General features: G+C 40.9%; 1 protein-coding gene and 2 pseudogenes across 6 annotated transcripts; all 3 read left to right on the top strand.

The window, feature by feature from the left end:
- Positions 1-27977: 27977 nt before the first annotated feature.
- LOC308257860 (microfibrillar-associated protein 1-like) lies at positions 27978-31279 on the top strand (annotated as a pseudogene). The gene is made up of 2 exons: positions 27978-27986; positions 30217-31279. The product of its transcript is annotated as a microfibrillar-associated protein 1-like (transcript).
- Positions 31280-59908: 28629 nt separating this feature from the next.
- On the top strand, positions 59909-119166 carry TMEM260 (transmembrane protein 260). Of its 4 annotated transcripts, none has more exons than XM_080682050.1 (17): positions 59915-60171; positions 66534-66565; positions 67297-67448; positions 87534-87711; positions 88947-89060; positions 91751-91930; positions 93708-93748; positions 96847-96930; positions 98041-98155; positions 99352-99521; positions 102688-102859; positions 106451-106599; positions 110852-111028; positions 113441-113494; positions 115003-115093; positions 117922-117951; positions 118292-119166. In XM_080682050.1, exons 1-17 carry the CDS (start codon positions 60012-60014, stop codon positions 118544-118546), a joined length of 2154 nt encoding a protein of 717 aa, XP_080538176.1. In that variant the 5' UTR covers positions 59915-60011; the 3' UTR covers positions 118547-119166. The 4 variants fall into 4 exon arrangements, 3 of the variants coding, with proteins under 3 accessions (XP_080538177.1, XP_080538176.1, XP_080538178.1); XR_013961307.1 differs by lacking the exon at positions 117922-117951 and adding an exon at positions 111719-111869 and having other exon boundaries at positions 59918-60171; XM_080682051.1 differs by lacking the exon at positions 117922-117951 and having other exon boundaries at positions 59909-60171.
- On the top strand, positions 65400-65849 carry LOC308253716 (large ribosomal subunit protein eL32-like; annotated as a pseudogene). The gene has a single exon. The product of its transcript is annotated as a large ribosomal subunit protein eL32-like (transcript).
- Positions 119167-144179: the final 25013 nt, after the last annotated feature.

The following is a 144179-nucleotide window of genomic DNA, read 5'->3' as shown; positions in this document are numbered from 1 at the left end:
AGGCTTTCCCTAGTGGAAGGGAGTCAGAGGCTCCTGACTGCACTGAGCCCCAGTTCTGACTGCACTGAACCCCAGTTCCAGGCGAGCCCCTGGGGACCCACGCTCTTGTGGGGGGAGTCTGGACTCTCGGGCGGAGACTGGGGAACTGGGGAAGGCAGAGGTCTACGAGTGCACGCAAGGGCAAGGCTGAAGGGAAGCCAAGACTGTCTGCTCTGCCCTGAGACTCCACCCCATCCAAGCTGAGCACAGAGGCTATTGCAATTTGGCAAGTCTAATCCTATAAGGCTGTCTCCAGCACCGAACTTCTCCCAGCATAGACACAGCTGATCCTTACAGCCAACTGGCCTGGAGGTCAATTCCTCCCAGTGATACCAACAACAATCAAGACTTCATTACAACAAGGCTGTACACACAGTCCACAAAGGGGTGCACCAAGAGTGTCCACCTCAGGTTAACTGGGGAGGCCGACCCACTGGGCCATATAGGAAACCTAGCACACAAATTTACCCTACCAACTTAGGGAAGCAGTGAAAATGTGGCGTCAAAGAAACAGATCACAAACGAAAGAAATGGAGGAAAACAAATGACTGGATATAGAATTCAAAACCACGGTTATAAGGCTTTTCAAGAATATCCTAGAAAAGGCCGATAAATATAACGAGACCCTCGAAGATATGAAAAAGGACCAACTAGAAATTAAGCATACACTGACTGAAATAAAAAATATTATACAGAGACCCAAAAACAGACTAGAGGAACACAAGAATCAAGTCAAAGAATTGAAATACAAAGAAGCAAAAAACTCTCAACCGAAAAAGCAAAAAGCAAAAAAAAAAAAATCCAAAAAGTTGAAGATAGTGTAAGAAGACTCTGGGACAACTTCAAGCGTACCAACATCAGAATTATGGGGGTGCCAGAAGAAGAGAGAGAGCAAGATACTGAAAACCTATTTGAAGAAATAATGACCGAAAACTTCCCCCACCTGGTGAAAGAAATAGACTTACAAGTCCAGGAAGCGCATAGAACCCCAAACAAAAGGAATCCAAAGAGGACCACACCAAGACACATCATAATTAAAATGCCAAGAGCAAAAGACAAAGAGAGAATATTAAAAGCAGCAAGAGAAAAACAGTTAATTACCTACAAGGGAGCACCCATACAACTGTCAGCTGATTTCTCAACAGAAACTATGCAGGCCAGACGGGAGTGGCAAGAAATTTTCAATGTGATGAATAGCAAGAACCTACAACCAAGATTACTCTACCCAGCAAAGCTATCATTCAGAATTGAAGGGCAGATAAAGAGCTTCACAGATAAGAAAAAGCTAAAGGAGTTCATCACCACCAAACCAGTATTATATGAAATGCTGAAAGGTATTCTTAAAGAAGAGGAAGAAGAATAAAGTAAAAATAAAAATTATGAACAACAAATACATGTCTATCAACAAGTGAACCTAAAAATCAAGTGAATCAAAAACCTGAGCAACAGAATAATCTGGTGAATATAATAGAATCAGGGGCATAGAAAGGGAGTGGACTGATAATTCTCTGGGGGAAAGGGGTATGGGGGGTTCAGGAAGAGACTGGACAAAAATCATACACCTATGGATCAGGACAGTGGGGGGGGGGGGAGGTAAGGGCAGAAGGTGGGGTGGGAACCGGGTGGAGGGGAGCTATGGGGAGAAAAAGGAGAAACAATTGTAATAATCTGAATAAAGATTTATTTAAAAAAAAAAAAAAAGAAAGAAAAATACTCCAGTTATCAAGAAAAGGAGTGGGTGGGAGGAAAAACATCCTGTAGATTTCCAAACCAGCCACCAGGTACTGGCGGGGCGGGGGGGGGTGGGGGGGGGGAGGGGGGGGGGGGTGGGAGTTTATTCAGGAATACAAACAGTGGAAAAGTTTTTAAACAGATTTCCTGTTTAAAGATGCTATTCAGATGTAAATAAAACCCCATTATGTGATATGACAAAGTATTAACTTCAGTGATATGGAATTGTTTGGAAGTCAGAGAGAAATTAAACAATATCATATTTTCCTCCAACTTTTACACACACACACACACACACAAATTCCTTGGTCACTATTCTTATTTTTGCTTTTGAAAGTTTGAATCCTAGTCAGCCTGGTGGAGAAGATATTTTATTTTATTTTTTTACATATATTTTTATTGATTTCAGATTGATTTCAGAGAGTAAGGGAGAGGGATAGAGATAGAAACACCAATGATGAGAGAGAATCATGATCCGGGCTGCCTCCTGCACACCCCCCTACTGGGGATCAAGCCCACAACCCAGGCATGTGTCCTGACTGGAAATTGAACTGTGACCTCCCTGGTTCATAGGTCAATGCTCAACCACTGAGCCACACCGGTCAGACAGGAGTAGGTTTTTTTTTTCTACTTTTTATAAATTTCATTTCATTTTGAGTTTTTAGTTCTAAGCTTTTCTTTTAAAGAAAGCAACATGGTATGTCCAGGATATGCCATCAAGCAATGAGATACCAAAGTCTTCCTTTGATGGGTACAACCTGTGGCCAGAATGACCTGACAACTAAAGTCCTATGATAAGGACAAGGCTTCCATTTCTTGAGGCTGCTGCAATTCCCTGTCATTTGAGGCACAGAAAACGGTGGATCACACAGCTGGCTTGTCTGTTCAATGACAAGAGGAAGGAGGACACAGCTCTCAGTGGGCTCCAGGTGGCAGTGTGGAAATGCTTGAAATGAATTTACACTCTGAGTCAACTCTTCAGTGAAGGACTCATTTGGTGGTGGGTTAGTTGTAAGGATGGTTCCCAAAACACATTAAGTCAGCCACCATGACAACTGTAAGGCTCTACTGGAATCCATAAGTTTCTAGTTTGCCCTACGCTTAGAAGTGAGAAATGACTTAGAGGAAAAATTCAAGCCTAGGTAGGTAAAACCTACTTTTTTATACTGTTGCTGATGCAACCTAGTGAGACAGAAAGGCTTCCGAAGTGGGGGTCCTAATGGCTGTGGGAGGGGGGGGTTGGTCAGATAGAGCTGGGACATATGGATTTCCAGGGATTCACTGGAGGAGGGGAGGACCCTAAGCTTTTCTAGTCACTTAGTAGCAATGAGAGTGGTTTCGTACACCCACCCACATGTGCTGTGAGGAGGGAATAATCAAGATCAGCTTGTTTGCTTCTTTAAATTCTTTTGAGTAGGGCAGGATCTATTGAATCATCAGATCTATTATAATATACCACAGGCCCAGTGCACGAATCGTGCATGGATGTGGTCCCTAGGCCTGGCTGGCGATCAAAGCATGAGCCTCTGGCATGGAAGGGCAGGTCCCAGCTGACCTCTGGGCCCCAGGGCAGCACCTGGGCCCCTGAGCCCCTGTGCACCCCGCATGCCCCCCCTCCGCCTGAGTCATTGGGCCCCCACCCAGCTCCCTCAGCACCTGGGAGCCGGGTGGAGGCCCCGCCCCCCACCCACTGCCATGGTCACTATTTACAGGGCAATCGGTGGGGGCAATTGGGCCCTGCTCGTACCCCACCTTGGCCTGGCGCCACCCACGCTCACCTGCTATACCATCCCCACTGAGGTCCCACTCTCATCGGGGCCCATCGGGGCCGGCAGCGCCTCCACTGCTGCTTGCTGTCAGCACCACATCGCCAACACCTGCCATGTTCCACACCGCCCCCTGGTGGTCAGCACACATCATAGCGAGTAGTCAAACTCCCGGTGGAGGGGGCAATTTGCATATTAGGCTTTTATTATATAGGATTGTTGGTAACTCAGCAAGAAGGATGTGAAAAACATGAGAATGAGCCCCCTGTGATCTCCTTCACTAAGGGGAGAGAACATTATGTTCTACCTTCATGCTCTAATTTTCCACCACAAAAGATGCATTATATATTCATTCAGCAAACACTCCTTTGTTGAGCACCTGCAAAATAGTTACTACACTCAAGAAATCAAGTGGGAAATGGAGTTATGAGAGATATCAACTAAATTTTATGGAGAATTTAAAGGAAGAATACATTAAGCTCTCTGTAAAAGGAAATCAAGTAATATTTCATGGAGCAATAACTTTGACCTTAAAACAGGAATAGGATTTTTAGGTTGATGGATTTGAGTGATAAAAGGAGGGCATCCCAAACCAAAGGGACAGAGTAAGCAAAGAAATGAAGGAGCGATAATTCAGTGTGTGGGATACAGAGAGAGTATAGGCAAAGTACGGGAAGTAGTCCGTGATAAGGCTTTAAAAGCAGTGTTTCTGAACCAGGGAGATTTTGCTACTCAGAGGACATTTGGCAATGTCTGGAGACATTTTTGTTTTTCACAACTAACTAGGATGGGATGTTACTGGCATCTAGTGGGTAGAAGCCAGAGATACTGCTAAATATTCTACAATGCACAGGACAGCTTGACACAACTACCCAGCCCCAAATGTCAATAACTGCCAGCATTGGGAAACGCTGTTTTTAAGGAAGGTTGGTCTTGGTCAAGGGGCAACCTTAAATGTCAAGTGAATGGGATGGAAATTTATTTGGTAGGCAAAGAGATTCAGAAGTGGGGGGGACACATGTGGGGTTTTTAAGTATGGGTATAAATGTATCAGTTATTATGATTTACAGGAGTTACACGGGTAAAAATGTTCAGGCTTTCCCCCTCCCTCAACTCTGTTTGCACTACTTGGCTAGCCAGCCTCTGTTGTGCTAGAGGGTAATAGGTGGAGATGTAGAACTGGAGAAACCCAGATAAACTAAAAAAATCTTTATATGTAGGGACACACAAAACCTCCAAGAGAAGAAATGATGCAAGAGGGTGGGGATGAGAAAGGTGAGAGAGAAGAGTAAGGACAAAAATCAGCACAAATTGATGTTATGAGGAGGGAATACTGAAATATGGGCAGGTACTAAAATAAAAACCTTGCCTCTGCCCTTGACAAGCTCTTACAGTTCCTAAAGATTATACATAACCAAGTCTCTCATTCACAAGAAAAAAATATATGTGTTTTCATAAGACTGCCATTTCTCAGAACCTTCAATGATAAATATAAACTAGGTGGCTTCAACTAAGGGGAAGAAATCATCTTGGGCTGCTTTTCTTGTGGGTTTTTCTTACATTGAGCTTGAAAGAAAAACCTGATGAAAATATCAAAGTCTAGTATCATGTTATTTCTGTCTTTTGGGCTGGAGATGGATGTGACACAGATGACTACACCTAGTCAGCTGCCCCTTGTTAGAGGTGGGTCGTCGCAAACATGGCCAATGGAAGCTGCAGTGGAGACACTTAAGGCTGCAAGAATATCAGCTCTTCATGTCACAGTCAGCTGCTCTGGTCTGTGAGCCTCTGCCAACTTCGTGGCTAATAAGCTTTTGGCTCAGTGATGACGCAATGGTGCCAATGACAAAGATAAACAAGGTCCTCTGCCAGGAGCAAAAGCTGAAATCTTTCTGGTAATTACAGCCTGATATGTGCATGGCCTCAGGATCGTGGGCCATCTTCACCACGGCAATTTACTATGTATCTATAATGACTGAAGGGATTTTATACTATACTAGAGGCCCAGTGTACGAAATTCGTGCATGGGGGGGGGGGGGTCCCTTCAGCCCAGCCTGCACCCTCTCCAATCCGGGACCCCTCAGGGAATGTCCGACTGCCAGTTTAGGCCCGACACCGAGGATAGGGCCTAAACCGGCAGTCGGACATCCCTCTCACAATCCTGGACCACTGGCTCCTAACTGCTCACCTGCCTTCCTGCCTGGTTGCCCCTAACTTCTCCCTGCTGCCAGCCAGGTCACCCCCAACTGCCCCCTCCCTGCAAGCTTAGTTGCTCCTAACTGCTCCCCCCCCACCGGCTTGGTCACCCCTCTCTGCCCCCCCACCGGCCTGGTCGCCCCTCTCTGGCCCCCCCGCCAGCCTAATCGCCCCCAACTGCCCCCCCTGCTGGCCTGGTTGCCCCCATCTGCCCTCCTGCCAGCCTGGTCACCCCTCACGCTCCCCCGCCCCCCGCCAGCGTGGTCACCCCACACAGCCTGCTGTTCAGTCGTTTGGTCATCCCTCACTAACCACCCTGCTGGCCTGGTTGTAGGCAGCCATCTTGTGAGGGCGTGAGGGTCAATTTGCATATTACCTCTTTATTATATAGGATGGTGGCTGCCATGGGTGCTGCATTGTCATAAATTTGTCAAGGCAGAATGGCCATGCCCTTTTTGTAATTTCCCAGAGCAAATGGAGTTGGAAAGGAATGAACGTTAGGAAGAACACCCGTGGAGCTCAGCCTTTCTCAGTAGTGGTCAATCAGAGATGCACTAAATTAAGAAAAGTTGGTGATGGTGGGATTTTTTTAAAGGGTGGGAGAAACTTTGCTTCTCTATTTTATTTGGAAGTTTTCTGTATTTATCTAGAAATGGTTTTGAATGCTACTTACAGCAAGCTCAATAATGAAGGTTTATTATTTTATTCCATGACAAGAAGTGCTACATGGGTGGATTTTGTGATTACAACTTCTGAGATGTATCAAGAAGATAGGCTATTTCTATATTTTCTGTCCCTCATTCTTAGCATGTTAACTTTTTCATTTTTGCTTGTTGCTTCATGTTTCGCCAACCTCTTCTATCAAGAAAGGAGCCCGGCTGGCATGGCTCAGTGGTTGAGCATAGACCTGTGAACAATGAGGTCATGGTTCAATTCCTGGTCCGGGCACATGCCTGAGTTGCCTGCTCAATCCCAATTGTGGGGTATGCAGGAGGCAGCCGATCAACGATTCTCTCTCATCATTGATGTTTCTATCCCTCTCTACCTCTCCCTACAGATCATGGGCCAGAATTGGGTCATGTGGCCCCTCCAACCTTTAAGGGAAGCTGGGCAAATGAATGTCTGTCAAAGAAGACCATTGTCATGACAGTTTAGACCAGCCATGTTCATCTCCTAGAGCTGGGCTGTCTACTCTCACAAATAAATGGGGTTCCATTAGTAAGAAAGGAGGGGAAGTATTGGGTAGATAACAATGTTTCTCAGGACCCCTTGCTGTGACAGACTCAATGGTCTGCAGATGTGGTTTTTACCTGGTGTGGGATAGAAATACAATGGGCTCCATCACTCTTTGCACATATTCCTGCAGCCTTGAACACCTTCTTCTCCTTCCCTCCTTCTTCTGAACTAACCTCTCCTTCTGTGCACAAGGAGATTCCTAGTAATTCCTGCTCATCCTTTAGGTTCTACAGAAATCTTCATGAGACCTTCCCTGGACCCACATCCCAATGTTAGACATATCTATGCCTGCTTCCTCAACACACTCTACCCTGGCATGTATCACACTGAATCATAGCTGTCTCTTTTCTTATCTTTCTTCACCACCAGATTGGGTTTCTTGACAAGTTTTATTCATATATGTCATATTCTATTCCCAAGACTGAGCCCAGAGGCTGACACAGATCAGCTGAATCAAAGAGAACTCTAAACAACGTTTTGTTACATGTTATAATTCCTTAAGAAATGGTGTTGCTGGATAAAGCACACACAGAAAACTTTGCTATGTGGGATGGTAAAAGAGCATACTTTTCAAGGAAGAAGTGCCTTATCTCAAAGAGAAGACAATCCAGTCTGGCTTTTCTACTTTTGTCTGCCATCTTCTAGAACCAGCAGACATCCTCAATCCCTTCACTAATACCAGCTCTCCAAATGTATGCAGTGGAGGGAGAGTGCTCTCATCCATGGGCCATCTCTGAGAAGGCAAAAACAGCCTGAGCTTTGGAGGTTTGAATTTTGGCAAAGCCATGGTCACACTTTACTAAAGAGCAACATGAGTCAACCTGTTAATGAACCTCATTGATTATCAGGTTGCTCATTGGTAGAATGAGAATAACAGTTCAGAGGGTTGTTTTGAGTATTAAATGATGCCACAGATGTAATGTGCACAGCACATGGTAGATGCTCAAGAAAGTATTATGAATGTCTTATATCTTCAATGATACGTATACTTTTATCAGGTCAAAGTTTTCTTTTTGCAGATGTTTTCCCTTCCCTAGAGTCAGAAAGTTCTATATCACACATGAAGTTTGGAAATGTCTTAGCTCTATATCATGCACATATCTAGACAGCTCTATATAAAAAAGAAAATTTGGTCATAATTATATTCTTAGGTTAAAGGAAAGGTCTTAGGAAATCCCCATAGCAACCATCGTATTTTTTTACATGTAAATCTTTTAACTTTATTTTTATTGTTTCCACTATTACAAATGTCCCCATTTCCCCTCCTTTGTCCACTTCCACCCAGCTCCTGCCACCCCGCCCTTCCCTCTGGCCAACACCACACTATTGTCTGTGCCCATGGGCTATGCATATATGTTCTTTGGCTAATCCCTTCACCTACTTTCATCCAGGCCCCACTCTCTCCTCCCCTCTGACAGCAGTCAGTCTGTTCCACGTATACATGCCTCTGTTTCTGCTTTATCAGTTTATTTTATTCATTAAATTCCACATATAAGTGAGATCATAAGCTTTCTCTGACTAGCTTATTTCACTTAGCGTAATATTCTCCAGGTCTATCCATGCTGTCACAAAAGGTAATATACAGTAAAGTTATATATGTTCTAAATGTATGTAAAATACTCATAATTAACCCTCATTCATTCTTTCATTGAGGTATATATAACTCACATACCATTAAAATTCACCCTTTAAAGTTTAAAGCATACAATTCAGTAGATTTATTATATTCTGAGTTGCAACCATTATCACTAACTGCAGGATATTTTCATCAACCCCAAAAGAACCCATGTACCCATTAGCTATCACTCCTCATACTCCCCTCCCCCAAGCCCCTGGGAACCAACCACTCATCTCCTTTCTGTTTCTATGGATTTGCCCATTTCAGATATTTCATATAAATGGAATCATAAATATAAGAATGTGAGGGTTGATTCCTAGACTTTCAATTCTATTCTGTTGACCTATGTATCAGTCAGGGAAACAGAACTAGTAGAACAAACACACACACACAGATTTATTGCAGAGTTGGCTTATGCGATTGTGGCAAGTCTGAAATTCACAGGGCAGACTGTCAGAAAGGGCAGGCCAAAAGTATCAGGCACAAGTTGAAGCTGCTACACACAGGCAGAATTTCTTCAGGGAAGCCTATATTCTTCTCCTAAGACCTTCCTACTGATTGAATCAGGCCCACCAGATTATCTAGGATAATCTTCCCTTCTTAAAGTAAACTGATTATAGACTTTAGACACATTTCACAAAATACCTAGACAGCAACACCTGGATTATTTTTGACTGAATAACAGGGCACAGCAGCCTAGCCAAGCTGATACATGAAATTGACCATCACAGCCCACATCTCACTTAATGCCAGCACGGCATGGTCTTGGTAGTACAGCTTTGTGATGTGTTGCAATCAGGAAGTGTTTCCTAACTTTGTTCTTTTTTCAAAATTGTTTTGGCTATTCTGGGTTCTTTGCATTTCCACATGAATTTCAGAATCATCTTGTCAACTCCTGCACCCACATTCATTTTACATTAAGATAAATTAATGAATCAGTAACTTTGAAATCTAATCCATGTGACTTAAGGAAGTGGGCCAAGACGCTCTGCTTTCTCTTTCTTAAGGAAGTGGGCCAAGAGGCTCATTTCATGTATTTATTTTATACAAGCACCAGTGCATTCCACCTGCCAATGTGAAAGAGTAAAAAAACACCATGGGCATCAACGGATTAATATGACATCCATTAAGTAAGTTCAGTTCTCACATACCATAACTTAGTCTCTCTCTCTCTCTCTCTCTCTCTCTCTCTCTCTCTCTCTCTCTCTCTGAGGGTTAAAGAGAAAAAGTGGCGTGTTCCACATTTGTTACTTCATGTGATTATTGGTGACAAAACAAATGATATTATCACTTTCTTCTAGAGGGTGAAATATCCTCTCAGAATCATTTTGTTCGGTTACCCATGCATTTCTTAAATCTTGACAAAGATCCAAGCCCTGTGAAGTGACTGTGGCTGGAGAGATGAATAAATGTGGTTTCTGCCCTTGGGAAGCTTGGGGCAACTATCAAAGCAAGCACAGCACAGACACAAAGAAGAAACCAGAGCCAACCCATCTTGCACTTTGGCCAATGGCCCATTTCTTTACCCAAGTATCAAATATGTATCCCTTGCCCCCACTGACTGGGCCATTTTCTAGTCATGGGGTTGACTATTTCTTTTTTTAAACTTATTTTTTTATTTTTCTATTACAATTGACTTTTTCTTAAAAACAAGCCAAGCTGGTAGGGAGTCGTTGGGAAGTCTTGTGCTCCCTCAGGACAAGAGGGTAAGCAGAAGGCCCCTGATAACTGCAGCTTGGCCCAGGTCCTCCTCCCTACTCGGCCATTTGGTTTTCTAGGAAGGTTTCTCAACTCCCAGGCAACCTGAAGTGATTTGTAAAACAACAGGTATTGTTAATGGCCACTTGCTTAGAAAAATTCCGAATTAGCAATTGGCCCTTTTGAGACTTACTCTGAGGACTCCTCACCTTCACTGGTCACTGGCTTTGAGAGTTCTTGCAAGGAATGGAGCTAAAAGCTCTTAGAAATGGAAGAAATAAGGCTGCACTTTACAGACAAGCTCTCTTCCTTCTTTTCTCTTTTTAGTCCAATAATCAGATCCCTGGGAAAGTGATACGATACTGAGGTTAAGGGTTGCGAAGCTGTGTCCTCTGCTACTCAAAACTGCACCCACAGTTGATGTGGGGTCTGGGGAAAAAAGGTGGTTTTTGAGTTTTGTTTGAAGAACTATGTTCCTTATGCCATTGTGTGAATAAGGAAGTTTTTAAAGGACCACTGAAAACATACCATTTATAGAACAATGCTCATTAAGGTTAAGCACTTTAGTATAAAAGGATGGTTTTTGGTTTTGTTTTTCTCAAAATAAAGATGGTCTGGGCATAGATGTTGATTATTCTTGAGATTTTCCAACCAATGAGGCAGAACCTGGCACCCTCCCCTGTCCAGGCCAGTTTAAAATCAGCATGAATGCTGTGTAATCTAACCAACAGGATTGATCAGGTCAGGTATTAAGGGCTAAATGGATTAAACAAAAGACATTCCCCTTGTAACAAGAAGGAAAAACTTCAAAGGTGGGATTTGTTCTTGTTATGACAAAGAAAGTGGATTTGCAAACTGCCTTGAGGAACACCCCTCTGTGACTTTCAATTTGCTCTCCTCCTCTTCTCTTTTCCCCCTGGCTCCTGGAGCCCTCCTCAGGGTAAGAACTTCAGGTTAAGAGGATCAGATTGAGAATGATTTTATTTTGTTTGTTTTTAAAGACCAGGCACAAGCCCTGATCAGATGACACCCATGTCAGGGCACCTTCTAGTTCCCATTGCTCAGCCATGTAACAGTGGCAGTGAGCAGGTGACACAGGGAGCACTGTTCGATCCCTCCAGCAGAGCAGACAGACTGAACTCTCCAATCTCGTGCTTGCATTTGGCATGAAAATCCCAAGAAGAGACATGCAAACAAGAAGCAGGGGATCCTAATTTGTTAAAGAGACCTATACTTCAGGAGAGGGATTACCACACCTCAGTGCATAGACTTACCGTCCTGGCTCAGAATTGGCCACATTGGGCTTTATTCTTAATACCCTGATGCAATGTTATAATAACTTACTGTAATAACACATATGTAAACATAGCTTATCTACCGGGAGTTCAAAGCATTTTGTATTCTTGGTAAGATATATGTGCATATATATTCACATACGTACGTATATATAACCAATGTATTCATCAGTTGTTGCACTCAAACATCAGTTATTGCCTCTATTAGTGGGAATGACCAGTTAGAGCATAGGTTGCCCACGTTTGTGGTCTGTGGCACTCTGTGTTTGTAAGTCATGCATCTGCGACCATCCAGGGGTCAGCAAGTGTCCCTGCTGACTTTGACTTGGCTCCATCCCATGTCTAGAGTTAGACTGGCTGCAGGTTGATCTAGGCTGGTGTGACTGGGATGAGTCAGCCCTTGTCAGGCTGGTCTTGGCACGGTCCCGTGGTGGTAGCAGAAGTACAAGGGAGAGCAAACCAATGCACAGCCCCATTTCAAGCCTCTGGTTGGGTCCTGTCTACCGTACTAACATTGCATTGACCAAAGCAAGTCACACGGCTGAGTTCAGTGTCAAGGTACATAGCAATTCTTAACCTCTTAGCCAATCTAACACTATTTACAACCTTAGTTAGATTTCAACTTAAAATCACAAGTTTAAATCAATTTCTGAATCACACATTTTAACACTGGAATTACAAAACTGACCCATTACTCTAATAGGATAGATTCTCTTAAATATCACAAGTAGTAATATGTATCAAGTATCCACAGATTCCTTTCCACTCAAAGATACTGAACTTACACATTTGAGTCTCTTAACACTTACACATTTCATTCTACCTTCCCAGAGTTAAAAGACTTGAGTTATCTCAAACCATGTCATGGACTGAGATTACTTAATGAGACAGAGGTCCCAGGCAGGACAGAGACAGGATTCTTGTCAGCAGTCTGGATGATATTTCTTCGAACTCCTGATTGGAAAACATTCAGAGTTGAAGCTGGTAGGAGTTTGGACAACTATGAAAGCATCTGGGCTCTGACCTGCAAAGGTGGCTTCAAAGTCTGTTTATCGAACCAAGTGATGATGGGATTCAAATGCTACACAGACTTATTTTCAGAGTTATTGGAGGGTACCCCTCACTTGACATTCCTGTTTTAGTTCTGCCTAAAATCATTTCCAAATGGAATTATCATTCTGGCAGGAACACACCTATATTATCACTCTGTACCGTGGCAAACAAGTGTGTCCTCAAATCATCATTCTAGGGTCTGTGAGGTGATAGTAATGATGTGTCTTTCAGGGACTGGTAGAGGGACTCATCCCAACAATGTCTTGCATCCAGAATTGGTTCTTCATCATCTAAATTAGACTTAACCTATTTAGGTCAAATCTGGTGAGCACTCTTCTCCTGCCCCCTGAATGAGAGAGAAGACAGCCTATAGATCTCTCACATCTCTAATTCCTCTGATTGGGCTGCCAGTAATGAAATGAGAGAGAAGCTCCCCGAATCATTTTTAATCTGAGCCTTTTCTCTGAGGAAAGGTCCCTGAGGAGTTAATATGTTGCTAAGTAATTACTAATAGATCTCCATTGCTTAGCAAGAATTCTACACCAAAGGCAGGGTAATTCTATTAGAAAATGAAACCACAATATTGTACAGTTCTGAGGCTTCTAAATGTGTATTTAATTATCCAGGTAATGTAATTATGCAATCAGTTCTAATCTGATATCAAGAGAAAGTTCTTGGTGTTGTGTTGTGGGTTTTTTTTTTTTTTTTTTGCAAGGTTTTGTGAAAGGACCATGCAATTAATATGACACACTTAATTACTGAAATGTAAAGATATCGTTGTAAGAATATTTCACCATCCAAGCATGTATACTGCATTAGCTGCTTAGATCTTTGCCATTACTAATGTATTTGTGGCTTCTTATCTTATAATGACCCATGGTAATAATTAGCCCCATGATAGAACAAAGACATTAGCACTGTTTTGCAAAGCTCAATTCTGCACATGATTCCATAGAACAGAGAAACAACAAGGACTTCGATTCCCTTAAGTGCTCATAGGAAATGTTTTAAAAATCTATCATGAAAATCTACTGAAGCATACAATTTCAAATATGTGCCTTACTAGAAAAAGAAAAAAAATCAAACATATGTAATTAAACTTGTATATTATAAGATAATATATAATTAATTTTCTAGGTAAATTATATAGATAAATTTATATATGCAATTGTATAGATGAGATTCTTCTCTTATAGCCTATAATCCCTTATAAATACAGACTTCAAACGGTTCCTTAAACAGTAGCCTTGATTCTTAAGGCTAATATCTACTCTACCACAATAGTTATTTAAAGTCCTTTTTCTTTTTTCAGGCACACCTCTACCACATAAACAAAGTCCCCTATATGCTTTATTTCATTTTATTTTCTTTAATATTTTAGGTGTTTGCACAATGGTCTCCTGAGAAAGAGCATAGTAACTTAAAGAAACAGGTAGCGCAAACAAGAACCTATGTGCCAATACATTCACCTTTTGGTAAGCCTTCCTTTGTCTTTCTTGAACTGAGAAATTTTCCAAAGCCTTCCATTATCACTTTTGAAATTAAGTGAGCTTACTAAAATGTCATTTCAAGTCAGATATTCTTATCCGTTGTTTCTCCTTGCTTGTTTATCCCTTTGGCCAATAGCTGTGCAAATGATTTTTCCCCCAGCACAGGTAGAAGTTAGATGTGTGGTTGTCATTATTTAACATTGTTTGAAATCTTGTTCCTGGAGGACAAGTATTCAAGATAAGTGAGCTGGAAGCGTCGGGAGAGTGTGTGTCATTTGCTGGTGGGGAAGCCAAAGGATGGAGCAGTTCAGTGTCTGGGTTGGAACCAAAATACATCTTCTTTATAGTCAGGAGAGGAACTTGCTGGCATCATGGTTGGGAATGAATTAGTTTTCTATTGCTGTGAAGAAAATGATCACAAACTTAATGGTTTCAAGCTACATAAATTTATTATCTTCTATTTATCTGGGTGGCATCAGGCTGAAATCAAAGTGTCAGCCGAAGCCACAGTTCTCATCAGGAGCCCAAGGTCCTTTTGTGGACATAAACCATTTCCTTGTGGTTGTAGGAGTGAAGTCTTTGTTTTTCTGTTTCCCTGCTAGCTGTTGGCTAGGGACCACTCTCAGCTTCTAGAGGCAGCTGCAGGTCTTCACCATGTGGCCCCCACAGGCAGCATAATCTGGATGTTTTCTTTCTTCCACACCATCTGGAGTGCATCTCTGTCTTCCTCTCCTGTGACCGGCCAGAGTAAACTATCTGCATGTGAGGGGCTCATATGATTAAATCAGGCCCACTTGAGTAATCTCCCTATCTTAAGGTCAATGGATGTGGAACTTCAATTACATTTGCAAAACCCCTTCAAAATAACTATGTTAGTGCTTGAATGAATGACTGGGAGAAGGGACATGTATACCATGGGCTTGGAAACTTGGGGACTATTTTAGAGTTCTGCTCCTCCCTCCCCACCCAGGGGACCTGTCAGGGTCTCAGTCTTTTCTTTGAAACTTCCCCATGAGAAAGTCATTCCTTTGGGCTTAAGCTTTATATTTCCAAGACTATCTTGTAAAATAAAACCGAATACTCCCTCAACTTCCGTATTACCATTGTTGAGCCCCTGCTGTTTGCCAGGTACTATCTATTATCTTATTCTTCTCAGTAATCCTGTGAGAACAGTGTTATTATCCCTATTTTATAAACGGGGAAACTGAGGATCAATGAGATAAAAATATGTACAGTCACACCACTGTTTATGGATGGGGTTGATGCTCAAATTCATGGCTGACACCAAATTGATTTTTATCACCATACTACTTTACCGCTCTATCAGCCAGAGTTCTGAAGGAAAACAAATATCACACTCAAAGAGGTGCAGTGAAAAAGCTAAGTTAGGGGATGCTTCATAGAGGTATGGGTAGGGTTAATAGGATTGACAAGAGGAAGGAGCATGCATGAGCCCTGGAGCGTGTGTGGCCAGGAGACTGAAGCCAGGAGTCCATTTTGCCGACTGCCATCAGCCTCCCAGAGTGTGTGCACATTCCCACCCCAAGTATGAGAGGCTGGTGTTTAAAATGTGTGTTTTTGTACATCCTAGCTCCTAAACCAAACCAACAACTTCATCTGGTGCAACCAAAGATATAGCAATTCCTGTTCCAATCCTAATGAAGAGACTGGCTGGTCTTATTCAGAAACAAGTATGTTGGAATCTATAGACTTTAAGAGCCCAATCCCTATGTACGATATGATTCTATCATAGCAATTGCACATATTCTGCAAAGAGGGGGCATCTCTTCATTGAGTTGAATGAAGTATTCTCAACCATTCTGTTCCTTCAACATTACATCAACATTTATTAAGTGCCTTCCATTCATCAGAACTACATGAACAAGACTTGTGCCACTTTTATTTTATTTTTTTAAGATAAATATTTTTATTGATTTCAGAGAGGAAGGGAGAGGGAGAGAGAGAGAGAGAAACATCAACGATGAGAGAGAATCTTTGATCGGCTGCCTCCTGCACGCCCCCTGCTGGGGATTGAGCCCACAACTCAAGGATGTGCCCTTGACTGGAATCGAACCCGGGACCCTTCAGTCCACAGGCTGATGCTCTATCCATTGAGCCACACCAGCCAGGGCGACTTGTGCCACTTTTAAAGGGCAGAAGCCATTTGGGTCCAGGCAGTCTGGCTTTATGTCCCATGTTTCCCTTCTCCCTGTCCAGCGCCTTTCCTAGTCACGCTTCCCCTTCAGGATCTAGTGATTCATGCTTTCAATTCCTGCTTGATAGTGTCACTAGCAGAAGCACAGATCATTTCATTGCCTCTCTTGGGAGCATTTGCCTCCTGTCTGCCAATAGGGAGGGCAGGCTTCCCAGGTCAGGGAACCTTCCCCATGACTCCTCAGATGCAATGGTATCTGCAGCTGCCCACCGGCCTGCACACAAGTCGTGGTCTGCTAACGCAAGTCTTAAGTGTTTCCAAAAAAGGTAAGCCAAAATAAACTCAAATAGACCTAAAAAGTGTCTTGCCTGAGCTGCGAAGAGGAGGAAGCAGGCCTCATCTCTCCTCCTCTGAGAGGCCATAATGCTTTCAGGCCTCAAAGAATGCCCCAATTTATACAATTCACTACTACTACAGCATTAAGCCTGAATGGCATTTGGCGGCAGATAAAGTCTCTCTGTGTCACACAGCAGAGGACTGTGTAGCCCGATCTTGTTTAGAATTACATTTAAAACCTGGAAATCAAATGATATGTCCAGATAACTTCTGTGGTAAACCCCTAACCAGTTATGCTTCAGGTTAAGCCTCTGCATTTCTAAACAACATGCCTTTATTCTCTCCAGGCCAATACTCGGACCTTCCTGTAGGCAATATCAAGTAGCAAGAGGCTGAATGTACCCTCTGTGAGAGCATTAAAGGATAAGGGCCAAGAGGCAGGGCCTCTCCGCTGAGCAAATCTCCATTTTTGATATATCTCCTCAACACACACACATCGAATTGGCTCATTCCTCTTGGTTTCTTGGGTTATTTTTTAATCTCCAAAATTAAAACAAGTAAACAAACCTGAAAAAATCCACCACTCCATAAAAATAGAACTCTTGGTTTTCTGAATCCCTTTCCTCCATCTCTCACTTGCCCGAATCTCTTCTGGTCATTGAATGGCGTCCCCTTGCAGTATCTTTTCACAAAGTCTCAAAGTGTCAGCGCACCAGGAAAATGGACAGACTCTCTTGGTGGCTCTTTGGGGCAAGAAAATAATCTAATCCTGACAACAGAGATAGAAAAAGGACAAAACTTGTTTGTGTTATTTAATCCTCATTTTATCACTGAGAAAATTAAGGCCTACAAGAGAATGCAATGTCTTAAGCAAGCTTGAGAATATGGCCATGATGTCGATGGGGGTTGTGCTACTGTCTGCCCCTTGTGAATGAATCCCGTTTCCTCTGGACATCCTTCTGGCCTTCCCTTCTGCCTCCCAGAGAGGAATCTTTTCCATTAGGCCCATGTGCTCACGGTCACACTGGGCACCAGAGGAGCCTGTAAGCATTGACATCGGTTTCCTCGGGCTGTGGGATCAGCTTCCATTTAAGATCAGAGCTCATAAATGAGTTGCTAAGATTTTCTGCTGCACATGCTGCCCCAAAGCACTCTCTGATGCAGAGAAGGGGAAGGCTAGGCTCCGACACTGAGCATGTTTCAGTCTACCAGGGCAGGGACGTACCATCTGTGGACTTCCATCAGGCATCATCTTATTACTTTACAAGTTAGAAGGATTTTTTTTTTCCCTTCAGGGGGAAAAATGTTTCAGTAGATTCTTTTGCTAAAAGAGTCATTTAAATATTACTGGTCACGTCACATTATAGTTGTTTGGAAATAATTATATCCATATCACAGACAGTAAATAATAGATGTGCGTTCACTAACGTTTTATTCATGTTCTGTTTTAATGTGGCAAACTTAGAAGTCATTTAATCTCCCGGTAAATTAAAGTGGTGGGGGGTTCTCCACACAGAAGACTGCGAGTTATTAATTCCGGGCAGTCTTCATCTTGTACAATTAGTCACTGTTTGCAGCTGGAAATGTTTTATTAATTTTCCATAGCAGTTGATTTTCCACAGTTTTCTCAGTTTAAATTAAGCAGTAAGAGCTGCTGTTTCTTCTTAAATAAATTTTCTTTCCACAAAAATACATGCCTCTGGCTATGTCAATTTTCCCATTTGATTAAAGTGCCAGCAGGCAATTAGTAACTTAATGCATTTTAAAGTACTTTTGGAAAAAATAATTTGAATAGCCAAACTTGTGCATTTAAATTGATTGTTGCAGAAGATTTAAGGGGCAATTGAAAATCCTAGAACCTTGGAAAGGACGAATGCAGCCCAGCAACCATGTCTGGGGGACTGTAGGGTGGTCGCCATAAAAGGCCCACAGCTGGCACTCACACTTTGGGGGCAGGGGCAGGTGATTACCACTTTTCAGGAGGTTGAAGGAAGAAAGGCAACCTCAAAATGGTCTTCATGGGGATGTATGGAAGACTCTAGGCTACGATGGTGTGGTCTGAGTGCGAAAGCCATTTAAAAGGCAATAAGACAACATGGGTCAATCTCACAGACATTATGCTAAGTGAAAGAAGCCAGGTACAAAAGGAAAAATCTTGTATGATTCCATTTATGAGGTGCCTAGAGTAGTCAAATGCATGTAGACAGAGGGTGGAATAGTGGTTGCCAGGAGTTTGGGGAGGGGAGAATGGGAAGTTAGCATTTAATGAATGCAGACTTTCTGTTAGGAGTGATGAAAAAGTTCTGAAGTTAGACAGTGGTGTTGGTTGTGCAACATGGTACTTAGACTCAAAGGAGTTAAAAGGGTAAATTTGATTATATATAATATAAATATATATTACCACATTTTTTAAAAAAAATTGTAGCCTTTTCCCATGTTCAAGTTGTGAAGGCAAGGATGTGCAAATTTTTGTATTTTCCTGGGTCTTTCAGGAAGAATCATGACCAACTATACTAACAACACAGGAGCTAAAATTCTGTATGTTATCTGTGAAGTGGATCGAGGAATGGCCCAAAAGACTTCCCTGAACTGCTGTGGACGACGTGGTGATGGCCATAGTCAAGAAAGCAAACCAGAGTTTGGGAAGAAGGCACACCCAGCTAACTCAACCACAAAAGTCATCTTGAAGAAACACTGTTTCTTTATTTTGACCATTGGGTGAGGATCATAGTAAATGGTAGTAAACAACAGAGGTGAGATGCAAGGTTTTGCAATCATAGAACCAGTTGCAAAGGTGTTCTGCAGACGTGTGTCCAAAGCTGAGGCATTGCATCATTCCCCAATGTGTTTGTTTAAAAACACCTCACTCCATTAAACAATTATTTGCTCCCCTACTCCTGCAAAAAAGAAGGAAAAAATGTAATGACGACATTCAGAGCAAATGGGTTTTCTTTCTTTTCTTTTCTTTTCTTTTTTTTTAAGAAAGCACGCTCCAGTGTTATCTATAGTGAAATTTGAGCTCCCAGTGGTGAGTTGTATGCCTCCTGAGGTTCGGTTAGGATTGTCCCCAAACCTGTTTACACCAGGCTATTTTAATTATGCAATTTAATTAAATATTATGTAAGCCAATGAAATGTGAGCTCACAAAGAGTTGTTTCTATGAAACCCAAGTTGAATGCCTTAGTAAAACTTGATAAAACTGAGCCATAAAAGAAATATTGCAGATGTACTAGGTGTGGACAAAGTCAAATGAGAGCCTGGGGGAAAATTCTAAAAATAAAAAAGCATTCTGAACTGAGGTTGCTTTACAGTTGTTTTTACATTTTCACTTCACTTGATAAAAACTAAACCTGGAAACCAAGGATGAGGCACTCTGGATGTCTTCTAAGCCTAGATGACCAGAAACTCCAGCAGACTCGGACCCAAATCAATTGCATTGGATAAAATAACATTCACCGAATTTCAAGCATCCAAAGCAGGGGGCCAATAATCATTTTTACAGCAAAGCCAATGGACTGGTAGTAGCTGCCTAGTGCTGTGTTGAGAGGTACCCTGACACTACATCTGGACTTAGCATGCATGCAAAGAATACATTTTTTCCATGGGTGTGAAAGGGAAACAATGAAAAAGGTGCCACATATTCACCAGGACTGACCTAGAAAAAAGATAAACACAAATGAAAAACCAAACATTCTAACTGCTGGTTATTACTTTTTTAACTCTCTGCCAGATCTAAGCTCAAGTCTGTTTTTATTCCCACAAAATGGCATGAGTCATCCAGTGCACCTTCTTGTTTCAACCCTAGCACCAGCTCCTCATGGTCACAACTGACACGTGACACGTGACAATGGACAGAGACAGCAGGGGCGTAAGGGCATGTATGGGAGTGGGGTGGGGGGGCATTGGGGGGATGTGGACACATATGTAATACCTTAATCAATAAAAAAAAATTGGAAAAAAAAGAAAGAGGCATTCTCTAGATGGACACTCTGCCATCATTTGTATGCCATCTCATGTTCCAAAATGGCTACTCAAGTCCTAGCCATGATGTGCACCTTCCAAGCAGAAGAAGAGTCAAAGAATAGTATACCTCCTCCCATGAAAAAAATTAATCTAGACACAGCTCTTACACCCAATCAAAAAACTCAAAATGGATCACAGATCTAAACAGAATAGAGAGAACTATAGAAGATAGCATAAGAGAAAACCTATATGACGTTGGGTATGGTGATGCCTTTTTAGATACAATACCATGATCCATGAAAGAAATGAGCTGGACTTTATTAAAGTTCAAGGCCTCTGCTCTATGAAAGACAATACCAAGAGAATGAGAAGATAAGCCACCACAAAGTGGGAGGAAATATTTGCAAAATACCAATCTGATAAAGGACTGTTATCCAAAATATACAAATAACTCTTAAAACTTAATAAGAAAAAAACCTGATTTTAAAATGGGCAAAAACCTTAACAGACATGTCATCAAAGAAGATATACTGATGATACAAGCATAAGAAAAGGTGCTCCACATCATATGCCATCAGGGAAATGTAAATTAATACAATGAGATACCACTACACAGCTATTAGAATGGCCAAAATCCAAAACACTGACAACACTAAATGCTAGCAAGGATGTGGAGCATCAAGAACTCTTATTTATTGCTGGTGGAAATGCAAAATAATAAAGCCACTTTGGAAGAGTTTCTACAAAATTATACATACTATTACTATACAATCCAGCAGTTTCTTTGCGATAATTTTGTTTAGAGAGTGCTTAATGCTGCTCTCACCACTATCACCTCCCCACCAGATGTGAAATGTTCTGTCTTTTTCCAAGAGGCAAGTTTATAACCCTCTGGCAAGTTTATCTTATTCTGCTTCCTAGGGGAGTCCCAAACCATCCCATATCCTTCTCCATCTCCAGAAAATTTCTAGACCAAGAATCAAGTCATCATTCAACCTTAAAACAGAAAAGAATGCAAATTTCTAAGTATTTTTTGAAAAAAGTTTAGAACTAAAGTCATAATAATAGATAATATGTAGAATTTAGTAGGGTTACCATTTTCTTTCTGCCATTTTTGGAGTGTATTTGGTGGGGTGTTTTCTTCCTTCCTTCCTTCCTTCCTTCCTTCCTTCCTTCCTTCCTTCCTTCCTTTCTTCCTTCTTTCCTTCCTTCCTTTTGTCATCCCAAAAGGGATTCAGAGTTAGTGAATAATTGCTGACAAATGCAAAAGCTCTAAGTCTCTGGAACTTTGGTTGATGATATAGAATGCCCCATGCTTTGGGCAACAGGACATAGCTATCTGCTGCAGGCTCTGGCATCAGGCATCCTCCAATGCCCAGGTCCCTACCCCAGTGCCAGCCAAGGGTGCTTCGGGACAGCACCTCCTCTCTGCCTTTCCTAAGCTTTTTTTCTTCTGCGCTGTGCCCCTGGCAGTTCCCCCTGAGCTCACTTGCATTGATTCCTAAAATCATCAATATACAAGCGTTTTTTCTTTACTGCTTCAAATATTAAGCATGGGTAACTTCTGAAAAGTTAAATGGAAAAGGTGAGTTAACAGGCTATTGGATATATAATGTTCTTTACTCTTGGTTGAGGGAGAGAGCATTCTAAGCAATAATTTTAAATCCTTCCCAATGAGTACCTTGAAGCAATGAAAAAGGAGTAAAAAAAGGCAAACTCAGTGGAGAGCTTGAAAACTAAGCTTAAATAACAAATAATCCTATATAATAAAAGAGTAATATGCAAATTAACCATCACTCCGCTACACCACAAGCCACACCCACCAGCCACGCCCACCAGCCAATCATGAGTGAATATGCAAATAAATCCAACCAAGATGGCTACGGCCACAGAGAGCAGGAGGGAGACTTGGGTTTCCCCAGCAATGGAGGAAGCCAAGCTTTCCGCCTGCCCTTGCTGGCCTAGGCCTCCACTCAAGGCTACAAAGTTTCAATGATAGAAGATACATAAACCCAAACAGAAATGGCGGCAGCCATGGAGCTGGAAAGATCAGGAGGCTAGGGTTGCCCCCAGAGATGGAGGAAGCCAAGCTTTCCGCACACCCTGGCAGGCCCAGGCCTCCACTTAAGGCTACAAAGTTTCAATTATAGGAGATACATAAATCCCAACAGAAATGGCTGCTGCCACGGAGCAAGCAGAAGGCTTGGCTCTGCTCCAGGTTACAAAGTTTCAATTATAGAAGATAAATAAACCCCAGATACCAGGGCCTCCACTTGAGTCGCCAGGGGGCATGGCCGGCCTGCAAACCACCACACGCCCCTCGCCCAGGTCGCCCCACGCCCCAAGGGAACCCCCACCCTGATCCGGGACACCCTTCAGGGCAAACCAGCTGACCCGCACCCATGCACCAGGCCTCTATCCTATCTAATAAAAGAGTAATATGCAGACTGGCCATCACTCCAACACACAAGATGGTTGCCCCCATGTGTTCAAAGATCCTGCCCCCATGTGGACACAAGATGGCCACCACAAGATGGCCAGCAAGGGAGGGCAGTTGGGAGGGACCAGGCCTGCAAGGGAGGGCAGTTGTGGGCAATCAGGCCAGCAGGGGAGGGCAGTTGGGAGGGACCAGGCCTGCAAGGGAGGGCAGTTGTGGGAGATCAGGCCAGCAGGGGAGGGCAGTTGGGAGGGACCCAGGCCTGCAGGGGAGAGCAGTTGGGGGGGACCAGGCCTGCAGGGGAGGGCAGTTAGGGGTGACCAGGCCTGCAGGGGAGGGCAATTGGAGGGGACCCAGGCCTGCAGGAAAGAGCAGTTGGGGGGTACCAGGCCTGCAGGCGAGGGCAGTTAGGGGTGACCAGGTCTGCAGGGGAGGGCAGTTAGGGGCAAACAGGCTGGCAGGGGAGCAGTTAGGCATGAATCAGGCTGGCAGGGGAGTGGTTAGGGGATGATCAGGCTGGTAGGCAGAAGCGGTTAGGGGCAATCAGGAAGGCAGGCAGGTGAGCAGTTGGGAGCCAGCAGTCCTGGATTGTGAGAGGGATGTCCGACTGCCCATTTAGGCCCGATCCCGGTCCTGTCCTGCTTAAACGGGCAGTTGGACATCCCTCGAGGGGTCCCAGATTGGAGAGGGTGAAGGCTGGGCTGTGGGACACCCCCCTCCCCCGTGCATGAATTTCGTGCACCGGGCCTCTAGTTTATTCTATAAAATCATACAAAGTACTGGAAAGGATTCTACACAATTTGTTTCCCCATGTAGCAGCTGAAGAGATAAACAAAAATGTTGAATTCTATATTAGAGAATTAATATAGATTTGGGGGTGGCATTAAATACCTGAAGATGATGAATCATTGTCGCAAATGGATTGGCAAAGAGATTTAAACGATTTTCAGTGGTATGAAAACTTAATGAAATGAAAACATTGGGTTTTGCACAAATGATAAGCTTCTCCCCCACTTCTGCCAAAAAAATGAACACTTTCCAATATTTATGGAGACCACCAAGCACTGTGGTTAAACCAGACTCTGGAGCCAGACTGCCCAAGTTTGAATTGCAATTCTGTCACTCTGAGATGTACATCCTTGGGTACATCAGCTAAATGCTCTGCCTTGGTTTTCTCATCTGTAAAATAGTGACAAGAGGTGAGTCACTCATGTGAGTGCTTAGAGTGAAGGTCAGCACACAGGACACTATGTATCAGCTATTTCTATTTGCTACACATGCATTCTTGGCTTGTTGGGTAGCGCCATCTTTGGGACTGTGAGCTCTGGAGGAAATGCATCTGTCAGCATACTGAATGCCTTAGTCTTCACAGAAGGATGCTTGCATCCCATGGTTCCTCATTCTCTCACCTCCTACACGCCCCACACCAGAGATTGAGCCCACAACCTGGGCAAATGTCCCACTGGGAATTGAACCATGACCTCCTGGTTCATAGGTCTACACTCAACCACCGAGCCATGCCAGCTGGGTGTAGGGAGGGGAGTGTCTTCCCATCTCCCTCCCACTGCTCAGGGTGCTCCTATCTGTGGTAAGAGGCCCAGTGGTCATCTGTTCTATCCTCAGGACTTCACTCAACAAATATTTATTGAGTACCTGCTATGTGCCCAGTGAGGTGTTAGTAACACTGAGATTGGTTGGCACTACTTGCTCTGGAGACCCAAGTGAGACACAGTGAGAAGCAAACATATAGACATGGCACAAAACGAACACCATGAGAGCCACAGGATGCACCAGCCAGGCTTGGGAAGGATCAGGAAAGATTTTATCCAGAAGGTGTCACTTAATTGAATGTTGAAGACTTGGTGGGCTTCTCCAGATAGACAAGAACAGATGAGGCCGGAGAAACGAAGCACCAAAGTGCCCAGTTGGGGAATAGCAAGTCATGTTCTATGGATCTTACCCTGGTCTTGGGCTAATCCTCTGGCAAGGCTGTGACGAGCCCATATGGGCTCTTTCTAGTGAAGAGGACAGAGTGCTCTTGATGAGTGAGAACAGGCGAGACCGGCCCCCACTGCTCTCTGGCTCTCATAACTCTTGTGGTCCTGCACTCTGGCTCTCATAACTCTTGGTTATACCAACTGTTGTTTTTGTCCTCAAGGTCAAGGACTGCATGTGCTTTCTCTCTCTATATCCTCTGGGATAGCATATCAAATTGAGGTTTTCAGACTTCATCAGAATCATAGGGGGAACATTTTTAAAATGCAGCTCTCTTTGCACATCCAGCTCTGCTGAATTAAAGTTCTGGGGTGAGTGCTGGAAATCTTCATTTTTAATCATAGGGCAGGGCAGAAACAGACTTTTAAAACACATTCCCCAGGTAACTCTGATGTGTATCATAGTAGAAGAAACCATTGCCGAAGGCCTAGAAAAGAGCCTGGCATATTACTTACTAAATTTTTTTTTTTAGTAAGTAGATATCTAGGAGGGGAAAAGGGTGTAGACAGAGCAGAGGAATGGAAAGCCGCTGGGGGTGACAATGGGCAGCTACTTCCATCCAAAGGAGCACTGACATCCTGGGATGGGGGAGGGGATGGGTACAATGACACAGGCCATTCTGAATCTTCTGCTCCCCAATATAGCCTCTCAGGAGAGTCCTTGACTCAGAGCCCTCCTCTGCCCCTTCCCCCAGCTTTTTCTTGTCCTTGTTTCCCACAAGGCAACTTTTCCCTAAGTGCTTCTCCAGGAAGGGTTAGCCACACATTTAGGCTAGCTACCCTTGTGGCCCCGGTGAGTACAGAGCTGGCATCACTACAAGCTCACGGTTTGTTGGGGTTTGCTATACTCTAGTTTCGCATGCTCCTCTCCACTCCTCTTTTTAAAAATAGAAACATTCTTCCTTCAGACCTCTGCAGACCAGCTGATGAAGCAGCCAACATTTTCAACAGGTGATAACAGATCAATGTATCGAAAGTGCCAGGTGAATAGATCCAGATGAATACAGTGCAAACTCCAGGTGAGAGCCATGTGAGCACAGCCCTTCCAAAGCCCTGGGGTTTGGCCTGGGCTGCACCCTGGAATCCTCTGGGGAGTTTTAAGAGTCCTCCTGCCTGGTTCCATGTCAAGAGATTCTGAGGTATTGGTCTGGGTGCAGCCTGGGCACTGGGGATATGTTTTAAAGCTCCTGTAAGAATTCTGATGTGCCGTCAGAGTTGAGAATAACTGATCGAGAGATGCCATCCACTGAGAAGTTCTAATGGTAATCTTCAAGCATCTCCCGGCAAGTCAGTCCGTGGAAGGGTAGTTAGGGCAGGAGAGCATCAAACCATATCATCAGGGCCCAGAGCTGGATTCAAGGGTGGCTCAGCAAAACAGGTGCTCAAAACCCTGCTGTAGCAGCTCCAGAACTGGAAGGAGATGGAGAAAACTACACTTACTAGAACACTTTTCAGGCTGGAAAGAATTCTTTGATAAATCGTTTGAAGTTTAAAATAATCAAAACCCCAAATGGCATGCTAGGAGGGCACTTGAGGGTTTCCAAACTAAGAAGAATGAGCTCGGTTAACCACAGTTTTGTTTTGCTGGATGGGAATTAAGGAATTTTGCAGCCAAGGCTGAATTGTTGACACCAGCAGTTGGTGTTCTCCAACCTTCCCACCGTAAGCCTTCAGCCTTTTCTACATATTGAACCTAAATGTAAAGAATATCAGTTTGAAAGGAATCCAAGTTAAGTCCTCTTGTCTCGGTCTGGACCTACCCATTTGCTCCTCTACCTCCATGTAAGAAAGCCCCTGGGCCAGGCCTCCCCGCTGCAAAGACAGACAGACAGACAGACGTCCAGCCCAGACTGCCGGTGATAATGAAGGGGAAGCTCAGAAGCATGCGTTCTCAGACAGCATTTTTATTACAACGATTATAAAAACTGTAGCCAATTTAGGTTAGATTTTCTAAATTGTGTGGCTATTAGATGTTTTCCCGACATGTTTTCTATTTTTAAAATTCCTTACTAATGCTGATACTTAAACAACTTTAAAAAATGCATATTTAGTCAATGTTTAACCTTTCTCAAGAGATACATAAGTGAAAGGATAGGTTACCTGACAAGGGATCTTGAGCAGAAAGTGTTAGAGAATGGAAAAAATTTAACTGCACTTCCCTATGACTGCCCTGGCCATGAAACCCAGCTGCACCTTGCAGAACATGATGCCAGGAGCTTAACTGAACAGGATATTGCTAGTCCGAGTGCCTAGGATGTGGGTTTAATACCTTTACAGCGTGCCGATATAGCTAAGAAAACTGCCTTGTTTGAGGTTGCCATTGTTCCACTTAGCCTGCCAATAAAGATGTGGTTTTAGTGCTTAAAAGCTACCTTGCAACTGAGGTCGGGGCTGCTCTCTGGACTCCCTGTGTGGAGAAAGGCTGAACAGTCACCGGCCAGCTAATAAAGGCTCCCTAAATTTCAATTGGCTTGGACTCCAGTGGTCATTCTGTCGTGTCCGCTCCACAACAAAAGGAGCATCTTTCTGGCAATTAGTCAGATGACAAGGCAATAAACAGCTAGAATCCCCAGTGAAGAGCCAAAGTTCTCCTAGCTGCCATCTGAAGTAGGCCTGGGGCCTGATACAACCACACAGCTCAGTGCCATGTTTAATATCATGACCCAATTTGCTTGGGGTGCTGCCAAAGTGGTGTCTCTTCTCTCTAGGTCCTAATGGAGAGAAGGTAGCTTTTCCCATACAGTACTAAGCAGTTACATAGCAAACTATATCTCTAGCACAGATTATAGAACATATACCTATGTTTCAACTCAGTTATCTCATTGGCAAATAGGATAATTAACCACGGGGTTGTTGCTATATGTCATAGAAATGAAATATTTAAGCACCTGAACATAAGAAGTGTTATTTCTTTTCCATATAGTAATCAATGAGAGAGAGAACTTAAATATCACCAGGTCTAGTATCGTCATGTTAAAGGTAATGAAAGTGAGCCCTGGAGAGGTTAAATGAATTGCCCAAAGTCACACAGCTACAGATAGGCAGAGCTAATAACTAAAGGAAGGGACTGTTATTTTTCTTTGGATTTCTCATAAAGTGGTTGCCAAGGCTCTTCAAAATTCCACATTGCCCTCCAAAATGAGTTCCCCAGAACACCACCTGAGGTCGTTTAAATGACAAAATGCTAGTCCCTCACCTAGGTTTAAAGCCACACTCATCTGTTTTCAGTTGAGAAAGCTGCTAATGGCTCTTACCATGCCTTTCCCAGTTGAAGCACAGAACCAAAACATTTGCAGCCTGAGGATTCCCTCCCACTGCTGCAGATCAAACACAAACAGAAACCGTGGGAGGCCAGGCCATCTCTAACTGAGAGAATCAATATCAATGAAACAGACAAAATCCCAAAATCTCAAAATAATGAAAACAAAGATATCCAAGTAATAAAACCTGCTAGAATCACAAAGACAACACAACTCCGATCTCAGCTGCTCGAAGAAAGTGTCCATTAACAAGGGATTAACACAAGGGAAGTACACAACCAGTCAATAGGAAATGAAAACATTTCACACAGTCTAGTTGCATTTGAGCCCACCCTAGGATTAGGGATGCGGGTGTGTTGAGATGCTGTGGTTCTGACTGGAGAGAGAGTCTCCAGAACCCTTCAGCCAGATAGATACCATATTAAAGAAACACCCAAAACTGCTATTTGTTGGACTGAAGATTTGGAACTGAGAAGCCAGAAGATGAGGCAAAGCACTGATTAACTGCTCTTTGCTAGCTTTGTCTGTTGTAGTTTTCAAATTAAAATTTGAAAAAAAGCCTTGGAAAGAATGTCTTGATCACTGTAGTATCTTTTAAATTATGCATTTTAGTCAAAGTTCCCAAATGTAAGAGCTTTAAGGGAGGGAGGAAAGGCCAAACAAAACAACAACAAAAAATACCCCAAAAAACTATAGAATAAAATTTTATTAGCTTATCATAAAATGAGTAAAATTCCATTTCCATGCCCTATGTGAAGACAATGTGGCCATATTTCAAAATAAAATCATATTTTGGATGAAATTGGAGGCAAATATAGAAAATTAATATAGTTGACCAGTGGGCATAAATTAATACAATAATTATACTCTTATAATGGCAGTGATATTCCTAGTTAATAGCCAAGCAGCCCAGAGAGTTGAATTAAAAGTATGCTATTTATATGATAAAACTTAAAAAGTAAAAATTTCTTTTTGCTTATTTTATTTGTAGTTATAACTACATCCATTTGATCAGCATATCTGTAACCAAGTGCAATGAATACAGATAAAGTGGATCTAGTGTGTGTGTTTGTTAATCATTAACAATTCCCAAGAAGATTCCTAATTTAAGAAACTGCCTCGCCCTGTGAGCACTCTGGTCTCAGTACAGAAGTGGCTTGGCATGGAAATATGAGCTACACCCCTGGAAATGTACTACAAAAAAGAAACCAGAGGAGAGGGAATGGCCAAACTTTGAATTCCTCATAAATGTTGAGCCAAAATTGGCTCAGACCATGTTTACTAGTAATAGAAAGTCTTACCAATGATCACCAGTAGCTCATATTTCACACATGACAGATCAAGACAAACACTTAATCTACCAAGGGACAGATTAAAGTGAGACTGTCTCATAAAAACTCTGACTAGACCATAGGGTTTCCCTGTGATGGACTTGTCACTATTCTAGAAGAAAAGTCATATTTATGATGGCTTCACCCATTCCTTCCAGCGCTCTGCAAGAGGTCTGTCTCATCAACGGCTGTCTAAAAGAGTCTTTCTTCCACAGCTGTTACATCTACACGTGTGTGTATACACACGCTCACAAAAACGATTTGTTTTCCAACTACTAAAATATTCCTCATTTCATCTACTAGCATCCCATGTTTCCTAGGGAAAAACATTATTTCAGCAAAAAGCAAAACTTAGTCCCAATAATTTGCTACTTTAAATGCAAAGGATTTGAGGCAGGTGTTTTGGGGCTAAAAACATATTAACAAAGACTTAGAAGAACAGACAAGAATACTTTTGGAATTGTTTTCTATATATAGCTGTCGGGAAATCTTTTCCTGTAGATGGTCTCCAAATCTTCTACAAACATCATGTAGCAATGTAGCAAGGCTTAGCATTCTGCCTTTTTTTTTTTTTTTAATTTCCCTAAGGAGAGACTATTTTAATGTTCAACTAATCAGCAGCCAAGAGTGCTGCATTCACCATCATCCATCAGGAATTATAAGAAAGGTGACCCTCACTTATGGCGTTTGCAGAACGGTATCTGTGAACATGTGGGAGATAGATTGGCTCGACATGGGAAGCTAGTGGAACCTGAAGTGGTAGGAGGAAGTGACTCAGAAGTAAGAGATGCTTGGTGCATGGAACGAGAAGATAGCAGTGAAGAAGAGGAAAAAAATTGAGGAGGAAATAGGGCGGTGCTCTGGCATGATGGTCAGCGAGCACAGGAGAGAACAAATGAAGAGATGGAAGTCATGAAAGTGGAAGATGAGGGGACACTCTGGGAAGGAATCAGTCTGAGGAAGAGGAAGACAATGAAGATGAGATGGAGCCTCGCCTTAACCCAGCCTTCATTTGAAAGAAGGACTGAGTAATAGTCCAAGAACGTGAGGCTGAAGCAGTGAAACAGAAGGAGTTGGAGCAGAAGGCAAAACACATGGCAGAGGAGAGGCGCAAGTACACACTCAAGACTGCAGAAGAGGAGACCAAGGAAGAGCTGGGGGAGAACCAGAGGTCCCTGGATGCACTGAATACTGATGATGAAAATGAGGAGAAGAAATAGGAGGCACGGAAACTTCCGGAGCTGAAGAGAATCAAGAGGGACAGAGGAGATTGAGAAGCAGAAAGCAGAAACTGAATGCATTGAAACCTAACTGAGGAAGAAGAGGCCAGCTGAGCTTCGGGCAAATGGCAGTTATTACCAACAAAGCTGCTAAGGGCAAATATAAGTTCTTACAGAAGTATTATCACCGGGGTGCCTTCTTCACGGCTGAAGATGAAGAGACTTCAGCGCACCTACCCTGGAGGATCATTTCAACAAAACCCTTCTTCCCAAAGTCATGCAGGTCAAGAACTTTGGGTGCTCTGGTCCCAAACACACCCACCTTGTGCATCAGGACACCACCTCCTCAGACCGCAGAGGGCCAAGAGAGTGCCCAGAACATGAAGTTCTTTGAACAAAAGGCAGATGGGGTACAAGATGTATTTGAATGGCCATCTGCCAAGAAGTGGAAAACTACTTAAAGTGCAACTACTTATGCTTCTGGCTGTGGAACATGCGGGCAAGTCTCAGCATCTGGGCCTTGATTTGCTTTTACCGTTATTTACATGGCCCATGTATCTAGCTTTTTGGACCTGCTGCCATACTTGGGACTCTGGGCAACCCAGTCTTTGAAGGTGCTTTGTGAAGTTTGGACTCATGCTTAGAAACCTACAGAAAAGCACCATCCAGCTAGGATTATTCCCACTTAAAGCTATTTCTGAGAAATCTTAGATTTCATCACTGCTCTGGCTTCCCAAATTCACTTGGGTTGCTTTTCCCAGCTTCTTAGCTTGGGTCAGAAACATGCACATGTATGTGAACAGTGTGTTGTTTCTACCTTACAGGAAATCTAAGCTCATTGAAACTTGTATTTTTGGCTGGAGTCCATTTTTCTAAGTGAACATACGTTTTTAATCCATTTATGAAAAGGAAAAAAAAAAAGTGGAAGTCTCCCCTATCTACAGGCTGGTGACTAAACTACCATTAGAACTTAATTTCCTCATCAGTTTTTTACTCAAATTTTTCAGCCTGGAAAAATTTCAGATTTTTTTCCCAACAGAAGACACAGAAGCATGGGGAGAGGATCCTCTCCCAGAGGAAGAAGGGGACAGCATCCAAAATAAATTCCTTCCACTTCAGCACAGCCTAAGGCCATTGCCCAGAAAATTATCAATTTAAATAACAAGGAAGAAGGGAGTGAATATTTATCGCAGTGGTTCTCAACCTTTCTAATGCCCCGACCCTTTAATAGTTTCTCATGTTGTGGTAACCCCCAACCGTAAAATTATTTTCGTTGCTACTTCATAACTGTAATTTTGCTACTGTTAATGAATTGTAATGTAAATATCTGTGTTTTCCGTGTCATGACCCACAGGTTGAGAACCGCTAGCAGGGTCGCCTAAGACCATCGTAAAACACAGATATTTACATTACGATTCATAACAGTAGCAAAATTACAGTTATGAAGTAGCAACGAAAATAATTTTACGGTTGGGGGTCACCACAACATGAGGAACTGTATTAAAGGGTCGCGGCATTAGAAAGGTTGAGAACCACTGATTTATCGAGTGTCTACCTCACCTGTGCTTTGCTGAGAACCTTATATAAAAGTAATGTTAACTATTCTTTTTAAAATAACCATCTGCTAGGCATTGTACTAATTGTCTTACCTATTTGTGGGGTTTTTTTCCAGTTTATTCTCATGACAATGTGATCAGCATGTAGGTAGTTATCTCCATCCTATATAATAAAAGGCTAATATGCAAATTGACCAAACGGAGGAACAACACAGGAGCTGCCCCCCTGGTGGTCAGTGCACTACCACAGGAGGAGCGTCGCTCAGACAGAAGCTGGCTCACGGCTGGCAAGCACAGCGGCAGTGGTAGGAGCCTCTCCTGCCTCCACAACAGCCCTAAGGATGTCCGACTGATGGCTTAGGCCTGCCAGGAGCCTAAGCCGTCAGTCGGACATCCCCTGAGGGCTCCTGGACTGCGAGAGGGCACAGGCAGGGCTGAGGGGCCCTGCCCCCAACTGCATGAATTTCGTGCACCAGGCCTCTAGTTTTACAGAAGAGGAATGGAAGCTCAGACAAGCTAAGTAATTTGGCCAAGGTGACACAGGTTGTTATTCTAATTCCAGCTAGAACTAGAGGCTGGAGCTGCCAGATTGTGATATGGCTGTTTGCTCTTTTCCATACACTACAATGGCTCTCAACAGGCAAAGCTCTTCATGGGAAAGATGGCCATTTCCTTTTACTCTTCATATGCCCAGCTCTAGTCCATTTCTCACTCATAGTAGGCACTCAGTAAGTGAATAAAAGTAGAGAAAAGACTGGAGAAAAGTAGGTATGGTGTGTTAATATATTGCAAAGAAGCAAGAGAGGGGAAATAAGAAACAAGTGGGTGTCCTTCATAATTCAGAGTGACACCATGTTGCACCATTTCTGGTCGGCTGCATTTAATGACGCCCGATTTACATGGTCAGAAAGCAAGTCAACTGCAGCGACCATCATTTTGTGAGCCTGGTTGGACTCTTCTTACCTGCTGATTTCCATTAAATGCTGTTTAGAAAAATAATTATGTGACTTTGCCCTTTTGGCTTTAAGTATAAATAGTCAGTTTGGCTGCTAAAATATAATAGTCAAGGAGTGCAGAGAGACAAGCAAATTTTTTTTAGGATGCTTTAACTGAAGACAGGAGATACTAGATGGTTTCTCATTGCAATCTGCCACCTGTGCTGGAGGGGCTGTGCCATCCATGTCACAGAGCCATCAGGCATGGATTATGGCTGCAAGGGGTGCCCGATTTAATCTCATTTTTGAATGAATTAATATTATTAGTTCTGACAAATTAATGGTATTAAATGTGCAAGGTGAGTATGAATAATGTCTACATCTACCTATTACTAAATATGCCTCATTCTTGTGTAAGAAAGCTTATTGAACCAAGTCCGTGGAATCCTCTATTCTAAATTCTAAAATACCTCCTTAGAAGCCTTAAAAAGATGGGTTACTACACCTGTGAACAAGTGTTTAAAGATATAAATTTATACTTGAGTCCATGTTGAAAGTGGCTACAAAACAGTCCGTCACCAGAGAAAGCTATGACATTGTGGTAGTTTATTACACATCCTTACAAATGTAATCATAAGTATATTGTACCCAAGAAAATCTATCTTCTATAAAAGCTTTGAGCCTCCCTACCTGCCCTTCCACCTTCCAATAAATAAGTCATTGCTAAAGTTTACCTAGTTCCTTGACATTAAAAATGAAGATTAAAAAAAGACCAAATGCTTCAGTGTATCTTAATTTGAAACCATTTTTATATCCTAATCCAAATCTAGATGAAATATGTTGTTAGAATCCCATGTCAGCAAAACTAAACTTTATGTCTGTGGTTGAAGTTTTGGGAAGATGATGATCAAATGTGAATGAGCCCAGGTGATTGTTTTGTCTGAATATTTTTAGTTATTAATTTAAGGGATCTATTGCTGTGAACCTGATCATTTTAAATCCTGGACACTGCGGCACACATTGTGGCATACAGCCATGTTACCTTTATTCTCTGCTTTTTAAAAAATCCAGATTAAAAAAATAAAAACATTGTCTTAAAAATAACAATACTTTTTTCAGGTAATAGGTAGAGATTCCTTGAACGGTAGATTCTTCCCCCAGATTTATGGCGATCCTATTATCCTCTGGGGATTAGCAGTTCTGGCCAATGAGATGTAAGAAGAGGATAAAGCTTTTGAAAACTAGTGTCAAGCACAATGCCTGGTACTTGATAACTACTTACTGCATTCATGAGATGTATTCAATCTAAATATTCTTAATGGGCATTTAACAGGAAGATGTCCTATACACCTGTACCTTTAATAACTCTCACACTTTTTCCTAAAATGTGCATACACGTACTCAGGTGACCATATCATTCCCCTCCTTGATTCCTATTATTTTCTTATTTAAAATTTCTAGCATTTTTCACTTTATTAAAGCCCTTTGCCAATAATCTATAGGAGTGCTGTCCCAATAGTCATATAATGCAAGCCACATACAGAGTTTTAAATGTACTGGAGACCATTGAAACAGATGAAATTAATGAAATTAATGTTATGTTTAATTCAATGCCCATAGATCCTTATTTTAATCATTTTCATTATATTCAGGAAATGACATTAATTTGTAAGAATCTTCTGAGGGTATGTCTTATCCCTTGAATGACATTTTAACATCCCCTTCTCATATTTTCTTTTTTCTTAAACAGGACATGATTACATTTAATACAGAAGTATGATACAACCAAAAAGTAACACACCAGAGTAAAATAATAACAAAAAACATGGTTATTTCATTTGCAATGCATGAGAAATGGTTAACATCTTTAGTCATAAACAAGCTCTTAAAAACCAGTAATGCAAGGAAACTGGAAAAAATAAAATAAAATAATACAAGCGGTGATTAAGCATTAAGCATATTCGATGATTTTGCTGAGCGAGCAGTGGTGAAAAATAATTTCTCTGCAGTATCACAGTGAGCAGAATAAAGACACTGACACCTAATGTTTTTCAGATTTGAACAGTGTTGTACAGTCCCTTCTCATATTTTCAAATGGGATCAGTAAAGAAAAAGGATTTCAAAGGAATTTTTCTAAGAGAAGGCTGAGCAATGCATTAAGCTAAATTTTCTATGCATACATGGAAATGTCATGAATGAGAAAACACACCATGTTTTGATTAATAGAGTCACTTGTGCCATAGTTTGCATTAGTCATTGACCAGTGACAATGGCATGATCTAGGCAGACAAATCCTAGCCCCAGGTCTAGCCTCTCCATTTCCTCTGGTTGGAGAACTAATCAGTTAACTACTCTATAAAACATTGATTCCACAGGAAAGTAGAGACAACTGTTCATCTCCATAATGTGTGTGTGTGTGTGTGTGTGTGTGTGTGTGTGTGTGTGTGTGTCCCAAAGCTTCTTTCAAACTAGAGTTTTGCAATTTTTAAACACCTTTTGGGTTGCTCTCTCTGAAGAGTCTGAGTGTTCCTTTTGTACCACGATATTTTGTAGCCCCAGGTAGGCAGTAATCCCCAACAATGTTTTTAGCTCTAACCAGTATTTAAGTGCTTAATTTATTTTCAAGTTCTATTTGTTTTGCCATGACACTAATTTGTGGTTAGGTTATAATGATAGCTACCACAATCATTTAAATTGCTGGGAATCTTATTTTGGGGAGGAAAAAACCCCTAAAGTCTTATTATTATTATTATTTTTGTTTAAGAATTATTTCAGAATTTTCTTTTCCCAATTCTACCCCATTTTAGGTATTTCAGGAATAGCTAACAGTGAACTTGTCTATGTAAAATTGCCCTGAGCTATTCTTTAAGTTAATTATCACTTCTTTTGGTTCTGTGAATGGCTGTTCAATGACACTGTCAGCAAGTGGAATGAACCAAATTACTTTAATTATGGAGTAATTTGCACAGAGTGATGGTAATTAAATCTTGATCAGTTTAAGCAAGTGAATTAATTGCTCTAACTTGGAATGCACACCACAGCAAGAGGAGTTGTTTTGTAGTTTAATTAACACCATCCACTAAAGTCTTATCGTATCTAAAATGTAGACAATTAATGATTTTGATATTATTCTCACCTTCACAAGAACTAGGACAGAAAACATGCTGAGAAAAGTAATGCACTAGGGGATGATAGAAAACTTAATATTCTTGTCACTTGTTTAGATATATTGGTTGCAATCTCTACTTTACCTTCTGGAGAAGTGTACAAATAGAAATATTTCCATATAATTAGCTTCTGGCCCTATTTCATTTCTAAATTTTCTGATCTGTTCAATAGTATACATTTCCAAATTTATTAATGTTTTTTCATTTCTACAGCTTGAATTTTATTGTGATTCTTTCCATCATTTACTTCTATTTGGTTTGGAGAAATCCTTCCCCGAGAAAAGGTGTTTGATGAATTATTAAATTTTATGAAGACCCCAATCATTTGTCCATGCTTGTTCTGTTATCCATTTTGCAGCACTGAAGAACACATTGTTTTTAGAGGAACTTCCCCGCCAAGAACTAGATCAGTGATGTTCTGCTCTATTAGAATCACCTACAGAACTTTTTAAAATTACCAGTGAGCCCTAGCTGGTTTGGCTCAATGGATAGAGCTTCAGCCTGAGGACTGAACAGTCCTAGGTTTGATTCCCGTCAAGAGCACATACACGGGTTTCGGGCTCGATCCCCAGTGGGGGGCGTGCAGGAGGCAGCCAATCAATGATTCTCTCTCATCATTGATGTTTCTATCTCTATCTCCCTCTCTCCTCCACTCTGAAATCAATAAAAATGTATTTTTTAAAAATTACCAGTGAGCAGGCCCATGCCAGAATTTGGAGGGGGTAGGACCCAGGCATATGTTTTAAAAGCTCCTTAGGTGATTCTGATGTGCGTCACAGGTTGTGAACCACAGATTTAGAGAGTCTTTAAATCCATCCCATTAACTCTCAGAGAATTATCACAAATTTTTAAGTAGAGACCATCTGGCTGGTTCAAATGGTCAGGATAGAGTATGGCGATTGAGACTTGCACCTCCTCTTCAGACCCTCTGCTGGTTCTGTCCCTTAAGAGCCAATTCTTCGTAAGGGTTTCACAACTGTGCTCTAGAATAAAGCAAGTTGATAGGTATCAGTTTACAAACTAGAGAAGCAAAGAGGCAAAGGAAATGAACGTGATTTATTTAGTAATCTTGAGCATTGTCTTATTAAGCTCCAAATAAAAAAAAAGACATTGTTCTAAGCTCCAGGCCCGCAGATATGTGTGCAGTTGCTTTCAGGGTCATTTAAGTGTTGATGGGTAGTAATGAAAATAGAATTAGTCAGGGGTATGACATTTTTCAGTTCATCCCTGATGTGCGTAATAAGTAAGCTTCTCAAGGTCATGTATTGCCAAAGCCAGAACTTGAACCTGGTCTTCTAATTTTAACTTTTGGCAGATGTAGAGCCTCTACATACCACACATTCTAGCTCAGAGTTAACACAAGATAATGGGAACTTGACTCAAGAAAGTACATAGGGTCTTAGAAGTGTTTACACGAGTTGACATGAGAGTTGGATTTTGGAAAAAAAAAAAAAAAAGCCAAGGAAATGGTTGAGGTTGAGGGAAGAGATGTTAAAGCCAATGGATCAAAAACTATTGATAACCTACTCCTAGGCAAAAAAAAAAAAAAAAAAAAAGTAAATTTAGCAAGGGAATGAACAGCAGAAGATTCCTGGAGCAGCTGAGTAAGAGGGAGTTGGGAAGGGCTCATGACAGGATTGGGGCTTTTGCTGGGTCTTTCTAAGGAGGGTTTAAGAAAGTGCAGGCCCATTCTGGATTGAGTGCCATCAAAAACAGGGCTGACTCAGTAATTGGGTATTTAATAATTTTATCTAGGAGAAGGAAGAATTAAAGTGGGACTAGCATTGTCAATGGTATAGTCTTCCATGTTAGCTGGGAAACAGGCATATTTAGTCATCTTTAAATTTTAGAATATCCTTGTCTGTGTGTTCCAGATGTGGTTGCAGAGAGGAGCTGTCTGATCCTTATTCTGTGAGCACAGTATGTTCAGTGGGAACACCACAGGCTAGCTGCCTGGGGTGATTTTAATTTCTCAAGGGACCAGGTGCTTGATGGCCATTTTAAGGAGCTACGACTTATATGTTAAAAAAGAGTTTTTAAAAGCAGAATAGCAATACAATTTCAGTTAGAAAATACCCTTCAAGTGGCTATGTGGAGGATGGTTTTGAATGTGGTGAGACTGGATACAGATGGTCCAATAGGAACAGAGGAAAGAAAATGCCCTGAGAGTGAGAAAGAAAAGGGCTGCTAAATGATACTCTATGGGCAGAAAGAAAACACTGTGCTACATAATAATTCAAAGAGAAGCAACACAAAGTTATTTGGACAAATCAATAGTGTCCCTTTATCTCCATTATTTCATTGGGGAAAAAATAAAGTTTCAGATTTTCCATTTTCTTTGAAAACTAAAACCCAGCGTTTACTAAGTTCCTGGTGGGCAAACAGAATTTCTTTAGGCACCTGACACTTGTTTCAGCTCTGGTAATGTCCCTACAGTAGCCTTTTCTTACTTAGGAAGGAAAAAGTTTGCAATACAGGGGTGAGCAACAGTAGGTTTACAGTTGTGAGTACACGAAACAGAGCTCATTCTTGTATTATATTGTTATAATCATAACCTTCATGGCTTTTTCCATATGAGTGGTAAACCTATTTTTGCCCACCCCTGTATATTTATCCTGGTACAATTCAAAGCAAATATCCCAAGCAAAGAGATAGGTTAGCCCAGGTTTTCTTAAGAAATGGATTCCATCTGCTGGCCCTAGGCCTCGAGTCCTGAATCAGCTGCCAGGCCTGAGCAGCAGATAGGACAGGCAGACAAAACAGGGTCAGGTCACCTGGCTCAGACCTAGTTTCCAGCACTTTTGTCCATTGTAAATGGACCATTCTGGAGGAACAAGAAGTTAGTAGAATAGAAACCTGTACACTAAGAGGAAAGAGAAAATTCTCTTTCACGTCAGGCAGGAGATTGGTTGTCAGTAACTGGGCATGAAGGAGAGGGGACCATCTTGTTTTTGAGAAACAGAGCACTCAGTATGTGGTTGCCCTGCTTTTTTAAATCCACGAAGTTGCCGTTTATTGATGTAAAGACAGATGCATGGAGAACATGTGGTAGAGGGAAAAGTAACGCAAACCAGGAGCCCAGTAACAATAAATCACAGTATTACAACTATTAATGGCCATAAGGCAGGAATTTTAGCCATTTCAGGGGAAAGGATGTGAAGAAATCCAAGAGTCTTTCCTTTTAGTCTTTTGTTTGTTCTTTGGGAGATTGCCTCAAGTCACTTAATTGTAATCTGTGACAGCACATTTATATAAATAGCTTTGAGCAGAGTGCTTCTTAACATTTACTTCTACTCCATTTAACAAATGTTTTGCGGAACAGACGTTGGTTTGAGAGCAACATTTTATTAACTCAGATATCTTATTTACCCAGTACTCCTACAAGCCTGTTTTGTAGATTAGTCTTTTCTAAAACTATTTTTAAGTCAAATAAAACCCTCAGAAAGTGAGGATTTTCTTAGTTCATGACCTTGTGTTTTAGTAGAGAAAGAGTGGGCTTTGCAACCCATAAAATGTGTTAATGTAGGGATAGAAATCTTTATATTTCCACTTATACTAGTTTCAATCAACAGAATGGATTAGGCTCTAAATAATCTGACATTAGCATTAAAAACAAACATTTATAAACATGTGTATCCATTACTGTGGTACATTATGTATGAAGCTTTATTGCTTGGTATTAAGACATATCCTGACCCCAAACACATTTAGTAGAAATCATGACTATGTGAAGTTGGGTAGGGAACACAGATTATAATTTACATCACTTTTTCAGTTATTAGCCGAGGAAAGATTAATGGCCATTTAAGAACTGATTAGTGAGACAGCAGATTAAAAAGAGGGTACCTTGTGACATATTTTGCTCCCCTGCCTTTAAATGCCTGGCTTCAGTGCTGAAGGACATCTGCATGAGCAAACAGAGCATCAATGTTCAGATTACACACCTGAACTAGCACAAAGGCATGTCAACGTTTCCCAAAACCATAAACCAGTTCAGTTATCAACAATTTGGAAGTGGTATTGCATACAGCTGTATGTGGTTGATTTACATTTTCCAAAAATACAATTTTACATACTTCAAAATATATTTTCCTTTCCTTCCAATTGCCTACATTTTCCCAGCACCTGATATTACTCAGTGACACATTTCTTTTAAAAATATGTTTTTATTTATTTTAGAGAGGGAGAAAGAGAAACATGAATGTGACAGAGAAACATCAGTTGGTTGCCTCCCACGTACCCCCCAACCCGGGATTAGATCCACCGGGGCATGTGCCCTGACTGGGAATCAAACCAGCAACCTTTCAGGGCGCAGGATGATACTCAACCAACTGAGCCACACCAGCCAGGGCAATACATTGCTTTAACACATTATTTTGGTCCCTGCCATTTCATTCTGGCAGACCTCAAGGGACATATAGATATGCAGTACTTTGTTCTTCCTCTCATGAAGCTTACAATCTACATGAAGGATCCTTAAAGGTAAAATGGTGACATGTTAAAATAATGCAAAGTCAACAATCTAAGCCACAATATATTGTTTAAGTGTCAAATAAGTGGAGTAGATCATGTAAGTACACTCAGCTTTTGACAGGCAAGAAATCATTATTGGCTTGGAATAGTCTGTTGAAGCTTTATTAGGAAACTAGAGGTCTGGTGCACAACATTTGTGCACTGGCGGGGGTGGGGGTGCGCGAGGCAGGAACTCCAAGAGGTTCTTAGCGCTGCCTCAGAGGCAGGAGAGGCTCTCACCACTGCACTGTGCTTGCTGGTGGAAACCAGCTCTTGAGCTGGAGAGGGGGGGGGAGGGGATGATTTTGCAATTTTCATAAGTACTCCCACCCTTGGCTAATTTAAAGCTACCAGCCTAACATCATTGAATGTAAAGTGGGAAACAGATGTTCACAATTGGCTCTTGTGAGCCAACGACTCTACACATAGGTGGTGAAGATTCATTCATTGCAACAAGTATTTTGAAAAAAAGAAAAGATGTGTTTTGGGGTTTTCCTAAGAAATAAAATAGCATTTTGCCTTCTTCCCCCTCTTTAATTCCAAAATCCAAGCACAGTCCTAAATATAAATCAAACATCTTTGAAACTACATGAAGGATCTTTCATACTTCAGGTAACAATGCTGATAATAGTGTCAGCACTACCGTTGGGGTTGCTTTTCCCAGGGATGGTGATAGTCTCACCCTGATCTAGCTATCCCTTCTTTCTCAGGTCTCTTATGAGCAAGGTACACATTTCCAAGGTGATGGGACCAGATTAAAAGTACAGGCTGTGTCCCCAGAACAGATCAAAGTTACATACAAGCACAGAATTAGACTGAATTTTCAACTTGGTAGAACTTGGCTGACTGCTCTCTTGGCTATATTATGTCAAGTATTCAGTGGGGACCCCAAGTCGTGATCTCATCGCTTAAGAAATGTTATGCCTCTGGTGAAGCCGACTTTGATTCACCATGACTACTAAAACAGAGGCTTTGGAAACTAAAACAGAAGCAAATCTCCCATATAAGATCAGAGCTCTTAGGGGGACATTGGGCAGCAGCTGCTTGGGATATATGTGTGTATCCAAACAAAATTAACATGACAAATATTCTAGGAATTTCACAAGTGCAGATGCATAGCTGAGGGGAAGAAAAGGCAATTTGCCTATTCATTTATTTGCTTTTAAAAAAAGATAAAAAAGACCTCATTTTCCTTGTTTCAATCCTTACCTCCTTTCTGTTTCTTTTTCCCATTTTTGCTTTCCCTATAACCCCATCTTTTTTTTAAAAAAATAAATCTTTATTCAGATTATTACAATTGTTTCTCCTTTTTCTCCCCATAGCTCCCCTCCACCCAGTTCCCACCCCACCTTCTGCCCTTACCTCCCCACCCCACTGTCCTCATCCATAGGTGTATGATTTTTGTCCAGTCTCTTCCTGAACCCCCCATACCCCTTTCCCCCTGAGAATTATCAGTCCACTCCCTTTCTATGCCCCTGATTCTATTATATTCACCAGATTATTCTGTTCCTCAGGTTTTTAATTCACTTGATTTTTAGGTTCACTTGTTGGTAGATATGTATTTGTTGTTCATAATTTTTATCTTTACTTTTTTCTTCTTCCTCTTCTTTAAGAATACCTTTCAGCATTTCATATAATACTGGTTTGGTGGTGATGAACTCCTTTAGCTTTTTCTTATCTGTGAAGCTCTTTATCTGCCCTTCAATTCTGAATGATAGCTTTGCTGGGTAGAGTAATCTTGGTTGTAGGTTCTTGCTATTCATCACATTGAAAATTTCTTGCCACTCCCGTCTGGCCTGCATAGTTTCTGTTGAGAAATCAGCTGACAATCGTATGGGTGCTCCCTTGTAGGTAACTAACTGTTTTTCTCTTGCTGCTTTTAATATTCTCTCTTTGTCTTTTGCTCTTGGCATTTTAATTATGATGTGTCTTGGTGTGGTCCTCTTTGGATTCCTTTTGTTTGGGGTTCTGTGCACTTCCTGGACTTGTAAGTCTATTTCTTTCACCAGGTAGGGGAAGTTTTCTGTCATTATTTCTTCAAATAGGTTTTCAGTATCTTGCTCTCTCTCTTCTTCTGGCACCCCCATAATTCTGATGTTGGTACGCTTGAAGTTGTCCCAGAGTCTTCTTACACTATCTTTAACTTTTTGGATTTTTTTTTTGCTTTTTGCTTTTTCGGTTGAGTGTTTTTTGCTTTCTTTGTATTTCAATTCTTTGACTTGATTCTTGTGTTCCTCTAGTCTGTTTTTGGGTCTCTGTATAATATTGTTTATTTCAGTCAGTGTATGTTTAATTTCTAGTTGGTCCTTTTTCATATCTTCGAGGGTCTCGTTATATTTATCGGCCTTTTCTAGGATATTCTTGAAAAGCCTTATAACCGTGGTTTTGAATTCTATATCCAGTCGTTTGTTTTCCTCCATTTCTTTCGTTTGTGATCTGTTTCTTTGACGCCGCATTTCACTGCTCCCCTGAGTTGGTAGGGTAAATTTGTGTGCTAGGTTTCCTATATGGCCCAGTGGGTCGGCCTCCCCAGTTAACCTGAGGTGGACACTCTTGGTGCACTCCTTTGTGGACTGTGTGTACAGCCTTGCTGTAGTTAAATCTTGATTGTTGTTGGTATCACTGGGAGGAATTGACCTTCAGGCCAGTTGGCTGTAAGGATCAGCTGCGTCTATGCTGGGAGAAGTTCAGTGCTGGAGACAGCCTTATAGGATTAGACTTGCCAAATTGCAATAGCCTCTGTGCTCAGCTTGGATGGGGTGGAGTCTCAGGGCGGAGCAGACAGTCTTGGCTTCCCGTCAGCCTTGCCCTTGTGCGCACGCGCAGACCTCTGCCTTCCCGGCTCCCGAGTCTCCGCCCGAGAGTCCAGACTCCCCCCACAAGAGCGTGGGTCCCCAGGGGCTCGCCTGGAACCGGGGTTCAGTGCAGTCAGAACTAGGGCCCAGTGCGTTCAGGAGCCTCCGACTCCCTTCCACTAGGGAAAGCCTGTGGCAACCTCCGAAGCCTTTGTGCGCACTGGCATGCCGCGCCTTCAGACTTCTGCCTTTCCCAGCTCCCGAGTCTCCGCCCAAGAGTCCAGACTCCCCCCGTAAGAGCGTGGGTCCCCAGGTGCTCGCCCGGAACTGGGGTTCAGTGCAGTCAGAACTGGGGTTCAGTGCGGTCGGGGGCTTCCTTCCCCCTTCCGCCAGAGAAAGTCAGCCAGGCTCTCAGCCGCCCTTCCTCTCTGCGCGCACAAAGACCCTTTGCCGTACCTCCAATTCTCTGTGAGCTTTTCTCTTTCCTTCTAGTTGTAGAATTTTCACTCAGCCAGCTTTCCTGTGGTTCTAGATGGTGTCCGTTCTGTCTTTTAGTTGTAGTTTTGAAATTGTTGTGCGAGGCAGCAGTTTAGGTGCTTACCTATGCCGCTATCTTGGTTTCTCCCCGCCTTTTTTTTTTGGTTGTTTTGCTATCTCCACCTCCCATGGACCTTGATTAACAGACAACCCCCAAGCTTACAAAAATAGCTCTTGAAAGAACTGTTCTGAGTTTCTGGAATAAGATTACTCCAATGATCTCCAGCAGGAATCATGAAAACCCAGAGTCATTGCCAACTGTTCGTCACAACACAAACTTTACAGTAGTTCGAGATAAAGAAAACTGCAGCCTAGGCCAGACCACAAGGTCCCATATCCTTCTCTTCTCAAAGTAGAAGACCCCAATCCTGCATCATTTTGGAGAGTTTCTGGGTTTCGGGTCCAGATTTGCATCAACTGAATAAAGCCTTTGACCTCACCTCTATTAGAAATACCTGACCTGTTTCTTTTTCCCTGACACAGCAGGTATTTGTTGAGCCCCTCCTCTGGCCCAGCACTAATCTCGGGGCTTTGGATCATCAGGGAATAGTACAAAGACCCCCACCCTCTAAGGTCTAATTCCATGAAACCATGGGCAGACTGATTTTGGATGAAACACAGCTTTATAGAAGGGTGTCATGAAAGTAAAGACTGAAGGCAGAATTCTAGGCTTCTGGACCCACTGCCCATTCCCCAATTATTTCCTTCCAGAATCCCCTTTCTGATGTCCCATTTTCATCCTAAATTATAATAAACTGACTTTCACTAAACACTATACTTTCCAGAAAGGACCCCAAAAGTACCAGACTCTTCAAACGATATCAAGTGGAAAATGAAAAACACAAATCTTAACTTATTTGACAGAAGGAAGGAAGAGGTCAAACATGAGACAAAAAGACTGATTTCTGAGAGTAAATATAAAGCACCCAGCTGACAGCACTATATAAGAATTACTAAGGCAATAAAGGACTACTACCAGGATAGTTTTTTCTTGTCTAGAATTGCTGCTGACAATAAAGAGTGGACTACTTTAAGCTGATTTTTTAAACTCTCTCCATTCTGCCTACATACCCAGCTGACCACTTTCATGAACCTACTCCCTTGTACATCAGTACTCTTCTTTCAAACATTTGCTTAGTACACATGAGGAACTGTTTGACATTGAAACAGGGACTCAGAACTGTTGGACATTGAAATTGGGACTCAAACATTTTTTGTTATTATATGTTTATTTCTAGTCTGCAGAGGCAAGATTTTTTAAAGGAAAGAAATGGGGGAAAAAATAGATACAGAGGCAAAGAAGCATTGAACAGACAAACTATAGCAGGAAGGCAGGGGAGGTTGCGGGGGGCGGGGGGGGGCTGTAAGAGATCAACCGAAGGACTTGTACGCATGCATATAAGCATAACCAATGGATAAAAGACACTGGGGGCGGGGGGGCAGGTAAAGGTATGTACTGGCGGGTAGGGGAGGCCGAGGGGGAGGTCAATGGGGAAAAAAAAAAAAAGGAGACATATGTACTACTATTTGTAATACTTCAAACAATAAAAATAAATAAATAAACAAATAAACAAAAAAACATTTGCTTAGATTTTTCTTATCAACAGTCTTTCTGACTAGCTCATGTCAAGCTGACTCCCAGGATCTGTTTCTTCTATGACTTCTTACAGTCATTAAAGTACTGTGAATTAGCCCTATTTCAATGAAACCTGGAATGTGTCAGGTACTGGAGAAAAGAGGAGTTTCTTCAGATGAATAGACAGGAGAGAAAAGGAGATCTTCAGGTGAACAGTCTGCAAACCGGGTAACATAACCTCAGCCTCCAGTGGAGACTGAAAATTGGCTCCACAGAGACCACTGGGTGGGGGGGCGGTGGGGGGGGCTCCCTTTTATAGAGAAAGTCTCCGCTCAGGTTCCCAATTGGTCTAATTCTATGCAAATTAAGTTTCCCGATTTGAACAGTTTTTATTGGTCAGTGGCTCTGATCATGTGGCTCTGTTGGTCATTATGAAGCAGTTCTGATTGGTTGGTATGTCTAATGAACCAATGCAGCTGGCCCAACCAGAGGAGAGAAGGGGAAAATCTGGCCTGGGAACCTGACCTGGTAGCAACATTTCAAGAATAAAGGGCAAAAAGCTGCTGAAGTACAAGGTGGGGACTATGCCTGGGGCAGAGGGAGGAAAGGAAGTAAAAGCTTAGTGAGACTTTGGGGCCCAAGCTGTCCTGCATAGTACCTGGGAAACAGAATGTCTCCCAAAAGAGTGGGACTCTGCCCAACTTTGCCACAAATTCCTGTGTAGTCTTCAGACCATGGGAGACAACCATGAGAGAGCAATCTGACAGTAAAAAATAATAATTTTTTTTAATTCAGTATTGAGAAGGGACAGTGTTGCCTGGTAGTGGTAGCCAAGCTGGGCAGGTGCCATCTATTAATTGTAAAAACCCTAACAGCATTGAAAATACACCTCATTCTGAGCACTAGGCTAATGGACATTACGTATGTTATTCATTTACTAGTCACAGTCCTTTGAGGTCATTTGACCTCACAGATACGATGTGACAGAACCAGGATGGTAGCTGACTGCATTTGTTCAAGCACAAATGTGAGGCACTCCCACTCCCCGGGAACTTCAGACACACTGTGGGCTGAGCTCTCCAGGGGCTGACTATCAGGGTGAGTTTTTCTGGTGGCTATTTTATTCATGTGACCCTATTTGATTTTACTGTTGGTGAAACCGCAGAAAACGTGGGTGACGATAATAAAATACTTCCATCGGTTAAGGAGACACAGATAAAGTAGTCCAAGCTCAGATATCTGAAGGGATGGACTTGTGCTGACGTCCCCTGGGGCAGATCAATAACTAGGAAGAAACTGATGAGCGCTGAGAGGGGGCAGATTGTGGTCCCAGCAGGGGTGAGAAAGGGAAGACAGCCTTGGGGTGTGCATGGGGGTTGGGGAGCCTCTCCCCCTTCTCCTTCCCACCCCACCACCCCTGGGGCAGACTAATGAGCTGGTGCCTATTACTAGGCCCCTAAGAAGCAACTGCTCCTGAGCTACACTTAGACTAATGGCTGAACTTGGAACCACCTGCGGGCTTTAAAAGTGGCCCCCTCACCTCCTCAGACTATCATTTAATAATTAATGAGGCCTAATCATTTTAATTGATCTGGGTGTGACCTGGGAGTCAGGATGTTTAAAAGCTTCCTTAGGTCAATGGTCGGCAAACTGCCGCATGTGGCTCGCGAGCTGCAGTTTGCCGACCACGGGCTTAGGTGATTCTAATGTGCAGCTGCCAAGGTTGAAACACCTGGGTTAGAGCAAGCCCTGAGGGAGAGTTGATTGCACCTAATATTTTGTCAGCAACTACAGGCACTGTACTGGGTGCTTTATATGAGTCCTTTCAACTCAATAAAATCAGCTTGCAGGTGGGTGTGCTCAGCCCATTTTGAGATGTGAGTAAACTAAGCCTAAAAGCCAAATCAAGGTCACAGGGTCTACCCTGTGGGCCTGCCTCCAGGCCCAATCCTTACTGCTGTAAGCTGCCTCTGGGGAGGACGAGGACGGCACCGTCATTTCACACCTGAACTAACTGGCAGGTAGAAAGAGACCCAGAGAGGATCTTCCCAAACTCTCTTCAGGACAGACTGCAAAGGCTTTCCGACACCTTTTCTGCCAACATCATGTACTTGTCCTTGAACCCAAGTCTTCTTCCTGACAGGTGTGCTGCCATGACCTCTGGAAAGGGTTTGCCCCTGTTAGCACTTCTTCTTTTTCATTTTTACAACAAGGCCACGCAAGGAGCTAAGGGATATAGCAGAGAAACACAGCAGTATTAAATGAAACTACTTAAGGACTTGTATGCATGCATATAAGCCTAATCAATGGACACAGACACCAGGCGGGTGAGGGCATGAGTGGGGGAGGGGGGATGGGGGGATAAGGACACATATGTAATACCTTAATCAATAAATAAAAAAAACATTTAACAATAAAAATATTAATAGGACTTCCTGTAATATAAAATTTATTTTTCTTATTACCATAGATGGGTCTTTAGTAGTGTTACATGACTTTATCTGTTTAATAGAGCCAGAGGAAACCATTTTCAATCAAGTGTTGCAAACCACAGGGGGAAAATGGGGGTCATAGGAAGGCAGGAACCACATTAATTTTTTTGAGACGATCACTGCATATATCTAAATCTGTATTATAAAACACATGTATTGTTTTATTTATTAAATACTGCCATCACAAACCTGCTGCAGAAAAACAACAACAACAAAAACAAATGAAACTACTTTGGAATAGTAATATGGGGGGAGGGCAAATTATCTGAAAGGCAGTGAATGGCTCGAGCCCTAATTATTTAAAATGTGGTCCTCAGACCAAGTGCACCAACATCCCGTGGCGCTTGTTAGAAATGCAGAACCTCAGGCTCCACCACAGACCTGCCGATTCAGAATCTGCATCTTAAACGATCCCCACCTGGTACATTCATACGGTGGCGTGTGGAAGCAGTGGCCATGAACAGTATCGTTGGCATTACTTGTCTCATTGTGTGGCTTTAGGAACATCTGTTTTATTCTCTTTTTCCTATGAATTTCTCCCATACACCTGACTTTTCATTCTTTCTTTCTTTTAGAGCACAGTTGCAGTTCTCCCAGCCGCTCTTAAAGCACAGGAAACCAAGATGAGCAGAGAACCCAAGTCTTGCTCATAACGAAGCCTTTTGTCAGTTCTCTTATGTGGCCCCAGGTGCCCTGGCACAGCTGCTGATATTTAGTTCCGTTCTGCACCAGCAGTCTTACCATTTGGGAAGGGAAATTCATTTTTATCTCTCTGGCTTATGAAAGCCTGGGGCAAGGAGGTGAGGAAAGGAGAACTCGCAGGGAATCGGTATTGGAAGTATCAGGTGCGGCAGTGAGGTCAGACTGTTTTCATTTTACGTTCTGGCGTTTTATTTAGGCCGTGGCAATCTACCCCTTTAAATGGAGATGGGAGAATATCTTTAATAAGGCCACAAACAAAGGTGTGTAGTTTTAAAGGGCTCAGCATTGGACTCACAAGTCTTTATATTGAGTCACACCCTGAACAGGGGTTAGGTTCTGCTGTTTGGAATAATTACTCTCGGAAATGTTCAGTGACGTCCTCTCGAGCATGGTCTTCAGACACTTGCAATACTAATTGTTTCATTTAAAAAGGGAACTAAGCTCACATAAATGTATCATTTTTACTTAGTCAAGCAATAAAATGAATGACTTCTTAGATCCTGGATCTCCTGTTTAACAAACCTGTTCTGTTCCTCATTTTAGCATTAAAAACAAAGCCCAACCTTGGTTACTGAGCAGATTCTAAAACAAAACCCACTTGAGGAATAAATGTTTGGGAAACTCTTGGGCATTGAAGGGTGTGGGTGACTTTGAAACAAACTATTATTCTTGCAAAGTTGCAGAATTATGCTATATGTTTGCCTTTGGGAAAATTAATTATGAGCCTAAGTCATGGGTTAGAAATAGAATTAAACTGATTAGTGTCATAGGATAAAAATAAAAAGGGAGGCCTGTGACAGCTTCCTGCGTCCCTTCCACTCCCCAGAAAGGCTCTTAAAGGAACATTTAAAACACAAGCCTTTGTTCCCTCAATCTGTGGTGCTCAGGTCAGGTGGACCCTGCGGCGTGGCTGAAATATTTCAAACAGTCACTCACAAATGTGTCATTTGACCTGCTGTTCTTCCAAAGAGGTATGAAAAATGTGTTTCTTGCTGAGATAACTTGAAATCAAATAAACATAATCTCTTTAATTCTTTCTAAATAGTTCTATATTTTAAGTCTAAACACAATAGAACACAAAGCTTCTGGCTTTAAAAAAAAGTTATTTTTTATGTGTGTTGTTGATTTTTTTTTTCTTCCAGTTTGTGTTAGATTTTAAGAGTATAATTTACATCTCGAACCAAGTGAATATGTTTCCTTTAGAAACACACACAAAATACTCTGTGCAACGTTGCTACTTGGTTAAACATATATGTGTGTTTTTATAAGAGCCCTTGATCTGTAACCAAAGACAAGTTTCTTGTGTATATTAAGCATCACTTGATAGAGCAGAGAAAAGTCTTCACCAAGGCTTATAACACATTGCACAATATTTCCTTATGCAAAATTGGTTTTGGTCCATTGTTTTTATTTATCTGCAATAATGGTACTCACTCAAGTTTGTAATAACACCGTCATGGCTGAAGGGAGTTTGTTTTATGTATTATATCTATTATCGGCTTCCTCTCCCTTCTTTAAATCTAGTCTCCAAGGAGAAAGTCTGAATGTAGCTCGGATTTAAGAAGAAAACAGAAAACAAAAGCTTTCCTAAAATCTCACTGGGTTGGTTGTTATTTTAGATTGTTTTGAGATTTTTAATAATTCTTGTTTGTTTGCCCTTGGCATTGAGCATTGAACAAAACAAATTGCCTTATTCTTAGAGAATTATCGGCTTGGAGTCGTCATATAACATTCTATTAATTTATTTTTCTGTTTTGAGGCAAGCCTACCTAACCTTTCGCCCAAACAAGTGTGCGCTTTGCCTCACCACCACTAGAGTGTGCTCTAGTGCCATAAGATTCGGAGTTTCTGTAGATGGTTGGCGAAGATGGATGAAATACCTAGAAAAACATCTTTCCATCTAATATGTGTCCCTTTAAGTGTCTTGGTAAGACTGGATTTTGTTCATGGCTTTACCTTCAGTACCAACACTGGATAATGTTTGGGCTGAGTTTCATATTTGTAGTTGAATTAGCTCCACTTAGCTCTAATGGGGTGCTAAGAAATAGAACTTCCCCTCCACTCGTGAGCTGTTTATAGGCAATAACTCTTTCACTGTATTTATGAAATTAGTGTCACTGTGGCGCAGTGCATGAATGTGGGGTGACTTGGGAAGAGGTAGCTCCTTAAGTATCTATTGCCTTGTCTCAAGTCGCTGGCAGAAGAGCGCTCCGCGATCTTGGATGTGGGTAGTGAGGAGAGCACCGCCCCGGCTTCAGCATCGGAGCTGGTCACGCTGAGGGCACTAAGCTCAGCAGTGCGATCCCAGCACGTTTTAGCAGCACCTCCTCCCTCAGCCCGCTATTGAAACAGAGCACTGTGTTTCAATACTCCTCCCCAGAAGCAAGCAGGTCGCTGAGCCTCTCTTCAGGCACTGTGGCCCCTCAGGCCCCTGGTATCTCCAGTGACCCAGGGCCCTTTTGCTCTCGGGCCTTTAAACAGCTTCAGGTGGAATGTAACTTCCTTCTCCGGGTATGAGTCACAGTTGCTCCAGCAAAGTCTGAGACAAGGTCCTTGTGGCTGGGACACTTGTCTTCCCGGATCTCTAAAGCCCTCTGTCTGCTCAGGGCTCAGAGACCATACCCTCTGGGGCTCAGGAGGTACCCCAAGACCACTTCCACAGAAGTGCGTAGCCGCCTGGAGGCAGTGTGGAGGCCCAGCTCAGGTCCTGCTCTAGGGGCCACCCTGCAGCAGACTGTCTGGCAGGAAGAGGTAGCTCGGAGATTTCAGGACCGCCCCCACCCCCCACCCCCCCGCCCCCAAATAATCTCCACCTAGCCCCTTTCAAAGCCACCTCCTATAAAAGCAGAAACGAAGTTAAAAGCAGTGCCTTTGCTGTGTAAGTACAGCTTTAAGCCAGGTGATGTGATGAGTGGCCCCTCCAGCTTCCAAGCTGAGCCCCCTCAGTAGGGACATCCGTGAGCCAAGGTTGCAGCGCCCCTTCCGGGAAAGGGGAGCAGCCCTGCCGGAATCTGCGCCTCCTGGGGCAAATGAGCACCATCTGTCCTCCTCCTGGTTCCGGGATTCTGGTCAGGACAAGGAGCCCCGAGAATGCCAGGTTCCGAGGCACCTGAGAGGCTCTGAGAACCCCATAGAGGTGGTTTGTGATGGCCAAGCCCCCAAGCTGAGCCTGGCTTTCCTCTTGCTCGGACGGTCCCTCAGCCTCGGTGCTTGTGTGATTTGCAGATGCTCTTTGAAGAGCAAAACCGAAACACAACAACGCAAACCCCGATATCGGCTCCTCACTCGGGTAGAGTGTGATCCTGTAAGGAGCACAGGTCCCAATTCCTCAGCTCGTCAGTTGTGTCATCAAGGAGGTTTACTCAGATTTTCTGGGCTCAGTTTCCTTTTTTATACAAGAGAGGTGATGTGAGAACCAGGCTTCCTGCGGCATCCTGCTACCCGGAAAGGGAGAATCGGTGCTCTCACGCAGGGAACTCTCAGGCCAGTGCACTCACTCACTCACTCACCGATCCGTCCATCTGCAGGGGGCTGACTTAGCCCATTGGTCACAGCTGCCTTCGAAAAGGAACTAGTGTGTTGTTCCTGCTTGGGTTTATATTATTTACCAAGCAAGCTGTCATTTCAGAGCAACAGGGGTTTGACAGACTTGAAAAGAAAAAAAAATGTCTGAGATCGACACAAATAAATGTTTTCCTACCACAATATTGACTTTTCACCACTAAACATGTTATATAATACTAGAGGCCCAGTGCACGAAATTTGTGCATTGGTAGGGTCTCTAGAGGCTGCTGGCTCCTGGATGAACTCACAGTCGAGGGGACAATTTGCATACTACGCTTTTATTATATGGGACATGGGCTTCTTAAATTCATTGCAGTGATTTAACTGTCATTTAGAAGTATACTGTGGGAGAAGGTGGAGAGGTGGAGATATAAAAACGAAAAGATATATATGGTTCCTACTTCTGAGCCACTCACATTTCTCCTGGGAATAGAATCCATACTTAGGCAATGTAATCGGAGATTGTTACACAGAATTTTTTGTTGTTGTTAATCCTCACCTGAGGATATTTTTTTCCATTGATTTTTTTTTTTAAGAGAGAGTGGAAGGGAGGAATGGAGGGAGGGAGGGAGGGAGAGAGAGAGAGAGAGAAACATAGAGGTGAGAGACACATATCCATTAGTTGCTTTCTGCAAGCACCCTGAGGGGGCCAGGGATGGAGCCTACAACCCAGGTACGTGCCCTTGACTGGGAATCAAACCCAGGACCTTTGGGTGTGTGGGCCAACGCTCTAACCACTTGCCAACACTGGTCAGGGATAGAATTTATTGTGCATAATTATGGTTACTCACAGTTTATAGTGTGAACACTATTTGATAATCTCATGCCAGCATATAAATTTGGGAGTATTTTCCCCTGAAGCAGCTTTCTCATCCAATATAGAGATAGGAATATAGAATAGTATGGAAAGAGCATTCACCCTAGCTTGTTTGGCTCAGTGGATAGAGTGTCAGCCTGAAGACTGAAGGGTCCTGGGTTCGATTCTGGTCAAGGGCACATGCGTGGGTTGCAGGCTCAATCCCCAGTGGGGGACTATAGGAGGCAGCCAATCAATGATTCTCTCTCATCATTGATGTTTCTATCTCTCTCTCCCTCTCCCTTCCTCTCTGAAATAAATAAAAAAATATATTTTAAAAAAGAGCATTGGACTGAAGCCCAGTTCCAAGTCTGCCATCAACCAGCTGTGTGGCTCCAGTGAGACAACCTCCCTGGTATCTGCTTCCTTATCTGCACAATGAAGGGCTGTGACTTTAGATCGATCAGTGGGCCCCAGACCAAGCTAATCAACAGGGTCACCTGGGAAGCTTTGAAAACGTGCAGCTATCCAGGATCTACCTGAAACTACTAATTAGAATCTCCAAGGGAGGGCCCAGGAATCCACAGTTTTAAAAAGTCTGCCAAATGTTCCTGATGATCTTGCTGATATTTCCAGCTTCAGGAAATACCACCTTAGACAATGGCCACCCTTGGTCTTTCTTTAAGATGCCTCTTTACTCATCCTTTAAAAAATCTCTCACACGCCCCTCTGGTCTCTTGCATCACCTTTCTGCTCCTTGCTGAGAGATTTCCCAGCATGCTCCTGTGCATCTCTGGCCTTAGAAACACAGCTCTGCTTCTCCATGGTCATCCCATTCTGTTCTGACTGCTTGGGTTCCTGCCCACACAGCTCACTAATCCGCACAAGTGAAGACACTTCTCAGGATGAACCCAGTCCCTCCCACCCTCCCCCACCTACACATCCACTCTCAGGCTCTGGGGCCCACCCTAGCCCAAGACAAAGGCACTTCCAAAACTAACTCAAGGCCTCAGTGAAACATCACGGGGTACAGACGAGATAGCTGTATCCCTTGATGCCCATCGTGGTTACCATGTGGGCCCTGAGGTGGAATGCGCGGGTCTGAACTCCTGCACTACCCCTCACTGGCTGTGTGACCTGGGCAAGATACCTGACTTCTCCAGAGCTCCCTTTCCTCACATGTAAAATGGGAATTAAAATGTTTTCTAGCTCACAGGGCTGCTGGGGATGTAACATGAGATCACATGTACCATTTTTATGAGTGTTTATTGATGCAGCAGGCAGTGTTTTAAGCATTGTGCAGGAATTAACACATTTCACTGTTGGGGGAAGGTCTCCAACCCAGCCACTACTCCATAACGTGCATAACTCCCTTGATGAAGTGCCTGGCATACACTAGGAGTTTCTCAAATATTCACGTAAAGAAAATCTGTGTTTATCCTGATTCTGACTTAGTTTATATTTAGGGCCCAAAATCTAAGCTCTTACTTTATACATTGGGACTAGTCCTTTATCTTATAGTCCAATTGCAGCTGTGCTCTCTACTGTTCTCTAAGACTCCACCTTACTACCTGTCTACTTAGCCAGTTCCCTCTGACTCAGTCTACTCCTAAGAGCTCTTTTGTCAGGCCTTCCTTTACCATCGCAGTCTTGTTGTTCTTCTGCCATCACCATGAGAAGGACATGACTGTGCTAGCTTGATGGAAGATGGGAGACACATGGGGAGTCATGTCCTCCCAAACAAGGATGTCCTAGACCAGCTAGCAGCCAGGCCATCCTCAGACATGTGAGCAAGGTCAGACAAGACCAGCAGAGTCACCACGACAATTTCCCAAATGCACGAGCACTAATAAACCCTATTGTTATATGCCACTGAGTGTTTTGTTTCATAGCCTTATTATTTTATATATATAATATATTTATTGATATCAGAGAGTAAGGGAGAGGGAGAGAGAGATAGAAACATCAATGATGAGAGAGAATCATTGATTGGCTGACTCCTGCACATCCCCTACTGGGGATGGAGCCCACAACCCAGGTATGTGCCCTTGACCAGAATTAAACCCTGGACCCTTGAGTCCACAGGCCAACGCTCTATCCACTGAGCCAAACTGGCTAGGGCTCATTGCGTTATTGGAGCAAAGAGATGACTGGTGCATAAATGTTTAAGTGATATCACATGAACATGATAACAAAAAAAACAGAATTTGGAAACCTTGGAGAATGAATAATCCAGTGTCTTTTCTGTCCTGTAGAATTCCCCACATTCTGGAGGGAAAATGTTATTGATTAAAAGAGACTTCGGAGACATATGAGTCAAAGGCAATGTCTGGATCTTATATGAACTAAAAAGATGAAGGAAAACTCATGAGCTGTCTCATGCTAAGGGTAATATTCTGGTTATCATTCAGTATAAATATGTCCATTAGATATTAGATAACTGTTCCATAATATTTCTTCCTTCCTGTCTACATTTTTTTCATGAAATACTTTTGTAATATATTATACAGATAGAGAATGCATAAAAGATTTATAAATAGTTTAAAGATCGATTATAAGGGAAATACCCATGTAGCCACATTCCAGGTTAAGAACAGAAACACTGCCAACACCCTAAAATTCACATGTACCCCTCCCCAGTCACAGCCCCCACTCAGCCCCAGAGGTAACTACCATTATTCCAACATCCATGATGATGATTTTCTGATTTTATTTATAGTTTTAAACTCTATGGATACATCTCTAAACAATATAGTTTAGTTTCACAATAAAGTTTTTCAACTTTAAGTACAAGAATTTTTGAGTGAGAGTCGCCCATATTATTCTATGATCGTGTGTTGTAGTTTGTTCATTCTCTTTGTTGTGTTTCACTGTATAGATATTCCAGGAGTGGCATACTCTCTATTCCATTGTGAATGGGTGTTTGAGGTTGTCTCTATTTGGCACTGTTATGAACAAAACTGCTATGAACATCTTATATCTGGCTTCGGGCTTCTCCAGGTACAAACCTGAAGTGGAATTGCTGAGTTATAGGCTCTGCACATGTTTGTCTTCACTAGAAAAATGTCTATTTCCAAAATGGTTTTACCAATTTATATTCCTGCTAACATTTCTATTGTTCCACACAGTTGCCAACATTACATATAGACTCTCATTTTTGCTAACCTGGTAGGTAGGTAGTATCCCACTGTGGTTTTAATTTGCATTTCTCTGATTACTAATAAAGTTGAACACCTTTTCATATGTTCACTGACAATTTAGGCCAAATTTTATGGTAGCAGCAGGGTCTCTGTTACTAGTTCCTAAATGCGACCCCTAATGGATACACCACCAATGGTCTATAGTTGTTATTTTATTCATTCCTTACACAAATATTTGTTAAGTACTATTTTGTTCCAGGTACCACTTTTGGCACAGGTATACAGTAGAAATAAGATAGAGTCTTCTGGGTTTGAAATGTTGTTTAGACGTGGAAATGGAGACATCACAAGGCAGTTGGGTCTTTTAAAAAAGTTGTCGCTTGAAGGAGAGGTTGGGGGTATGCAGCTTTCAGAGTGATCATCCTGTAGTTACTAATTACAGTTTTGGTAGAACACTTGAGGGAAAGGAAGCGGAAAGGGAGATAGTAAGTCCACAGCTCAGCCCGGGTGCACTTTCTAATTGGAGGTCTGACAGAAGCAGAGCCAGGGCGGAGAGGCCTGGGTAAAGGCAAGCCAAGGGAGCATGCTGTCACTGAAGCTGGAGGAGGAAGCGCTTCAGGGAGGAGCGGAGAGTCAGCATGCGGACTGAGAGGCAGAGCTAGACAGGGAACTGGCCACTCTTCACCCTCAAAGGAAATTACCTGTGAAACTAATGAAGCTGAAGTTTCACAGATGGTCACTAGCACAGGCTCCTTCCAGTGCCTGTACCTAATTTTGTATCTGCAGTTTTATATTCTTTTGCTTAGATGACTCTCCAAATTGTATAAACTCAAGCCCCATAAAACCCAGATGTGTTGTCCCTCCTCATCATCCTTCACCTCTCCATGACAACATATATTTCATTGACATTATTTCCTCCTTAGCTTCTTCTGGCACATCCCTCTCTTCCACTCTTCTCTCCTCTCACCATTCCCTAAATGAAGATATGGGCTATCATTTGGCCTCAACCTTGTTCTCTCTACACTAAGCCTCTGTGAAATTATTCATTCATATCAACCTTACAAGAATAATTCCTAAATTCATACTTCCGGCACGGCTCTCTACCTCCCAAACATAGGCAAAATGATAATTATGCCTTTTTAAAAGTAATTTGCCATGATAAACATTTATCATTTTTAGAAAGCTCATAAACAAGAAAAAGGTAAAATGGATTAAAGAAAAAAAAGAAAGAAATATATACTTGGCTCAGACAGTATTATTCATTGGCATATTTTTTGTAGGAAAAAAAAACAAAAACCAGAATAGAGCCGGTCTTAGTAATCTGTTGCTGAATAACAAATTACCCCACAATTTAGGGGACTAAAACGACAACAGTGACTACCTCCCAGTTCCTGCAGGACGGCAATCTGGGTGAGGCCTCACCGGGTCCTCTGCATCCGGGATTCTCACCAGCTGAAATCAAGGCCTTGGGGGAGTTATCATCATCTCAAGGCCCATTTGGGAAAGGATACATTTCCTGCCTCCTTCCAATGGCATCGGCCAGGTTCAGTTCCTTGCAGGTTGGGCTTGAGATCCCTGCTGGCTGTGTGTTGGAGGCGACCCTCCGTTCCATGCCATGTGGACCTCAAGCAGCTCACAACACAGTAGATGAATTCGTCAGGGTCAGCAAGAGAGGTAGTGACCACAAGAGAACATGCAAGGCAGATGAAAGTCAGTCTAAGTGACAGCCACCTGTTGTCTTATTCTGTTGCTAGAGGGGAGTCACTAGATCCAGCCCGCATACAGTGGAAGAGGATTACACAAAGGAGTGAATACAGGCAGTCCTCGGGTTACGTTGGACTTGGCATACCACTGACAGGACTTACCATGGTTGATTTTTGTGGTGAAGTCGCCATCTCCCATTTATTTATTTATTTATTTATTTATTTATTTATTTATTTAAAAAGTTCCATCATTTCGACGTATGTACATATGTGCTTTATGTTTTTTATTATTTATTTACCACAAGTAAAGGTCAGGAATTGTTATCTTTCTTTCTTTTTTTCTTCCTTCCTTCCTTTCTTTCTTTCTTTCTTTTTTTTTTTTTTACTGTTTCACTTCGTTACTGCTGTGTGTGTGCTCCATGTGAGTGATGTAGGTGCTTATGTAGGTGGGTTCCAACTTATGGTGAAAATTGCATTACGTCGCGCCATAGGAACGGATCTCTGACGTAACCCGAGGACCTGCTGTACCGGGAGTCAGGGATCATTGGAAGCCATTTTAGGAGCAGCCTATCACACAGCTCCTGCCCTCCAGGGACTCACCATATACGCGAGAAAGCATTATGTAGGTACCTGAGAAAGATTAAGGTGTGCTGGCTCAATGACCGCCAATCAGTGTAGATGTATGTTGCTTTACAGCTGAGTCACTGTGTTCCTGTCAGATTGCTTGTAACAAGTTTTAGATGGTCACTGATCTTCATTGTACTTTGAGATACATTTCACAGAGGCTGCCCTCCTCCCCTCCCATTCCAGAAGAACTGCTATAATAATGTAAAATGTAAGCTTAAAAATCTTACTAAGAGTGTGCTATGTGCTTGTGCAAGAATCCCCATTGGTTTATGCAATGCTGCTAGTAGGGAAGGACAGTGTCTATTTCTCACTTGGTGGTCAAAACTCCATCCAAATACCCCTCTTCCTTAAAAAAGTAGGAGACAACACTACAGTATTTGGATATGAATTATTTGCATTAATGCAGAAACTCAAGTTTCTCAGCTCATCTGCTGTGTTTTCCTCTTGCCATAAGAAAAAAAAAAGAACATTGGCTTATTTTAATCTCTCTGAAAATTACTCAGCGATTTAATAACTAGCACACTGCTTATAGTCAATCGTAGTAAACACAAGCGATCAAATTAGTTATGGATTTACTTGCACATGCTGTAAGCACACTTCCCCTGGCTTTATAACGTGGGGCTCTGGGCTCCTAATCTTGGTCCTCATGTGTAGTTCCACCCCACACCAGATGGGGCAGAAGCAGCCTTTCCTCACTCCAGTTTCCCCCCCAGCTTCTGTCTCTGTCAGACCCTACCAAGTCAGTGAGAAAGGGGGGATGTCCATGGAGACTGCAGACTTGTGCTCAGGATTGCCTTCTCAAGAGAAATACGTTCCAGATTATGAGATTTGCAAAAACACATTATAATTGTGTAAGCCCTAGTGCGTGAAAACACTCCCAGGGCCTGGCCTTGCAAGGCCCAGCATTTTCCTGCCACCCCCCGCTCTGGCAGTGGAGGGTACGGTCCGGCCTGCGGAGGGCCGACCCGGAAGTTGCCCCGCCGCGCGCACTGCGCTTTCCCCACTGTGGGAAGTTGAGTGCTGTGCTGCCCGGAATCCGTGGGCTCGCCGGTTCGCCTCCTGAGTCCCCCTTCCTGGTTCCCTACTGGCCTATGGGCCTCCACAGCGACGGCAGGGGCCCAGCCCCAGGGCGGGCAGCCCGAGCGGGGCCACGGAGCTCCGCGGGCCTGTGCGGCGGGGTCGCCGTGTTCGCCGCCGTGGCCGCAGTGTTCACCCTCACGCTGCCCCCCTCGGTGCCCGGGGGAGACGCGGGTAAAGTACTCTCAGGGCCGCCCCTCCTGCCCCTCTCCCCGGGTCTGCGCTCATCCTGCCAGGTCTGGGCAATCGCGCCCTCCGTCCTCCCTCCTGTGATTTCTTTAGTCCTCCGGCTTTTGAGTCCGGGCTTGTCAGTTTCGTCTGATGGGACGGACCGAACTCTCCACTTCCTCTGCTCATTTTTCTGGACCTGAGTTTTGCTTTCCATTCCCATTCAGTTCCCGCTGCGTGTTGTGCTCCAGGCAGAAGGCATTAGCAGTAGAGGTGAACAGGTATCGTGGAGAGGACTCTAGTGCTGGGAGATAGGCGAACTACAAAATAAAGAGCTGCCTATTAAGTGGGGATAATGTTGACAGTGAGAGGGAAGTGTGATGGAGAAGGGGTGGCTAGTAGCTTTTTTTTTTTTTAATTCTCTTTCGATTGAATTTATTGGGGTGACATTGGTTAATAAAATGATATAGGTTTCAGGTGTACGATTCTATAATACATCATCTGTATATTGTACTGTTATTCACCACCCCAAGTCACGCCTCCTTCCATCACCACTTATTACCTCTTTACCCTCTTTTACCTCCCCGCACCCCACACCACCGCTTTCCCTCAGTAATCACCTTACTGTTGTCCTTGTCCAGGAGTGTTTGTTTGTTTAATCCCTTCACCTTTTTCACCCAGCTCCTCCAATCCCCTCCCCTCTGACAGCTGTCAGTCTGTTTTCAATGAGTCTGTTTCTATTTCGTTTGTTCTATTTTGTTCATTATGTTTCACACATGAGCGAGATCATATGGTGTGTCTCTTTCTCTGGCTTATTTCACTTCGCATAATGCTCTCCAGACCCGTCCATGCTCCATGTTGTTGCAAAGGGTAGTAAGATGTCCTCCTTTTGTTTACCGCGGAGTAGTAGTATTCCATTGTGTAAATGTACTACACGCAGCTTTTTTTTTTTTTTTTTTTTTTTTAATCTAGTGGCTCCTTCTGAATGGCTAGTCAGGAAAGGCCACGGAAGAGGTGGAATTTTCATGAATATTGAATAGGAACCACCCTTGCAGAATATTTGGGGGAGAATACTTAAAATAGTGCAAGTCAAGTTGCAGTTTAAAGCAAGCTACTTCTCTTAAAAAGAAATCCATGACTCATGTGCCATTTAAATCACGAGAATTCTTGTTTTGCATTTGGTCCAAGAAACAAGAAATAGGTTTTGTTTTGCTGCCAACTTGAGTGACCATGCAATAATGCCCAATAATGGCCAGTAATTTTGTCAGTGCCCTATATTCAGATAGTGAATCTGTAGTTACCTTTGCTGCATAACAAGATACTTGCTTAAAACAACGAATATTTTTTCGCTCATATTTTATGTTTATCCGGAATCTGGGTGCTCTTCCTCAGGACGAGGTTGCGGTCATGGTGTAGGCTGGCCTGCAGTCCGCTCCAGGCTCAGCTTGGGGAGAACTGATTCAAAGCTCAGTCCAGTTCTTTGCCAAGTGGGTCCGGGTGAGCTAACCTCTGTCGGGAGGAAGAGAGGCCCCTTTATCATTTTGTAACTTAATCTTGGCAGTGATATACCATTGCCCTATTTTAATCATGGAAGTTAGTCCGTAACTCAAGCCCACTCTCTGGGGGAGGATTATACAGTGAGAATACCAGGAGGTGGAGATCCTTAGGAGTCGGCTTCAGGGCTGCCTACCACACAGGAGGATCCTTGATATTCCATTTTCAAGTCATTACCTTTATTCTTTCAGGTCCTACTGAACATGTAGAAGGATGGTTTCATGAGTATAGTGGGGAATGGAGTTACCATGCTTCCAAGGTTTTTATTAAGTAAGAGAAATAACTTTATTTTTGTGAGAATTTTGACATTGGAGAGCATTAGTCAGGTTGTGGGTAGTTCTGTACCTTTCCCAAAAGAAAACCACTGACAGGACTTACCATGGTTGATGAAACTGAAATATGGGGGGGAGGGGTGATGAATAATAGTAACTAATACTTATTGAGCATTTGCTATGTGCAGGTACAATTCTAAGTGCTTTACATGGATTGTTATTTTAGTCCTCCCAGCTACTAGGGGTAGTAGCTACCAATATGGTAGTTACTTTCAATAACTATAAGGTAGTTACTATCAATAGCTTTATAGCCCTGGCAGGTTGCTCAGTGGTTAGAGCATTGGCCGGTAGACCAAAGGGTCTCAGGTTTGATTCCTGGTCAAGGGCACTTACCTCGGTTGCAGGTTCCCCAGCCCCGGCTGGGGAGGGTGCAGGAGGCAACCAATTCATGTGTCTCATGTAGATGTTTCTCTCTCTCCCCCCTTCCCTCTAGAAATCAATGGAAAAAATAAATATCTTTATAAATGAGAAAACTAAAGCTAAGCAATGTCCAGAGTCACCCAACTAGAAAGTAGGGGCAGTAAAGGAAAGAATCCAAGAAGATTGACTTTAAAACATGCTCTCTTACCCTTTACTCTCTGTCAAACATTTTCATAAATTGTTTGTTAAATCCGTCATCATATATATAGTGATATTTAGAGTGTTTAAAATCTGATTGTTGCCTTGTCTTAATGCTGTTTTAATTTTTCCCAAAAGAATAAAGTTATCTATTCACTTTGAGTTACCAAAAAACTTTTTAGGTGCTCTTATTTGTTTAGTTTGATGCTAAATAGTAGTCACTTCTAGTATTCTTGTTCATTTTGGGGAATGATAAATTGTATAATCATATCTTTGATAATTTTATGTTGAATGGGCTGTTCTCCTTGAATGTTTGTGTTTATGAAATATATTTTATATCAATAAACAACCCATCTCAAAACCAGTAAAAAGCATGTATTATTATTCCTGATAAGTCTTCAATACTCCATCAATCCATCCTATTGTGTGGCCTTGCCAATCTTTTGTACCACTTGATACACATAGTTGATTTATGGGTAGGAGTGCTCAGTCCTTTGGAGGAGAGGGTGAGAATCTAGGCTTCATGTCAGTTTGTTATTCTTGGGGAAAAATAATTCACATTTGAATAGCATCTTTAACAGACTTGATATTTGACAATATAATTACTATAAAATGTATAGTATAAAGGAACTCATTTTTAATGATTAAGCATCTGCTAACAATTCTGAGCTTGCTACCCATTTGTGTCCCAGACAAGTGATAAGAAGCATGAAGGAGGTTCATCACGAAAGACAAAAAGCTGTGGTTCTCAAACTTGAATATACTTCAGAATTGCCTGGGAAAATTCAGCCCCAATGTCAGAGGGTCTTAGCGTAGGTAGATTTGGGGGATGATCAAGAAATCTTCGTTTTTATAAAGCACCCAGATAATTCTGATTGCAGGTGGTATTAGGACTTAAATTTCAGTCGTGTGAAAGGTTGGGAGGAAGCAAGGACCCAGGAGGCTCTTTGTTGTTTTTGACTGTTCATGTCCTTTCTTTTCTTTATCATACATAATTTTAAGAGTAATATTTCCCACCCTAGCCAGTTTGGCTAATGTGGATAGAGCGTCAGCCTGCATACTGAAGGGTCCAGGTTCGATTCTGGTCAAGGGCACGTACCTTGGTTGCAGGTTCCTCAGCCCTGGTCGTGGTGCTTGCAGGAGGCAACCAATCGATGTGTCTCTCTCGCATTGATGTTTCTCTCTGTCTCTTCCCTCTCCCACTCTCTCTAAAAATCAATGGAAAAATATCTTCTGGTGAGGATTAACAACAAAAAAAGAGTAATATTTCCCTTTAGCTCTTTATCACAGATACAGTTACAGGCTTTGCTTTGAATGGTAGTATCTTCTCTGTATAGATTTTAGTTTAATATTTGATAAGAGTTGATGGAAGTTTGTCATATTCCAGAATCATCCTTATACTAACAGAACACCAGCAAAGAATAACAGCATATTGACTTTCTAATGATAAATAGAGAAAATGGGCTATTTTTGTTAGTGTTAACATTTTAAATGGAGGAGAATGACTAGTGGCCTTGAAATTTTGAACTGCACTGTACTTCATTACACCTACAGAAATTTAAGAACAAAAAATTTGGTTAACATAGTTTTGGACTAAAGACATTAGAACTATCTTATTCTAGAACAAAACTATAGACTTGACAATAGTTACAAAGGGAACAGTTATTTTAGACACTTTTAGATCATAAACAATTTATTTGAAAAGTATGTAAGATACAAAAATTACCTTTAGTTTTTAAGGTTTGTTTTTTTTTTTAATATCTCCAGAAAACTTAAAATATGCCCTTAAGTAATTGACTTCAATAATATCTTCAGTATCGGTCTTTAGGTGCTTTTATGGAGGTTTCATGATGTAAGCAGTCATTTACCTAAGAGGGGTGTCTGAGGAGCAAGGACGACAGTGTGATAGGTGTCAGTCAACCTCTGTGTATGTGGCCAGAGGAGTAAGAGGTGTCTTACAATGTCTTGACAAGATCCTGAAGTGGTTAGAATAATATTTGTAACTTAGTGGAAAAGACAGAAATGGAAGCAACTAATGAGAATAAAAGGCAATCTAAACAAATGCTAAATATAGAGGTTCAGGCAGGTTCTAAAAGGAAGCAGTGATCAATTCTGATGGGGGAGTTAGTTGTGAAGGGGGTATGTGTAAGGAGACATGTCACCGAGAAGGTGGCAATTGAACTAGGCCTTGAAGGATTTAGAAGAGAATACCAGGTGAGAAAATGAGCGATAAGAAGCATGAAAGAGGACCATTCCAGAGGAACAGTGGGTCATCAGATTTGACTGAGGTGAGAATGGGTTTGTAAAGGGAACTTGAAGCCATAGAGGGCTTTCATGTCACGCTGAGGAATCTGAACTTTATTGAGTAAGCAGAAAGCAGCCATTGAGAAATTTTAGACGAGGGATATAATCTAGCCTTTTGGGGTTTGGGGGAGTAGGCATGGGGGTGGCATTTAATAAGTGATTTCAGTATGAAGAGGAGTTGAAATAGAAGATTGGTCAATGCTATTGTAGTCCAAGCCAGAGAAGGTAAAGGTCTACACTGTGGCTAGGGCAGTCAGTAAAAATTAAGAATATTGATATTCATTGAAGAATAGAAATTGAACATTAATACACTTCCTAATAGATAATAAAACTTTCATAAATCATCAATTAATGTTGATTGATATCTTACATTGTACAGTATTACAGTATACACAGATGAGTCAAAAATAGTCCCTGTGCTCTGGATACTTAAAATATTAACAAAACAGTCTCTTCCTCTGCATTGCCCATCTCCTACTGGGCACCATGGCGGTCCTCAGACCCCTGGTGAAACCCAAGATTGTCAAAAAGAGGACCAAGCAGTTCATCTGGCACTAGTCAGACCGATACGTCAAAATTAAGCGGAACTGGCAGAAGCCCAGAGGCATGGACAATAGGGTGCGTAGAAGATTCAAGGGCCAGCTCTTGATGCCCAACATTGGTTATGGGAGCAACAGGAAAACAAAGCGTATCCTGCCCAGTGGCTTTCGGAAGTTCCTGGTCCATAGCGTCAAGGAGCTTGAAGTGCTGCTGATGTGCAGCAGATCTTACTGTGCTGAGATTGCTCACAACGTCTCCTCAAAGAACCTCGAAGCCGTTATGGAAAGAGCAGCCCAGCTGGCCATCAGAATCACCAGTCCCAATGCCAGGCTGCGCAGCGAAGGAAATGAACAGACAGATTGTGTACACATTGTATTTGTGTTAATAAAATCATAAAATTCTGCAAAAAAGCAATATTAACAAAACAGGCATTGAATTAATGCATTATAATTTTAAAAATAATTGCTAATGGCAAGGAACTTTAGAGGGCTATGTAAATAGTATAAGGATTTAATAGTTTGAAAAAATATATCACGGTAATCGGAGTTTACCAAAATAATCTGGAGCAAATAAACACGTGGAAATTGTTTAAAGGTATGCAACCTAATTAATGTAGAGAAGGTATTCAAATGTCAGATGTAGGGCAGTATGGCACACTCTTTGGAGAGTCCAAACCTCACATGTCTGCACATTCTACATTTCATACGGTTACATCTTTATAGACAGTTTTGTACTAAATTCTTGAGGGATAATATAGCATATTACATTAATGCTCTCTAAGAGTTTTAAAAAATATTTTGCAAGTGTGTACAACTTTCAGGAGGGAAAAAAAGAATTTTCATAAAAATAGAATTCACTTCTTTTTACTGACCAGTTATTAAAAGCTACCAAAGATAGTTTATTCAATAAGACCTAAGGTGGAAAATATTCTTAGACTATTCACGCTGTTAAATCTCTGCAGATTTAGTTTTATCCGGTCAAATTAATGCAAAACCCCAATGCAAGCATTTGGAATTTGAAAACTTTGGAGGAGTGTCATTTTCTAATAGTCATTATTGGTTTTACATTATTTTTTCACAGGGGAACTGATCACAGCCGCACATGAGCTTGGAGTAAGTATTAGTTTTATTGTTTAATCAATGCTCTCATTAACAGTTTTAGGAATTAAGAAAGTTTAATTAAGCATGGAATAAAGTAGATTAATTTATTTTTAAACCCCAGTTTTTAGTAACTTATAAGTTCAATACATGACAATTTACTTTAAGTTTTAAATCCAATTACACTAAATTATAAAGCAAAGTCTTTACTATATGTACAGTAGCTGGCTTATTATCACCCTAAAATTTTGTATAAGCTGTGGAGAATAAAATAAATCGGGTTAACAGTTTTTAATAAGTTTATTATTTAATAAACTTTATTATGGTGCATGATCCCTTTAGGCAAGACCTTAGGACTGTCAGCATGGTGGTAATCCGGTAGCAGTGTGGTCTTTCAACTTTCTCACCAATACGATATTTCAGAACCTGCTTCTTTTTTTTCAATAGACTTTTTAAATGACCCTAACCTACTATGAACCCAGAGAACAAACTGCTTAAGAATTGACAATGAAATATGTCACCCTTTCTCTAGGTGACATACCATGTGATAGACCCTGCCAAATCCACTGAAGAAAATATTTATTTGTATTGGCACAAAAGGATTATAATAGAAAGCCACTATTCAAACAGTCATTCGCTCTTAATCTTTATACTTGCCTGAGGAAAGGGCTACTTGTCCGTTAAAGCCAGTGTGACCCTTCCTTTACCAGATGAGAACCTTCTAACTGTTGTGAATTTTTCCGCAGGTTGCCCATCCTCCTGGCTATCCTTTGTTCACTCTGGTGGCTAAACTGGCAATTACACTATTTCCTTTTGGCTCCGTTGCCTACCGAGTCAATTTTCTGTGTGGTTTATTTGGAGCAGCAGCTGCATCATTACTTTTTTTCACCGTTTTCAGGTACAGTAGTTGATTAGTTAAAATCCATTTTGACTAACTGGAGATGTAATTTTCTTATAGCCCAAATACATACATTAAAAAATGATTTTTGTTATCGTTTGAATGGTTTTTCAATATTCACCCATGCGATTTCATTTTCTTAATTTATAGTAATTTCATATGCATTTGACCCCCAAATGATTACACAGTTAATTCTGCTTCATACAATGGCATGAAAGTATCACCAGTTCATTATCACAATTCTCTGGTTAGGCAGAACTAATAAGGTTTGTCGTTTTATGAAAATGCAGATGGGCCAGTTTAACTCAACCATATGAAGTTCATCTTTGGGTAAATGATAAGTGTCCTTTAATTACTCACGGTATTGCTGATGGGCAGCTGCCTATCAGGTTCAGAGCTAATACCCAATTCTATTGTATTTAAATATGCACATGTTGTATACCTTTTGAAATGAGGCTATTAACTAAAGAAATCATTTGGGATGTGGTTTTAGTAAGGTTTCACTTTGTTCCATTATAGCTGTAGGGAAAATAGGCAAATTAGACCCCACTTATTTCATTGATGGAAGGCTTTCTTAGTTTTGAAGGCTACAGCGCTGCTTTTAAAAAACGGGTCATTAGTTTAGGATATTGGTGAACTCATTTGTCTTTGCTATTTCTGTTTCCTTCATTCTTAACTCAGTCTAACCTGTGCCTAAGAGGATTAGAGTGAAAAATACAAATTATACTTCCTGCATAGGGAACGCCAAATTAAAACACTTCTTTCAAAAACTATTGTAGGTTTGATTATAAAACAAATAACTTTTGTATGTAAATATAGTAGAATTTGAACAGACATAATTTCAAATGTCATTTTGGTGGCCAATATTTTCATTTTGATTAGTCATAATATTGCCCCTAAGCTAAATTATTTTCTAAATTCTCTTTTAATTATTTATAGTAAGGTAAAAGTTAACATAATTATGACTTTATACTTTTAAATCTATTTGTAGAAAGCTTTCAGATTCAGATGTTATAATTGTTGATCATTCACTAAATTTTTATTTATATTATTTAATTTGTTTATATTTCAGTCTTACAGGTTTTCAGTGATAGCCAATTTTTTAAGCATGAAATGTTTAAAGTAATATCTCTGCTTGGATTTATTTGTATTATGAATGTTATTAATATTTTCTTTTTCTAAATGATTAGAATAATATTTATTAGATTGCTCCTTCTGAGTCTTTTATAATTAAGAATTTATCATTATTTCTGTTGATAGGAAAACTGATCTTTTTTATTTTTAAGTATTCAGGTTGAAATTTAGACTTACCTGTTTTGTATTGAATGTGTGAGTTATTAATTTTCACAAGACACTTAAGACAGACATTTAAAGAAAATTAATACTTGTATTTAGGTAGTTCATCTGTATTTTAGATTATTTCTATAACAGATACATATGTTTAAATGCTGTGTGGCTATAAATAGCTTTTATGCAAATAAAGAGCTTTGCTTTCTAAAACTTTTCCATATTTTTCAGTATATGAATTGTTGATGCTGTTCTACATGAAAAACACTAAAAATCATATGTAAAAATCCTTATCTTTATAGAATCCAAATAGTTCTGGACAATAATTTCCCTTTGAGTTTTCTAGATTTTAAAATAGCTTTTATTATTATGCTTGTCTATAATGGGTTTTGGATTAGCACACTAGTCTATAACCCTTTTCTTTTAATATATAGTCTTGGTGATAAATTTATGTACTTGCTGTTACATGTTTTAAACCAAAAACTCAATATGATAAACTGAATATTTAAGTTGTTTTAGTAATATAGTACTTTGAAAAAGTTGCTTTCTTTCAGAAAAGGGATCTAACAATATTATCTCTTACATGCATTTTAATATGAAAATACTTCATTATTTTGAATACAAATAATTGACAAGGTACACGTCCTTTGGGAGCAACCTAGTTCAAGTGGCAAATCTGCTTTGTCAAACAATAGACACCCTTCAGGAAAGAGCAAGCCATCTCTATGGTAATAGGACTAACAGTAGCCTATTGATTGAGTGGAAGAAGACATTATACAATGTCAGCTGGCTTGTTACAATTTCATTTGTTGTATGACCTGAACTTAACCTTTAAAACCTTGCTTCTGTGAATATAAACCCAACAGCAGGATGCAATTTTGGTACAGCCATTACGGTGACGGCTTTTTTCTAGCCCCACCATACAGTAAATGTATTCCTTTACAGGTTGACTCCTTTATCAGAATTCGTTGAGGAGACATTTCACTACTTTATTCATTTATACACCAAATCATCATTCTGTTTTGTTGTTACATATTGAGGAGTTTTGATCCAGGAAGCTGTTTTATTCTTTTTTTCCTGTCACTTAAGAGAAGATTACTGTACATATGGGATTAATGCTGACTGGTGTGCAGTAAATTAATTCTTTTAACAGGTTTGGGTTTTTTTCAGGTAATTGTTCACATGGCATTCACTATATTTAGCTCTTGGGTGGACATAAAGACCTTCTGTACCTTTTAAACAAAGATTGTATTTCAAAAGCAAATTTCTGTTTAAATGTGTTGATGTAAAAAGCTCCATTTTTTGCAGTAAACATGACTTGATTGAGAGACCGATTTATTCGTTGTTTCCAATTACTATGTAATTTTTGCCTTTCTTCCATCTTTCTCTTGCTTTTAAAAGCAGTAAGATGTCATTAACACTGCATTTTTTTGTCAATCTTTTCTAGTGGTTGGCAAGAACTCATTTATATATTTGCTTTGCCCTAATGTGGAAAGCATAGGAGTAAAACAGCACATTGAAAGCTATCTGTATCACTGTAGTTTATTGAATTAAAAATAGTAAGACTGTGCCAGTTGTTTCTGTATGTATTTATGTATTGTCCCCTTCTGGGGTATTTTTAAGCATGCCTTATGTTAAGGGAGTTTAATGTAATACATTTAATTTATATTACATAGAATTCATTTTATTAATGTGTGCATCTGTGCATTTAAGACTGTAATACAGTTAGTGTTTTATAGTAACTGAGATTTTCTTTTTTTTAAGGCCATTAAAGTAAATGATTTTTGAGTTTGATTGTATGATATTTAAAGTGTTAAATTTGAAATTCACAAACCCATTAGTATAACATAAAAAAAGTTATAGAAAATGTAAATCACTAATATGAACACCACTTAGCATTGCCTTGTATTTGAATTTCAAACTTATTTCCTAAGAAACATAAGACTAGGTCCTATATACTAATAAGGAAGGAATACTGAAATCACTATCATTAAACATCAGTGTGCTTACATTTCATATATCCTGGTATCACTAAAAGAGAATGGATAGCAACGCATAAAAATTCTTTACCTCGGGAAAAATTTAAATTGTTTATGATCTCAGATGAGGGCATATCTTCTATCACTTACTTTGGTTGCTACAAGGCAGGGAGTATAGTTTCAACAGGTTTGAGAGTCAGCATATCCTTTTCAAACTGTTAGGGGCCAAAAGGAGCTATAGAAGGATTGATTCAGCAATATTTGTTGAGCATCCAGGTGAGTCGAGTGTAAACTTGTTTTAGTCTTTATAATCAAAATTCAGTGCTTATTTTAAAGAAAGACAAAATTACCAACCTTTAAACAGGCAGCATTTTTTAAATATTTTCTCTAAAAGGCACTGTTTCAGGAAACTTGCACTAAAAAACTTTCTGAGGCCATTAATATTGCACAGTAAGAAATCAGATCTTTTAATGTCAAGCAGGTTACCTAGAACATATGAATATTAATAATAATTAAAGGTATATGGAAACTATGCCTATTTACTACAAAGAACCTACAACTAACCAGTAATATTTAAATATCTTCTGGCAAATCATTTTGTGCCATTATTTTATTTATGGGGTATTTAATTTTTTATAAGTTACATGTTTCTAAACATTATGCTGCTGCTAAAAATTAATTTGATTAGGAAAAAGAACACTTGATTCTGAGCACTGTGTCTGCTATTCTTATAGTTTCAGCTAAGATTCCATTCAATAAAGAATAGAAAAATGGCATACCTTAGAGAATGTAGAATCTTCTGCTTAAGGGACATTTGGATTTTCCAACTCAAAGAGTATTCTAGATGATTGCGGTAGAGAATAATGTGAAACTCTGCCTAATTTCAGAGGTAACTATGCATAAGTAACAAATAGTCACCAAGTTTTTGTAGTTGAAGAAGAATGAAAAGTACTGGAGCATTAATTTCCATTCAGGAGAAATATCTGTCTTGATCCCTGGTTAATTGATCACATATTTCTCTCATATTTGTATTAAAATTGCATTGACTCAGACTGGGTAAGCATATTAAGAGCTTGGTTCATTTGCATTTTCTTATAAGTAGAGGGACATATTAGGCTCAAATAGCAGCACTTCATTTTGAAGGGAAAAAAGCAGGGCAAAAACTCTTTTTTAAGTCTGTAGAGTCTTTTCTGACAGCTAGTCAGAGTTAGAATTAGTTCAAGGAAATGTTAATAATGCACCGCCTGGCCTAATCCCTTTGATATCACCAGGTATCCTCCTGTTCATGGGTTAATTGCTTTAAAAGCGAAGGCAATATTCTGAGCGGTGGGCCGCTTCACCTTTTCACAGCTGTTACCATTGAGTGACAACTAAATCCCATGTGTAAGATGAGGAAGAGCTCAATCTCCAATTGGGAGAAAATTTATGTAAACCACAATCCCTTCAGAATGTACGGAAGTCATAGACTTTCTTGATTTACTCTGCTTTTCCCAGAAAGCTCTATTGTTCACTTTCCTAAGTCCCATCAACCCTTTGTAGCAGAATATCACAGCGGCAGCAGATAGCTTGAAATATATAAATGCTATCATAGCTCTGATTAATAGCAGTGCTTATGAGTCAAGTCTGATAACAGTGCAGCTCTCCACTCAATTTCAGATACTGCTAATGGAATCTGTCTTCTCCAATTGTAATATGAGAAGGCCTAATTTGCCATGGAGCTTGGAGCTGTCACCAGTAGGGGATTGTGGGGTCAGATGGGAGCTGCCAGGTTTTTGCCCTGCAGCTTGTATCTCTCACTTTGAATAGAGCAGCCCCCTGCCTGCCAGTTAGCTGATAGGCCGCCGTGGGGTTTATGCCACTATATACAATAGGAAAGGGCTACATAGGCTGACTTTATAATTGTGAAGCTAGCTCATATTTCCACAGCTACTGTGCTGCATAATTTCTAATAAGTGGTTTTAACAAATGTCAGATTATGAAAAGTTTCCTCAATTACAAAAACTTATAAAACATTTAAATTGCTAAATCTGTTTCCTGCCGAGATTTTGCCACTGGAACTAGTCATCAGTCATTATGGCTATAATAATAAATGCATATATTTCTTAAAACTACAAATAAAATTACAGATCATAACTCCTATAGATTTGCTGCTTTTCAAAGCCATAGCAGTAAAAAACAGGCTTGATGATTTCAAATGTTAAGATGTACTTGTAACTTTGCATAACAAGACTACTGAATGCTAATTTTCTATTGTTTATTAAGTTGATTAGGGTTGCTAGTGAAAGTAGTTTAATATCCTCATTTTGTTGGTTTTATTATTTCAATCTTTTAAGTTTACTCATACACCTTTAGGATCTTAACACTTAAAAATTATGCAGCATTTTCTAAGTTTTGAGTTAAAAAGGACTTACTATGATGCGTTGGCCAATGCCTTTGAGACTAATATGCTGGAATATACTTTCAACCAATTTCGATTTTGCTACTGAATACAAAACACACTATCAAGATTGAGTACCAAGCTAATATTGAGGTCGTGTGTGTTTTTAAACATTTCAAACAATATTGTCAAAAATCTGTAATTTGGGAGTTATTTTAAACTAGGTTGTGCTTAAGAAGATAATGCCTCCCGTTGTGCAGGTTATTTGGCATACCATGAACACTTAGTAAAATGTAAAGTAAATGATGGTGATTTCTATAAAGCCCAGTCCAGTGTTTTTCTTTTAGATATTCAGGTATAAGTTGATGGGATATAATAAAGTGAATTGTTCTAAGCTATGAAATGAATAGCTTTCTCATTTATTGGTTAATGCATAAATCTTACTTGTAATGGAAAGTGTGATTGCATTTTATTTATGGAAGCTATTCATAATCTTATTCCCTCCATTTCAGTGGTGCTTTTTCCTCTTCTTGTTTTGAAAGCTTTTACATTTTTACCTCCAATTTTACTCAGTGGTTTAAAATCAGAACTAATACTTTGTACTTTTCCTTTTTGTGTATTGGTGGTTGATATTCATGTAGCTGAAAATTCAGGGTAGAACAATTCTTTTCCTTTTGATTGAGTCTCATGAAATAAAACAAACCTTGGTAGGATTTTATCTGGAGTGAAAGTAAATTTTTATGAAATGTGGAAAAAAAAAGACTTATTTGCAAATTTATTTTAAAGATGGAAATGTTTGGCATTTTTTAGGTGCCATGGTGGTGGCTTTGGAGATAGATATAACTTTAATACACCATGTCCTAAATTATTGATTTATGTTCATTAAATCTAAACTTGAAAATGAAAGGAAAAAATTTAGATTGTACTGCTCTCTAAATGGCCACTGACTATAATTTGCCTACAGACTACCTGGCACATAGTAGATGCTCAGTGTGTATTTGTCAGATGCTGAGTTAACTGCCAAGGAGAGAGAAAGGTTCAGCAGTGCACCTTTTTTTCAGTAGCTTAGCTTCCCACTTTGACTATTCTCCAGGTACACTGAAGAGATAAATATATGGGTGTTGATTATGTGAATGAGCCAGAAGGTAACATTTATATAATTTTCATGAATAAGGCCCAGAAAGATAAGAACTTGGGAGTATGGAGGTGGTAGACTTGCTATTAATTGTATCTTGTTTTACCACACTGTAATCCAATGCATTTTTTTAGTCGTCGATATGAGTTGACACTAAGAGTAATTTATTTACCAATAGTGCCCAGATCCTGCTTTGTGGCCTTTCTACTCAACTCCACTTACTTCAAGGAGTTTTCCATGTAGAAGGACGGTAGTGTACTCTCCATGTTGGATTCTTTGCATGCAAGTAACATCGCAGACAAATACATTTGTGGATTTTATGAAGCACGTCAAATAAGTGTTCTGAAAGAATCTCAGGTTTCTGTTACTTGCCCTTTGATGGAGGGTTGGTGGAAAGAAAAATGTATTTATCATCAATAGCAACCTGTGTCAGTGGTGTAAATTGCAACCTCCTGATTTATCCACTATGTCAACAGATGAATAGTTTTCCATCAGTGAGAAAACTATTGCACAATCAGTACCTCTCTAAGGCATCTTACCTAGGTCTCATGGATTTTGTGGACTAAAGAGAAGGCAGTTATGTTTTAACCATGGAATTCTGAACGTCACATTTGTTAGGATGCTCTTAATAGCATCACGTGTTCCTTACCCCATCTCCGCCCCCCAGTGGAGAATCTCTGTCATTTGCATTATCTGGGTGAAATTTTAAATGCTTGATCACCCTTCCCACACAACTATCATACTCTTGGTGTATCTTTCCACATTGACTAACCAGTTGCTGTCTTAGAACATGAGCTGCATGATTTTAGTGTCAACCCAAGTAAAAAGCAATTAGGTAGATGCATTTACTGCACATATACTGCAAAATAGATTTTATATTTAAAAAATAAATATGTAATAAATACAATGTTAATATAAATATATTTTTATATAAAATAAGAGATACTTTGCCCTGGCCGGTTTGGCTCCACAGATAGAGTGTCGGCCTGTGGACTGAAAGGTCCCAGGTTCAATTCCGGTCAAGGGCATGTACCTTGGTTGCAGGCACATCCCCAGTAGGGGTTGTGCAGGAGGCAGCTGATTGATGTTTCTCTCTCATTGATGTTTCTAACTATCCCTCTCCCTTCCTCTCTGTAAAAAATCAATAAAATATATTAAAAAAAATAAAATAGGAGATATTTCAATACATTTTGGATTATTTGCTATTTTGAATCATCCATATAATTGATTTACTCTGTTAGTATGAGACCTTGAAATTCAGCATACCTCTGTAACAATGTAAAAATTTGCTTTTCATTGTTAGTATTCATGTGTCTTTTACAATATAATATTGCGTTACTAATAATCATAGTAATGGTGTTTGAAGTGTGATCTTCATATAGCCTCATTAGATGTTATCTCTGTAAGTCAGGTTAGATTCTAAAAATATATATTTCATTTGAAGGAATGTCTCCCTTGAGCTTCTTCTGTGAGGTTCTATGAGAATTAGGTTGAGAATAGAAAACATTTTTTCTCATCTTATATCTAATTTATCACAAGGTGTTCTTAAGTTAACATGGAAAATAGTTTAGACTATTTGGCAATTTAGAGGTGAGTTCTGGTGAAAAGACTTTATTTTATTCACAATCGCATTTGAATTTTTTTTCTTTCTCCAGTTTACTATTAGTTTTGTTGAAGTATTTTATCAATTTCAGTTGAAAAATGTGTGTTTTAATTTCAAAATGCCACTCTACACACTAAGTGTAGATAAATAAACTTATTTATCGGTTGCCTTTTAAAAAATAACTATTAAGCACATTTATTTAAAACAATAAAAGGAACATTGAAAGTAGAGCTCCTGGATTGCCAAGTGAAAACACAAAGATGCTTCTGATTATGTCATTTCAATTGAAAAACCAACATCAGATTTAGTCTCTGGGTAGATCACAATAGTCTTATTTGAGGATCACATATATGTATAGTCTGTCTGTACATTTGACTTTATGGATGATATCAAACAGCTCATTTTGTGGCCTCAGAACAGCAATTTTATTTAAAATTTATCTATATATATAAAAGCCTAAGCGACTGTTACGACCGAATGACTGGAACGACCAGAATGACTGGAACAACTGGTCGACCAGTCACTATGACATGCACTGACCACCAGGGGGCAGACGCTGAACGCAGGAGCTGCCCTCTGGTGGTCAGTGTGCTCCTATACCAACCTCCCGCGGCCCTTCCTCCCCCCCCCCCCCCCCGCCCGGCCGACCCTGATCGGGGGACCACCAGCCAACCTCCCGCAGTCCCTCTCCCCTGCCAGCCGCACCTCCCCCCCCCCCCCCCCCCCCCGCCATAGGCCTTGATCACTGGCCAGGCCAAGGGATCCCACCCATGCACGAATTCATGCACCAGGCCTCTAGTGTTTAAATAATAATGTGAGATTGGACATTCCTTCTATATATTTCTAAAAAAAAAATTACTTAACCAGAAATTTGTACTACCAATTAATTGAACAGTATGATATGCAGTCAGATTTGTGAATAGTATTTCACTCTACTTATACAATTTAACTTTCCCAAAGAATGTTATAAATATATGTTGTAGCCTTTTCAGGAAAATAAAAATTTTATAGAGCATGTGTTCTGGTTAGAATTATTCTCCCAAAGAGTTAGATTACAGCTAACTTCTTTAATCATTCACTCCAAGACACCCTTCATTGAGAGGGATTCTCATTGGATCCTAGGATAACAAAGGCCCCAGCAATCAAAACAGGTAATGGATTAATTGTAGGCTCTAGGAATTCTGTAGATTCATAGGATTTATACCTTTCTTTAAAAACTCATAAATAAATAGATAATAAAAATGCCTATTCCATCACCTCATTTGCTCAACAAGTTTAAGACTAGATTAGTCTCAGACATTTTCATCAAAGTGATTTTTACAGCATCTCTTAGCATCATTTTTACTCCACATTTAATATCTTCTTCTATCTCAAATTCACATGGCTTACCGATAGGGAAGGTTCATTGATATTTGGTTCAATAAGGTATAAGATGGAAATTCTGAGGTATTTTGTTTAACATAAAAATTTGAGAAAATGTAAAGACTTCCTTTACATAGCAGTATGTGGAAGGCAATATGAGTAATTGAACCTTCTGTATTTTATTTATCATCCCCTTTGAAATATTTATGTTATAGACAAGGGATAAATTGCAATATGAAAAAATGCTTTTTAAGTAAATTGTAATTTCTATACTCTTGCTGAAAGAATATTGAAACACTTGAATTAAAGTACAGAATGCTGAAATGATTATTCCTTAGTATCTGTAAGATATATCCATATGGAAGCCACTTAATTAAAAAAATTTAAGTAAAAAAATAAAAATGAATCCTTCAATTTCCCCCTAATTTTGTTACTAAGACACCACTTTTATAACAGTAAAGGATAGCAATGATATAGGATGTAGCTCTTAAAAGAAACAAAATTTACCCCAATATATAACATCTTTCCTTTTCCTTTCCACTTTTTACAATTGAAAAAAGTTGAATTTCTAGATAATGGCAGAAGTAATTTTATAAAGCATTATTTGGAAGTGAATTGACTTAGGTTGAAGTAAACAGAAACTCTTGCTATTTAAAATTAAAGATAAAGTATGACTGAAGTGTATATATATATATATATATATATCCTATATAATAAAGAGGGAATATGTAAATTGACTGTCACTCCAACACACAAGTTGGCTGCCCCCATGTGGTCAAAGATGGTTGCCCCCATGTGGACACAAGATGGCCCCCACAAGATGGCCAGCAGGGGAGGGCAGTTATGGGAGGTCAGGCCAGCAGGGGAGGGCAGTTGTGGGCGATCAGGCCTGCAGGGAGGGCAGTTGGGAGGCACCAGGCCTGCAAGGGAGGGCAGTTAGGGGTGACCAGGCTGGCAAGGGAGGGAAATTAGGGGTGACCAGGCCAGCAGGGGAGGGCAGTTGGGAGTGACCAGGCTGGCAGGGAGGGCAGTTAGGGGCAATCGGGCCAGCAGGGGAGCAGTTAGGCGTCGATCAGGCTGGCAGGGGAGTGGTTAGGGGGTGATCAGGCTGGCAGGCAGAAGTGGTTAGGGGCAGTCAGGCAGACAGGCAGGTGAGTGGTTGGGAGCCAGCAGTCCTGGATTGTGAAAGAGATGTCCCAGATTGGAAAGGGTGCGTGCCTCTAGTGTGTGTGTGTGTATGAAAACATTTAGTTTCAAAAATCAAATAGCTTTCCTAGGACACACACACATATCCCATATATATATATATATGTGTGTGTGTGTGTGTGTATGTATGTATGTATGTATGTATTTATTTATTTATTTATTTCAGTCATACTTTTAATTTTAAAAATGCACTAATATGTTGACATGGCTATTCTGGTATCAGTGGCCCAAAAATAATTCTGTTGCCTCTGTAATACACTATTTAGAGAATCGTAAGTTCCTCAAATCTGGTTTCCTTACTATGTTTTCATTTGGTTACAGTTAAACATTTCTATTCTTCAGGATTTTATTTAGAAATACAGAAAAATGTCTATCCAGTACCTATTTAATATATTTAATGTGAATCTGGAAAAAGGGCAACAACCATAGTCTTCAAAAGTAGGCCGCACTTCTTGGAAAGGTGATACTTATGCTGAGTTGTAAACAATCAGTGGGAATTGCCCAAGTGAAGACAAAACTATTCTGGATACAGGGAACCTCATGTGCAGAGAAACCCAGAGATGGAGAGAGAGAGCTCATAAGTGCAGAGACTTACAAGTCATTTAGTGTTGCTGAAACACAAAGTGTGAGATGGGCTATATAAAAAAATGAAGCTATGGGTGAGCTGAGATCCGATCATAAAAGGTCTTGTGTATCATGATGAGGAGCTTATAGTGTTTGATAATCAAAGAAGACGTGTTAAAGGGTTGGAGACAGAAAAGTACAAGTTCCGGTAAGTTTTAGATCCCTCACTCTGGTGGCAATGGTGGGCCTAGGAGTGGAGGCAGACAGTGTACAAAGCTTTTGGCACTGGTGTGAGCCTGAGGTGATGGTAATAGCTGAAATAGGGCAGTGGTGGTATGGATGGAGACAAGAGGATGAGTTTTTAAAAATGTTCGTGAAGTAAAATTGGCAGGGTGTGAGGTGTTCAACAGGGAGAGAGGGAAGGGAACTTTGGTGGTGACTCCTAGGTTTCTTATTTTAGATAACTAGGTAGATAATGAAAATCACTAAAAGAACCTAAGAGCAGGAGCCATTTCAGGGAAGAGGATGAGAAATTAGTTTTGCACGTGTTAACATTGAAATTCTCCAGGACATCCAGAGTTGGAGTGGCTTTGTGGTGAGGTGTACAGCAGTCAGTCAGAGATATGTAAGTCCTAAATTAAGGGAGAGGCAGTGCTAGAGAAAGGTTTGGTTTTTCCAGTTTGTAGTGGGCAGTTGACATCAAGAGAGTAGATAAAGCCACCCAGGCAGAGTAAGTAGAGTGAGAAGAACAATTGCCTGGTAATGAAATCTTGGGGAACACTGACTTTAAAGGAGTTCATGCAAGAATAGGAGCCATTCAGAGAAAACACAGGAGGCAGATCAAAGCCATAGAAGGAAAACCAGAGGGATGTGAGGTCCCAGATGTCAACTCAGTAGAGTGTGGCTGGGGGAGTAATCAAGACAGCAGAGAGGTCCCAAAAGGCTATTGTATGAGGCAGTTAGATGGTCATTGGGGACCTTGCGAGAGCAATATCCATAGAGTGCTAGGGTGAGAACGGAGGGTAGAGGCTGCAGCTGTGGACCCTGTGAGGCTAACACGGTGCCTAGCCATGGTCCTGAAACTTCCCTTTATGAAAGCATCCTGACATCAGCTTGCTCTTTAGTCAGTTATCCTTGTCCAGGAAGGTGAAAGGAAGCATGCTCAGATTATGCAATATGCCTTGAACAATATAAGGGGACTGTCTACCTACAGAGTCAGTGAATAAATTGGAGACCTTCTCCAAAGTCTTCAGAAAGTCCTCATTCTTACTGTTGCTGACATCATTGTTTGATTTGTCAGCAAGGCACAGACTCAGCTTGCTGTGCACTGACATGGGCATTACATCTCCTTGTTAGCATGCATGCGATGCTGTGGCACTGGGCCTCACACCTGTCTTCCTACACTGTACTCACCCTGCAGATTTACTCATGTGTGGCTTGTCTTTCAGGACCAATACTTAGTTTTAATGAAAATTTTAAGATTTTTGAGAACAGCTTCACATTAAACTTCCATTTGGCTATTTTAAACAGTAGAGTCCAGTCTTATTTAACAGGCGGTTGCATCCTTCGACAATTTGATGTCCCCTTCCCCAACCTACTTTTCACTCCCTGCAGGACTTCAGCTTTCAGTCCGCTCATTTCCTTGATGCCCCTATATTTGCCTCCCATTTAACTGAGACTGAGAACCCTTTGCTCATCCTTTTTGTCTCCTCCATCTGCCACCTGTGGCTTTACTTCCTTCCCTATCTAATGCAGGCCCCATGGTTCATTACTTTAACTCTCTTTCCATCTTGCCATTCTGACTGACCTACCTAGTGAAGCCCCTAACCCTGGCTTAGGCCACAGCCATGCAGACTGATGCTGCCATTCCACATCCATAGTCTGCAGTCGCTAGCCGCTGCTGAGCATAGAGTACTACCAACGAGTCCTCATTATATATTCCTCTGCAGCTTGTGGAGTTTTCCCACAACAGATGTCTCAAAGTATCTCTATTTTTCTAACCCACTTGTCTGTACATATTATGTGGTCAGTAAGTGTCGATGGATCCTGAAACTAAGCATAAATCAAACTTTTAAAGGCAGTGTGTTCAAGTGTGGGTGTTTTAAGGGACATTCACAGTTTGATTTATAACATATACTAAAAACCTTTTATTGTCACTTTAAATGGATTATCTCTATAAAGCTGTTTTTTACAAAAGGAAATATTCAAATCTAGAATTGAAAAAAAAAAAAAAAAAAAAAAAAGCAAGAAAAGGAAGTTGGAGAGTCCAGGGAATTTCTAGGCAGGTATGTTCTAGTGAAACCACCACTGGCTGTCGTCTCTGGGTACCAGACACCCCAGCTCACACTACCAACTGACCTGGATTCTGAACATTGCCCCTGAAAGTGCTGCTGTCATTTTCTATGGAAATTATGTAGAAATGCCACCAGCCATGTCTGAATGTATTTTGAGGCTTCTTTGCCTCACCAGTTTCCAAGTAAAGAATGGGATGGGTGCTTCTGATAGGCAGAGCCCAGGTCATACACCCATGCTCTAGAGTCTAGCTGCAAGGGAGGCTGGAAAAGTATTTTGTATTTTCAGCATGTATACTAGGAGAGGGCTATGCCTCATTAGCTGGGAATCCCTCAAGCATAGAAAGGGATTTTTAGATTACCCCTTAGTTTTCATTTTATATTAGGACTACAACCCAAATTCCTGTAAGACTTAGTTTGATTTCTAAGCAAGCTCATTGAGATACTAAAAAAGATCAAGATTATAGGTTTGATTTCCATTATTGGTTTTATGATGTTACCTCTCTTCTATAATCATACTCAGTAGTCTAATAAATCATTTCTATGATACCAAGGAAAATTGGGTGTTAAGAATCTATGAATTATTCTTTGCAAAACAATCCTGACCTTGGCATGGGGTGGGGAGCAGGGGAGATTGGGGGGGGTTCATATTATAGACCTTGTTGATGTACAATTAGTCTTCAATAAAATGCTAATGTATGCAAGTAACTGTAATAGTCTAAGGTGACTGGATAAATTTAGTCACTGAAGTTTATCATTTTATCTTAACTCTTCAATTTTTAAAACCTTATGAAATATGTGAAAAGGCAGTTATTCCAATAATTAATGTCAACAATTCAAACACTTTAGGATGTCTTCCTGAGCAAAATAATGTGTTAAAAATCATGATAGATTAATGAGTCTTGAGTTTTCTTCCTGATGTTGCAGACATATCAGGACTGTCATCTCTTCAGTTCTCTTTAATTAACTGATGGTTTTAAACTTTGACTAATTGCCCTTTCCGGGGCGGGGGGGGGGGGGGGGGGGGAGAGGAACCGGGTGAGATGGAGTGTTAAAACCAGTCTTGAGAGATGTTGAACACCATTCAAGCTGATAGTGTGTTGTTTTTATGAAAGAGAAATAAACACAATTCTAGTAACTAATAAAACTTTTATTCTATTCTATTCTTCAATCCAGGGGCTACATATTTAGCCAAATAAAGTACATTATATCATTAATATAGAATGAATTATTTGGCATTAAAACTAAAATAACCACCTTTTACCCCATAATGTAATGGCACTAAATAGCTAGACGAACAGTTTGAATTCGGGTTCTGCTGCTTAATTGCCATTGGCCTTGGAAAAATCACTTTGCTTCTCTTGACCTCAGTTTCTTCATTTGAAAAGAAATAAATAGTATCTATTTAAATGAATTTATATAAGGTAAGCACTTAGAACAATACCTGGCACATGGCAGACAAAAAACTCAATAAATGTCAGCAAATTATTTCCGGAGTTTATTGACTTATTTTTTAACTTCTTTTTAAACATAATTTCAGATTTATAGAGAAGTGGCAGGAATATCCCAGTCTTTGTATAACCTCCACCCAGGTTCCCTAAACGTTAATATTTTACCACATTTGCTTTGTCCTGATTCCGTATGTATCATTTTGTTTTTAACCTTTAAAGAGTAAGTTGCAGTCACTGCACCCTTTCACCCTTAACTATTTCAGAGTATGATTCTTAAAGCCAAGAACATTTTTTAACGTATCCACAGTATAGTTCTCAAAATCAGGAAATTATCACTGATACAACATTATTGTCTAATCTATAGACTTGATTCAGATTTTGCCAGTTGTCCCAATAATGCCCTTTCTAGCAGAAGAAAATCCCAGATTGTGCCTTTTATTCTACTGTCATATTCCTTCATTCTCCTCAATCTGGAACAGTTTCTTATGGCTTTTTTGGTCTTTTAAGACCTTGAAATATTTTGATACATACAGGCCAGTTATTTTGTAGAATGTTCTTCAATTTGAGTTTGTTCCCTCATGTTTAGACTCAGGTAATGATTTTTTTGTAGGAATGTCATAGATATACTGTGTTTGTCCCATTACTGGGCTGTTAACCTTGATCATGTGGATAAGGTGGGGTCTGCCACTGTAGAGTTACCACTTTTCCCCCATGTAATTAATCTATGTAAAGGGAGATATGGCTAAACTGTGCACATATTTCTGTTACTCTAAAACTTTACCCATTAGTTTAATACCCATTGATTATTGTTGTTATGGTTGTCAAATGGTGATTTCTAATTCCATCATTTCGTATACAGTTATTAGTTGGTATTCTATGGACTCTTCCTTCTCCCCTGTTTATAGACAGTCCTCGGGTTACGTCTGACTCAACCTACGGTGTTTCATGGTTACATTGCCATCTCCCATTTACAGTATTTGTGGGAAAAAAAAAAAAAGTTCTGCCCTAGCTGGTTTGGCTCAGGCAGCCTTGGGCAAACTACGGCCCGCGGGCCGGATCCGGCCCGTTCAGCTGTTCTATTCGGCCCGCGGAGCCGAAAGAGCGGAGGGTTCTCTTGCTCTCCCCTCCGCTCCTTTACTTTGAATTTATATTAGTTCACACAAACACTCCATCCATGCTTTTGTTCCGGCCCTCCGGTCCAGTTTAAGAACCCATTGTGGCCCTCGAGTCAAAAAGTTTGCCCACCCCTGGGAGTGTCCGCCTGCGGACTGAAGGGTCCCAGGTTCGTTTCCAGGCAAGGGCACATGCCTGGGTTGCGGGCTTGATCCCCAGTAGGGGACTTGCAGGAGGCAGCCAGTCAATGATTCTCTCTCATCATTGATGTTCTATCTCTCTTTCCCTCTCCCTTCCTCTCTGAAATCAATAAAGATATATTTAATAAAAAAACGTCATTTCGACATATGTACATATGTGTTTTATGTTTTTTATTTATTTACCACAAGTAAAGGTCAGGAATTGTTATATTTATTTTAAAACTTTTTGACTGTTTCACTTCATTATTGCTGTGTATGTGCTCCATGTGAGTGACGTAGGTGCTTATGTAGGTAGGTTCCGACTTACGGCAAAAATCGCGTTATGTCGGGCCGTAGGAACGGATCTCCGACGTAACTCGAGGACCTACTGTATTTGTAATACTACATATTCATAGATTCTTATTTATTCATTGGGTTACCATCTATTACTATAATCATTCTGATGCTCAAATTATTCCCGATTTGGCGAGTGAGAGTCCCTTTAAGCTGGCTCCTGCGTCCTTTGTCATGTCTCTGTTTGAGCACTTCCTTAATTTCTGAAAAAGGTGTTTCAGATTCATTTTGTACTTGATCTACCCCATGCCTGAAATCAGCCATTTCTCCAAAGATGCTAATTGATATTTCAGTAGAAGAAGGAATCTGTATCTTATGCTGACTTTCCAAAGTAATATCAACAGATGATTCGTAAAAGTTCCTCTTAAAATGTTACTAATACTTTAAGATTAATTTATTCTCTCATTTCACTAAGTTTCCTTCCTGTGCTTGGGGCTAGATGCTTTCAATAGAAGTGAGGTTTAACTCCAGCTCACATTTCAAAAACAATGTCAAAATAATGGCTACAGACATTTAAATGCTACAGATGTTCAGAGATGGGCTAGAAACCTGGGGATTGAAGAGAAATTTGAGAAAGAGTAGAGTTTGAATAAATGGAAAGGAGCAGAGAGGACATTCAGTTCAGGGGTACTGCACGAGCAAAGGTCTAACATGGCAATAGGCATGTTTTATTAGGGAATTTTGAGAAGCCTGACTAGTTGGTGGAGAAAATAATGTTGACACTTTGTGGCTAGGTGGGCAGGGTTCCATGTATTGGGTGCCTGGACTTTAGGCTGACTCATTTAAAATTTATCCTGCAGGCAGTGAAGGGTCCTTAAGCTTGGGGGCTAGGTAGTCATAAAGGGTATGTTTAGGAAGTTTAATCTGCTGTTATATTGCAGAATAGAAAAAACAAGACAAGTTAGAAAACGATTAAAATAATTGAGTCAAAGGCCATAGGGATACAACTTGACAGGATTTTGGAATAAAGAAATGACTAATGTGTTGAATCAGGATAACTGGGAGAATGGGGGACTCTGATGAAATAAGAAACTGGTGATATTTGTGAAGGAAAGAAAACAAATTGCAAAGAGAAACTCAAAAGAAAACAGGTTTGGTGATATTAAAATTTTTATTGTAACTTTTCCCCCCTATAATGGTTGATTAAGAACCATATAATTACTCCATAATTTTTTAAAATTAATTTCTTTATTGATTAAGGTATCACATATTTGTCCTCATTCCCCATTCCCATCCCAAACCCCTCCCCACCCATGCCCCCACCCCCCTGTTGTCCGTGACCACTGGTTAGGCTTATATGCATGTATACAAGTCCTTTGGTTGATCTCCCCCTCTTACCCCCACCCTCGCCTACCTTCCCTCTGAGGTTTGACAGTCTGATCGATGCTTCCCTGTCTCCGGGTCTGTTTTTGTTCATCAGTTTATGTTGTTCATTATTTCCCCTAGATGAGTGAGATCATGTGATACTAGAAATACACTTATAAGAACTGAAAATGAGAAGCAATAATGGTTATGCTGAGAGGCAAATAAATCAGTCTGTAGTGAGTTTCTTTCTGGGCAAACAGTTCTTTTGAGTCCCAGTTTCAATGTCAAACAGTTCCTTATATGTACATGTCAGCAATGATATTTCAGTTCTGGATGGTGGACAAATGGTGGTAACGCAGGTCCGACCCTCTCTGGTTTGGTCCTGGGCAACCTGCAGCGACGCACAGCTGCTGACTGCTAGTAGGGCAAGGCATCGTCAGTGTCTTCCATCTCTGGACTGTTTCTCTTCTGTCTTCATGGCTGGAGCAGTCCTGTCAATTCCTCTCTGTTGCAGGAATCCACATGGTCTTGGAATTGTTTTCTGAGAATATACAAATATATTCTTGACCAAAAGTTAATAAAGGAATCCTTTCTATAAATTTGACTTGGGATCCTTTTTCATTTTTTGCCCAAACGATTTTCCTTTGGCTTGTTTTGACACCATGTGTGTTTTTCATGGGTGTCTTGCTGTTAGCATTACAAATGAAAGTTAATTTTCTAAAGTAATAATTTTCTAGATGTAATTTACTTACAGGATATTTTTCCTTACATGATATTCTTCTACTTTTCCCCCCTTTTCTGATTTAAATATTAGGAGGCTACTTTTTATACAAAATAATATAGTTAAAAAGTAATGATGTGGGGTCATATAAATCAAAATTATTAGATACAGAAGTGCCTATTGAATTTTATAACTCTTGCTAGACATAGATATTTGTAATAGCTTTAATTTTCATAGCTTTAGACTTATAGTGAAATAGGACGTTGTTTTGGTTTGATATACACTAGTACAGTGGTTGGCAAACTGCGGCTTGTGAGCCACATGCGGCTCATGAGCTGCGGTTTGCCGTTCTGTTGACTAATGAGTTTGCCAACCACTGCACTAGTGTATTCAACCATATTACCAATCTTGAGTCATGTCTCAATTGAGATCTGGATTCCTGACTGATTTGAAATGTATGGCTCTTGTTGGCATTTGGGGGGTGAGGAATTTGTTTCTAAGTGCAGCATTTGATTCTTTCTGCATTATTAAAATTCCCATACCTGTTCCTCTCTTTAAAAATACATTGTTTTTAACTTCACCTCTGTGTAAAGAAGAATTCATGAGAAACTAAGCACTTAGCTAATAAGATCTTAAAACCACCAAATATTGTGACCAAGAGATGCTTCGCCATATGTTGGGAGATGGGTATAGAAAGTATCTGGACCCAAACATTCCCAGGAAGTGAGAATGAGGATTCCTGAATAGATATTTTGCCATTTCCTTAATTTTTACAATTAAGCATATTTCAGTCTTAACCGGACCATCATGCTTTGTGGATAGAGGAAGAAAAATGACACAGGTTATCTCTCTAGCTACTAACTCTTCAGGCTTTCTGAACTGGCTTGAACCCTAGAGGTTACATCTGAGAACTAAACCTCATGTCACCCACAGGATACCAAGCAGGTTTGTTCATTTGTGTGCTAATAGGTTAACATATGGACTTCCTAATTAAAATCTGTTGGAGAATATTATTACGTGGAGGAATGTACTAACCATGTAGTGTGTTGGGATAGTACTGGGTGACTGTCGTAATTTCCACTGCTACAGTTATAAAAAGGAGAATAAAGTCGGTTCTTTTTGTTGGGAAAGAAGATTTCATGTTATCTATATTTGCAGGTTTTCTGGCTCACATGCGGGAGGAATCCTTGCTGCGGGGGTGTTTTCATTTTCTCGTCTAACATGGCAGTGGTCCATCGCAGCAGAGGTTTTTAGCTTAAACAATCTGTTTGTGGGGCTGCTTATGGCTCTTACTGTACATTTCGAGGAGGCAGCAACCTCAAAAGAAAGATCAAAGGTAACCTATTTTGAGCACAGTGAAATAACTTTGTGTTTTTATTTTTAGATAGATGCTGTATTTCTTTTAAACTTTCGTTTAGATATTGTTTATCTGTTCTGATTACTGCCAAGGTAATCTAGGCATGTTGAGAGAGAAAATATTCTCAGGTCTTTTACTGTGGACCACGAGAGCCTTTATAAAAGATGGGATTTTCCCTTCCTCTCTTGGAGTTCAAAAGTTTTTTGGAGAAGAAGGGGATTCTGAAATCCCCTTTGAGTCCTATGGGAAAGATAGGCTTGTTGGTTAATTCCACCATCGTGTGTGTGTGTGTGTGTGTGTGTGTGTGTGTGTGTGTGCGTGTGTGTGCGCGCGTGTGCGCACGCACAAGAGAGAAAGACACTGTAATATGCTAAGCTCTAGATTGATCACTTTAAATTATATACCATTATGGTACAGTGACTTATTCCCCAATTCCAAAAGAGGATCAAATTTGTATTTATTTAAAAATTTAAATTCTTTATTGTTGAAAGTATTACATATGTCTCCTTTTTTCCCTGTTGACCTCTCCCCAAATTTGTACTTTTAAGAGGAGAGCACCAAATGTAAGAATGAAGTAGTTCAGAAGCGATTACAATGAATTCTAAGGTAGGCACTATCATCAAGATAATTTGAAGCTCGAAGGAAGCCTGTCTCCTAAGAGCTTATAGTCTACACATTGGAAAATGCCAAATCGTCTCTGTATAGGCAGCATTGTGTTGTCAGGGAATACAGAACCAAAAAACCATTGTGGTTATCTGTGGCTTCCGTAAACAGATCTGTGATGCTATTAGAGGTTTTTTGTTGTTGTTGTTTAAAATAAACTTTTTTTCTGATTCTGAAAATAATGCATGTTCAAAAAAAAGTAAAAACACTACCCATTGATAACCAGGTTCTAAATAAATAGTGTTATATTTCATTTAATGGGAAAAAAGTAAAGCAAATAATTGCTGAATTTTAGTTACAGATGTTATTCAAATAAGAATTACATGATATCCTATTACTGTTAGGACTTATCTAGTCCTCATACAGGACTTTAAAAAATAGTGGTGATAAGTATTAGTGACTGGTAAAAAAATTGACTGCTTGTATCTAAGCAATTGATTTTTAATCTGACCTGTGGTAGGCCTAGTTTTAATATAAAGAATAGCTTTTTACTATTGTGCTTACTTAGAGTTTTAGGTGAATATTTAACTTGTTTTTTATTTTATTTTCAGATAGCTAAAATTGGTGCTTTCAGCTGTGGTCTTAGCTTATGTAATCAGCACACAATAGTACTCTATGTTTTGTGCATAATACCATGGATTCTCTTTCGACTTTTCAAAGAGAAGGTAGGTTTTGAATTTTGTAAAAATGAAAGTTCATAATATTTTATTTAGGCCCAATACAACATATGTCACCATGGGACTTTACTTTTTTTTTAGTTTTATATATTGTTTAAATTACCATAGGTCCTAATAACATTGGAAAAATAGGATTTTTGACAAAAATTCTGCAGTATTGATTACAGTGGCATCTGGCCTATTTCATAATTTTCTTATGGATTCTGAATGGCTGAGATCTCTGCTCAGGCAGCAGGAATGCCATTTCCCAAGATCTGAGCACTGGTTGCTTTGTCAGCCCGGCTTCCCTTCTCCATCTCTATCTGATCCTCAGCGGTTGAGCCCTGCAAGTGCCCCCAGAGGTCCCCATGAGATGAGACTCAAGTGGGCTTCCTGGAAAGCGTCCCGCAATGCTGGAGGAGCTGGATGTCCACTGGGACTCTTTCCCCACTGGGAAACCATAGCCCCAGGGTGTCCTCTCCATGCAATGCTGTGCTGGCCCGCCGGAGGGGTGGTGCAGTCGCTTCCAATGCAGTCCTTCTCAGTCTCTGTGTTCCAGGGACACAGATTCGGGTACTTGCACAATGGTGTTTTGTCTATGGATAGCTGCTGGTTGGTCTTTTTGTGAGGAGACTGAAGTCAGGAATGATCTATGTCAGTGGTCGGCAAACTCATTAGTCAACAGAGCGGCAAACCGCAGTTCACGAGCCACCGTTTGCCGACCACTGAGTTACCAACTTAATGGTGTCACTCTTAGCCAGGTTTCTGACCACTGAGAAGGTACATTGAGAAGTCTGAGAGGTGCGTCCTGAGGCAAGAACCTGGCAGCCAAGTGTTAGATGATTGAGAGGGGAGGCCATGCTTTGTGTAAAACATGCAGGACTCAGAGCTGACAAGTTAGGAGGCTGGTTTGAGAGCCTCTTGGCCCTGTACTGAGGCCAGATACTGATGAAGGATGACATTTTGGGAAGAATGACTCTTCAAAGGACCTGTCATTTCCATCATTTAAATAACAGAGGCTAGAAAATAAGGTCTACCAGTGGCGTGACAGGGTAGTTGGAGTTGAGGCAGAGGAAGAAGTCCTGAGTCACTTGGTTGCATTTCTGGCTGCTCACTTGAAAGATCTGGGAAGCTTTGAAAGAGTGTGTGTTTATATGTGTGTACATATAGGGTGTCCCAAAAATGCATACACACCGAGTAATTATAAAGCAGTGTTAAAATACATTTCATTTTCAGAATTGAGCTATCAGCTGTTAAAGTGTATATACATTTTTTGGGACACTCTGTATATTAATGTATGTATCTGTGTGTGTGTGTGTATATATATATATATGTGTGTGTGTGTGTGTATGTGTATATATATATATATATACATATATATATATATATATATATATACACATACACACACACACACACATAGAGGGTGAAGCTTAGACACTGATATTTTTTAAAAGCTCTCCAGGTGATTCTAGTGTATGCGCAGCTAGGACATGGAACCACTCTCCTGGGCCCTGTGGATAGCTTTCATGTAGCTGTCTCCTGTTTCTTTCCTGCACAAAAGGAAAACTCTGTAGCAGTTGCATCTTGCCATTCTATAATATGCAGAAACTGCCAAAATGCAAGCATTTACTTTCTTTAAGACTACTTTTAAGAATAGCAAAGGCATGTTGTTCAGTTAGTTATTTCTTACACTCTTTTCATGATGTCATTTTTTATGTATCTCATTACCCCTTTAGAAATAGCAAATGAAATCAGTACTATAATAAAAACACTCCATAATCAATTAAGAATGTTTATTTGAAAATATTAATATAAGTCAGCTACTTGTTGTACATCTGATGAATGTGAATCTTGATTCTTCTATCCATTGTCACATATGAATTTCCCTTTTTTGTAAAGAAAAAATTGGCAATTTCCAATGATGATATTTGTAAGAGACCCCTTTTCCCAATTACTAAAGCAACCACTATTTGAATCTTTGAATACACCAGAATTCTTTTGGACTTAATCTATATAAGACTTTGTCACTATTATCCTTCATTTTAGAGGTGTGCAAATGAGAAATATATTCTCTATAGAGGCAACCTTGTTATATAGAACAACACATTTCCTTTAGTACTTCATTCTATATGTAAATTGAGGATAAAGAGCATTTGGGTGAGCTGGGAGGTTATTTGAAAGCTAGCTTCATTTGTGCCAAATATTTCCATGATATGACCCAAATTCTTGTAGAAAGTTTCATATTATAATGTATAGTCATAACAGAGTGTATAGCTAAAGTCTACTCCTGATGAAGGTGATGAAATGAGTTTGTATTAGGACAATATTTGAGGGCATATTCAAAATCAACTGAACAACCTCATCACTTCCAATTGGGTTTATCTCTGCAATGCTGCATGTCATGACATGGTTTTAATTTTAAAAGATGCAATAAGAATGGTACTTAAGGGTCTTCGCTAGTATTATTTGCTTCACTCAGATTTCACTTGCCATGCAAAGGAGTTCAGGCTGATGCAATTTTCTAGTAATCCCTGGTAATCAGAAGGTTTAACATGGTATTCTGTGGTGACTTCATATAAATTGAGAGATCAGAGCTGAGTAAACATAGTTGATGTTTTCCTTGATGTGTTCTTGAAGTTTCAGGACGAATCTACTAGGATAAACATTGTCATACAACACACTGTGCTCTGATGCAGGAACTCTCCCGGGGCTCTGTGTTGAAGTTGAGCCTGTGTTTCTCTGCTGGTTTGCTGCCCTACATCTATCTTCCTATCTCATCCTACCTCAATCAAGCCCGCTGGACCTGGGGAGACCAGACGACGGTGCTGGGATTTTTTACTCATTTTCTCAGGGAAGAATATGGAACATTCAATCTGGTAAATTTATACTTAAAGCTCTTATAAGGAATAAGTGGCAAAACTTCCATGTTCTGCCTGGACCTTGATTGAAAAAAAGAAAAAAAACAATCATGTTTGTCAATGGCAGTATGTAGAATTTTTATTTCAGTTATTTATGGAACAAAGTTGCCCATTGAAATGTGACCTTTAACATATGTAAGGAAAAAATGGAATCCCTTAACCTGATGTACCATTATATATCTTGAATGTATTTTAGGGTAACAAGCATCCAAAAAGCTCTGCTGCCAGCACTTGGAAGCATTTCCGTAGTGCTGGGTGTCACTTTGGGCTCTTGGTCTGTGATTTAAAATATCTGGAAAAGATTGAAGGAAAAAGAAAACTCAAAATTTTTAATTTACTTTGACCAAAACTTTCTTTTTATATATTTGATGAATAGTGTTCATGTTTGTATTTAGTGTAATGCCTATGTGTAAAGGCTTTATAAAATATAATTTCACTAAGTGTGTAAAATTTACTATGTCCTAAAGAAGTTCAAAAGGGCTTGTTTTTCTTAAAATGTATTAGGGGAAAACACTAAAGTGGTTACTGTATAGGTTATCTGAAAAATAAAAGTATAAACAGATGGGTTTTTATTTTAATATAGACAGTTGTATCAGACTTTTCATTGTGCTTTTTTGTTTCTTACTTAAGAAGGCAAATCTCAAAAGAGTACATATTATATCACACCATTTATACAAAATTCTAAGCCATGCAAAAATTAAACCATCTGTTTCTCAAGGATACATACAAAAGTAGTAAACCTACATATTTTAGAAAGTTTATGGGAGATGAGGAAGGCCAGGCTGTGAGAGATACCTTATGTACTCATGCAGTTCTGTTTCTTAAGTGAATGGTGGATCTATAGATTTGTTTTAAACTATCACTTAAATATACATTATACTAGAGACCTGGTGCATGAATTTTTTAAGAATTGGTACATGGGTAGGGTCCCTCGGCCTTGCCGGCAATCGGGGCGATGGGGGCCATCTCTCCCAGTCCTGATCGGGGACGATGGGGGCCGGCTGACGGGGGAGGGGAGAGGGAGGCGGGATGGGGGGGGGGGCGGGGAGGAACCACGGGAGGTTGGTTGTGGGAGCGCACTGATCACGGTGGGGTGGGGGGGCAACCCCTGCATTGAGCATCTGCCCCCTGGTGGTCAGTGCGCATCATAGCAACCAGTCCACTGGTCGGTTGGTCCCTTTAGCTTTTATATATATTGATACGTTGTTTGTAAGTTAGAGATATTTAATAATAAAATAGTTCAGTAAAAGCATAATTATTATTTTTTGACTTGAGAATTTGACACTTCTGGTTTACTTATATTGGTCATTCGTTAAAATATTGTTTGAGGACCATTCCAGATTTGAAATTTGTATAATTCACACACAATTGTGAAATTATAGACTAACAGGTGATAATGAGCTCTAATCAAAGTACCCGCAAAAAGAGCTTAAAGAGATTCTAAGTGTAAAGACTATTAATTCATTAATGTGCTAGATATTTCTGCTGGAATAGTTTGACTGATTTTTAGCCAATTATTATTTCTGAAATTCTTCCTAAATGATGTTCATGTTTAGTTTCAATGACTTTGCTTTAAAAATTCAGTAAGGCTCTGAAGTAAAGACTTGGAATGGAGAGAAATGTTGCATTGTATATTTAAAGCATGTATCTTTTAAATGGAGATAGTTAAATACGATAGCTTAGCAGAGTTTTAGTTTAATCCTTGTGCAAATAAACTTTTCTCATTTATGTTTAGGCTAAATCTGAAATAGGATCCAGTATGTCTGAAATTTTACTGTGAGTATGAAATATTTGGAACTATTTTAAAATGAATTCTCTATTTGTTCCTTTGAATGGTTTGAGGGACTTCTGAGTTTCTCTCTTTGTGAAGTGGTATGTCTGTGAGGAGTTTTCACCCACATAGTTGGCAGTTGTTTTGCATATTGTCAAGTATCCTACCATCTCTTTCAATAAGAGAAAACTGAAAATGAGCAATAAATCCAACAATGAATGCAGCTATTAGGAGACTACATAGAACCTATAAAACTAAATGCTTCGAATGTAGTGTTCCTTTATTAAAAGTTCATGCTTTGTTCTGATTTTGACTATCTTCTTTCTCCCACAGACATTTTATAACATAGTATTTATCAACGTGAACAATTATTTTCTTGTTATCTTGAAATGAGCTATGCTTTTTTAATTCTTTAGAGCTTAGTATATCTAATGTCTCTTAAGACTTTTCCTCTAGTCTAGACTGTCCTTAAGCTCTTTTTCTGAGATACATTTTTTAACATTCAACCTTATTAAAGCCAGCTCAAGCAAATATATTTTATCTATTAGCTTTTTTTGAAAAAATGGATTAATGTTTGCTTTAAAACCTACACAAATTAAGACAACTTGGAAAATACCCATACCAATCCTGTAATATTTTTTAATATTTTCAATATGAAATTAGGGAAAAATAGTTTTCTATAACACTCAAGTTATCTCTAATTATTAATTTTGAATTCTAATTATTAATTTGAAAACCATTTAAAAAATATGGGGAGGTTATGGCCAGTGTGGCTTACGTGATTGGAGCATCATCCCATACCCCAAAAGGTGGGGGGTTCAGTTCTGGATCAGGGCACATACCTAAGTTGTAGGTTTGATCCCTGGTCAGGGTATGTGCGGGAGGCAATGATCAATGTTTCTCTTACATCGATGTTTCTCTCTCTCTCTTTCTCTCTCCCCGCTTCCTCTCTCTAGAAATCAACTTAAAAATTTTTTATATAAATTGTCAGGAGAATATTTCAACTCTCTATATAAATAAGGTCATAGTTTCTCAGAATTTCTTTTACTTGCTAGCTTGTTTTTCTTTCATCCTTCCTTCTTTTCTTTTTAAAAAAAGGACACAAAATTATTATGAAAAGTTCAGAAAATACAGTTAAGCAAAAATACTAAAATATAAATTACTATAATTCCAGCATGTAGAGGTAACCACTGTTATTAGTCCATTAATGTTTTTATCTATTTTTCCAATATTTTTAATATACTTGTTTTTTTAATGGGCTCATAATATACAGGGGTAGGCAAAAGTATGCTTATAGTTTTTAATATGGAAAAATAATAATACAAGAATAAACTTTTGCATACTAATAACTAAAACCTACTTTTGCCCACCTCTGTACATACTGATTTATTAGCCTCCTGTTTTTCATATTGTACTGTACTTTGAAAAATTTTCCTGCCACCAATTATTTGTATATATACGTTTGATGGTTCTCACAGCTGATTTTAAATATTTCTGTTTATGTCTAAGACTTTTACAGCCCACTTTCCTGTTTTGCTGGGGAGACAGCAAAGAAGCTCAGTTTCCCTTTTAAAGATAAAGACAGCTTTGCCAGTGTCTCGGGGGGCTTTTACTTTCTCCTTCTTTGCTCCGCGTCAAAGACGCACTGCCTGCTCTTTTTTTACCTGCCTTTCGGGGTTGCTTCACACTCAGGATTACTGGTGTATTTGCTTTAACAAATCCCACATGAACTCCAAAACACTCTCAAGAGCAACCCTAGACTAGACATCTAACTTTCATAAGTAGCACATAAAAGTCATCTATTAGGTAGTTATAGGCCCCCTTTACATTGAAATAACAGCAGTTTGGCTCTACACCCAGAAAAAAGACCTGACAAAAGTGATGACCACTTACACTATTTGTTCGGACAAGATTATAATGTAAAAATGGAGGCATAATCCTTATACTCTCTGATTAAGAGAATTTCTAGTGTTTAATTGTTTCAGGTGGACAAGAGTGTTGAGAAAGGGAACTCATAATTAACTTACTAGAAAATCCTTCAAAATGATGGAACCTAATCATCAACCCTTTGCTAGTCAAGCAAATTAAATTCTTTTCCCCACACATATCTCTAAATTGCAATCCTGTACAAGGAAATTATTGAATCTAACCCTAGGCAGTGACCATGTTTTAGAGCTTACATTTAAGCAACAGATCTCCAAGAATTAATTTTGAGGCTGACTTCGTTCCTTTTGAAGAATGGCTTGAAATGGGCCTCATGCTGGAATCAATTTTTCAAGTGTATTTGAAAATGAGTAAGGATATCTTCCCATAGTTGATGAGTCTCCATTAGTGAAATACACATTGTGTGGTTTCCATAATTATGGCATCACATTTTCTCCAGTGAAATTGCCAGTAGGGAGAAGAAAGTTCTTTGAGATGGTATATAGAATCATTTCTTTTTCAAAAAATGGAGACTTCTAGAGCTCAGATGCCAGTTGGAAAATGCTTGTTAATTAGTTTATGAAGCCAATGGAAGAATTTAGTATAATTATAAGGAAAAATGATGCATTTCTCAGAGATTCCTTGAACATTTTTTGAACCAAATACTATAGAAAACAAAGAAACCTTTTTAAGGAAAAAGGTAACCCAGAAATGAATGGTTGGAGATCATTTCTCTTGTCCTTTTTTAAATTCATGATTGGATCTTCAAAAAATGCTTTGAATTAATTTTGTTTTTAATTGCTAATCACTGGAGGCCAGGAATAAGTTCAGAAACCCATTTCAGATGACTTCTTATCAAGCCAATTAGGAATACAAATTGTTTTTACAATATCAATACAGTATACTAGTATCACAAACACTGAAAAATTATTTGTTCTGATGCTATCCCAAATAATATAAATTGATAACCAGATGTTACAATTGGAAAATATCTTAGAACTGTTTAACTCTTTCTTGAAGTACTTTTCCCCTGAATTTGAAAGAAAAAAAATAATTTTCAATCTGACTTCATCCCTTAAAATTATTCAGTACATAATCCGATGTATTTTACAAAGAATGTTTTATTTGGAATTAACCAAATTTGTTTTCTGTCAACAATAAGTTCGATCGTCTTTTACAGTTCTCAAGTAACAAACATGAGGACTGAACTCTCATTCAACATCCAAGCTCTTGCAGTTTGGGCTAATATATGTTTAGTAAGAAGGTGAGTAATATAATTTTTCCTGTTATTTTTCCCATGTTTATTAATTAAATTAATATTTTCACTATGTTATTGTAGAACATGGCCACTAGAATTTTATATTTCAAATAAATTGCTCTAACCACTTCTATGAAGGCAAATATGTATTATTTCTTCATAGTTTTTGTTCTGATTGTAAATTAGTGATTTTGAAAGATTGAGCAGTGTATTACAATCTAACTAGGCGAGTCATTTAATGTCTTAAACTTTGGTTTGATCCTTTACTCTGCCCATAGCCAATTATTATTGCTTTACAAAAGAAGCAAACAACTATTTGAATTCCTCTAAAGATAAAAGTAACCTCCAATGATTAAAAATAAAAACCTAAAAAAATAGAACTATTAACCTTCATTAATTTCTAACCCGACAAATACATTTATAGTTTTGTTTCCTTAATACCTAACATTATATTGTGAGCATCTCCCTATACCATAAGAATATTTAAGCTCATTTAAATGTCTGTATAATTAAATATTCTCCTATTTGAGGATCTTCAGATAGTTTCCAGTTTTTCCACTATTATAAGTGATACCAAAGCATTTTTAGAGATTAATCTCTATCCACATTTCTGGTTATTGCTTAAAGATTTATTTATACATGTCAAATTACAGGGTCAAAATGTGAATATTTTTAAGGATCTATATATATATTATCAAATTAACTTTTCTTAAAGACTGTACCAATATACATTCTCATGCAACCGCATTCTCGCCAATACTATTGAGATTTGTCATTTTATTATTTTGGTGCATGAAATTATCCTTTTGTTTTGCATTTGTTAATTACATTTTAATTTAACAAGATTAATAATTTATATTTCTTCTGCAAATTTTAACTTTGTATCTTTTGCCGCATATTTCCTAGCTGTCTAGAATATAGAGACAGTGTATTTTATGACTATGTTTTGGTTATCTATTCCAATTCAGATTTGAAACACTGAGATCCTTCTTTAGTCCTAATTAAAAATGAAAAATTTTAGAGTTCCAAATATTTTCCTATAGTTTAAAACTATGTAATAGTAGTATTGGTATTCATGTACACAAATAATTTTGGACCTATTTTAATTTTTTATAGGGACAGACAGAACCCATCATTAGTGTGGCTTTTTACTGGAATGTTTTGCATTTATTCATTGTTCTTTGCTTGGAGGGCAAATTTAGATATTTCAAAACCACTTTTCATGGGTGTGGTAAGTTTTATTTAGATATATCTTTTGACCAGAAAGTTTGTGAAGAATATATCAGTTTGTCTCTCATGAATCTTGTAAAAAAGCAGATTACCTCAGAAATAGTTAAAATTATATGTTCATTATTATAAATCAAAAGTTAAATTATTGAACTAGTAAGGCAAAGGCCCCTTTTTAGGGAAAATGCATTGTTTAGTTAACACAATAGTTAAATAGAAAAATAAATGTCAGGTAGATTTAAGTTAGGCATTTTATGTGTGTAATAGATATGGGTACTACTGTATTTCTCCTAGATTTTTTCCAAATAGCAAAGAAATATGGGTTGTAATTGGGGGCTCTTATAAACACAGTTTATTATTTCTTACCTCACCTGTCCAGGCCTATGCAAAAGAGCAACCACATTTCTGTTTTTCCCTGGCTGTCATTTCTGAGATTCTCCGTAGTAGAAACTCTGTAAATGTAGACAACTCTTTCTTAACAGCTGAAACAATTTTTTGTGTGTTCAAGTGGCCCAGTAGATAGTATCCTATTTAATCACCTGAGTTCAGAATCAGTTGAGAAACAAGATAACAAGCAGTGGAATCACCTTTATCACTGATAATGCTCATGTTGGAGAATGTGGTTCATGTCTCTGAGTGAGGGGGCTTCCTCAGTCTGCATCCACAATACTAGTAGGCAGACCTACCCATTAGTCACAGGTAGTGCTGCACAGTCCAGGCCTTCTGCACCCAACTCCACCCCACTGGTGCCACAGGGACAGAGTCTGCCACTGGGCAATGTAGGCCCAGTCCCAGCTCCCAAATTGCCCAGTCAGTTCAGTCCATACTGTCCTGCAGGAAGAAATAAGTGAGAGGGCAGCGAGTGTTAAACTAACGGCACTTCTGCACATGGAAGGGAACGTCAGGAGTGAGGCAAACGCCTTTCTCCACCTCTTCCACTTTCCATATTGCAGGAGTTCAACGCCAGCTCCATAGTATCGAAAAGAATGTGTGGGTCCCAAAAGGGAGCTTCACATGTCAAACTGGGAGGAGGAATGTTTGAAAATTGAAAACTAAAGTAACTTGGAGTTGGATTGGGGAAGTCAGTAAGCAAGACCTGAATGATAGTAGGCATAAGCAATTAGGTGTAAGCAGTATATTTGTAAGATATGTAAGTACCAGATTGATTGCAGATCAGTCACCTTGCGTGCCTCTTCGCAGGTGGAGCGATTCTGGATGCAGAGCAACGCTGTGGTGGCAGTCCTCGCTGGCATCGGGCTGGCCACACTGGTTTCTGAGAGTAACCGAGTGCTGAACACCAAAGGCCTTCAGTATCTGGAGTGGCTTTCAGCAGCTCTTTTTGTAATTTACCAAATATATTCTAATTACAGGTAGGAAGTGGATATTTTTATGACAGATAGCACTCAAGCCAGAGATGTTTGGATATTTAGATTCTAGAACTTTATTTCATCTTCGCCTTCCACCATTTTCCAGAGTGAGACAGCTTGGTCTGAAAGCCATGGTCCTTAAACTTTTGAACCAGAATCTCAGCATGAGTGATATGTAGTTCAGGGCATTGCAAACAGGGTGGTGCATGTAAACCATTTGTGTATTTTCCTCTAAGGAACTCTAGAGAGAGTTAGTAGAGTCTTCAGTATGTGTAAAAGTCCATGATGTAAAAGACCACTTAGATAGAGAGTAAAGATATTTGGGCATTGTTGTATGCCCTAAAATAATTCACACTAGGCTTCAAAGATTTCATCTTTTGAGTAGTATCTGGCCCTTACCTAGTTCATACTGTAGAAGTGAATATTAATTATGTATAATAATAAAGGCATAATATGCTAATTAGACTGGACAACCTTCCGGACAAAGCCGGGGCTGCGAGGGAAGCCCAGGTTCTGGGTGCCAGAGGGAGGCTGGTGCCAGCAGCCAGGGGAAGGATGGCCTACTCTTGCACGATTTTTGTGCATCGGGCCTCTAGTTTTAAAATAAAGTTCTAAAACAAGCATGTCAAACTCGCGGCCCATGGGCCACATGAGGCCCACAATGAATATTTTTGTCCACAATGAATATTTTTGCAGCCCAGTATGTATATAACAGTATAACGGTATATAAGAAACGTTTCAATAAAAACTTCATAACTTAATTTTTACAATATCCTGTTATACATAATTATTAATAACGAACTACAGCGTTCACTAATGACTAATTACTATAATCGTGTTGCATTCATTTCCCTTATGCGCCTTACACGCAGGCGCACCATTTCTCTCCACTAATACTAGCAGTGAATATTTTAGCAGCCGATTGCCACATCATTAGTCTTGGACTGACTTGTTTGGTGTGCACAACAAGAAATATTTTGCTCTCGGAGAACAAGAAAAATAGGTTTATTTGCATTATGCTTATTAATTTCTGCAGTTATTCAGTGTCTGGTAACTTAATGTTCAAGAAAAATATTAATTTTTATTAAAATGTTCTGTTATTTTATGTTAACGATTACCCATTTATTTCAGCCCTTTGTATTCAGCGTGTCTCTATCGAAATAAACCTACGTTTCTATGAAAATTGAAGCTTTTGTTTTTTTTGCGGCCCACATAAACTTAAACCTTGTTTATTTGGCCCATGTTACCCTTTGAGTTTGACATGCTTGGTCTAAAAGCTTCTTTAACCCTTAGGCATTATTAGTATTGTATGTATTTTTCAAAATCTTTTCAATAATCATTCTAATGAAAATCTCAGTCTAACTTAAAAGATGTCCAAGTTTTAGGTGATAGTTCATTTATTTCTAGCAGTATTGAGTAAACATTACAGAAGTGGAAGAGTCCATGGGAGTTTTGTTATAATAAGATTTGGTATTTTACAAGGTTAAATTTCCTCTGTCAACTTACCTTTAAAAACCGATGTTCTTTATAGTACCTGGGTAGAGCCAGTGTTAGGAAGGCTGCATCACCAGGACACCTGGTGGGATTCCAGACCCAACTCCATAGCTCGCTCAGAAGGGCTTGCCAAGCCCGCAGTGTGTGTTTACCCAACCTTGCTTTTATCCCAGTCTTCTGGCTCGGGTCTTTGGCAATCCAGGTTCAACACCAGGGATGTCGGCACAGGCTGGGAGGTTTTATTTTGTTTTGATTATTTTATTTGCCCCAGGTGAATGGAATAGATAGCAACACTGCTGGGTGGTAAATGTGAAGCATCATCCTGCAAAGTAGGGGATCATAGGAGGAAAGGGTTGCATCAGTTACAAAGGCAAGGATAATATTTTCTTTCTGGTAAGGCTTACTTGCTTTGTGATACTAGCCTGCCAATTCAAGTTTCGGCTGTGTTTCTCAGTATCATTAAATGCAATAGGCCTGAAGAGACTAGGAAGGACATTGCTTGCTCAGTTTTTTGATGCTTTTGCTCTTGTAGTCTTTTTCTTATTTTATGGGAAATGCTCAGAACTCATGCCAGTTTTTCTTTGAAGTTAGAATGTTCACTTCATCATTGAAGGGAGTTGTACTGCTTTTGCTATAATGCCTGGAGAGAAGTAACAACTCAGGCCTCTCTTCCTTCCCTTTCTTCTCATGGGCCCCATTCTCTAATGATTTCTTAGTCTGGAAGGGAGAGAAGCACAGGGAGCCTGTGGCTCAAGGTGTAGAGAGCACCTGGGAAGGCACATGGGCATTTCTTTAAATTGTCAGCTGAATCCAGGGCGGTCGGCAAAGCCACACCCTGGAAACACATTCTGCCAAAAGGCAGAAGTGTAATCAGCTTGACCTTCATTTCAGCCCAGGTGCCAGGGGGTGGGTTTTATTATGTAAATCCAGCCAAGCACCAGGAACGAATAGGAAAACTTCCTGGTATGCGGTGGTATAAAATAAACACGCTGCATCGGCTCTGGGTCACTGTCTCTCCATCAGAAGAGGGCAACGGTCCCACCCTGTCCCAGCTTTTTCCTTCTATCTCTGTGTCTTGTTTCTTTTATTTTTCTCAATCCCCAGCCGCCCCTACTCGGGAACTGGACCTGCTCTCTAGCCGCGCTGGACGCGGAAAAGAGAGAAATATTTACATCAAGGAAGTGGTGCAAAGGGTCAGTCTGGCATGCAAGAGTCAGACAAAGGGTATCCCAATTTATGCTACAAACTGGCAGATTCCTTTTTGCATTTCTGGATATCCCTTTGCACTATGTGGAATTAAGATGAATTTACCTTAAATTCCAGGTGGAATCAGAAACCTTACTTCTTTTTAGTTAAATTGGATACGATTTTAGGAAAAAGAAAAGGTCTTATTCTTGAACCCTAACTGATTCTCTTTTTATGAAAATGATTGTAATTCTAGAAGTGAAACAATACATTAATTTTTTTTCAAGTGCACAATTAGTTCCTTTTTTCAGACGATAGTGTTCACTTTCAAATATAAGCATGTTGTTGGAAAATATAAATTTGAATACTTTGAAGCACTAAATATAGATTGTGTGATGGGAAAGGAATGAGGTAGAAAATAAGCCCAGTCTTATTAAATCTGAAGCAATATGCTGCTATTTTACTGTGTTTTTTTTATTCTTTTATTTAGCATTTGTGACCAAAAGACCAACTATGTGATTGATAAATTTGCAAAGAATCTTCTAGCCTCCATGCCTCATGATGCAATTATCTTACTCAGAGGAGATTTGCCAGGAAATTCTCTCCGTTATATGCATTATTGTGAGGGACTGAGGCCAGACATTTCATTAGTGGATCAGGAAGTGAGTATATGGAAAATATACTGAGAATATAGTAATTGTGATAATTTAAAAACATGTTTTTTAAAAAACTATATTTTAACAGTGTATGGGTACAGTTATCATGATCACTGTAGAATATAGATCATATTCTTTTGTTTATTTCTTAAATAATGGTGTAAGTCCTATGAGTTGCCTCTGCATTATTTAAACTGAGTGTTGAATGTTAAAACACATTTTAAGAATGTGTTTCATGTTAGATTCAAATGATATCCTAGGTCTCTAGTTCACATGACAAACCATGGGAATATTTTATTGTAAATTTATTTTTAAATTGTTCTTTTATATACAAATTAACACTGCCCACTGGTCCAGGGATTAAAATAAATTAGGTTGAATATAAAATAAGTCATACTGCAGGTAAGTAAACATTTCACTCAAAATAGAAATTATTAACCATGATTCTGCTATAGAATTTTTTGTAAACTTAATGATTACATGCAAAATATATGGTCAGAAAGGACTTGTGAAACATCCTGGAACTGAGTATTCTAGAACTAAAGAAATATATTTAAACTATAAGATTTATTATTTAAACCATAAATACTTAAAAGGGAACAAATCTATCTATTTTTAGAGCAGTCATAGGAAAAGAGAAATTCTTAATCTTAAAAAAAAATTAGTTTGGTTAAGAAAATTATTAGACACATTACTTATTTAACAAATTTTGTTGAGTTAGTGAATAACTAAAACTTTTTTGGAGAAAACTTTATAAACAGATTTGCAAATATAGAAAAACTTACAAATGATATATTTTTTAAAATATATATTTCATTGATTTTTTACAGAGAGGAATAGAGAGTCAGAAACATTGATGGGAGAGAAACATCGATCAGCTGCCTCCTGCACACCTCCTACTGGGGATGTGCCCGCAACCATGGTACATGCCCTTGACCGGAATCGAACCTGGGACCTTTCAGTCTGCAGGCCAACGCTCCATCCCAAACCAGTTAGGGCACAAATGACACATTTTTATAAGCAGTTTGCATTTATACCTAGTACACTGATTAATTTTATCTTCAATCTAGCTTCTGACAAAAACTAGGTTATTTGTTGATAATATGGTATCACAGTATGGTTTTAAATACAGTTTGACTTGGCAACTACTATAGTTGAGAAGCATGGATTTCAATGTTAATTAGACCTAAATTCAAGTCCTCATCACTTCTTGAATATATGACATGGAACTAATGATTTTTTTCTCTCAGGGCCTGTTTCCTTATTTATAAAACGGAAATGATCATCATATAAACATAGAATGCTTTTGAATGCAAGAAGCAAAATACCTGATTAAGATAGTTTAAACTATGGAGTTTTTAATCTCACATGACAAGTAGTCTGGAGATAGTTGGTTTTAGGTTACTATAAGCAATTCAGTGATGTTGGTGTTCTGGGGCAGCTTCTCTGCAGGTACCTTGACCTCATGGATGCCCTCTTCCAAACATCACATCATGAAACCATGCCACAGACTTCTTCTGGGGCCTGCCCCACCCCCTTTCTCTATTTGGGGTAACATGTATCCCAGAAGCCCCGAGCGGACCTCCCTTCGGGCCACACTAACCAGAATTGTCATATGCCCACTCCTAACCTATCACCAACAAAGGGAATGACTAGACCCAAGCATATGGCTGCCCTGGTTACCTGATCAAAGTCAGGATTGTGTTCGTGAGAAAGAAGAAGGTACTAGCTATTCAGTGGGTGTTCAACAGTATCAGATATAATTGTTCTCACATATAAGGTTATTATGAGAATTAAATGAGAAACAATGTCATAGCACACCGTGGGTATTTAATTAATGTTAATATCCCAAGAACAAACTATTGGGTAATAAAATCAAATTCAATAAGTTTTTTGTGCCCTAGCTGGTTTGGCTTAGTGGGTAGAGCGTCAGCCTGTGGACTGAAGGGTCCCAGGTTTGATTCCGATCAAGGGCACATGCCCGGAGTTGCCAGTTCGATCCCCAGTAAGGGGCATGCAGGAGGCAGCCAATCAATGATTCTCTTTCATCATTGATGTTTCTATCTCTCTCTCCCCTCTCCCTTCCTCTCTGAAATAAATAAAAAATAAGTATTTTGTGAATATTTGCCATATACACTTACATTAAAATTACTCATTTTTAATTAAATGACTTATATAAAGCAAGTAAAACATAAGCATAATTGCTCAAACGATGATATTCAAACTTTAACAAAGCTTTGAAAGTATAAATAGTATTTTTTAAGTTAAATTTTTTTTTAATTTTTTTATTTCAGAGAGGAAGGGAGAGGGAGAGAAAGATAGAAACATCAATGATGAGAGTGAATCACGGATTAGCTGCCTCCTGCACACCCCCTATTGGGGTTGGAGCTGGCAACCCAGGCATGTGCCCTGACCAGGGATAAAACTGTTACCTCCTGGTTCATATGTCGATCTTCAGCCACTGAGTCACACCGGCTGGACTAGGAGTATTTTCTTTAAAAAAAGAAAATCTATACAAATAAAAGTATATCTAAGTATATATTATCTACAGAATTAAGAAAAATGACTTTTCTGATATTAATGATTTATTTTAAATGTCAGCATATGTAATTAATTTGGAGATACTAATAAATTCAGATAATTTAGCCAAAAGGTTTTTATCTTTGAAGCCTAGATTATTATATGAGCAAGCTTCTCCAGGGCAGAGATTATAGCTTCTTCATTATAGGTGAGCAATACTTTTTTTTGAATGGATGAAAGAACAGAGTAATGGCACATCTTTATTTTGCCTAGATTGTCTAGTCTGGCCATCAAAGACATTTCAACTTCAGCAAACATAATTTGAGAACTGTTCTATGCCAAGCAGTGTGCTAGGAGCAGAAGCACAAAGAAGAGAGGATACAGTCCCTTCCCTCTAGGAGTTCATAGTCTAACGAGGAATAGTCTAAAAGCTATACTAGAGGAAGGTGCAAGTGCTGCAGGAGCATGTGATTCTGCGGTGGAAATTGGGGAGGGGATCCTAGAGGAAGTGATATGTAAGCTGGTTTTGAAAGTTGAGTACACGTTCTCCAGAATGGGGGAAGGTCATGCTGGATAGTCCCTCAAATGCATGAAAGCAAAATGAAACTAGATGCTGACCTTACCCGTGAGTCATAACTTAAGACATGAAATCCTAGGTTTAAGTCATTACAAGACTGGTCAATGCCACATACCTCAGTTGTGCTTGTATGTATTTTTCAATTATGTTTATTTTTTTAAGTTTTTTTTTTTTTTTTTTTTTTACATTGATTTCAGAGAGAGGAAGGGAGAGGGACAGAGATAGAAACATCATTGATGAGAATCATCCATCGGCTGCCTCCTCCATGCCCCCTGCTGGGGATTGAGCTTGACACCTGGTCATGTGCCCTGACTGAGAATCGATCCATGACCTGGTTCATGAGTCAATGCTCAAGCACTGAGCCACACCGGCCAGACCAATTATATTTATATTCGATGAGCATATGCCCACATTTTAGAACTTTTTTTGTACTTGCTAAATTTGATTTTTCTTAAAGAGGTATAATAAACGCATGGTATCATGTGTTATTTTTCTGGCAGATGATGACTTATGAGTGGTATTTACCCAAGATGGCAAAGCATTTACCAGGTGTCAGCTTTCCTGGGAACCGGTGGAATCCTGTGGAAGGAGTATTACCCAGTGGAATGGTCACATTTAATCTTTATCATTTTCTTGAAATAAATAAACAGTAAGCATTCTTTTAATATAATAGCTTTTCTAAAATCTTAAGCTGTTCTAAAATTGTTTATGTAGCAGCTGTGCTTCATCCAAAAGACCAATTTTCTACACCTATTTTCCTGTCACCGGTGAGATTATCTTTGTAATTAAATTGAATATCTGTGCATAAATGAGACCAGGCAGAAATAAATGTTATTGTTCTGGGTAAAGGAAAAATAAAGACAGATTAGCAAGAATAGCAAATAAGATCTTAGTACAATTCAGAGAAATTGGAGATGTGCCTCCTACTTGAAATCATTTCAGGTGAATCGCAAGCAATTATAGTTTCCCCCTGATCAACACCATGGCTCCCTTTTAAGTGTAAAGGAAATGGCTTTCAGGAATAATCACTACATAAAAATAGCTTAAGAATTTCTTATAAAGGATAAGGCATTTTTATAAATAAGAAAAACATCTACAGTTATATTGGCTAAGATAACATGAGAATTGTGAATTCCATACTTGAGAACATAAAATTATTCATAGGTAAGGTCAAGAATAAATAACTCCTCCAATAGTATAGTATTGAACATTTCTCCTGTCTGTGAAATGCGTGTGATTGTCCAGAGTGTGAAGAAGAAAAACTTATTTCATAATTTCTATTCTCTTCTAAAGGGGACTTCAGAAATACTTTGTAAATTGCAAAGTTAAATTATCCCTTACTAAGAACATAATAATATACTTTTGGTGTTCAGAACCTGGAGTTTACTGTGGCTCATGAAGTAATATGAAGGTAATGGATATAAACATGCTGTGACAGAAGCATTTAATTGTTCTATTTTGGATTAAAATTCTAAGCACCATTAACATCACCAAATAGGGGTGTGTGTGTGTGTGTGTGTGTGTGTGTGTGTGTGTGTGTGTGTGTGTGTGTTATTTATTGAATATGCCATGTTCTAGCTTATATTAGGCCCTGGCAATATAATGAGACTAGTTCCAAATTTAAGTAGACCACAGCCCAGTTGTATATAAACATGGGTACAAATACAACTGGCCATAATATGATAGGATAAGCTCTATTCTAGCAAAGCTTTGTCAAGTGTGAGACCCAATAAGTGTTCAGTATGTATCTCCTGAATGGATGATTTAACTGACAGTATAAGCCAAGTGTTCTGGGAGCATGCTTGAGGAAGCAATTAATTCTGCCTCGGGGCATTCGTTCAACATTTATTTAATAAATATTGGGTGTCCAATGTGTCCGAACAACTGTACTAGGCATAGCTGCATGGATATGATCCCTGCTATTACAGTGTTTTCCGATACGGTTGCAGGATCAATCTTAACTATGAAACAGATAAATTATAGTAACATCTGGTAAGTGTGATAATGTTAGTATGTGCAGAATGTTTGAGACCTAAAGGCTAAGTAGGAATTTGTCAAGTGGGTGGGAGAAGGCTGACTCAAGGGAATTGCATGTGCAGAGTCACGGAAAGCACCTGCTGAGCTCCAGGGACACAGGGGTTCCCAGTGAGATCAGAGCTCAGGGCTTAGAGGGCTAGGTGAGGTGATGAGTGTGGAGGGATGGTGGGACCCTGGTCACGAAGGGATTTATTCTGTAAGCATGGGTGAGGCCTTTCCTCATTATGGAAATATCTCATGTTCCTTGTGAAAACTCTATAAACGATACAAGTATAAAGAAGATCAATATCATCTGTCTTTCAAGGACAATCATGTTAACACTTTAGGAAGCTTTTTGGGATTCCATTTATTTTTAACAGAAATTATTTATTTATATGCACACATACATACACTTGCATAATGTATTTTACATAGCTGGGGTAATATTGAGTTTCCTGTCAGTTTTTCACCTAATATCTTATTATGAGCATTCCCCCATGCACTCAATAAATGGTCTTCATTAACATCATTTTGGGGGCTGTATAGTATTCTCACATAGATTCATGATAACTTACCAAGTATTATTGGATATTGTTGTTTCTAGACTTTTGCTATTGTAATACTTCATGGTGGTAAACATTCTGAGTGTTTTTGCATATGAATGTCAAATTGTCCAAATATTATTTGTTGAAAACATTATCCTTTCTTCATTGAATTGCCTTTGTACCTTTCTCTGTATTAAAAAAAAAATCCTTCTGGGATTTTTTATTGGTTTTAATTTGATTAGTATTTTCATGTGGTGTCTTGTAGATATAATATATGTGGGATCTTGTTTTATTCATTCTGACAATATCTACTTTTCATTGGTATATTTAGACCATTTGTATTTAGCATAAATATTGATATGTTTAGATGTATGTCTTCCATTTATTATTTGCTTTCTGTTTGTTCCCTCTGTTTTTTATTCCACTGTTTGCCCTTTCCTGCCTTCTTTTAGATAACTTGATTTTTTAGTATTCCATTTTAAATTCTTTATTGGGATTTTTACCATGTCTTTTGGTAAATTAAAATTTAAAAATTTTTAGTGGTTGCTCTTGGGACTACAGTATACATACTTTACTTTTCACAGTCTATTTAGGATTATATTTTAGTACTTCAAGTGGAATGTACTTACTCCTACATAAGTCCCTTTAACCATCCCACTTTGATTGTGTTGTCATATGTATTATATGTACTTATTCCTACATAAGTTCCTTTAACCATCCCACTTTGATTGTGTTGTCATATGTATTATATCAACATGTGATCATTTTCAACTGTCATCTATAATAATAAAAGCGTAATATTCTAATCAGACCAGATGTCTTTCGGGACAGCCTTCTGGACGAAGCTGGGGCTGCAAGGGAAGTCCACGTCCCAGGTGCCTGCCTTCAGCCAGAGGGAAGCCTGGGTCCTGGGTGCCAGAGGGAAGCCGGTGCTGGCAGCCGGGGGAAGGAAGGCCTGCTCTTGCATGAATTTCATGCATCGAGCCTCTAGGACATAAATATTTAAAATTTAAGATGAAAAATTGTCTAAAATATTAATTCAGCCAAAACCGGTTTGGCTCAGTGGATAGAGCATCGGCCTGCGGACTGAAAGGTTCCAGGTTCAATTCCGGTCAAGGGCATGTACCTTGGTTGTGGGCACATCCCCAGTGGGAGGTGTGCAGGAGGCAGCTGGTCGATGTTTCTCTCTCATCGATGTTTCTGACTATCTATCCCTCTTCCTTCCTCTCTGTAAAAAATCAATAAAATATATTTAAAAAAATAATAAATAAATAAAAATATTAATTCATATATTTACCAGTTCTGTTGCTCTCCCTTCATTCCTGATATTCCGAGTTTCCCTCTTGTATTATTGCTCTCACATCTGAAGATACTCCTTTAACATTTCTTTTACAACAAGACTATTATGTAATGAATTTTCTTAGTTTTCCTTTATCTTAAAATGTATTTCACCTTTATTTTTGGTGTATATTTCTAGATATGGAATAATGGGTTGATAATTTTTCTCCCCCACCCCAGCACTTTATTTTTTATTTTATTTTTTTATTGATTTCAGAGAGAAAGGGAGAGGGAGAGAGAGAGAGAAACATCAGTGATGACCGATAATCATCGATCGGTTGCCTCCTGCATGCCTCCTACTGGAGATTGAGCCCATAATTGGGGCATGTGCCCTGACCGAGAATCAAACCATGATTTCCTGGTTCATAGGTTAATGCTCAACCACTGTGCCACACCGGCTGGGCCACCAGCACTTTAAAAATGTTATTTTATATACTTTTGACCTACATGGTTTCTGTTGAGAAATCCAGAGTCATTCAAATCATTGCTTCCTTGTGTGATGAAATGTGTTGTTTTCCCTGTCTGCTTTCAAGATTATTTGTTTTTAGTTTTCAGGAGTTTGAGTATGGTGTACGTGGCCATGGATTTCTTTGAATTTAACTTGTTTGGGGTTCATTGAGTTTCTTAAATCAGTAAGGTGTGTCTTTTCCAAAATTTGGGAGCTGACAGACATTATTTTTTAAACATTTTTCTCTTCTTTTAGAATTCTGATGATATAATTTTTTTTGCCCTACAGGTGGTTTCTTATAATGTTACAAACAGATAGGTTTTATCATTTATGTCTGTTTACTTCTCCCCAGCCCCCCAAACAGCTTTTTTCACACTAATGTAAATTTTCAACAATCTGTTTGGGAAAGATGTAAATAAACTGAAATGGTTGCAACTGGCTTATTGGTGACTAAGGTTTAAGGAGTCAAAAATGACCCATCATGAGTTACAGTTATTTAACATTTAGAACTTCAAGGTAAAAATATATCATATATTTTTTTCTGTTTTCTATAGAAAAGAAACTTTTGTTTGCATAGGAATTCATGAAGGTGACCCAACCTGGCAAAAGAACTATTCACTTTGGCCATGGGGCTCTTGTGACAAATTGGTTCCTTCAGAGATCGTATTCAACCCTGAGGAGTGGATTAAACTTACAAGAAATATCTATAACTGGACTGAAGAATATGGACGGTATGAATAGAGTAATATTTTTTATCAGAGTACAGCAATTTGTGTGCCTAAAAAAACACTGTTTTGAGATGACTTTAAATTTTTTGGATACTTTCTACTTTTATTAGTTATTAAAATAGTCATTTGCTGCCCACAGAGTATCATAATAGAGAAAGAGAACATGTATTTCTTGTCCTCATGTTTGAAGAACAATGGGGCAATGGAAGGGAAAGGGAGGTTGTGGTTGAGTGGACATAATAGTTGGATGCATGAAACTCCTGTAATGCATATTGTCTGCCAGCCTGTATCTCATATCCCTAAGGTGGAAGAGATTCATTAACTACGGCTGAGCTTTAAAGGCCACTCTGGGCCCTAGCCAGTGTTGCTCAATGGTTATAGAGTTAGCCGTCTCAGGTTGTGGGTTCCATTCCCAGTCAAGGGCATGTACCTGGATTGCAGGTTCAATTCCTAGTCCTGGCCGGGTGGGTGCGAGAGGCAACCATTGATGTGTCTTTCTCACATTAATGTTTCTCTCTCTCTCTCTCTCTCTCTCTCTCTCTCTCTCTCCCCTCCCCCCCCCCTCCTTCCCTTCCACTCTCTCTAAAAAAAATGGGGAAAATATCCTTGGGTGAGGATTAACAAAAAGAAAGTCACTCTGTAGCATGTGATAGTTTCTACATCATACACTTGTCATATTTTTCTTTCTTCTAGAGTGGCAGCTACCTTCTCTATAGGGAAGACTGGGCCTTGAAATTTTCTTCACAATTGTTTGTCATCAGCCTGGTTATGTTATATTGGCATGCCTACTCTTCCTTGAAGCAACTTTCTCCCATTTGGAAACTGAGTCACCATCTAAAGAAAGGTGCCTCCATTGCCTATGTTTAAAATATGAATTATTTAAAGATTAGATAATTATTGCTTATAATTCAAGGACAACAGGCAAGATCATATGAACAATGCTCTAAAGGATTTTTTAATCAAATCGAGCAAATGGACCACATTGCTATGCACCAACCAGAGATGGGTAGGTAGGTCTACATCAGAGCACTCTGAGACCACTGTGGGGAGAAGATAGAAAATAACCTCTTCTGTAAACAGCTGATGACAGTACAAGGACACAACTCATCTCTGTTCAGTCAAAATGGATACATAAGAGAACGTTTAATTAAGAGAAAGAAAGAAAATCAGTAAATAATTTAGCCAGTGATCCTTGAGCAGCGTCTAGCTCCAGCAGTGATGTGGCAAAGCCAGGAGTCCCTTCTCTTCAGGGCTGACCCCTTGCTTCCCAGCTCGTTGGCTCTTAGCTGAGTCCACAGAGTGACTGAGGCCTCAGCCCTGCCCCTTTGCCTGACAGTGAAGTTCTTAGAATAGCTGGCTCCCTAAATGCCTCCAGCCTCTTTCCACCAATCCTTTGTTTGCCCCCATGAGGCACTGGGGCTCATTATGCAAATTAAGAACACATTTCCCAAAACTTCATATTGCTAACAATCCAACTTCTCTAGGAGAATAAGTTTTTTATTTCAGTCTCTATTGGTACATCAAGATCCAGACTATATTTTTTTTATCCTTCCCTGAGGATATTTTTTCCACTGATTTTTTAGAGAGTGAAAGGGAGGGAAGAGGAGGGGAGAAAGAGAAATATCGATGTGAGAGAGACACCTACTGATTACCTCCTGCACGAGCCCCTATTGGGGGTGGGGTGCAAAGCTGAAACGAAGATACGTGCCCTTGACTGGGAATCGAACCTGTGACCCTTTGGGCCACAGGCCAACACTCTAAACCACTGAGCAAACCCATCCAGGGCAAGATCCAGTCTATTTCATTTGCCTTGCAAGATTATAAAAGACTAGAGGCCCGGTGCATGAAATTTGTGCAGGGGTGGGGAGGGTAAGTCCCCTCAGCCCAGCCTGCACCCTCTCCAATCCGGGACCCCTTGGGGGATGTCCGGCTGCTGGACATCCCTCTCACAATCTGGGACCACTGGCTCCTAACTGCTCACCTACCTGCCTGCCTAATCGCCCCTAACTGCCCCCCCTGCTGGTCTGGTCACCACCACTGCCCCACGTGTTTGGTCATTTGGTTATCACTCACTAACCCCCCTGCCGGCCGTGTCGCCCCACGCAGCCTGTTGCTCAGTCATTTGGTTGCCCCTCGCTGCCCCTCCATGGCCTGGTCACCCCACACAGCCTGCTGCTTGGTCATTTGGTTGCCCCTCACGAACCCCCCCTGCCAGCCTGGTCGCCCCACGCAGCGTGCTGCTCGGTTGTTTGGTCACCCCTCATAAACCCCCCTGCTGGCCTGGTTGCCCCACGCAGCCTGTTCAGTCGTCTGTTCGGTTGCGATGGTTGATTAGCCTTTTATATATATAGATTACATGTCCATAGCAATAAATGTGGTTGGCAGAAAAATGTTACTGTTTTCTTGTAACTACAGGTTTGATCCATCTTCCTGGGAATCTGTGGCCAATGAGGAGATGTGGCAAGCAAGGTAACTAATCTGCACATCTGTGTTTGCGGCTTATTGTTAACATGGCAGAGAAGTAGCCTGTGGCACTTTTCATTGAGGAAACTGGGGTGGGTGGTGATAATAAAAATGACATTTATGGGCAATCATTTTGTTTGAGGCATTGTACTAGTCATTATGATGAGTAACCTCATTTCATCTTCACAACAACCTATCTGAAAGTTATTATTATCTCCATTTTACAAAAGACCACACTGGAGATGGAGAGGGTGCTTGTCCAAGGCCACTTAGCTGCTCGTGCTGGATCTGACTCAGACCTGCACCACTCCTGTCCTCTCTCACCTCAGCTAAGCCAGAGTGAGTGTGATTGAGGAGAAGTTGATAATGACTGTGCCCACGTGTAGGGTTCTAGTTAATTACTTAGGCACATATTGCATACTTCCTAGAGGCCAGGCATTGTGCCAGGCACAGAGACTGCACATGCGAATACAACATAGTCCCTACCCTCAAGCTGCTCAAGACTATGGAGCAATCAGATATGTTAAAAGATCTGAATATGAATGTGCTGATGCTATACATTTCTGTTGTTCCTCTATGGAACACTTCATGATGATGCTATTGATTCTCTTGGTTCCTGTCATTAAAAATAATTCAAAGTACCTAATGCTAACAGACTTTGGCCTAAATATTAATGTAAAAGTTCTAAATGATACAGATGGGGGTCGCACGTACATAGGACGTACTTCCTGCTGCAAAGGAAGAAGCCCACTCCAGGCCAGGGACTGTGCTTTGCACTGAGGCTTGACTTATGGTGTATAAAGAGTTTACTTACAAGTTTAAAGAAGTTTAAAAAAAAATGTCAAGAAATCCAGTTCCAAATTAACAATTATAAAAATAGACATACTATAGTTTATGCAATAGTGTTTATGAAAATGTCAGAAAATGGCATATTTCAAGTTATCAGCCTAGTTATAGAGACAAATACTTTGCTCTGAAGAACTGAACAAAGATTAACCATATGTTTGCCCAATTCTTCCCTATGATTGAATGCGGGAAAGCTGGGGGAGCAGTCACATAAAAGAAGAAAGCAGGTTATTATTCTGGTGGGTGTTGATTTAATTGGTGTGCTGAATACAATTTGGATGAGTTCGTGTGGTCAAAGCGTGCAGCCACCTTTGAGGAGCTGGTCACACACGGCCTGAGCCATTGCGATGGGCACCGAACTCAGCAAGTCCCCCGCTCCCCGTTTCTCTTGCATAACAATAGTGCACATCTGGAGGGGAAATGATGTATAATAGTGATGATGAACATAGCTTTTTTCTAAAAGATCTGGCAATCAATGTGAAAGCAGTGTCTTGGCAGTTGGGGGAAGAAGGGGTTACTGTTGGTTCAGAGTAAATGTTTGAATCTGAGAGAAGTAAAAATGATGCAGTAAAGGGTTTTGTATGTTCTTTATCAGTGGAAAAGTCTGGCAGATAAATTTGAAATTGACAGCATGATTTTAATGAAGTGTTTTTCCCCCACCCTTCCAGGATGAAAACACCGTTCTTCATTTTTAACCTGGCAGAAACTGTGAATGTGCCTTCAAATGTGAAAGCTCAACTCTACACTCACGCATATGACGTATGATATACTTCTACATATTTCAGTATACTAGAGGCCCAGTGCACGAAATTCGTGCACTCGGGGGGAGGGGTCCCTCAGCCCAGCCTGTGCCCTCTCGCAGTCCAGGAGCCCATGGGGAGCAGGCCTAAGCCGTCAGTTGGGCATCCTTAGCCCTGCTGCAGAGGTGGGAGAGTCTCCTGCCACCACCACTGCACTTGCCAGCTGTCAGCCCAGCTTTTGGCTGAGCGGCACTCCCCCAGTCGGAGCGCACTGACCACCAGGGGCCAGATATTCAATGCAGGAGCTTCCCCCTGGTGGTCAGTGTGCGTTATAGTGACCAGTTGTTCTGCCGTTCGGTCATTTTGCATATTACCCTTTTATTTAGGATTTGATGGGAGGGTGGGAGTTGTTGGGATGGAGAGAGGGTGTGTCACAGAATTTTTACTTTTTAGTTTCCAGCTTTATTTACCATTATAAAGCAGTGTAAATGGAAAAATACTCATGTGTCACAAATAATATCTAAGGTAAATGGCTGTCATTGGCAAAATAATGGTCCCCCTAAAGATGTCCAGGTCTTAATCTCCAGAACCTGTGACTTTACCTGGTGGTGGGGATGTGGCAGAGGTGGTTAAGGATCTTGAGGTGGGGAGATTATCCTGGATCATATCCAGGTGGGCCCAGTGTCCTCACAAGGGTCCTTAAGAAGAGGGAGGCGGGAGAGTCAGTCTGGGAAGGAGACAGAGGTCAAAGAGGAAGATCTGAAGATGCTATGCGGGTGGCCTGGGAGATGAGGAAGGGACCACAATTAGGGAGTACAGGCAGCCTCTGGAAGCTGAAAAAAGCAAGAAACGGATTCTAGAGCCTGCTGATTTTACAGTACCCTTGATTTTATGACTTTTGACCTCCAGAAGAATAAAATAATAAATTCATATTGTTTTATGCCACTATATTGTAGTGATTTGTTACCACAGTAATGGGAGATTAACTTTATTTAGAAAAGAAATTCTGACAGGTCACCCTCTATTGCAGGAGTCCTGACCCTGCAACACTTGAAACGACAGGGCCATGGCTGGCGGAGATTTCATGAGAAAGATGAAGGGGAAGAGCATAGCTTTGTCTTCTGTGGTCCCAGGAAGCCAAACCAACGTTGAGACCCAACCACACTAAGGGTCTTAGTAGAATTTTGAAAACTTGATGAAGTAAAGAACAGGAATAGTTCCTGAGCGCTTGCTCTGTGCTGGGGAGTGTGCCCCGCCCTTTCCACTTGTCCCTCATCAGAGGAAGGCTCAGGAAGAGAAATAGGAAGAGGAAAAAGACTACGGGGAAAGGTAGAAAACATTGCCAAGCGAGTGAAAGGGTGGAGGGCTGGCCCTGGCCAGGTAGCTCAGTTGGTTGTCCTGATCCACCAAGGTTGCGGGTTGATTTGTAGTCACAGCATATTTGTAGTCACCAATCCTTACTAATAAAAGCCTTAGTGGTCGTCACACCGTGATGCCCTCACGCCATCACAAGATGGCTGTGTGCACAGTGGGCACGCGCTGGTGGGCAGGGCTGGGCTTGATGTGTGCACGGCATTGAGCCTACCTGGGAGACCCGCCTCCTTCCAGGTCTGAGCGCGGAGCAGGGAGGAGGCGGGTCCCCTGGCTCCGCGCAGTGAGGCCTACCTGGGGGTCCCCCAGCTCCGTGCAATGAGGCCTGCCTAGGGGTCCCGCCTCCTCCCGGCACAGCGAGGCCTGCCTGGAGGCGGGACCCCTGGCTCCGGCCTACCTCTTTGAGGCAATCCATCAAGAAGTCCCGGATGGATGGGCGGGGCCTACCTCTTTGGGGCGATTGATAGTAGGGCTCCCACACTATGACAGAGCACAGGCCTGGCTGGGGGACCACCCCCCCCCAAGTGCATGAATTTTGTGCACCGAGCCTCTAGTGAATTTATAAATAAGTGGAACAACAAATCTCTCTCAAGTCAATAAATTAAACAATTTTAATTTAAATGTAAAAAAAAGAAAGAGTGGGGGGTTAACTTCCTACCTAGCTTTGGTGTATTTGAAAGTATATTCATGAAAGTGCGGGATGACTTTCCTGTTTTGTAAAGTGAAGGAAATTTAGGGGACAATTGCTTTAAAAAGCAACTTAAACACTGAACATTATAAAATGTCAAAATGGCATACCACGCATGGATCGTGGAACTTTTCATGTGGACGCTATTTAAAAATAAATTAGAAATGCATTTGTCTGCTCTGGAGTAGGCATTGGGGAAATAGATAATATATTGGGTTCCTTTCAAGTGAGTGATATGATGAATACAGTCGTAATTCAGAAAGCATTTGTCCCTAGAGAAAACATCGTTGCTGTTCTGTGCTCTCATGGAGTCTACTGTAAACTCAAGTTCCTATGGATCCCACTCCAACTTGACAATCCCAGGAAGGCTAAAATTCCCATGCAACAAGTGTGGGAACCTTTCAATTTGCAGATATGTATCTACTTCTGTTAAATTTTCATGTTTTTCCATCAGAAAACTATATCAAAAATAAATTCCAGCTCTGTTTAATTAATACTACCTCTGGTGTTGAGAAATAAAATTTCTAATTCCTGTGGGCAAAGTTTTCACTATCAAAATTGTAATTATAGGATACTAGGAAGATTTTTAATGTTTCACTCTAAAGATCTCTTAAAGTCTATTATGCTTGGCCTGTTTGATGCTGGGTTTGCTTTAATATTGCTATTGTTATTACTGTTGTTTTAAATGTACAGAGAAATTTATGTAAAAATGAGGGACAAAATTTAAATTCCTTCAAGTTCTTTTCCTATGCAGTTTTCTAAAGAAAGCTATTTTTTTTCTCCAACAGCTAAATTTAGAGTTTCAACCTTTCTGCCTAGTGAGTAAATAGCTTTCCATGAATTAGAACTAAATCTCTTTCCCGGAACATCTTTCTGCGGGAAGAGCATTTGTCCTGACGCAGTGTGTCCTGGTTTCCTCTGCAACATCTGAAAATCCCAGAAGCGGTTTCAGACGAAGCACATTTGCCTCCTGCCACTGCAGTAATTACAGGAGCATCCTTGCATTTTCTGCATGGCCTGGCAACGATTAGATTTCTACCGCAGGCTGCTTGGGTTTTTTTTTTTCTTGTGTTATTAATTCCTCTGTGTTTTCTGGTGTTTTGGGGGGAAAAAGTAAAGGGATAAGAATGAAATACCATCATTTTTGCTGTCTTCCAGCTTTATAAGGAGATTGTCTATTTACAAAAGGAACACCCAGTGAATTGGCACAAGAACTATGCCATCGCCTGCGAGCGAATGCTGCACCTTCGGGAAGGAGGCACAGACCCCGAAGTCTTGTTATCGGAAACCATCAGACATTTCCGCCTCTACACTCAGAGAGCCCAGAATGACCCGCAGCTGGCTGATATTTCAGCCGCTCTAAAGCACCTAAGAAAAGAACTGCAGAGTCTGAGAAATAGGAAAAATGCCTGAGACAGCAAAATGTGGGAAACCTGCCTGTCATCCTGCTTCCAAAATTTTGAGGTCCAAAACTTTGCCTTCAGAGAAAAGAAACTGTATAAAAAATGGAAGACTTAAGTCACTTCCCAGATAGAAGTAATTGGGGGTTTGGGGATAGGGTGGTTGTGACTGAATTATGCTATTTATGCAAAATCTGTTTATCCCATCCCCAAGTTAGCATTTCAGGGAGAATCTTCCGAACATCTTTCCCGCTTCCGCAACCTTTCAGCTAATGATGTTGCTCCATTAGATTCTAAAAGAGAATGGACTCTATTCATATACTTAAAATATTGACTGTGAATCTTTTAAGGGCCCTGCTTATTGGGATCAATTTTGAGGTTAAATTCTTCAAACATTAATACCATACCAAAGACATTTTCTGTTTCCCAAAAGTGGCTTTAAAAAAAAAAAAAGAGTGAATCTTGTTATGCTGCAAGTCAGAATTCTTTTATTTTTTATTAGCTGTGGTTGTTACATAATCTCCTGTTTCAAGCTAAACACCAACCGATGATATTTTGAAAAAAGTTGGGGTTTTATTGTCTTAGGCAATTCTCTGAAACCACTGAAAAATAAAGTTAGTTCATTGTTTGCTTTTTTTCAGTCGTGTAAATTGGTTGGTCAGTAAAAAGAATTTTTTTTTAATTCCTTAATTAATTTTATATTTATGTTTTGCTTCTGTTTGTGCTCATAAATCTGGGCCCAATAATTAGTAGGCTCCTGCTGCCAAAATGCAAAAAAAAAAAAGGCGGGGATTCGAGGGGGAGGATGGGGAAATGGTTCAATAAATTCATTTCTGTTACAAGCATCTTTTATACATATTACTAAAGAGAACATAGTAAGAAATGCAAATAATAGTTCTTTATTTTATTATGACAGTTAATTAATAGCAACCTGTTTTAATGAATAAAGTCACTCAGAGTCCTTCAGCACTTCCTAAGTAGAGGCCCGAATCCGTAGGGATTCTTTTCCCCCTGATTGTATAGCTCTGAGACTCCGAGCACTATATAGGCCCCTGTATAGAAATGCTCACTAATGAAGAGGGAGGGCTAGAAGCTTGTCTGCATTCAAAGATCACTGGTGAGTCATTCAGCAAGAAAAGGCCCCTTACCAGGAATAGTCACAGTTCCGTGGCATTGTACTAGCAAAAGGGTCTGATCAAAGGTCTCCCGTGGAGCTTGCATGGTTCCCTTTCATACTACGACCATAATTAAAACCACTAATTCTCTTTTAAAATGCTGCAGGATGCCATGTAGGCATCTGTCTGGAGTGTCCTTTGTGATGTCATAAGCTGTTAAGGACCAGCGCCGAGGGCTTTTGAGTGAAATGCCAGTCATGAAGGTGCTTCAAGACAAGGGTGCCTCTAAAAGCTTGACAGGGCCTTGACTGCACAATTCGAGCTGAATTTGCCCCTTGTCAGCTGCCAGTAAATAAATCTCAAAGGGGGAAAAGCTGAAGTTTCATTACCTGATCCATGGGGCTTTGTTGGTTTTGGCACCACACAGGGGAAGCTCTTGCCCCTCCATTCTCTGGGTTTGAAGATGTCCATTGGAGCCTGCAGTGCCTGGACAGGGTTCAGAGCGGAACCTTTTGAAGAGTGTCAATAGTTGTAACAGTTCAGCTGTTAGGAAGACAAATAAATGGAGGAGCTCATTAATCCGCTTTTGGCTCTCAGTGCCTTTTGCCCTTTTATCACAGCCTTATTAGGCTCCTACTCATCTTGAACCAGAAAAAAATGAATTGAAGTTGTTGAGTACTAATTGGCAAAGACTTTTAATCATGGGCCAAGAACTTTCACTGACTTGAAAGTAACTTCTCCACAGGGAGGAACCGAAAACCTGGTTTACCTTAAAACAAAAACCTGTTGGAGTTCAGCGTGGTGTGAAAATTTAAGGAAGCCTTGGCAAATTGTCTAAGTTTACCCATTTGAAAGAAATTATGTAAGATTATGATTTCCACTTTTCTAAAATCAAGTATAATAAAAATCATATAAACGTTCCCTAGAAATGCATTGTCTTTATTGGTTCAGAAAAGAGATTGCATACATGAGATGAACATGTTTGTTTCTGAACATCTATATGTACATGGATGTAAATCGTTGAGCATCTACACATATATGTGGTGTTGAAGGAACCTTATTAAAAGTAGTATTTCCTACTTAGAGCCTTAAAAATGGCCAATGAAGACATTTTCCTTTGTGAGCATATCTGCTTTTTCAATTTGTCTATATGTCATTATATATATATATATATATATATATATATATATATATATATAGACACACACACGTATCTGACTGCTTTGTGTATTGACCATTGTCTAATGGTGTGCAGATTTTTCTGTATTTGTCCAACAAAGACTTTGGACCACTCCCTCTTTGAGAAAGCAATGATATAATGGCCCAATGTAGATAGGATCGTAATTCTTTCCATTTTTGAAAACCATCAATAAGTGAAAAAAGAGCAAACTGAGCTGAGATTTGGGCATGTTGGGCCTCATTCCCAAATCAACTACCTTGGAGAATCCTTTCTCTCCGTTGCATGAGGTTAAACAAGTTGCTTTCTTTTTCTCTCTCTCACTTTTCCTTGGCTGGTGCACAAACACCATAACATCTGACAGAAGGGGTTTCCTTTGGTCCAACCCCCGACGTGGAAGACAATGTGAAGAGGTGACTTCTCATGCGGATTTGGCCAGCATTTTCCTAGCAGTGTTCCCGGAGTGCCAGGGGTTGGCAGGGCGACAGGAACCCCACAAGGCCAACTTCTGCCTGGACTTTGGCCTGAGGAGCCAGTGGGAGCCAGCAAAACTGTCTGCCTTTCCACATGCTGCTGTGCCCTGCTGCCCGGCCCGGGGCTGGCACACACCAGGGCGAGTGGAGAAGGGGCTGTTCGGCCCTCGTTCAACAAACCTCCCCTGCCCTGTTCCCGCTGACGGGAGGTGTGCTTGGTTCTTGATGTTGACTTTGGTTCCTTATTAAAGGACCCATTTAAAAAAAAAATGCTTTTGTTCTATTACTCACAATGCAGCCAATATAGAAGGTAATCAATTACTAGTGTACTCTTTTGAAATCCTCAGAAATTAGGTAGTGTTATTTCTGTCCATATTCTTAGTATTTTCTGGTGATAGAACCATGATGTTTAGCCTTTATGATAATTAAATACAGCCCATTTTGAGTGCCGGGGTATGTTTGATACCTTAATGATAGGGTATAGTGGTTGTTTTTAATTTATATTTTAAAAGTTAAATAATGTGAGTTCTTAATCATAGTTCCCACCAGTATTTCTCAGAATTTACAAATGTTAGTACTTTTAATACTAAGGAAAACAGCTAATACCAAAGATTGGGGGGAGAGGGGAATGGAACCTGTTACAGCAAATCCTTTTCCTCTGTTTTAATTCTGGTGTATTTTACAAATGCACCAAGGTGGGTTATTAAAATTCTGTTCTAACTGGTTCCAAGTTGTATGGTAGGTAAAGAAAAATATTCCCACCCAATAAGAGATCACACTGCTTTTATTCATTCTCCTATTTTGTTGTGGAGGCAAAACCATTCTAAGGCTTATACTCACAAACAAATAAGTAATGTTTCCAGGGGTTCTGGGAACATCTAAAGGCCAGGATCTTGGCACAGCATTACAGAGCAAACAGGGAGCTGAAGCTTTGAGCAGCGATCATATTCGATGAAGACGTCATTGTCAGTACCGTCTAAAGGTCTGTTTGGTTTGGATCAGCATGGATGGTGCAAAAAGGCCTCGGCAAGAGCAGTGTGCTTACCTGGATATAGGAAAGTAAACGAGCAGGACTATAGCCTGAGAACGGGATTTTTCTGGGGAAAAAAAATCCGATTGCTTCTCAATGATGTAACATATATTTGATAGAAATTGTATGTACTGGGAAGATTAGCTTATGTCATGTAGGAAAAAAACAGAAAGGTGGGGAGGATGAGTAGAAGTTCCCAGACTGTAACCATGAATCCCACAATTATTGACCTTTCTATACACAGTTATCTGGGTCTTTTCCACAATCCTATGTATTACTGGCGAGGCTTTTCGGTAATATAAATATCGTGATTTTAGAAAAAGTCAAGTTGGTACAGTTGAGAAAGTTTCAAGATACAGCTAAAAAACACACAGGCAAATAATTGCCCCACATTCCCATCCCAGTGACCTAACTTTACAGAGCACCCAAGCGATATCACGTCTTTTTGTACATAGCTGTCATTACATGAGGATAATGTTAAATAAGGTCGAATGAAAGATAAGTAGGAATAAGCCATATCTAAGATTTAATCATTTTGTTTAGATTTTTAAAAATCCTCACCTAGGGATATGTTTATTGATGGGAGAGGGAGAGAGAGAGATGTGTGAGAGAGAAACATTGATCAGTTGCCTCCCATATGCTCCAGACTCAAACCAGCAACCTAGGTATGTGTCCTGACCAGAAGTCAAACTCGTAAACTTTTTGGTGTATGGGATGATGCTCCAACCAACTGAGGCACCTGACCAGGGCTAGAATTTCTTATAAATCGGTATAAATAGTATTGTAGGGGAAAGTATGATTGATGGAGTACAATCTTTATATTGTTAAGTTCATTAAATATTATAAACTTATAAATGGGGATTATGTCCTGTTTTTTAAAATATACACACAAACCACAATTATTTTCTACTTAGACGTATTACTGGGAAAGGGGTTATTTGGTAACGTAACCTTTTATTTTATTTTTTTGTTATATTTTATTGATTTTTTACAGAGAGGAAGGGAGAGGGACAGAGAGTTAGAAACATCGTTGAGAGAGAAACATTGATCAGCCACCTCCTGCACACCTCCTACTGGGGATGTGCCCGCAACCAAGGTACATGCCCATGACCGGAATCGAACCTGGGACTTTTCAGTCCGCTGGCCGACGCTCTATCCATTGAGCCAAACCAGTTAGGGCTGTAACATAACCTTTTAAAGAAGATATTTTGAGATTTCTCTCATCTACATGAAATAGTCCCAATGGTTGAACCATTGAAAATATCCCTAACCCTTGTGGCTGTTGCTTATATACAAAAGTGTGTGTGATTAAAGAAAGGGAACACTGCTTGGGCAATCAGACCCAGCTTTCTCAGCCTTGGATTATGGTATGATGGGACCTAAGAGAAGCACCTATTACTTTAGACCCTTGAGTATCATCTAAGACAGAAGAGATCCCAGTAACACCTTGGCATGCCGAGACTTAACTCAAAAAGTGCCACAGAGTGCCCATTGAGGATCTGAGGACAGAGTGAAGTATTCGAGGACTACAGTCTTCTTACAGTATCTCCCATCAAAATAGAGAGAGGGAGGAAACATTATATAATTTTGTATTAATAATACATGTGTAACTAATAATTGTATTATTAACGGTGCTTTTAAAAGTTAATATTTAAAAAGTCAAGGACTCTTTTGAAATACTCTAACAAAAATGACAGAAACTTTAAAATGGGTTGTTTATAAACAGAAGATAATCCACTTAGCACAATACTAGGGTTCCTTTGATTGGAGAGTACTTATACTTAGAGGTTGTTTTTATTTAATGCTTCATAATTTTCTCTAAAATTACAGCATATTTCTTCAATATGTGGACTAATATCTCTACCGTTTTTATAACTTTTTTCAGCGATCAGAATTTTGACCATTAACCTATGCGATCACCTGCACTCACTTGGCAGCAGGCCCTCAAAATGCAGGATTGTGTCCAGCTGTGGTGACTGTGAAATGGGTTCAATTTAGTGGAAATTGAATGAAATAGTGAACGAAAATAATACAATAATGCATCTGAAATAACAAGGGTAAGTATTGCTTCATGAAACTCATTTCACATATGAATATATGTGTGTGTGTGTGATTGTATGTATTACATGTGTACTAGTATACTACACATATGTTGGCCTAGGACCGTGGTCGGCAAACTGCAGCTTGTGAGCCACATGCAGCTCTTTGGCCCCTTGAGTGTGGCTCTTTCACAAAATACAATGGCCTGGGCGAGTCTATTTTGAAGAAGTGGTGTTAGGAGAAGTTTAAGTTTAAAAAATTTGGCTCTCAAAAGAAATTTCAATCGTTGTACTGTTGATATTTGGCTCTGTTGACTAATGAGTTTGCCGACCACTGGCCTAGGAGAACTTAATCCAATTTTATTAAATGTTAATGCCAAAAGGGCTAGTAAGGGTTCACCTAGTATAACTAGCATGAGTAATCTAGTTTAATGAATGAAGAAACTGAGCCCTGCACTGAGTAAGCACCCTGGTTAATGTCACACAGTCAGGCAGTGCAGAGCTGGTCCCAGAACACACGATTTTTGGCTCAGTCTGCATACTTTCCCCTCTTTCATCACAGTTAAATGAAACCAGCTACTTCTACTGCCAACGTTGCCACTTTAAAGTCCTCAAATAATACGGACATGTTAAAATTATGATAAACTTTTCTAGAGGTAAATGGTGTATGAAATCAGGAACTATGTCATAGGAAATTGTTTACAATCCATGCACCAAACTTCTTTCTTCCCTCCACCAAATCTCTGGAATGCAATTTTGCTTTTTCCCTTTGTTTTCAGCAGGGCCAGTTACATCTCTAGCTTTTTGTTGTTGTTGATCCTCACCCAAGAATATCTTTTTCATTGATTTTTAGAGAGAGTGGAAGGGAGGGAGAGAGAAGAGGGAGCAAAACATTGATGTGAGAGAGACACATAGATTGGTTGCCTTCCGCAAACACAGGGCCGGGGCTACAACCAAGGTACATGCTCTTAACCTTTGACCGGAATCGAACCTGAGACCCTTCAGTCCGCAGGCCGACTGTCCACTGAGCCAGGCTGGCTAGGGCACATCTCTAGCTTTTGACAGAGAATTTTCCTACCCATCCTGGACTTAGAAATATATGTCCAAATTAAAAGGTTTTAGTGTGATAGGAAAAAGTCACTTTGAAATCTAGTGACTTAGCAGCATAAATTACAGGCTAGCTGAATGAACTACCAAAAACTCCATTTGGAAAATGTTGCACTTCTTGAAACCAATATAATATGTCAACTGGAACTGAAAATAAATAATTAAATAAATAAATAAACAAATAAATAAATGTTGGGCTCATTTATGTTTTCCTTCCCCCTCCTGAGCAGGGTTCAAGACATACTAGTATTTCTGCTTGGCAGAAGGGAGTGCGCCCCAGCTCCACTGGAATGTTCATTGAATTGGGAATTTGACTTTTCCTGCCAGAATCCAAGACCATCGAGAGCCACTGTTCATGATGGTTCTGTAGCTTCAGCCACTCTATTGAAAACTGTAAATGTCCAGAGGGCAGAGGCCTCTGAAGACTTCGATGCCTGGCTTTCTAATCATGAGCCTTACCCATTCAGTGTTTAGGTGACCATTTCTTCCAAATTTGGCTCTTGGGTCATATGTATAGTTTGTAACAATACATAATAATAATCACAGTTACTGTTATTGTAACAACTAATCCCACTCACTATCTACTGAATGGCTTCAATTGTCTGAAATCACCTACATTTCCTGCATCTGCTGTCAGAATTGGAAGGTATTTGGCCTTTCATCTTTGGGAGACAACTAAATTTGGTGTCCCACATGAGACAGTGACTCCTGATGTGACCACACAAACCATGCTGTCCGCATTCTGAGCGTCTGTTGAAGATGACCTACGTCTCAGGGTGAGCATCTGTGTGAAGATACTTTTCTCCTCTCCTTTTGCACGTCCCCTGGTGAACAGTGAAGTAGCTGATCCACAGAGCCTAACCCTGTTGAACACCATGAGCTAGTTGTACAAGGTAAATGTGTGAACCTATACAAGAATCAAACAAAACTGGAACTTTGTTTTATTTTATACTTTAAAAATTTAGTATTGAAAGTATTACAGATGTCCCTTCCCCCCCGCACCCCACAACCGCACCCCTCCAGGCCTTCACCACACTACTGTCTGTGTCCATGGATTATGCATTAGAACTTTGTTTTAAAGCAATACCATGAGATTCCATAATAACTGTCTGTGAAACAGGTGACTGCTTGAAATTTTGATGAGATATAGTCTGTGTTGCTTTTTTATTATAGGGCTGGCAGAATAAATAAACTCCTTAACCAACACCTTCAATTCACCTTAAAGCTCCCATAACACTGTGCAAGCTCCTGCAGGACGCTGTAGGACCTGCCAGTGAGGGAGGACGACTGTCGTTCCCACCGCCTCCCTGCAGAGGCACACTCAAGGATGGGTGCCTGGTGGACTCATGTTTGTGCCTCAAAGAGCCAAGAGCAGAAACTTAGTCCTTCCCACCTCTCGCGTTCACATTCCCAGGGTACAGGCTATGTGGGAAAGCACAGGCCTCCCTTGTCTAGATCGTACCAGAAGCACTGTTCAGGATAGTGGTTAGCGCCAGGCTCCCAGCTCTGCCACCTACTAGCTGCTGACTTGAAGCAAGTGTCTCTGGGCCTTAATTTCCTTTTCTGTAGAATGGGGATATGACTAAGGGACTTAGCTCATGGTGTGTCAGTAAGGCTGAAATGAGTTGGTACATAGCAAGTGCATTGAAGAGTGCTTGGTGCATGCCAGCTGCTCATAATCTGCCCATGAAACCAGTTCCATCTGCTTTATATACCGAGTAAAAGAAGTCTTCAGAGCCTCCTGCTACTTTGCTTCTCTCTTGTATGTTTAAAACAAACAGATACCTAGAAAACTATATAAATCAATTTATATTACAATGGTAATTACAATCAGGTTATTTAAATTATATGAAAAACTGGCAATTACAAGAAAGCAACAAGGCCCTGCAGGCATGGCTCAGTGGTTGAATGTGGACTTACGAACTTGGTCATGGTTTGATTCCTGGTCAGGGCATAAGCCCTGGTTGAGGGCTTGATCCCCAATAGGAGCATGCAGGAGGCAGCTAATCAATGATTCTCTCTCATCATTGATGTTTCCATCTCTTTCTTCCTCTCCTTTCCTCTCTGAAATCAATAAAACTAGATTTAAAAAAAAAAAAAGTGCAGCCAGCTGGTGTGGCGTGGCTCAGTGATTGAGCACTGACCTATGAACCGATTTTCTCTCATCATTGATGTTTCTACTCTCTCTCCTTCTCTCTCTTCCTTCCTCTCTGAAATCAATAAGAAATATATATTAGAAAGAAAGAAAGAGAGAAAGAAAGAAGGAAGGAAGGAAGGAAGGAAGGAAGGAAGGAAGGAAGGAAGGAAGGAAAGAAGGAAGGAAGGAAGGAAGGAACCAGAAGCACTGAGCAGATGAAGAAGTCTGTCCCATCAATCAGGTAGACACCTGTCAGCCTGCAGGCGCATGCGCACACCCACACAAGGGTGGGCCCATTTGCAAGACCTCCCTTCCCTCTTTCCACGGCTCCCACACACCATGGCCCACCTGTAAGGAAGCTTCAACATTACCATTCGCCTCCTTTCCCCAAACTTACATTTTGCCATCTCTACATTTGATATGATTCTCTCCTTTATTAATCAGTGTAGATTCCGTTGGTCCCAGGGAGTTCTTAAAAAACAGTCTCCTCCCAGCACAGCTTCTCTAGGCGCCTCGAGGACAGACGCAGGACAGGAAGCTTGGGGTCCTGCACTCAGGGACACTGCTGGGCCTTCACAACCATGCTGGGGCCGGGGTCAGAGAGTTCTGAGTGGGGAGGAGAACAGTGCCCATCTAAATGTTTTATACATGAATACCCCATTCACTCACGTATTTCTTTTATTCATTTAATCAATTTTTTTTTGAGTTCCTACAATGTGTCAGACCCAGCTGCTAGGTTTACGGAGGGACAGGGGACCCAGACAGACAAAGGCCTGTCCCCTAAAGAGCTGCCAGAGTCTAGAGGGGGAAGAAGCCAACATGCAAGTCTTACATCTGCCCAAGGATCCTCCTTCAGTGCCACTCTGGAGGAGATCAAACCTGCTTCTCCTGTTGCAGGTGCTGACTGAGAAAGGTTTACACCACCCCTCAGCACAAACTAACAAGTCTCCCAGCCATGGCGATGTCTGCATCTCATTCTTAGGTTATCTAGAGCCCCCTGAATCCACAGAACAGTCCTTCTACCCACACTTCCATTTTAGTCTTCCTCTCCCCACACCCCTTCTCCCATCCAAAATCCATAATCCTCTGCCTTGACTTGCTGATCTCAGTAGCACTAGATTTTAAAAACAAAAAAACCACTTCTCATTGTCTACCTATAGCAAAGAAATGTTTTCACTTCTTCCATTGCCACCCGTATAAACAGAGGAAAGAGGATGCACATAACAGAAGTCTATGTGTGCCCTGGCAGGTTTGGCTCAGTGGATAGAGCGTCGGCTTGTGGACCAAAGGGTCCTGGGTTTGATTCCAGTCAAGGGCACGTACCTGGGTTGCAGGCTCCTCCCAGCCCAGGCCCTTGTCGAGGTGCATGATGTTTCTCTCACATCAATGTTTGTCTCTGTCTTTCCCTTTCTCTTCCACTCTCTCTAAAAATCAATGGGAAAATATCCCTGGGTGAGGATTAATGAGAGAGAGAGAGAGAGAGAGAGAGAGAGAGAGAGAGAGAGAGAGATGAGAAACATAAGTGTATGCTAGGGCTCAGTGCCTGACTCTGAGACCCACCACTCAGATTCCCAGAGGGGAGGGGATTTACTCTTTCAGGCCCTCAGCTCACACCTTGCTGAATGTTGCTGGAAAAGCAGGTCCCACTGGCACAGAGGAATGGGAAGGAATCAACGCTTCTGTAGTATTCTGGCCCAAAATGCATAACATCAATTTAGCCTGAAACCCAAACTGAAAAGTGTCAAAGCCATAGGAGACGGGGGAAGGCAGAGTGTCCCCGACTGAAGGAGACTGAGAACACATGACAACCGAGGGCAACGTGGGATGCAGGGTTGGGTCTTAGGACAGAAGAGAGGTGCTGGTGGCGACACGGTGAGCTCTGAGTTAAAGTCCGCTGTGCAGCTAATGGTATTGGTTTTGATCATTGCACCGTATCATGTAAGATAGTAAATCAGGGGCAGTTGGGGAAAACGTATATAGGAACGCAACTATTTTTACCACTTTTCTGTAATTCTAAAATTATTTCAGAAAGAATGGTTTGTGTGTGTGTGTGTGTGTGTGTGTGTGTATGTGTGTTTATAAAGAAAATGTTTTTAAGGCAAAGCACTCCTTTCCCTTCTCACTCTTTGTCATTCTTTGTTGACTGCTTTAATCCTCAACATGAGCAATAGAACAGTGGTCTTATTACTTGGGCGCACCAATGATCAAAGAGACAGTTCCTTAAGGCCAAAGGCCACAGGCCTGCCACCGGCGCTGTGTTAGGGTAGGTGGTCCTCCTTGGCCCTGGGACTGAGCCCCTCCTAGTGGCTGTCCAATGGGTCCTGGGTGAGGACGGGCATCTCCAGGGAGCCCAAGGCTTTGTTTCCCATCTTGGGGAGGCTCAGGAGAGGTCTGTGGGATTAAATTCCCCACAAAATCCTTGGACTCACACCCCGTCGGACAACAGCAGGGTCTGTCTCAGATTATGCCTGTGGTTGGGTTTCTCTCTTCAGGCAGTCACTACAGAAGAAGAGGAAGTGAAGGCAAAGCACCCATAATACCCTCATTCTTTCCCAAGACGGTTCATGTTTTGTAGCTTCATTAGCATTTGCAGATAGAAATACATTTTAAGTGGCATTATGCTAAGTAATTATTTTTACAGGATGTGAAATTAAACACATTTTACTCAGCAGGAAATGATTCCTGCCATGTACTGAGCTTGGTGACAGCTTGAGAGTTTGGACGGTGGATTGCAAGAAGGAGCAAAGCCATCTATGTATTTAAAAAAAAAAACACAAACAAACAAAAGCCCTGCCAATCTGAAATATTCCACCAAAGGTAAGTCCTTGTAGCAAAATAATTTTGGCTGGATGGAATATTAAAGCTGCTACTATAAATTTCACGCCTTGCATTCCTAAAGCAGATGCGGAATGATGATGCCAAAAATTAATTGGAAATAACCCGTCTTGTCTTGTGTACTCTGTCCAGTAGAGGGCACAGCAGAGAAGCGTTGTGTGCGGCGACTTGGAGGCTGATAAGGCTTGTGTGTAATTGCCTCTGCAAAGATATGTAGCAACATGCTTGGATGCTCATTTGCATTTAGGAATGTGGTTCAGAATAGGAGGTTTAGGTTTATAACTTCGGTTTCGTCTGTCAATACATGGGAGACCTTTGGTTGTTGTGAGCATTATGTTTACCAATGCGCAATGTTAAGTTGCTGGATTTAATTGTTACAGTACAGTGAATTATTCTATTATTTCTCCCCTCTTCTTAGCCTAAGAAAAATTCAAACTTTCCAGGCTTTAAGGCAGGATAAAATGGCTCTGAGCATGTCAGCGTCTCAAGAGCACGTTATTTTCTTATTGGATTGTATTAACTTTACAGATGGATATTTGAAGGAGAATTAGAAGGCTTAGAGATGGGAAATTTGGGGAAAAAAAGAATAATGTCTTAAAGATTATTCAGGTTCTCTCTCTCTCTCTCTCCTCTCTCTGGCACAGATTTCTCTTGTGTAAACTTTCCACGGTCTAGGTAAAGGATGTTTGGCAGTTCCACTTAGTTTAAAAAACAAACAGTCCCCTGTTCCTGATGCACACATTTGGATCCTAAAAGACAGAAACATGACAGATACAAACAAACCTTCATCCGTAAGCACTCTCGTTTGCAGCTGAAGTGAAAGCTGTGGGAATAAACTACCACATCATAAAGCCTAACAGAAAATAATGCTAAAGAAAAAGTCACAGGCCTAGCTCCTGCCAGGGAATCGGCTATTTCCTGAGCACCAAGTGGCCAGGAGTGGGCAAGCTCGGCTGTCCTGTCCACGCTGCAGGATCCGGCCCTCAGCCAGGCACCAGCCAGGTGGGTCTGCAATCCCTGTAGTCCCGCCCCCACCCCCACCCCACCCCCACTCCCACCCCCACCCCCACCCCCACCACAGACTCTTCCTAGCCCTTTCCACCATTGTGGAGCCTTCCACACAGTCCCAGGATCAGAGACACCCCACTGGGAAAGTGAGCTGACCTCTGGGTGGGGAGCCAGGCAGGTGGGCTCAGGGGTGGCAGGAGGCTCCCTGTGTCCCCTTTTTAGCTTTGACTTTTGTACCATGAGCAAGTATTGCCTAATCTTAAAATTGTAGCGAAATGGAACCCACACCCATCGATAAAGAGTGGCTCGTCCATTCCCGGACCTGCTCTTGTCAACCCCTCTCCCCGCCAAGGGCATCACTTTCTCGCTCCAGTGTTTTTCACATAAAAATAAGCACCCTTCTCTACTGAAGATCTTGTCAGCATTGCTCCCTGGAAACTTTAGCTGTTTCGATTGTGCTGCTTCTTTACAGATGGACTCCTCCCTCGTGTGTGTGGAGGGTGAGGAGGGGTGGTCCTGAAGGTCTCCCGCAGGAGGGCGAGGAGGAGGGAGACAACAGGGAGATGGGGAGAGGCTGTTCACCACCAGTGGGTGTGGCGGGAGAATCCCACCTGCAGGCGTATACATTTAAGGGTTGAGTTTTAGGCCGAGTTCAAGTTTCATGTGAAAGTTTCACTGCCTCCCACCCACCCCTCGAAAATCCTGTGGGTGGTTTGTCACAGAAGGTTGTGTATGCACCCAAAATGGCAAGAGCCGGGCTTCAGCTGCAGCTACCAATAAAAAGCACAGATCTTGCCTCCCATCTCACATAGCTGATTCTTGCCGGGGCTGACCGGCGGACCCTGAACGACGGATGGATGATTGCTCTCACACACGTTTCTGTGAGAGAGAGGCTAAGGCGCTACTTGGCTATCGCCGCCAAGTAGCCCTGTTCACCTGCCTCCTTTGGCTTTTATTCAAACAACAGCTTGCACTCAAATTAACCTCTAGATACAATCAGCAGGGTAAGCATCCTTGAGAAAGTATATGCTTCTACGAGGTCGGGTCTAAAAGACTAAACACAGAGATTCTAGCAAAACACCCCGGGGATCCGACTTGTTTGGAAAAGTCAAGGCAGGGGCTGCCGTCTTGGGCAAGGTCCCCTCAGAGGCCCCCGACCTTTGGGAGAATCCTCCTTCCAGACATTCCAACCAGGTCCCGCGTTTCCCCACAGATTCTCTTGCCTTAAAATCTTTGTAACCAGAAGCTATGTTTAATATTGCAGATAACTACTCTCATGGTACATCAGCCAGGGTCCTGTTGCCATGAACAGAATTTATTCCAGCAGAAAGGGACTTATTACCAGGCATGAAAGGGCTCCCAGAACTACTGGGAGGGCTGAAGAGACAAGCTCTAAGTTTAACCTTCCCAGGATGCCCCCAATGCTGCTCTGCAGAACCCAGTCACCCACAGAGCTGCGCCTTCTGCAACCAGGCAGCTCCGTGCCAGAGCCGGAAGCTACTGCCCTGCCCCCAACTCCAGAACCACCACACCACCGGCACCCGCAGGAAGCCACCCACGTGCCCACTGGAATCCACACCAGCCTGTGGCTGACCCATCATGGCTTTCAACACACGCGAAACTAGTGATCAGATACAGCGAAACTAAACGTGCATCGTGACGGTGCTTGCCAGCAGAAAACACAGAAATGAGGGCTGGCTCACTGCCGCCTTCGGACTCCCAGGAGTGTGTCTGAGCGGCCGACCCGTGCTCACGTCCTGAACCCTGGAGTGAATGGCCGCACGGAGGCTGCTGGAGGAAATGGTCAGCATCAGTACACCATCTACTACACTTCAGGTTACAGAGATGAGAACTGCATTGTGAGGGAGGGAAAAAAGAGCCTATCGTTTCTTTTGAACCACAAAATAAGTGTGCATTCAGAAATGGACAAATTAGTAATGCAGGATTGTCCCAACAAGAATTTATAGGACCTGAGGTTGGCACACAAAAAAGGCGGGGGGGATGGGAAGTATTTCCTCCATTTTAGCAACAGATGAACTAGCAAAGGTCAATGCATTGTGCCTGTTTTGTTATATCTAGCGCCTGTCAATCAATACATGATTAGAACGTGGTGCAGAAGAGCTAAAGGAAGCTGAGTTTAGCTGCTAATAACGCAGAAGCTGGTGGGAACCCCCTGCTGTGAAGGCTAGGACTGAGGAAGGAATATCTGGTCAGTCTGCAGGACCTGGGGCTGCATGAGCCAAAATCAGAGGGCCTGCCGATAGGAAGGAGACAAAACAAATCTGCCCTTTTCCCAGTGGCATTTGAGAAGTCATCCTAGGACAACCCGCACGTCAGTGGAGTGTTTCCTGGGGACCCTGCTGGAAGGCAGAGTAAGTGTCACACCTGGGGCCAAGTTGTTTATGCTAAAGAGCAGCTAAAGAAAGAATTTCTGGAAATTCAAAATCAAGTGACCCAAGAGACTACACACATGCATTGCTCCAAGGCTTTCAGAAGCTGGAAGACATCTGTAAAGAAAAACATAATCTACAACAGAGTAATAGCAAACACAGATGCTGAAGAGACAGGAGGTGGGCAGGAGCTAAAGACAGCAGCAATTATCCTGAGGGGACCCCTCACAGAGGTTCATGCAGCCTCCAATGGAAAGACAGAAGTCTAGCAGAGAACCCGAGCTGAAATGGTAGCTGAGTCCGGAAGGCCACGCAGAGTCACCAGTATAAGGTTCAGTCGCATTGGGCCTTGAGGGCAAGCCGAGTCAACTGCTCTACAGCTTTGAATTACCTTCAGTGCAGACATGAACTGTTCTAATCTTTTCACTTATTAAAAAAATAAAGCTAACAGATTTTTAAAAGTACTTAAAGAGTCCTGACCGGTTTGGCTCGGTGAATAGAGCATCAGCCTGCGGACTGAAGGGTCCCAGGTTCGATTTCAGTCAAGGTCATGTACCTTGGTTGCAGGCACATCCTGGGACGGGGGGGGGGGGGGGGGGGGGGGGAGAAGGGTGTATAGGAGGCAGCTGATCAATGTTTCTCTCTCATCGATGTTTCTAACTATCTCTCTCCCTTCCTCTCTGTAAAAAATCAATAAAATATATATTTTTAAAAAGTACTTAAAGATAGGTATGGTATTTTAGGGGGGGTTAATTTTATGAGGCCCAAATCAAAATAAAGATGCATTTCCATTATAATGTAGTAACTGCTCTAACAAGAGAAGCATAGAGGAAACCTACCCAGACTCAAAGTGGAGGAATGTCACAAAAAGCTGGGGGATGGGGAGACCAGGATGAGAGGGGGAGAAGAGAAGGACAGACAGAGCAGGAGGCAGGAGCAGGAGGAGAAAGAGTATTTCAGGAAGAGGGAATCCCAAGTTCAAAGCCTTGGAATAGAGAGGGAGTACAGCACATTCAAGGAACTTACAGGCATTCTGGGTGGTCGAAAGGCAGAATCTGAAGTGAAAGGGGCAAGAAATGCAACTGCGAAGCAAGCACAGACCAGGTCCTGCAGGATCTTTAGGGCCACATTAAAGAGTTTTGGGTGATTATACCTGAAACTAATACAATATTGCATGCCAACTGTAATTGAAAAATAAACTTTAAAAAAGAGCTTGGGTTGCATCTTGACGGCCGTGGGAAACTATTGGAAGTGTTCGGACTGGGGTGTGATGTCCTGTGAATGTAGAATGACTAGGGTGACCACAATGGGAGACTAGACTAGGATCAGGAGCAAGGCAGGGAGAAGGGAAGCCAATCAGAGGCGGTTGCAGTCACATAGAGGTGGTGCTGTGGTCTGAGCCAGGTAAACACAGTGGGAAGGAAGCAGAATGGGCATATTCTAGTGGCCCTCCCACCTCCAAAGGCTCCTGACACTGCCTAGCACTCCTGGTTAGCATGATCTCTACTCCCCAGGACCACCACAAGCTTTCTTCTCTCCTGTTCCTCCACCTCATAGCCATCTCCTATTTAGTTGAGAAAATAGAAGACATTGGAAAGCATTTCTTCTCTCTTCCTTGCCATCAGACCAACCTGCTTCTGTGCCAATGTCCCCCTTCTCCAGTTTGGAACCCGCCCCCTTCACAAGCCAACTCTGGAAGCCTATGCTGGCCACCTCCTCAAGGTCTCTGCTCCTCCCGGTCTCTTTGTGCCTGCATCATTGTTGTCTCATTCCTATCCCTTTCCCCTCCATGATCTGGCTTTGCTTCTCTCTCCACGATCCCCTGATTCTGTTCTATTCCTGGCCCCAAACCTCCAAGCTCTTTCCTACCTGGAGAGCCTGTGCAAAAACTGCTCCATCTTCCTGGAAAAGGTTTACCATTTATATTGAGTAGAATAGTGTCCCCCCACAAAGTCATGTCCATCCAGAACCTCAGGATGTGACTTTAATTGATAATAGAGTCTTTGTAGATATAATCAATTAAGATGAGGTCATATGGCCGGTGTCCTCATAGGAAGAGAAGAGGACACACAGGAGATAGGAGCACAAATAGCAGCCAAGTGCTAAGCATCTAGTGAGAGGCTCAGACCATCCTACAGCCTGTTTCCCAGTTAGGATGCCTCTGCTCAGACCTGAAAGTGTGGTCTTTGAGATGACTTAGCCGTTTCCCATTCCCAGACGATCTCCGGATTCTCTGTCCAGACCACCTCCCAGGATATTGGATAGTGACTCCCATGCTGGGGTAGGGCTGCATCAACACCTTCAAGACCCTCTTCATTCCTGCCCTTTGCAGCCAAGGAGTGAACTATACTTTCAGGCCTGTTAACTTCGACTTGATCTTCCACTTGATCTTTGATTCATCCCCGATTTGGAGGCATGAAAAATATTTCATCTTCCTCCATCTTTCCAAAGTGCTTGCAGATACCATCTGTAGGAACCTCGGGGAGTTTGGTAGAGAAACCCACAGGATCGCTTTGGAACCCTTGGTGCCCTCAGAGGCTGGTGGTAATTAGCAGTCCCCACCCACAGGGTCACCTCTCACATCACTCTGTGTGTTCTGAATGGAATTAATAAACACCAGAAAAGAGGAGGCCTTAGCATCGCGATACTGTTTCCTCTGCTACATCGTTCACACGCTGCTGCCCTTCCTCTTAGCTCAGTGCGGGGGTGCTGGAGGTTCACAGGGTTGCCCCACAGCTCCTGGGTCCTTCATGCCCTGGCCCTGTGCTTGCGACACCAGACACAGCTTTCCTTCCTCTCATCTGCTGGCCAGAAGCAGGGCACTGCCAGCCTCCCACAGTCCCCTGGGTCCCCACTTAGGAACATTCCCTCCAGTACCGCTTTCTGGCCACAGCCCTATTTCTTTGCCTTCAGAGATTGGCAGAAATCGTCCCACATAGCTTCCTATGTACACATTTAGAACAAAATATGTAATGTTATTGTAAACTGAGATGTTTCTAGGGGAGGTCAGTGAACCACGTGAGCCTGCAAACATTCCCCACTAAATCTGTTACCTAACACACCTTTACATTTCACTGCCAAGCCTGTTTGCTTTCTTGAAATGATAGCATATTTCCCTGATTCTTAAGATGGAGCTGAGCCTGCCTGCCCAAGCCTGTGGGTTTGTGTCTTGGGGCACCCTCTTCCAGGACCACTAGCCCTGGGTGAGAAGGGGTGTCTTGGACTAGTTACCTAACCTTTCTGAGCTGCTGTTTCTTCATCTGTAAAATGCAGGCAATGATATTTACTCCATAGAGGTTTGAAGAATAACATGATGTAATAAATGCGACCTGGCCCATCGTTAAGTGCCCATTCACAATCCATTGCTGTTACACACACTACCCCGAGTTTGGCAGTAGCTCTCCTCTAACTCTTCTTCCTTCCTTCCCTTAGTCTTAGCTGGTCTGTCTCCTCTTCTGGCTCAAGCTCTGATTCAGACTCAGTTTGTGTGCCACCATGAACTTGCCTACGGACAGCTTGACTATTCCCAGGTCCTGGAGCCAGGTCTCTGTTCTTCCAGTTGAGCAACATCACCCAAATTCCTGAGCTGCCCTCAGCCTCACTTGTTACCCTGAAGAATGGGCACACACTTACCTGGAAATATATACATTGGTAATACACGTGGTGGTTGATACTCCCACATGCATTTTATCATCTGAAGAAACATGGAAGTTTTCAGAAGCCATCTTATAACCATGAGGCTAATTCTGACACTGTAGACCAGGGGTCCTCAAACTTTTTAAACAGGCAGCCAGTTCACTGTCCCTCAGACCGTTGGAGGGCCGGACTATAGTTTAAAAAAAAAAACTATGAACAAATTCCTATGTGCACTGTGGGCCCGGGACGAGTCGGCTGCTAAGCAGGACAGGCAGCGGCACCCGGCGGGCCGGATAAATGTTCTCGGCGGGCCGCATGTGGCCCGCAGGCCGTAGTTTAAGGACACCTGCTGAATCAGCAAGAACAAATGAACCTGAACACTTCAGTAAAATACTGGTTGTCTGAGTTGTCTTTCCAGTAGACTGTGGACTTCTCTAAGATAGGGACTTTGATAGGTCTGGCACATAGTAGGCCTACAAGCAATGTTTACTAAATGGATAGGAGTTTGCCAGTCAGTGAATAAAAAACAGTATTCTAAGAAAAGTGCATTAGTTCATGTTAGCCACACACAAAAAAATGACATAGCGTGTTTAAGAACAGTAAGTTAAAAAATACAAAGGCTGTATGAAGAGAATTTGTGAAGCAAAGCTGGGGAGAATGGTACTGCCTGACAGCGCAGGATCTTCATGTCATGCCAAAGGCTGTTTTCTGGAGCAATGTTAGGTTTTCAGGAAAAAAAATTAGAGTTCCTCCTACTGCCTCCTTTCCTCACTCTCCCCCAATGCACCCAGCTCCCCCTACTATTAACATCTTGCATTAGTGTGGTGCATTTGTTACCACTGATGAACTGACACATTGATAGTAACTAAAGTCCATAGTTTACATTAGGTTCAATCTTGGTGTTGTATGTTTGTAGCGCCCCACGTTGGGGCTTCAGTTTGTAGTGAACCCCTTTCATGTCCCGCGTGGTTCAGGGTTCAGGTTCAGGGTTCGGACTCTGGAGGAGGCCGCATGCAAATGAAAGAGACTAGAAAATATTAATTTGGAAATATTGGGGGCCAGGCGGGAGCCCATCTCAAGGGGAAGGACTCCGCTTTGCTCCGGCCTAGCGATCCCTTTTATTAAGACTACTAGAGGCCTGATGCATGAAATTCGTGCAAGGGGCTTGGCCCTCGAAGCCCCAGCTTCATCTGGAAGGTCATCTGGCTATCTCATCTAATTAGCATATTATGCTTTTATTATTATAGATGGGATCCACCCATAGCTCTAGGCAGGCAATTCCACTAATAGCCAATCAGCAAGGATTTACATAAGATTAAAAGGTGGAGGTTGCTTTAGCTACCATTGTCTCAACTAGACAGTGTGGTGGTTGGCTCTGACCTTTCAGAGCTTCAAGGTTGACCAGCCCTCCGGGTTCCTTGTCCACACCTCTCTGCTAGTGAAGGCAATGGGCGGCTTCCAACATATGTTGGATGGGTTTTAACAAATGATTGATGTCATGTACCCACCATTACTATATCATACAAAATAGCTTCACTTCCCTAAAAATCTTCTGTTCCACCTATTCTTCCTTCCCCACCTCCCCTGAAACCTCTGGCAATCACTGATCTTTTTACTATTTCTATAGTTTTGCCTGTTCCAGAATGTCATATAGTGGAAATCATAGAGCATGTAGCCTTTTAGGACTGGCTCCTTCACATAGCAATGTGTATTTAAGGGCATATACCCCCCTCCAATGCCTTCTTGTGGCTTCATTGCAGAATAACATTCCATTGTATGGATATACCTCTGTTTATCTATTCCACCTATTGAAGGATATTTTGATTATTTCCAAGTTTTCAGCAATTACAAAAAGACAGGGTTTTGCATGGACATAAATTTTTAAATCATTTGGGTAAAATACCAAAGAGCTCAACTACTGGATCATAAGGTAAGACTGTTTAGCTTTGCATGAAACTATCGCTGTCTTCCAAAGCAGCTGTACCATCTTTGCATCCTTATCAGTAATGAATGATAATTCCTGTTGTTGCATGTCCTTGCCAGCATTTAGTGTTATCAGTGTTCTCCTCAATTTGGGCCACTCTAACAGGTGTGTAGTGGTATCTCATTTTAATTTGCATTTCCCTAAAGCCTAAGATGTAGATCATCTTTTCATAAGCATATCTTCTTTGGTGGGATATCTGTTCAGATCTTCCACCCACTTTTTCATTGGGCTGTTTGTTTTCTTATTATTGAATTTTAGGAACTCTTTGTATATTTTGGATACAAGTCCTTTATCAGCTATGCATGGCTTGTCTCTTCATTCTCTTAACAGTATCTTTTGCAGAGAAGAATTTTTTAATTCTAATAAATTTCAACTTATCCATTTTTTCATGGATTGTGCTTTTGGTATTATATTTAACATCATCACCCAACCCAAGGTCACCTAGATTTTCTCCTCTGTTATTTTCTAAAAGTTTCACAGTTTTGCATTTTACATTTAGGTCAATGATCCATTTTCAGTTCATCTTTATGAAGGTGTATTAGTAAGGTCTGTGTCTAGATTCTTTTTTTTTTTTTTTTTTTTTTTGCATGTGGATGCCCAGTTGTTCCAGCACCATTTATTTAAAAAAAAAAAAAACACAAACTGTTCTTTTTCCATTGTATTACTTATACTCCTTTGTCAAAGATCAGTTAACTATATTTGTATGAGTCTGGGGTTTTTTGGAGGGTCTATTCTGTTTCATTGATCTACTTGTCTGTTCTTTCACCAGTACCACATTATCACAATTTACTGTAGGTCTTAAAGTCAGGTAGTATCAGTCCTCCAACTTTATTCTTCTTCAATATTGTGCTAGCTCTTCTGGGCCTTCTGCCTTTCCATATAAACTTTCTAATCAATTCGTTTGTATTCTCAAAATAACTTGATAGGATATTTATTGAGATTACATTAAGTCTATAGATTAAGTTGGAAAGAACTGACATCCTAAGTATTTTGAGTCTTCCTAGCCATAATCATGAACATCTCTTCATTTTTTAGATCTTTGATTTCTTTCATCAGAGTATTTTTATTTTCCTCATATAGACCTTGCATATATTTGTTAAGTATATACCTAAATATTTCATTTTTGTGTGCTAATGCAAAGATTGTTAACGTTATACTGTAGGCAATAGGAAATCAAAGAAGTTGCTAAGCAGGTGAGTAATGTCATACAATTGTTTTTTTAAGAAGATTTACTAACAATGTGGAAGATGGATTAGATTTGAGTAAAACTGGAGGTAGGAGAATTTATTTTTAATGTGTACAAATGGAAGTAAAGACCTAAACTGAGGAAGTGGCAGAAGGTATGAGAAATGATAAATATAGCCTGGCTGGCGTGGCTCAGTGATTAAGCATCGATCTATGAACCAGGAAGTCATGGTTTGATTCCCGGTCAGGGCACATGCCCAGGTTGTGGGCTCGATTCCCAGTAGGGGGCGTGCAGGAGCCAGCCAATCAATGATTATCTCTTATCATTGATGTTTCTATTTCTCTCTCCCTCTCCCTTCCTCTCTAAATCAATAAAAATATATTTTAAAAAATAAATGATAAGTCTAACTCACAAAAGAAGGCAATAGTAAGAATGTTCTTTTTCTGAGAAAGCCAAGCAGACAGATGTTCCAACCCTTGAGGACTGTTCACCTACACTAACCTTGACATTCCAGGGAGGTGGCATTTAGAGATGAAAAATGGCAGTGATAGCTGCCTATCCAGCATTCCTATATTCTCCCAACCCCCTTTTTCCTGCCTAACATAACCCCAATTTTGCTCAAGTATCCTCCTTCTCCACCTGGCCAAGTACAAGGGAGGCCAACTCCAGCCCCAGCTCCAGGGGTGGCCTGATTGGTCTAATGGTGATCCCATCCCCCTTGCCAGGAATGGGCATGTGGGCTAATTCTGGGCAATGAGACCAAAGGGGAAGTCTGCTGAATGGGGTGGGGGACAAGAGCTGGAAAATACATCCTCCATCTTAAGTGAGAGCCGCAGGAAACAGTGGTCTCCTGCCCTGCTCTGAAGGTCGTCATGTCTTTGTGACTCCCAGAACTGCCTCAGCCACACTGCTATAGGCCCGAGGACAGAGCCAACAGTGAAGGTGGACAAAGCATTGTTGAGCTGCTAAGTCAAAGGCACTACACTCACAGGGGTCCTCAAACTACGGCCCGCGGGCCCCATGCGGCCCGCCGAGGACATTTATCCGGCCCGCCGGGTGCCGCTGCCTGTCCTGCTTAGCAGCCGACTCATCCCGGGCCTGCAGTGCACATAGGAATTTGTTCATAGTTGTTTTTTTTTAAACTACAGTCCGGCCCTCCAATGGTCTGAGGGACAGTGAACTGGGCCCCTTTTTAAAAAGTTTGAGGACCCCTGGTTTAAGGCAACATGAGGTGGGGTTTCTGAGACTTATGTCTGAAAGCATCCTATCTGTTGCACCTGTCCTTATTCAGCAACTAAGCTAAAGAAAGCTTGCCTGTTATCCGCCCACCCCTCTGAGGATGCGAAGTTCTTTCGTAGTATCATGCTACATCAGACCTCAAGAGTAGGCCTCTGTCAGCTTGTTCACTGCTCTAACCCCCACATCTAAAACCTGACATTTAGTTGGTACCTAACTACCTAATGTACCAAACAAACAACTGAAATACGGAAGAGCTAAAATCTGAATCACATTTGTCAAGCTGCTCCTCTTCCCTTGCTGTTTTCTTTCATTAAAATTTACCATTGAGTTGTGACTGATGTATGCCAAGCACCAAGGATTATAGCAAGAAATAGCTGTATCAGAATGGCCTCTGCATTTGTATATAAAATGATTGTCAAACTCACTGTATGATTTTTCAGTGTTCCCATACGAAGTCTCCAAAAAAAAAAAAAAAAAAAAAAAAAACACAAAACCTTTAATACCAGAAAAAATGTATAACTCTTTCTTATTTCACTTCCTTCTAGCAGGGTATACAGACCATCTAATTGGGTATCCTTTTTGCTATGGCTGCCAGGAAGCTCAAACCTAATATGATGCCAGATCACTGTGACTATTACACTTCACAGTCAGTGCCTGTGTCTTCCCTCTTTTCATGGCTTTGCTTTGCTAATTTTAGTTGAATAAACTTATTGTGTTTGCCTTTATAGTAAGATGCTTCAAATCCTTTGCAGAAAGAGGTGAGTATATGAAAAAAATTAACAGCTCAAGTCTAAAAAGCCATGCAGAGCCCGAGTTGGCACCACTTGCTCTTTGTAATAGCCTGGGAGGGCCCCCAAAGTAGCCTGGTGCTTTATCTTTACAAACACATGTCAGCCAGAGTAGCGGTGCTCACCGGAGGTCTCCGGAGACAAGGGCAAAAATCACCCGTCATTTTCTACTGAATGGGTGTCTGGAGGACCATTCAGGCTCCTAGTGGCTGGATTTGGTGGGACGGATTAACATGGAGAGCCCTTGGAAAATCAGCATCACCCCTGCCTGCACTGGCTATTGTTCCAGAGGTGAGTGTTCTGTCTAGTTTTGAAGATAGAATCTCCCTCCTGCCTGGTCCCAGCCCCATCGGCTTTGTACCCAGGCTCCCGGGTCCTTTCTCTGACTCCGGGCCACAGGCCTCTCCAGCCGGCCCTCTGTGCCAGCTGACAGAGGGTGCTCTTGTATAGCAGATCTGACTCCCTCCCCACGAATGAGCTCCCGATGCTTTCCTGCTCCAGCCGGGCTGCCTCCACCCACTGGGGGCCCTGGAACCCTCACGTGGGGCCAATTGCCGTGTGTGTTTGTTTGTTTGTTTGTTTGTTTGTTTGTTTTTCCAAGGGCTGGCCTAGGCCATGCTGCAAAACCACTGCTGAGCTGGCCTCATTCCCCGTCAAGCTTGTGTGTCCCCTGTCTGCACCTTGATTTTCCCACAGGTGGAATAGGATGAGGCTAAATATGGGAGGGGCAGACTTTGGTTTGCTGATATCATATGTGTGTTGGGGAGGGGCATGAGGGAAGGAGGGTGGGGAGGGAGAGAGAGAGGGAGAGAGAAGGAAGACACTGTTCTCTCAGAGTTCTGCAATAATAGATTTCATGATTTAATTGGAATTTTAGTAAATCTGCTAAAACATTTAATGGTTTAAATTTTTCCTGTTCTGCAAAGAAACAAAAGCTTCTGGTTCACTCTGTGTCTTTCAACAACTTTAATTTCATTCGTAGATTACAGATGGAAGTAGCATTTCCACTTGATTGCATACTGGGCATTAAGAAGACAAAAACCTTCATTGTTTGCAGCCCTCTGAATTTTTTTCAGACATTAAGCTGTAGGTGGTATTCTTTATACCTGACATCAGAGCACTTTCGTCAGGCGTTTAGTGGACAGGATTTACTGCAGCCCATCCTAGGTGTGTGAAGCAGGGGAAACAAGAAAATACTGCGTTCAGGTGGGCAGAGAGAGGAGCACACAGGCCCATCGGCCGGTCGGGTAACCGCTGCTTTTCAAACTGTGTAATTACAGACCTTCAGAGTTCTTGGAAGGGAATTAATTAGTAGAGAAAGGCTGTTTTGTTTACAGTCCTAATCATCAACATAATCAAAGCCAGCCTGGGTACTGGTGGCAAATTGGACTGAGTTCTCCGGAAGCCAAGAATGTCTCATGCAGAGCTTTTCTTGCTTGGGGAGGTTTGTTCCATCTGTGCGTTAACTTGCCATTGGGTGGAGGGGAGAGGGCAGAGGGGGA

The sequence above is a fragment of the Plecotus auritus genome (genome assembly GCF_963455305.1).
Source record: "Plecotus auritus genome assembly, chromosome: 1".
NCBI lineage: Eukaryota > Metazoa > Chordata > Mammalia > Chiroptera > Vespertilionidae > Plecotus > Plecotus auritus.
Note: the sequence above shows the minus strand (reverse complement) of the source record. Positions and strands in the feature narration are given on the sequence as shown.

Bases quoted from the DNA above. Each gene is read 5' to 3' on its own strand.
- TMEM260 (XM_080682050.1), top strand. From the start codon at position 60,012: ATGGGCCTCCACAGCGACGGCAGGGGCCCAGCCCCAGGGCGGGCAGCC. The intron at 99,522-102,687 runs GTAGGAAGTGGA...TCTTTTATTTAG, and splicing joins CAAATATATTCTAATTACAG to CATTTGTGACCAAAAGACCA. The intron at 115,094-117,921 runs GTATGATATACT...TTTCTCCAACAG, and splicing joins TCTACACTCACGCATATGAC to CTAAATTTAGAGTTTCAACC.